Raw genomic sequence first — 126,326 nt, forward strand, 5'->3', positions numbered from 1 at the left:
GCATACTGTAAGAAGAAGCAACTATTGCTAATACAACTGTTCTACATTTGATTAAATTACGACCAAGATTTCCACAATAATCCACAAAAATAGATGCATGAACTATTAAAAAAATCTTCAAGAACTTTTTGGTAACTCAGCTGTTAACTTGCATACATTTTCATTTAGTTTCACTAAGACATTTTCCATAAACCAGAACACACAGTTAAGGTCATTGAATGGGATTTGACTAGTTCTTGTGATGCATGTAATACCGTGCACTCTCCACGGGTGGTATATTATTAGTCATTTGGAGAGTGATGGGCTACATTATCTTTCCATTACTTGTTTTTAGCATTATACACACTGCCACTTTTTCAGGGAGGCGCTAATTTGCGAATTAAAGATGTGAAGTTTCCTTGATACATCTCAGTGGGAAACAGAGAGTGTTGCCGCCTCTTACTGATGTCAAAATGGGTCGTCACTTTATGAGATTATTCACAGATGCAGCCTGTAATTACGGCCGTCTCAGTCTCATGCTCCATCAGTGCAAAAATGCCTGTATGGAGTGTCTTTAAAAATGCTGTTTAACAAATCAATTTGAAAACGCTTACCTTGTAAAACACTGCGATTGTTCCAGTCACTCCTGATCAGGCAGTGCTGAGTGTTCATCTATTAGAGCTCTAACAAACAGGTTTACAGAGCAGCAGTGTGGAAATGCGTAATTGGAAAAATATAAAGGAGTCGACATGGATGTAACATTTTTATTGATTTTTGGAACCTCTCTTTGCTTTCTGCCGAGGGCCTTAAATTTATATCATTAACAATTCTCTTCTGCTACTTGCTCTTTTACTTTCAGGTTTATAAAAATGCAAACAAATAAAGATATTACTGAACACCTCTAATACCAACAAACTAAATGGAAAATAAATCAAGAATAATAAAGACAAACGAGACCAATATTGATTATAAACAAGCTACACTTATGTCATCCTGTACTGAAAAGTATTAAAAATTGACTATTTTTCCAAATATGTGTGTGTGTGTGTGTGTGTGTGTGTGTACTTGTTTTTGCTACATTGTGGGGACCAAATGTCCCCACAAGGATAGTAAAACCTGAAATTTTTGACATTGTGGGGACCGGCCTGCGGTGTGTGTGTGCGCACTATGCGTTTTTATACTGAATGTTTTTGTCAATATAGGCTCACTGGAAAAACATGCCTTACCTACATTTTCCATAAACATACTTATCCATACTAGTGTTTTCAGCTGAACACTAGTGTCAGTAAAACATCAATAACTTTCCTTTTCACACAAATTGTGATTACAGGGACAGATTATCAATTAATAAAGATTATTTTTGCACAGTTCCTTGCATAATAAAATGCTTTGACCTCAAAATACTTTCACCATAGTGTATGATTTGTAAACTATACATTTTGATGTCAGCATCACAAACAGCTCCACAGGGGTAAATTTCCAAACATAGACAACTTGCTCAGTAGTTCACCTGCTACAGTACTGCATTTGATACAAAGCACTCCAAAGAGCCAAAGAGCACACGATAAAAGAGCTCAAAAACTTGTGGAGGCAGGCTAAAATGGCATGGCATTCAAATTTTAGCATAAATATGCGATATTTCATTTCCAAATTGACTCAATACATACGTGAAACAGCGTAATAAATGCTGCCAGATTTCCGTTCATCTTTTTAGGGGAACATGCTTTTAGTGCCACCCACTGACATTTCACTTTGAAAGTGCCACAAAATGTGCAAGAAGCAATGCAATATAATTTTGCAGAAATCTTGCCACATGTAGGCTATGTGGGTTTTGTTTTTTGTTTTTTCTCATAAGGTCAGCATCACACTAATTGTCAGGCTGTATTGGAATTAGTTATGAGTTGTGTCTCCCATTCAGAGTGCTATTTGTGCGGAATATGGATCTGTTTCAAATGACTGTGTTACAAAATGTATTAGGTTCCATAAGGTGAGTTGCTGTGTTTGAAGGGAGCTGCCTACAGTATGTTGGCAGTGTGCAATGAGACCTGGGATAATTTACCAATGAATCTGCCTCTGACAAGTTGCTTTATCAGATGGATAGAGATTTTTGGTAATCTTATGTTATTAATGTCAACATGTGTATCCAGTAGGACAGCATGTCTGACTGTGTTGTAAGACTTCCTGAATCATGGCCAAATAAGAGGAGGGTACATCTGACATGAGAAGCATTTGCATGTTAAGTGTGGTCAATCTTGAATTGATCAGGACCAAATTAAATGCAGTGGGTTTCAATATTTTCCCTGTTCACAAATTAGCCTCTCACCAGCAACATATGGATCTATTGAATTTAGATTAGTAACCTAAGCATAGACTTAGACAAAGAGGAACTTATCTTTAATTAAAAACATGAAATTGGACCTTAAATCCTATTCCGAATGTTCTTTTGGGTTTGAATAATTACAAGGCCAGGGTTTATGCTTTTGATGCCTCTCCGGTATGTGAGTCATGTGACTAGTGAGACAGGACAGTGATGCGTAACTTGTTTGCGAAAAACATTAATTGTGTCTAATATCTCAGTAAAAATAAAGCCTTAAAATACCTTTCAATTTTCTGCAACCACGGTTCTATAAAACTTGAAGAAAGCTGTCTATTAGCATTCCCATTCATTTTCAGTGGCTTTTACTCCACTGGTGCAGGACTTAAAGTAGATGATTTAAAATATGCCATATTCATGGAACCATACAATTTTTTTTTTGCATTAATTACCTGGGCCCATATTTATCAAGCTTCTCAAAGTGCCATTTTATTCTTAAATGCTGACAATTCATGAAATGTACTCCTACTTTCAGGAATTCAGGAATGTTTTTTAAATGTTTGACGACGAGCAGTTAATCAAATGGTTACATTTCCTCAGTAACTCAAAACGAGCAAAGAACTTTTACAACGTTAGAACATTATAATCGACTTCAGTCTAGCGCAAGTGTTAAGGCCCTTTCACACAGGACGCAGCGAAATCGCCGTGCAGCTGCCACCTTCTATTGTAGTGGAAGCGTTTTGTGCCGTTGAGGCAGTGTTCGCGACGTGGTCTCGGGGTGGATGTTGCCATAGTTACAACTGTCAAGGTCACATGTGTATTTACTAAAAACTAAATAAAACATAACGGAAATTTGTGTTTGTGTCATCCTGTCATTAATTATTGTCATAATTTTTTTTTCCGTTTGGCACAAGTGGAGTTGTTTTTGAAGAACTGCCTCAAGAGCATAAAAAACAATCTTCTCCTCCATTTTCAAATGTCCTTATAAGTTCAGTTAAATGTTCTATGATTGGTTGTTAATAATCTGTTCACTGATTGGTTAAACGCGGCTACCACAAAAAGATTAAGGCTGAGTACCAAAACCTAAGCTGTGTCCGAAATCGGTCACTCGTTCACTCATTCACTAATCCCTATATAGTGAATGGCCGTTGAGTGGACTATATCAGAAGGAGTGAACGAAATGAAGTGAACGAATTCGGACGGTGACGTATAAAGTTACACTTCGCATGAGACTTGGAGCTGTTCCGAAAAACATCTTTGTCACATGTACTTTTATATTACATGTACCTTATTTTAGAAAATATTAATAGCAATAACACTTTAAATGACTTTATACCGTAATTATACATACCACCGCGTCATCTTTATGGTTTTATTAATGGTATTAATTTGTTTTGTAATGCTTATGTGTTCATAATAATTAAATTAAAATACTGTCAACAAAAATAAACATACATTAAATTACATGTTAACAATTTTATGTATTTATTGTTTGTAGTATCTTGAAACTCTCCCGAGCAGCGTAACATGCCAATGGTCGTAGAGCGCCCTCAGGCGACCGTTAATATTACATCAGAATGAATACGCTACCAACGAACATTTTTAAATATCCACCAAATTATCATCATTTTTTGTAAATTAACAAAGATGCCAGCTTATTAAATGAGTAAGATATTAAACTGAGTTAATGCCTGTATAATATATTTTGATATGAATAATGCATGAAATAAACAATAAAGCAGAAATAATAAAGATGTAAACGGCATCTCTTATTCAAACTTGTTCGCTCCCGCTCTCTCTTCCAGCTCGTCGGTTCTCCGCATTGGATTGTGGGATATAGTGCTTCAGCGAGTGTACATCGGTTGTACACTCGAAATCAGAATGCATTGTGGGTAAAAAGTAGTGAACGAATGTAGGGAATGAAGTCGTTCACTCAGAATTCGGACATCACTACAAAATGGCTGACACCCGATATAGTGCACTATATAGTGGATAGGGAGCGGTTTCGGACACAGCTCTAGTCAGCTGACTTGCCGCCTCACTGCCTTACCAGGCAGTACTTCGAAGGCTGCGAAGGCAACTCTAAAAACAGTTTCGGACGGACTTCAGAGGCAGCAGAACGTGACGCCGTTGCTAGGTTACCTAACGGTTAAGTTGTAGAATTTGTAGAAAAACGATCTTATACAGTTATATATAAATGCTTTAATAATACATAAAGACCTTAATGTCATTACCCACGGAAGGTCTGTGCGTCGGAGAGGACGACTGAGAATGGCAGCTACTTTTTGCTTAAATAAAAGCACTGATGCAAGTAATACTGCAGAACAGGTCATTGTTATTAGTGGCTGTTTCGTTATTATTGGTAGTATATTGTAAATATTATTCTTATTCACTACTCATTTGAACCCTTTTAACATTTTATTAAATACTATTATTACAAACAATATTATTTATTATGCTTTTTACACTATTACGATTCATAAAGAATATCATGGTCAAGATCTCATCTATTATATAAAGTAACAAGTCTAATTTCACCAGAATATCTTTATTTATATAGCCTATATGACGCACACGCACAGGATTGTGGGAAATCGAAGGCAGCGAAGGATACATCTATGCTGCCTTCAAAAATCCATCAGATGAAGGTACCTCCGGAGACAGGAAGTGAAGCAGAATTAGAATTCGGACGTGCCTTGATGCCTTCCTGCCTTGGAATGCTGCCTCCGAAGGCAGCATTTTAGAGCTTTCGGACGCAGCCTTTAAATATTTTTATCTTTGGCGGCGCCTGCCGCGAAGCGCCATGCTCGTGGAAGCGGCGGGATTTTGGGTGCGCGAGCACTGCTTGCGCTCCGTCTCCGCACCGCCAGCGAAACCGCCCGCGGTTTGACGCTTTCCGCATGTCTCCCACTGGAAATGAACTAGACACTCGCGACTGCCGCGTTCCGTGTGAAAGGGCCTTTATGCTCTTTAAAAACACTCCCGTTATAAACACTGAAGCTATCTGCACTGTATGAAGAATAAATCTCCTACCCCTTATACACTGCACACGTCTGCGGCACATCTTACAGCTCCGATTGTGGACACTCACCAGCGCCACGGCAAAGTTTCTGAAGTGACTCGCTGCATCAGTAAAGATAGGCGCCTATATTTTTTGACGGATAATAATAATGATAATAGTATTGCTGTCGTCAAAGGCATATCCCTGACTATCGTCGATACACAATATATCGTCTGTCGGCACGACTCTAAACTGAAGGTTGTGATGACTTTTCATTTCCTTGCCATAATATATTTTCCTGAACTGTAAATGTCATGTGACATGATCACTCTTGGGCTGCAGGAAAACATTGCCATAATAGGACAGATTGGGTGATGGCATAATTTACATTATTACAATACATTTCTTCCAGCCTGGCACAAATGACTTAGTTCCGGTTCCGCCTTCCAAAAAACGATATTTGTTCTGATTGGTTAGCTGTCCCACTGCATTGCGATTGTCGAACAGCTTAGACAGTGTTCCTATCCAATACATGATATTATGGTGCTAATGTATTTAATTATTTACATGCTTAGTTTCATTGCCCGAAACCAGCTCCAGCATAAGGCTAAAAGCAGCCTAACATTATCAGAGAACATCATCACTGATTAGCCTAGCCTATTATAATGCAAGTTTATTCATTTTAAAAAACACTCGCATTGTAAGTGAAGTTAACGTTATCTACACTGTATGATGAATAAATCTCTTACCAGACACTACACACGTCTGCGCTGCGTTATGGGTCCAACGCAGCAACCGGAGTAGACCGCAGCTTCGGCATGTGTTTCGACCCCCTATACTGCACACGTCTGCGGCGTGTTACTGCTCTGAATCGGCTATTCTAGTCAGTGCTTGTGTTTATACCCTCTCCGTGCTGCGTTGTTAGGGTAATCCCCCACCTCAGTTGCAGTTGCAAAGTTACTTACTGTTAGTAGAATGTCTAAAGTGGACTATCAAAATAAAGTGTTACCTTGTTTTTTTTTGTTTGTTTGTTTGTTTGCTTTAACTTTATAAGCAAACCCTAACTCAATCACTTGCAGAGGTGGAGTTTGTTAGCTTTCACAAAAAAAGTTACCGGGAAACTGGTGAGTAACATGGTTTGATATATATTCATGAGCGCCATTGTCATGTACAAGCAGAAAAACAAATCAAATTAAATCTCTTGGATTTTCTAGTTTTGTTTTTTTGTGTATGTGTGTGTAAGACCATTTTGCGATTTCAATCTAAATACAGCCCAACTCCCCAACATTTTTTTCATCCCTGCCAGCATTCTCCAGTATCTACTATTTTATCCTTTAATAAAGCCTGTCTGGACCAACCAGCTGTCATTGCCCTCTCCCTCTGCTCTTGAAAATTGCTCTTGAACCTTTTAAACCAATTACCACTAAGGGAAAACATGGCAAAATGTGTCTAAGAGTGTTCAGCGCAGTAATGTGACTTATTGGCATATCTGCAAATAGGATAATTTCTGAAATTTAGCCTTAGTGAAGTTCCATTGCTTTCCTTGATTTATTGACAAGTGGGCATTGGCTCCCCGCTCAGGATAATTGGAGAAGCCACCTCATTAGATGGGAGAGTTTGTGATCTGGAGCAAATCTTGGGTAAGAATATAATTAATTATGAGTGCCGGTGCCATTGTTACGTGAAGTGCACCGTGGACAAGCTTGTGGAGTTTCCCAGGAGTCAACTCATCCTATCCCACCCGCCAAACGGTTCAAGGGAGTGCAGTCAACGGTGGCTGATTACTGACAAGTAATTAACAATGTCAACAGAATGGAGAGATGGAATTTATATTAATTATTTCATCAACATCGTGATGATCTTGTAGCAAATCCAATTGCAGAGGAAAGGTTAATTAGTTGCCATTGTGTAACATCAGAGCACCAACTGTGCTAAACCCCACGGCATGTTTTAACTGTTCGTCAGATAATTAATTAACAGTAGGTGTGTTTGACTTCGGCTGCGTCTGGATGTAAATGATTGGCGATGTTTGGTGTTTGCAGTCAGGGAAGGAGTTCAAAATGGCGCATCTGTATAGTGATGCTGTGTTTGCACACGTTAGCGTACTTTATCACAGATGAAGTGGATTAGATGTGATTTTTTTGAATACAGACACTTTTCATTCAGTACTTTCTGTACTGTTTTATGTGCACCAGTTAATTTGCTGTTTTTAGTTTTGCAGAATTCCGTTTACAATTTCTTAGTTGCAATAAAGACAGTGTTGGGTGCTCACTGCTGCTTCAGTCGTTGCATGGTATAAATGCCCAAATAAAAGTGTGTGTTCAACAAGCTAATAGAAGGTGATCTATTTCTTTTTTGGAAACGTTTAACCTTTTGGGGTCTAAGGGTGTTTTGGGGCCCTGGAGAATTTTTGACATGCCCTGACATTTGTGCTTTTTTTCAGTATCTTAAAAACATATTAATGGCTAAAGTCTGATTACACTGTATTCAGCACAAACTGGGCTACAGTAATATGTGAGCAGCATGAATTTACATGTTTGTGTTTTTGAGAAAGCAACATTTATGCGTGGTTAGTGCAAAACTAACATTTTTAAGTTACTGAAATAAGGCCATAAAACACATACAGAACAATTGTTCACAAAACTTTTGAGAACTGGATGTCGTGAACCAGAGTTTTTGCTACAAAGTGATGTAAAAATCATCCTGTTCACTCGTTCGCAGGAAACAATACATTGATTTCAATTTTGTTACACATGTGTAGAAAGTCTGTATGCGAGAGAGTGACAATGGCCATGAATATTTAGTGATTCACACCTGAGAGACAAAGGGCCTCCCATAATTATCCATCAGTCACTAATGTGTCTGTGAAGCAGGTAAGAAAGAATGTGAGAATATTAAAATAATGGGGTGATTATTTGTATTTTATTTACAATACAGTATAATCAAAATCTACATAATTAAGGCCAAAGATGCATTATTGAGCACATTCATCTTGAATATTTGTTGAGAGTTAAACATTGATGTTGGTACTGCACTGTAACTTAAGTTTTTACACATAGAAAAGGCAAACAAAAGTATTACATTGTCCAGTTTTCTCCTCAAACAATTTCCCGATGGAGCAGGAATGACCTACAATGTCAACATTTTTCAATATGGCGTCCAAACAAAACAGTTACCCAGAACACAACACGGCGTGATGTCAGCTTCACGTTCTCTATTTTACACACAACCTTGTATCTCAAAAATGTTAGCGTTTATCTTTTCCTGGAAGTCGGGAGATATTTGCCTTATTTATGTAACCTTGACATATTTTACTTTTTATTAATGACATAACAATGAAAACAATTGTCATCTGTTTGAGGTAAAATTATATCACATGTTAGTAAAAGTGTCATGTTTGTGATTTTATTTTATTTGTTATGTAACCTAGGACCATGAAATCTGTTTAACTTTTGTTAGACTGTAGATCAAAATAGAATGCTTGATAATAGGCTTATTACTTTTAAAAAGACAACTGCCTATTCTGAATTTATACAGAACACAATTAAACATTTTTTCATCTTCAGAACAAAATGAATAAAACATTGTAACACAACACAGAGAATTGATGTATTATAACAGGAGCAACACTAGGACTGTGGATGCTGCTGGTAATCTGTCATGTGACACCACATTTATTTACATTAAAGGTACAGTATGTAATGTTGAAGGTTAGCGGATGAAACGGTTAGTCCAATCCAAATTCAAAATATTGTTTCTTCTGCCCCTTCCGCCTCAGACTTGACACTTATGTGGGTTGTCAAGATTGAGGTGAAGAGCCTTACACTTTAAGTTGATGAGTTGATTTATCCACATTTTAATAATCCTCTGAGTATAGAGCTTTTCAGATGGATGCAGAGGCTTTGTAGGTTGAGTATATTCTGGAATCTCTGACCCAGTTTGTGAGCTCACTTCAATGACTGCAATACGCTGTGTGGCCAAAACTAAAACAGAAATTCTGACATAGAACACACATTTCAACGTAGAATAACTTGCTGTAGCGTTGTTTTTCAGAGAAACACGTATGTAAACATAGCATGTGTCCTAAATATCTGCAAATGTATTATGGTATTTTTATGCTTTATTACAAATAATTTTTCTCGACGAGTGTTTCCAAACATGGTTTTGCGACATTTTAAGTATCAACATAGAATTTATCAGCTAAAGTTAAATAAAAAAAGAGTGTGCCGACACTCAAATTGTATCAATAGATATCTGTAAACATTTTGATGCACTAAAGATTTTTCACACATACACATAAATTCTCGGATGTAAACCTGGTAAAGATAATCTAAAGATTGCTTGCACACTTTAAGTGTTTTATAATATTAACTTAAGCACAAGTTTCACAATGGCTATACCACAAGGCTCTGGTATTGAAAAAAAAAAAAAAAAAAAAAAAAAAAAAAGCTGAACTATGTAATCTGTAGATATTAAATGGCTGAAGTTAATTAGCCTTTACCATTGTCCCAGCCTCCAGATAGGGGATGTAGGTGGTAATCTAGTGAGGAGCGAGAGGTGAGACCGTCCATTCATTCCATAGTTGGGGTGAATTCATGCCCCATACAACTACAACACATCAACACAGTTAAGAGTGAGCCATCCGACAAGTAATTCGCTTTATCTCTCTTGGCTGGTATGAGAGGCGCGGGTGCTAAAAATAACTAATTAGAGGAATTACTAGGAAGTAGGATGTGTCGGGGAATCAGCAGACTTTTAATGTAAAAAGAAATTTGATCAATAATGAGGAGACTTGGAAATCCAGGCCTCTTAACATTAACAATTACTGTGATTAACAATGATACTCACAACTCATTTTTCATTACAGAGGAGACGAGATAAGCTTGTTTATATAGACTTGCTTTTCAACCAATGAGTAATTTATCATGGCAAAGCCCATGAAAGCGCATAACAGCCCACAGCAATTAAAACCTTCCCAGTGACCTTGTGACAACCAAGGACCTGAAAGTCCATAGGAAAGTGAGGGGGGGTTTCGGCCTATTCGCAGAAGGCTGATGGGCTGAATATATATTACAAGCCAGTTTATTGATTTTTAAATAAATAAAGTATTTTCAATAAGTGTTTTAAAATTACATTTTAAATTAAATCTCTTTTTTATATGGTAGTCATATATACACTATATACTGTAAGTTAAATATTAATATACTGTATGTAATCTCACAGGCAAATCTGTCTGTCAACACGCCAAGATCATATTTCACTCAAAAATCAAAGGAGGAACACGAAATTTAAGAAAATTAAGCCTATTTTAGGAACATTAGCATCATTTTCATGACAATTAACTTATTCTCATTATGGGGAATTTTCATTCTTATTTAATGTGAAAACCCTTTTAAGATAAAATGTGGTGGTGGTGTTGTTGTTGTTTTTTTTTTTTTTGTTGTTGTTGTTGTCTGTCTGTTTGTTTTTATGTTAAAATACTTAGCAGCTAGATATCCAGAGAAAGTTCTTATCAAAGCATATAATTTAACATTAGTTAATAAAATACAACAATCCATTGTCATTAACAGATACAACTTTTGTTTGAATAATATATTAGTAAATGTTACTTAAACTAAAATTAATAAATGCTTTACAAATATTTTTCATTGGTAGTTCATGTTAAATAATGTAGTTAACTGATATTAGCAAATGGAACCCTTTTTGTAAAGTGTTAACAAGATTTTTTCATACACTAAATGAAAGAAATTTTATAGTCAGTACCTGATACTTATTCATCATTGTTTCTTCTTATATATATATATATATATATATATATATATATAGCAGTATGATTTGGTATTTCTTTTTTAATATCATCTCTGCGCTCATCCTTAATTCAAAACCTTGTGCTGCAGAGCTAAAACATGAATTGTTATCCTAATAGAGTTCCTTTACAACCATTCATTTCACTCAGTTGAGCCAGGCTGGATCTAGAAAAGGTTATCTTGCCCATAGAATAGGTTCAATTTTAACTCCATAAGACGGACTTGGAAGAAAATGAATCTTAAGGGATTCACTCAGCTCTCTTGTTCACAAAGTCATCTCTGAGGAGAGAAAGCAACTTTAGGACTCTTTCTGGGTGCACTTTCTGGATGACTGACCAGTGCAATCCAGTAAGTGATGCCGCTACAGAGCGAGTCGTCTAAAGCCAAAATCACTGTGCAAAGGAACTGTAAAGCTAAAGCTATTTTACACTGTAACAACTGATTTAGTTTGGGCTGTTTGGTGCTTCAGCTGATACAACAGCCATTTTTTACTATGCCACAAAACTGGGAGACTTTATCTGTATTACTACAGGCTCAGCCAACACATTTCACATTGTTTGTACAAAACTCTCCTTTTCTTTGGCACAGATGTAAAAAGAATCATGTAGTCAAGAGTCACACAATATTGAGGCTGCAGTATTTAAGTCGAACCTTTTGATGTGGATCACTGATGCATGGGTCTTATTTGAACTCATGTGTTTGCTAGCAATGACTGCCCCAAATGGTGATTGACTTTTAGCATGTAAATAGAAAAAATGATAGGCTACTTTTTTATATTCCAACAATTAGAAATAAATAACGTCTTAACAACGCCAACCCTAGGCACAAAGACGCTCGCCTATTTGAGATTCCATTATAGACAGTCTGCACCGGAAAGTAATGAGCCATAAAATTTAATTCAGAAATGATATTACCAAAAAATGATGGAGCGATACTGGGGTACAAAGAGGCAGCACGGCCAGTGCTCATCTTTACATTTGGCTCGGTGTACTTCTATTGATCCTGCAGAATCACTTAATATTGCCAAGGATAACACTTCCCACTCGGCCTTTTCCCCTCCCACTTAGAGGCTACAGAGCTCAGGTACTTACAGCGCTGAATTGACCAATGTGTCTCCATGTAATTACAGGGATTTCCTTATCTCCCTCTATTTGCTGAAGCTATTCCGCTGAAGAAAGGCTGCTGCTAATGCTGGACCCTTCTCATATCTCATTTACATTGGCCGCTAATCCCAGCTCCATCTTGGTGTGAGATAATGACATTAGCTTCTCTCACTCGCTCACTCAGAAAAGCCTAGTAAATCAAAGCTTTTGGCATGCTGAATGTTTGGGCTCAAATGTGCAAATAGCAAAAAAATTAAGTGTGTTTCTGCAACTGTGGCCACTTTTGGCCCTGTGGACAAATAAACTTTTGCAGAGCACACTTTTGTTCATTAGTTTATTTATTGTGTGCAGTAAAATCGTGAAAAACAACTGTAGGAAAGCCCTAATTAAAAAAAAAAAATGTTTAGAATCTCAGTAAAAGTGTAAATGTGTTAAAACAATAAAATGTACACATAGCTTTTGAAAATAGGAAATAAAAAAAAATACGAAGGCATGGTAAGCAGCTTACTAAATATTTTAATGTTTATATAAACATTTTAATGGCAACGATATAAGGTAAACACAAAAGCTATACATAAAATTTACATACCGTCTCAGATGAAAAAACACTCAAATTGTTTATGTCATTTTGACCAGTATGGGATTTACAGTGGCTGATGTGATATCTAGAAATCAGGCTGGCCAATATTATACTGATATATATATATATATATATATATTTATCATTTTAAATAAATAAATAATTATAATAATAATAAATAATATAATATATAAAAAATAAATAATATAATATAATAAATAATAATAAATAATATAATATAATGATTATTATAAGTGATTAGTTAAGAAGTAACTAAGGTTTTTTTTTTCTCTCCATATAATACTTTTACATTATATTTACATAAAATTCACTTAGGAAAAAAAAAATCTAACTGGTACAATGTGGAACTAACACATCTATTTACCCAGAACACTTGATTATAAACCAAAATTAGTCATTTCAAAATTACTGTCTGGCTAATCAATGGATGTGGGAAGTCTTTGGGTCTGGTTTATTTAATTTCTTATTCCCGTTTACTGTAAGAAATAGAAACATTGGTTCCATTCAGAACTCTCACCCTGAAGTTGTTCTAAACCTGTGTGAAGAATGTGGGTCACAAACAGTTTCTGGGCCCCTTTGGCTATAGTATTTATTTATTAATTTGTTGTTTCTGTACTATTGGGCACCAGCAACTGTTTACTGTGTACGCACATTCTTTAAAATATTTTCTTTTGTGTTCAGCAGAAGACATTTATACAGGTTTGGAACAACATGAGGGTGAGTAAATGATGACAGAATTTTCATTTTGGGGTGAACTATCCCTTTAAGAGGAGCGAGTGGAACTCAGTAATGACAGGGTGGTGGGGTGTACTAATAATTTCTGAATTTCTGTGGAGCGTGGGCAGCAGGGAAAGCTGACCCCTGAAAATTAGATAGATGCAGTGGAGGTCCACTATCATCATGCAGCCGGCGACCAGCTCCTCTTATCAGTAGAGTGGGCTCGTTTGTTATTTATGGGGAGATATACCCCCTCATGCGTCCTCTCAGCTGCCACGAGCACCAGCGCTAATGAAAGCCCTTCTTCCTGAGCCACTTCAGATTAATATGCCACTTTACATTGAATACTTCTATAATTTCGTAATTGAATCCTAAGTTGTTGTGTGTTCATTAGAGAAACACCTATATTATTTGCTTAAAAATGTACTCAAGCACATTTAAGAGACCAAGAAACAGAATATAAGCTCTATTAAGCTTTGAGTGTTACAGGGTTCAATACAGAAGCATTTTCTTTCAGAATTTCAGGTTAGAATTTACATGAATGCATAGGGGAAAGTATGTATTTCAGGTGATGTGACTGACATTTCTTTGTTTTCACATTTTTAATAATTATTAAACAAAATGCTGTTGAAAAATACCTTTAAATGAAAAAATAAACACGGTAGCTGTAGATCAAATTTCAAAAAAATTTTGTTAACAGTTTTTTAGATGTACAAGTCTATTAATTGATAACAGCTAATTAATGGAAATGGAAAGCTCGAACACCAATTGTGTAGACGAACTAGTGTATTGACCATTCTCATAGCCTAAGGGCTTTCCACGTGACCTCACAGAGACCTGAATGACAACATTGTCAAACATAAGACCCAGAGGTAATATCCATAATCATGCTCATCCTGGCTGTATCTCCTTCAAACATCCCTACGAGACACATATTTAATGACTGAGTGAATCAGGTCATTCGAGGAAAAACTGTACAACTTGCTACTCCCACAAATATAGATTAATGAACAGTCCAAAAGATGAGAACTGGGAAGAAACTAACAAAGGCTTTCAGATGGATTGTAGAGCTGTATTCATAAAATTCAGATGAAGCAGAACAAATGTTCATTTGTCAGATGTGAGTGCAGGTATTCTATACTCCCATTCAAGTGTAATGTATTAAACCCCCCTCAAGCGCAGTGCACCTCGAATGGATCCTCTCAAATTATGACCTTTTTCTACACAGATGAGCCCTAAAAAGCAGTCATCATGGAGACTGATCAGGACTGTGCTTGTGAAATGCCATTTGCGGCTAATGACTTCGGAGTGACGTGTGGGTTCCTTTGAAAGCTGCTAGAAAGTGATGCCGTTGAGGACATCTGCTCAGGGCTGCCTTGAGCAATATGGATACCAGGCCAATAACATTACCCAGAATGCATTTGAAATGAAATCCAAACTATCTGACATGGCGATACAAGAATTTAGTTATTGCTAAAGCAAGCACCACTATTACTTTTGATCATGTTTAGGGTTAGTGAATTGAACAAGCCCCTAACTTTAATATTAAGCTTAAGTGTGTAATTCATTCAACCATTTGTGCCACAGACATACGATTCCTCACATCATGTGGCTTGTTGAGAAGAGGTGTGTTTTTATTTTTCTGTGAGTTTCACCTGATGGAGGATAAAACTGAAAAATCACATAAACTAGCATTCGGAAGTTTAAGGTCGGTAAGATTTTTGAATGTCTTCTATTAAGGACTCTCTAGTGCTCACCAAAGCTGAATTTATTTGATAAAAAATACAGTACAATATATTTTAAAATGTAATTTATTCCTGTGATGTTAAAACGGAATTTTCAGTGGCATTACTCCAGGTTTAAGTGTTACATGATTCTTCAGAAATCATTCTAATATGCTGACTTGGTGTTTAAGAAACATTTCTTACTATCAGTGTTGATAACAGTTGTGCTTCCTAACACTTTTGTAGAAACCGTGAAACATTTTGTTCCAGGATTCTTTGATGAATATGGTGTTTACTATAATAGCATTTTAAATGTTTTTACTGACATTTTGATCCTTTTAAAAAATCTTACTCGCACCAAACATTTGAACGGTGGTGTATATTAGAAAATATCACAGACTTATAGCAACATGTTTGCGTAATGGCAGTGACTTTTGCACAATTGCGTCAGAAAATGCAACCTTGCTTAGATTTGCACTCTCATAACAGGACATAATGGTTATTGATGGCTAACTGAAATCGTCTACCCGCTATATTGTCTTAAGTATGAGGGGTTTGTTTTAATCCTCCGCTCGATCAGGTCTCAGAGATATATCCACTGCAATTTCTTTGAGATACTCTGAAAGGAAGGCCCAGCTTCAAAGGAGCTGGAAAGAAAATATATAGTATGTATTAAGTAGTGTCTTTTGTGCAGGAAATACTTTTATCGTCTGATCTTAATAACCCTGACCATCATTTAGGCCAAATAAGTCCTTTTTAACTCTTCTCTTTCTTTGCTCTAAAGGCATGGCTCTAGCTTTAATTATGACATATTGATTTTGTAGTTAAGCCTTGTTTGGCTTAATGAAATCTTTTGTTGGCCCTAATTCTGTCTTCCATTGTCCCCCCGAAGCACTTTGATTTTCGTCCTCACCTTTCTTGTGCCGTTTGAAATATTTAATCTCTTTTTGGTCCTAGTCAACGTCAATGGCTCCTTAAAACAGCCACTGTTGCCATTTATCTTCAGTTTCCGAAAGCTTGTGCATTGACTCCTGGCCAATCAATTTCCTAAATGATGTAATTATCTGCTAGTCTTTTTTGCACATTTAAAGTTGAGAGTTTATTTTAGATCAATTCAGACCACTTTGTGTGCAAATTGCACAATTGCATTGCCTTCAGATTTCTCACAAATCCAATTGGGATTAAGGCCTTTGGAGTGGAATGCTTAATGAGTGTTTTTTTTTTTTTTTTCTTCTTCTTCTTTTTTTTGGACCTTTGACTCTCACATGCCTTTTTTTTCTTTTTCTGCTGGATGGCAAATAGGTTGTCCTCCATTTCTTGACTAGGAAATATGGTACAGTGGCCCTGCAATTAGGCTCAGACTAAGTTGTAGACCTATGGCGGAATTTTTTTTTCTGGTCTGACTATGCTGCATATGCCAGTATGTTATTAAGGGTGCAAGGATGAATTGCTGTATGTTCACTAAAATGTTGAGTTGTTTTCAGCACATTGCTACAGTATATGGTTGCTTGGGTTTTCTAGGAAGATGCTACATTAGTACTCAGGAGTCAATCCTTAAGTCTCCATAATATTTTAGTCTTCATATCAATTACATTTTTTCACTTTTTTTTATTATCTCTCAGGTGAAGAATCTACATCTGATTGCTTAGAAAAGTAACATCGCACCTGTTCCCAATAAGCCACATCAAATGTAATAGCTAGAGATAGAGGTCTGCCTGTTCAAATCACAAACAACACGACAAACAGCATGAAAAATAGTGATTCTTGCCTTATTTATCAATACTTATTCTTGCTAGTAACTGCATATTTTACCTTGAAGGGAAATGCTTTGACAAACCGTTAATCACATTTTTTTAGTTCTTCAGAAACAGACAAAGTGCAGATGTTACTGGAAGAAGAAAGCTGCCTTTTTCAGGAAAATGTATTTTCCAGCTGCAAACCCTCAAAAACCAACGATGCCAATAAAGTACCTTAAACTGAAAACTAAATTACTTAATGTGTCTGTTAAAACAAGAGAAAGTCGTGGTGCTGCTTATGTTACTATGGATGAAGACAGTCGTTGTATGACCGATAAACAAAAAAAAGTGTAATACATCCATATATCGGATTTTAGATTTAGTACCCTACAGAAGGTCTTTCCACCCCATAGTCTCCACTGAAGCAATTGTACCCCTCTATTGCTTCTGCGTGGGGCAGGGGGGCTGAAAGACGCCATGGTCCCAAAGGGAGTGTCAGTCTCTGGCTTTGGTCTGGTTGAGCTCGGGCTGGTTGCAGAGGGGTGGGCGGAGTATAGGGGGGCTCCGTAGGGAAGAGGGGACTGCAGGCCACTAAATCAGTGCACGCTTGTCAACATCCTTGGGCTGCGGGAATTACTCAAGTGAAAATAACAAATGGCTGTCATTGCAGAGCCAAAAACCTGTGATTATAATTATCACATCCCCAGTGACCTTGCATAAACTTTAATCTCTCTCCAATGGAGCATTTAAATAGCCTGTATCTACTGGCAGGGGGAGCAGCGGTGCCGGGCCACTGGAACACACGGGATCAGTGATTCACGAAAGAGCTATCGCACGGGCCGGAGCTGTGTGAGGGATTGCACATGCTGAAGATGGCCACGCTGTGTATCTGTTTGTGTGCTTTTGCTGCTCCTTAGGCACTTGTGTATGTGTTTGTATTTAATAAAGGTTTTAATAAAGGTTTGTAATTATAATAATAGGAAAGTAAAGTCACAAATGAGATCTCTTTAAAATCTCAATTTAGATATGAGATTAAATGACGGGCAAATTACGACTTTTGCTCCAGTACCCTGATCTTCCAGTAGAAAAGACATTTGTAATTTTACAAATATCTTCGCTTTCAAATAAATGCAGTTCTTTCGAACTTTCCACTCATCAAATAAAAAGTGTATTATGGTTTCCTTTTAAATATTAAGCACCACAATTGTTTGAATATGAAACATTTTTTCCAAGAATAAATTATCTAAGCTGCCATCCACAGTCATATTAATGTACTGCATGTTATGGCTTTTTATTTCTCACCAGATTTTTCTTCTAAGCAGTACATGGTGGTGTTCTGGCACAATACATGCAATATATTTTCTGCGCATGTTTTCTATTTGGGTAATACACATCTTTTACTTGACATTTTTGTAGGAGCAGAATCATGCACCTTTCTAAGAATGTTTTCTTCTTTCTGATATGTTTTAAACAGCAAATTACTTTTTGTCTTTTTCAGCCCAGTGAAACCCAGTGAGACAGATCCCAGTGCAATGAGTGTGAATATGTCAGTCTCTCTACTGTGGCAGTCAGCTAATGAGTCTGCTTTTGTGTGGCCCTTCAAATTTCAGCATGGGCCCTGGTGTGTCATCCTAATTGATAGGAATTCCTTCTGTTCCAGGCAGGCATCATTATTGCATGATTAGCTCTGATTACGAAGGTAACGACTGCTAGGATTACCAGGCATGACAAAGGCTGGTACTGGCCTTTTAATGAGCAACAAGATTTTATATTCAATTACTACTAATCGTGAAATAATTCTTATCAACATTTTAAAGCAGATTTTGTTAAAAAAATTAAATGTTTGTCATGACTATATTTACATGGATTTTGCAGATCGCATGACACCTTTGAAAGTAGTCAAATTAAAGGTTTTAGATATCAGAATAAACTCTAGTCCACGTTGTAGTTTGTTCTGGTCAAGAAATGCCTACTCAGACAGGAAGTGAATATCTGATGGACATGTAAAGCAACCAGTCATAGTTCATTTTGTTTTTAACAGTCATTTATGTGCAGATTTACTTACATAGTAAAACTGTTATATTACTGCTTTGTTTCCAAGCGGCTGATAAAAACCATTGCACACTGATTCAGAGAGTCAGATAAGAGCTTGCTAGATTGTGAAAGTGCTTACCAGTGCTGTTTACATTATGTATCACATGGTTAGTAAACAGTCTCACTCTCAGGCAGCATGCCCACGGACCTGTAGTCCATTGTTTTACCACTTAGCTTAAGTTTTCTATTAATGGCAACATCTTGAATGTGTCTGTAGCCTATACAGGTTCAGTAAGTAAAAAGATGACATGTCATTTTTCGGTTTGCCTCAGGGACCTGGCAACAGAACTCTCAAATTCTTTATTGTGTTTACACGGCAGGTGTATGCTTATTTATCTGGCCAACATTTTTAAACTTGAATCAACAACTAATTGCCAGTTTGCAAGAAAGGCTAAAGTAATAAATGCCCACGATATACAAAGCATGTAAATACAAAGCATGCAAATACATGTCATTAAATTCATGTAACTCTCAGTAGGATGAGTGAAATGTTTTGACATTGGCATATCCCACTAGAGGGCAGCAGACGTTACTGTAATTAGAACTGTAAACAGGTTAAGTGTTTATCTTTATGGTCATACTGTATTTTTAACATGAATTAACTTCAGCACAAATCTCAATTAATGCAGGTCTTGTTGAGAGGTTTTTTTTTTACTTCTGTTTTATCACTCAGCAAATGGAAATCATTATAACACGTTACAACAAGGTCCCATTAGTTAACATCAGTTAATGCAATAACTAAGAAAGAGCAATACAGTAGGTGTAATATTTATTAATTTTTGTTAACATTAGTCATTGTCAGTTCATTTTAGCTCAGGTCAGTTAAATATATGAACAGATGCAATATTTTACAATATTTTAATAACGTATTAGTAAATGTTAAAAAAAAATCATTTTAACTAAGATTTATACACTTTGGGAGTATTTTTCATTTTTAGTTCAGGTAATGCAGTTAACAAGTGTTCTACTATGAATAGTTACGGAGTTCACCCAAAAATTATAATTTTTACACTTTAGTTGAGGGTTTGCATCAGGTTTTATATTAGGTGTATATAACTGCCATGTGCTGCCATAAAAAAAAATGTATTATAAATAAATAAACAAATTGTTTACAATGTAAAAACATACGTACACAGTAAATACATTGTATTAAATTATTCATTTAAATGTTAGCTACATAGTAGATTAAGACACTTAGATTAAGTGAGACTGGGGTTTGTTCAAATCACTAACTCCAAGGCAAAGTTCAGTTCTGCTGTGTTCTGCACGCAGAGCTCATGTTCAGTAAGGGCTTTGTTGGCCCCTTGTGGCCCTTGAGAAGACAGCCAGAGTTGTAATAATCCTACCCTGATGCTTGACTCTTGCAACACCATATTAATAATACCATGTAATACATTCTGATATCACTTCAATATGAAACCTGCTACATGGTATTAATTTCACTGGCTGTGACATCCTGTGACCTGTGCTTGCAGTTATTGCATGGAAACCTACAGCAGATAGCAGCATGCTTACTGCAGACACTGTGGGTATTGATGTTGGCACAGGCATCATTACTTAAATGTATAGCTTTTAGATTTTGGTTTTAGCTGTGTGTTAGCTGTGTGTTGTCACAAACCAGGTCAGGGTGTGTGAGTCTATATAAATGTATTGCATGTGCATGCCACCATTTCAGAGGTCTCTCACATGACAGCAAGCATGGAGGATGCAGGGTCAAGTGATTTGCCCCCAGGGTCAATTGACTGCAGCTCTTCTAACTTCAGCCATTAGCTGGAGTCCCCTGGCAGCAGGACCCGCCACTTCGATGAGATTTAGCTGGACTCATTCTTAATGTGATATGAAGACCCTAAAATTTGTTTGTTATGAAAGCTCCTCCTTTAAAGTCAATTTATTAGCACATTAAGCAGGCTGCTTTTGGGCCTATCTTCTGAAGACTGAATCTGTATGGATTTTCTCTCATGTTGTGTTTTTCTCTGTAGACTTACAATTAGATGCAATAACACAATTTATTTTTCCATTTCAATGGCCTTAATACACAGAGAATAAGTTAATTATGATATGGAAAGCCGTTTTTGTAGTCTTGCAAGACAATAGACTGTTTGATTTCGTGTTTTATACATACAAATACATGCAGTTCATAAGGACATACATGGGTCATTGCAGAAAACAATGCTATTATGATACATTAAGCATTGGATGGATTATTTATTCTCTGTATTAAAATGGTTATAGCGTTGAATGGGACAAAATTATGTGATATTCTCATGAAACCAAATTTAATAATAGTTATATTTAAACATTTTTAGTGTTAAAAAATGCACCTGGTTGTGTAAAATAGGTACATAATGTCATAATATTGCTATATCAATCAGTATAGTCCTGCATTGAATCATAATGTAATCATATAAAAAACACATAGATTGAAAGCTAAAATCAGTCATAAATATATACACCCACATATACACAAATGAGACAGAAAAAAACAAAAAGGAGAGGAAAGAACGGGAAAGAAAAAAAACAAAACAAAAAACAACAGCAACAACACAGACCAAGCTGTAAATGTATGGATGTGGTAGTTTAAACAGGTACAGAGATCAGTTAAATCTGTAGTTTCATGAGTTGTAATATCAATTATTATTATTAATTCTATTTCTGTGTGTTATTTGGTGAGGGAAAAAATTAAAAATATAGATATAACTGCACTAGGTATTAAATATACATCGATACGATTTATAATAATTATAGCATTATTACATATTATAGTATTAGACAGCAGAAAGAGCAACAGATATGATCATCAATATAATTTAAGTATATTCTGTTAAGGCTTAGTCACTTCTTGGTTGAGTGACTTCAACACATTGCCCCATGTACAATCACTAATGCAGATCTATTTTCATAATCAATATATAGATGGAAACAAATTAAATGACACCGACAGATGATAGCAAACTTTTAAAATTGTAGGATAGAACTGAAGACCTACTGGAATTATAATAATGTATAATAATTATTATTCATAATAGAATTTTTTAAGATATCAGCGAATATCATATCATAAGATATGAGAATCAATATGATATTGTATTGTGATGAACCGCTCGATTTTCAACACTTGTACAATTTACACCAATTTATATAAATATAAATATAATATATATGTATAAATTGTGTGAAGAATTACAATATCCTGAATGAGCTGCTGAACATTTATTTATTTATACTGAAAATCCACACACATTTGCACAAACACAAAGATAGATGCAAACACGAACAGCACATAGCTGTATTACCAACACATAAATCATAATGTTTTAACAAAAGCTAAAGTTCATTTCCTCCACTGAACTTTTATCTTGGTTTGGTGGTATATAAGACACTTTGGCTGAGTCATGTATTACTTTTGCTGAATGGATAATGGCAGACTTAGTCTATTACCCCAAGCATTGTTACAGTCATGCATTTTAACCTGCACTTTACTAAATCACCTAACATGTATAATACTAACAAATGTGTGTGACTTTCTTTCCTCTTCGAAACAAATAGAAGACATTTCAAAGTATGTTTTTCTATATACTAAATGTCTGTGGGGTCAAAAACAACACTGGACCCCACTGACTTTGCTTGTGTCGACAAAAACACTGAGAAAGTTTTTAAAAAATCATTTGAACTCCACATAAGAAAATGAATTAAATGGAATATTAGATATTTTCCATAAATGCGGTACTGTTAAATGTGGTATGTTCTTCCAAACAAATCCTACTAACCTCAGAAGTACATTCGCCAGCATCAAACCTACCAAAAAATACATTTATTTCATTAGCAAAGGATGCATTATATGAATGAGTGGGATTCTTTTTTTTCTCTTCCTTCCTACACTGAGACAATGGAAAAAAATAATAATTTGAACGCTACAGAAGAAAATGAATGAAATGGAATGAAATCAAGGTGCATAAATGTGGGCATTGAAAACCTAATGTTTCCTTTGTGGTATATGGAATAAATATATATAAATATAAGCTTTACACAACTTTATTAAGAAGGGTTTTAACATTTTTCATGCTTGTTCAAAGAACCATAAACAATAATTGTACAGGACACTTTACAGGCAGCACACAGTTGCAATAACTTAGGACAGCTTACGACTACCAACTCTGAAAAACACTAGAAGATGCCCAGTGTCTCTGCTCGTACATGAACATGACATAGTCCTGCTACAGGGAGGCATGAGGACTGCGGAAGTGGCCAGAGCAGTAAACTGCAGTAAGAAGCCTAAGATTGTGCTACAGGGAGACAGCTGATTGTCCTTGCAGGCCATGATGATGAGATGCACTTTAGTACTTAGTAGTAGTACTTTAGTACTACTTCCGATCCCATTATTTTGCTCATCCAATGTCCATGAAACTTGTTCAGTTTATGTCTCAGTTATTAAATCGTTTATGTTAATACAAATATTTACAGATGTTAAGAAATTAGCTGGAAATTGAAGCAGTAAAATGTGAGAGGACATTTATTTTTTGCTGAGTTTATTTTGTAATCTAATTCATGCCTGTGGTGGTGTAACATGATCCTTCAGAAATCATTCTAATATTCTGATTTGCTCCTCAACAAACAGTCCAGACACTACCAGTTATGTGATTGGACTCAACTGCTGAAGTCCTTATTCAGTTCATGAATTTAATATGCATTATGACATTGTTTCTTTGTTGGTTTGTGTGCGACTCTGGGGCGACTGGCAGCAGCAGAGTTTGTTCAGCTTTAGAGATGAAGGTCATTTCAGGCCATCAACAGGACACAAGGTCCTCCTTCTGACCACTGACCACATCACTCCTGAGAAACTATCAGATTTCTCTCATGTTGCACTTTCCAGTTCAGAAGCTGAACTAAAAGAAAGCAGCCAAGCATGCTCTTTTACAGCCATATCCAAGTAAATTTGCTGCGAGATTAAAGTTTCAGTCTCTGAAAAAAAGAAAAGCTATTACACGGCTCTTCTTTTGTTGGTAATATCAATGCGACATGCTCGCTGTAGGCTTTTAAGTTTGTGGTGTGGCAAAGAAATCCTTTTAAATGCAGATATGTAATTAATTCTTCATGTTTAGGGAATTAAACATATCTTAGAATGCAGAGGCTGGTGTGTAAGCGCGGTAATTTTATTATGTGGCAGATAAAAGAATGCCATTGACCCCCACCTCCCCGCTACGCTGTACGCTAGCACCATCACAAAACACTCTGCGCCACTACAAATTCATTTCAGACAGCGAAAATGCAAAGTCCATCCTATGATAATAGAGAACAATCGCAATCAGGGGCGCTTATTCTCCAGGGTACAGTCTGCAGTCAGCATAATGCGCCCAGGCGGGCGCAGTGAACATAAAGCGGTTTTCAGAAACAAAGAGAAGGAGCAAGAGTGCATGCCAACACTTATACATCACAGACATATTATTAACCTTCACACAGCTAGGTGCTCAGAGAGAAGCAGTCTACAGAGAGAGCGTTCCTGGCCTGTTGCGAACAGCTGTGTCATTCACTCGAGCAATATTCCAGCTGAGCTAAATTGAATGCTGAAGAAGAATGCAGTTGTGATAATTGCAGCATGTCTTTTGCAGGTGTAGCTTGAGCTCAGTGCCTTTTTTTAATTAATATAACCAAATGAAAGGGTGAACCTTTTTTTCCCCCCATTTGCCAGCTCTGGCTAATGTGTTGTAATTGACTCTGCAATTTTCTAATTGTGATTGCCATTTTAATTTTACTCTTGACTGTGCAACTAACAGTGTATAATAATTAAAATGGATTGCATATGGTGTACCTGTATGATTCAGCCAGGCTTGAACTTAAACCATAAGTTAACTATTAGGAAACTAAGAGGCTATGATCATTTTTCACTTAGACTTAGTAACCTTTAGAAGAACTATAAATGGGTAGTTAAAAAAGATTTTATATTAAATTGTACAAGGGAAAGTTTTTCCCACCATTTTTCCTTACACTTTTTTTTTTTTGACAAATGGATTTTTAGAAGAATTTTAGAAGAAATGTTCTGTGTAGTCTCACAGATTATGTTATCATGAATGCATAATAATTATAAAATAATTAGCAAAATGATATTTAAAATAGTTTTAGATGAAGTAGAGCATATTATATATGCCAGCTAATTTAACACTATAAAACCTACTGTACTATAATTAAATCATATTATTAAAAAATCTTCTATAAAAAAATCTTCCATTAAAAGTAAATATGGAGTGTTATTTCATATGTCAGGCTAATACACTTTATGCACTATATCTTTCTTTTCTTTTGTGTTTTCCTCAGTGGCGAATACCTGTTTTCCTCGGATCCCCCTTGGGATGTGTGCCTCTGTAATGAAAAAGCTTCCTGCTCAGATTTTTAAGTGTATGGTCCAAGTGGTGCAGACACTTTCTAATTTAGAGGAAATTTGGTAAAATGGCTAGATTCTTTTCTCTCTCTCTCTCTCTCTCTCTTTCTCAGCCTGAAGCATCTTGTTGCAGTTTGTGTTTTCCGCCCTCAAGTGCAGACAAATGTGGGTCGTTTCCAACCCAACTGTAGAAATTAGCTGATAGACATCAAGGCAGATAACTGAGACCTGCAGCATTAGAACGGGAAAGGACATTAATCTTTCCAAAATTAAAATCTGCGCTGCTGCATTTAGGATTGAGGCCACCACCATACGCCAGCCGCCCGACCGCCAGTTTTGATAAAACTGTTTAAGGAGAGGGGAGATTTAGATAAATTGCCCATGGTGCTTCTATAAGTGCAGTGGAACAGAGGAGGGGTCCCTGTTAACCACGAACACGTGGATATGTGCTGGCTGTTTACAGCGACCCCAGTGAGGCCGTCAAGACCACCAAACTGATAACCTGCTGTTATTGATGTCAGGGAGCCAAAAGCCAATGCTATCTGCATGTGTTGCATACAATGCAGTGTTTGTGAATGATGGGGTGGGTGCATGTTTGTGCTTTGGAAGTGCATGGGGTATTCTTGGCTTTCTTGTTGGAGGTCAACACTAGCGGTGGATGTTCTGGCACAGCCATGTATTGCTTCAGTTGCTTTGGGGTTTGGAGAACACGAAGTATTCCTTGCTTTGAATGATTCCTAAGAGCCCAGAACTCCAGCAGCGAGATCATAGGGGGCCGGCCTGCTTCACGCTCCGGCAAACGCATGAAGAGTGTATATGTCAATGTAGCCAACCATCGAGTTGTTCGAGATTAGAGATCTCTCAAGTAGCTACCTACTGCTGATGTGCTGAGACTCGTATTAATATGATATGGTGTGAGTGTTAAAATGAAAAATCTATTTATCATACAAATTGTGTTACTTCAGAAGACTTGGAATGTACTAATGTGGAATAATATTAAGCTATCAATTAACCATATGAATTTGGAATGACATTGGAATTTTCATTTTGGGTGAACTTAACCACTAAGATTTCCTTAGTCTCACAGCCTTTAGCAGAGAGATGTTTTACTGGTAAAACCATAGTTCCACCAGCTAAACCACACCAATGCTATGTAGCTTTAACCATCCTAAATCAGCATGGAAATTTATAAGGTGTATTTTCAGCAGGAACTTCTAACTTTGAAACTTCTAAACCATCTTCTCTGTTGAAAACCATGATATCATTACAGTTTTTTTGCACCTCATTTTCTGAGAATCAAATGCTTTTATCATCTAATATCTGACCAAAAGATATTAATTATGAATTTCCCGATTTCCACATGGGATGAACCGCACTATAAGCGTCACTGTCTAAAAACACTTAAGTATCTAACTATCCTTGCTTATAGGCAGAAAAATACATGGATGGTTCGTCTGTCTGCTCCCATGTAATCATAATCTCCCCAATAGACCTCTGTGAAATTGACATTTAGGAATAACTGGACAAGTGGAAAATAATACAATTCTGCAAGGTATATATCAGGTGTACAGACAGTATTTGTGGCCAGTGTTTGTCTGGATGTTAGGGGTAGGTTACGATGCCGATGGCAAAAAGCGGCAGATTACCAGGCTTATGGCGGTGAGATAGAGCCACCAACCCAGCTGAGTGTCTTATCTTCGACGGCCAGCTCTGGTCTGGGACCTGTCTGCCAGCCCTCCACACCTGTCCCACACCCCACTGTTGACCAGCTCCCCTCTCCTCCAATAAACAAGCAATTACTGACCCAAACAACTGTCAGGGACTATGATCAAATAATTTAGCCAGAGTGAGAGGACCTTAATACAGGTCAATTTCACTCTGTTAGGCATGGTGGCTGAGGAAAACCGAGGGACAGCGTTTCCAGCCTGTCAGGGGAATGCTATTGCCACTGCTGAATTTAAAGGTTACGATCTGTGGTCCTGAAATATTCTATTCCACACTAGGGCAGGATTTTTCATCAGAACCAAAAGCCACTGCACCAGACGTTCATTGCATGGTGTTGTATATATCATTAATAGCTAACACCAGTAAATATGAAGTTCATTGTTACAGTTAAAATATTTAAAATATATTTTGTTGGGGAAACTTGTTTCAGTATGTCGTATTTACTACAGCAGGGTCCAAAAGTTTTAGACCACTAAAAAAGTAACATAAATTAAAATTTAGGATTTCTATTATTGCTTAAATCAAACTTAAATTTGATTAGTAGCCCAGAAAAAAATGCAGAATATTGAATTATTTCTTCCTTATTTCTGAGTCATTATTTTACATTTTTCAAAACCCGAAATCATTGCTTATTTTTCAGATTTGGGGAGGGGGCGTGGGGGGCAATTTCAACATCGTCTCAGACATTTGAACTCTGAAACACTGTCTTTATTTTCACTCTCCAAATAAGACTGCTAACCCATTTATGATGCCCCATCAGATTTCTCTCAGTTTCTGCAGGTGTTGCGATTGAGGAGGACAAACATTAGCTTTGTCCAGATTCAACTAATCTTGCTCAGCCTTCTCCAAAGTACAATCTCAGCTGCCATCTAACCTTGGTCCAGACTATTATCAGATCTGGATCTAATTGAACCTTCATGGAATAAACCTTGTCCAGTCACAGGGCACAGAAATCTTGATATACTCCACAAGAGTCGTCCATGACATGGGGTCTCCAGCTGCAAACTTTATATCTTTACAGTTTACCACTTTCTCTGTGGTCTACACCAGCGTTCGTGTGCACACTACCAAACACTGTAAAATGTTGTTGCGTGGTACCAAACCAAATTTATAGGCTTTAAAAAAAGAATAAATGAAAAATTTCGATAATAAACAGTTTTGTAAGCGCTTGTTGATGGCTTTATCCTCCTCTTCCTCCTAGTGATTTCTCTTTAAATAGAAAAGACAAGGCCTGGAGCCTTTCGCAAGCTTATTATGGTAATAATTAAGAGACTGATTTTATCTCAGCCTGTACAATCACAGTGAGAGGCAATGGCTAAATAAACAGCCAAAGTCCTTGTGTCCCCAAGGGCTGTTCAGTGTAATTAAAATCAATAGGTTTTTCCTCCCAGGGCCTCTTTAACCCAGCCAGCTAAGCCAAGGTTCTTTTATTGTTAAGCAGCTCTCATTCAGTTCTTCCACCATGACATAGAGCTTCCATTATGTTAAATTGATGCATTAAGACTTAAAAATGAGAATGTTGTTGCGGATCCATGATAGGCAACCATGGGATAAGTGAGATGGCTTTATCAACGTTCATTGTCCAGTTACCTTGGTAAGGATGAACAAGGTTAGGTGACCTTGACTGGGAACCACCACTCATTCAAGGGTTTGCTGCAGCTTGTGACTCTAGCAACATTGCTCCAGTTTCCAGCTGAAATGAACACTAGTGGCAGCAAACCAACAACTTTTGTTTCTTTTCTTGCCAGTGTGACGTATCACGATCGGTATCCATAATGTGAAGAAGAACAACTGGTTCCCCGACTAACCCTAGTTTTTCTTCCCTCCATTTCTGTCATCTGATTGACTATGAGTTTCTTGTTGGGATCTAAAAGACATTTGATATTCAGTATTATCATTGATTTGATGACACTGGCCATATCGGATGAAACAATACTTGTATTGACTTTAGCTGAATAACATGATTGTTGCCTTCAGATGAGCTATTTTTCATATAGTTGAACTTGTTTCATAATAAATTAATTTTACTCAGTTATTGAACTGAACCATCAATTAACTGACTGGAGATCAAAAATGACACTATTGTCTTGCTACAGCTAAGCTGCTTTAAAACAATCTGTAGTTTATAAAGGGCTATAAAAAATTAAGTCGACTTGACAAATTATGATTACAGGGGCAAATTACCAATTAATGAATCATTTTCGTGCAGTTTCTTGCACAACGCAATATTATGATCTTTAAATGTGTCTAACATTTTGATTTGCTAACCAATATTTTTCACCAATATTATTTAACATTTACATCACATAATAGACTCCATACTGCCACAGTCCCGTTGTTTTAGAGAAAATTGTGTATGCTTTTTAGCACCACTCACTTTCGTAAAATTTGCTACAAGCAACGTGGTATGTACAGAATACAGAATTTACAGAATACATTTTTTCTGACACTAGCTGTTTTACATTTTAAACTTTCATATGTCTTTTTTGTTTTCAAATGTCTTTTTTTTTTTCAGATAACTTTTTTGTCATGCCAATTTTTTTTTTATTATTATTATTTCTGCATGTGATCATAGTCATTTCACATTAGCTACTGTAAAACTGAGTCTCCTAAATGATGGTCCTTCTACAGAAAATAGCTTTCTCCGTTTTGAGCCATACACATCGGTTACATGGGTTTTGTGAGCAGCACATTTAATCAAATGTTTTTAGACGATCATTTGCCATCAGTTAGCAGAAACGCTATAGCGAGCGATTTTGGTGAAACGATTTCCTGCTTGACAAATGAGACATCATCGGTTGTATGAAGCTCAACGCGAGCCGTCCTTCCTGTTCCTGCTATGCACATCAGTCCGCTGATGCAGTTGTTGCACAGATGACAACATGGCACCCGAGCAGTGCCAGATCCTCTAATAGCCCTCTGCCTGACAGAGTCTGTCGTGATGAATCGCACAGCTCTTCCCTGGCTTTTCAGACTTAATTTTCTGAAGATTGCTTGCCCATTCAAGAGGAGAGGGACCTGATTCGCACTCCTGTCCAGGAGCCTGGGGCCCTGATGAGATGTCACTATTGTTCAGCAGAGCCTTTGGCATGGAGGCTTAACTACAAGTGGCTGCTTTTAAGACATTGGCCCGAATTACTTGACTGGTAAAGCTAAATAGCAATTAGACAGTTCGCCCACCAAACGGAAATTAGAAATTTGCCAGTGGTCTTAAGATGGGACTGGGTTTTGCTGCCTGCACAAACATTTTCAGACCACCTACAGAAGCAACTATTGCCACCAAATGGCTTCATAGCTCCTTGTAACATGCCATCCAAATGGTATTACTTTCTCCCGAATCTACTCTGGAGCAGCTGAAATTTCTCTGTTAAATTCTCCCATGGAGCATGTGTGCTGCCTATATTGGATCATGCTGAAACATTTCCATCAACTTGGCTGTGTGCTAGGTTGTGTGTCACAACGCATGTCATAGATTGTCAATCAATCGTTAGGTTATGATAGTCTTTCGTCTAGTTTGCACCTCCCTTATTACAGCATTCATGATTCTTTGAACACTTGAGATCTCATTTGAGGCTGAGGTAATGTTTGATAAACAGACGCAATGGGGGAAGAGCAGTTTAGTAAGTCTCAGTGGATCAGAAACAGAGCATCCTGTTACCCACAATGAATGAGATGAGATGCAGAGATGAGACCCAACAATATTTAACTCTTGCTGGACTCAGCATTTTGAACTCACATATTTTGCATGAATATTATTTTGTCCACATTCGATGCTTAATATTTTTCATCCAGATTAGGTTGAAATGTATATGAATGTGTAAAGGAAATGATAGATCTTTATCTTTTTTTATCTTTTTTTTTTTTTTTTAAATATACCAAAAATATTTGACAATAGATGTTTGAAATATCAAAAATTAATAATGTTGGCAATGCGGCCACAAGCCATCACAGTTGTCTTTGTCAGTTATTCCTGCAGTGTCTGCACTGTACAAATATTTAAAGTCGTGATGAAAATAGCGACAGACCACTTTCTTCCATTCCGTGACGTATATCTGAGTATAACGGAATACTGAAAAAGGAAAAATGTTGGATGGGACTCGGGTCTGTGCATCATTTGTTGATTGGATCTTGAGATGTTGGTGTGGCACTCAAAAGTTGAGGCAGGTTTAAGAGAACTAAATCATTGGAGAAGTCCTGCATACGTCAGTAGAAAGAAGTCTGAAGTTTTCACTGCAAGGTGAAATTATGACATTTTGAACAATACTGTGGGGCCAAAACATTTATTAAAAAAAAAAAAGAAAAGAAACATTCACAGATTTGTCAGCATAAGCATAAGATCTATAACCTGCTTTTAGAAAATAGACGACTTTAAAAAAAAAAATGGATGACTTGTTTACACAAGTTCGGTGCTATAGCATGAATGGCTATCAGACTCTCGGTTTCTCTTTTCGTAGAGTGCAGTTGGAGAATGAATCAGATGGACAGAATGAAATCCTGATGTGAAAGACTAACAGATCTGTTCCTGAGAGCTCTAATCCACTTGTACTCACTTATCTTGTGTGACAATGAGGCTTCCTCTCAGACTACAGAACTTTCCCGTTGTACTTTGTCTTCCTAAAGCAAATTTGTCTTGTCTAAGTGTCTTATACCTCCAAGACAAACAGTTTACCTCTGGCAGATACAGATTTTGTCAACGCTTGAATGTTGACTGTCAGCCAATCTCCTCTTGCTGTTAAAAGAGAACAGACTTCCCCCAACAGATTTCTGCATGTCTGTCCTCAAACGCAGGAGACTCCATAAGTGATGACTACAACAGATAACATAAAAATCATTTGCCCTCAAGCATCAAATGACATTTCTGCACTATAAAACGTGGTAGCCTGCATTTGTGACCTTAAAGAGCTATTTGTACATGATTCAACCCAGAAAAATTGGTTTGTTAGTATAAATTAATGTATTTAGGCTTATTTAACAATATTAAATAATATTTTGGGGCTATTAAAATACATTAATTTAGATGTTTCTATTTTTAAGTTACTATTTTGTTCAGTGTAATGGATGTGTTTTCAAAGGACAGAGCAGAAGTATATAAAGATATGATGGGGGAGGGGGGGACTAGAATAAAAACTTTTTGTTTCTTTGATCACACCTCTTTCGTACCAGTTATTCCAAACTGGAATGATTTTTTTTTTTTCTGTGGACACAAAATAATCTTCAGAGAGAAAACTCTTCATAAAATTATTTTATTGTATTCTTTTTTTGACACAAATGGCCACTATGAGCTGTTATTACATAGAAAAAAACTGAAAATTGCATGTTTACTTTCATCGTTTGCATTATTATACACTGTTTTCCTGTTTAATACTGTAAAGCTGCTTTGACACAATCTGTATTGTTAAAAGGGCTACATAAATAAAGTTGACTTGACTTGATCAGGGGGGGTTGAACACTATGATCAGGGTATAGGTTTTACAATTTACAGTTCAGGCAGAAAGGATTTTTCACTTGGTCTAAGTTAAATGCCAGTGCTGGGTATCTTAAAATAAAGCGTCCTAGTTAGAAAGTGACAGGGAGAACACATCCATGGCAGTCACTTGCTTGCTTTGACAAAGTACAGCCATTATGCAAACGTGACAGTATTTCTCCAAGGGCAATTTCTAAAAATTATTTCAACAATGTAGCGAGTGAAATGTCACCACTTGCTAATTATGTTTATGCTAATTGTTAATTAGGCTCTCAATGAGCATTGTCTTAATTAACAATGGCTGTGAAAATATGTGCAGGGCAGTAGAACCATAAATTAGTCCAGTAATTGCCAGCCTCCAGTGATTAACAAAGATATATTGGGATTTTACTGCTTCTGTTACAATTAAATTTTATTTTCATTTTTGGTAATAATTTGCCTGTCTGCTTAATAGGTTTCTAGAACAGAAGTTTTTAGCAAGCATTTTTGAATGCAAACCAAATGCAATCAACTTGAATCAAAGCATTTTAAACATCATTACCCCACTGAGTCCTTTTTTTAATATCTGTGCAATTTTATTCTGTATGTAAGTGTCTATAAACATTTTTTGACTAACTTTTCCTTCTCAAATGCTTGACAGGGTCACATGAATAACACATAATTCATGCTTTAATGCGTTATGATGATACAGATGCAAATTTTACACAATACTTTACAGCTCTATTGTGGTTAATTGAGCTAGTGGACAACAGTTTAGTTCAGTGTCTTTAATAGCATATTTATATTCTGCAGATCATTAGGTGTGGTACTGTTGGCCAGGTATTGACACGTTGTAATGCTTTAGGTTAAGCTGGGGGAAGAGGTGCACCCTAAGAACAATGTGGGTTTACTTTTAAATTGCAGCATATTGAAGTTTAACGTTCACAATGATGATGCATCAGCTAGTGTGTTATGAATTAAATTTATTTGGATAAAAGGCCACTGGGGCACTGCAGTAATATAATGTATGTAAGGCCTATATAATAAAATGTTGGGAATATGTATGTAACTGTCTGTAAATTAATTATTTTCTAAACGTCTGCAATTTTCTGTATATCTGTACCAGTTACAGATGGATTCAGGTGAGCAGACTGACAACAGCTTCGGTGCCTATGCTCTATTACTTATGAATTATGAAGATTACCAAAAAACACGTCGTATTTTATGCAAAACTGACAAAAAAAAAAAAAGAAAAAAAAACTTCAGCCATTATTCATCAGGGCTACTTTTTTGCTTTTATGATCCTCATTGCCAGTTATTCAGCAATGTTTAATGAACTCATCCAAATGAGTTGATAGCCATAGGAGCCACTATTGACTTGACTAAGAGCCCATGTACAAGTTCAGAGTATTATACAATTTCTCCAGAGTAGAACATCTTGTCTTAATTATCTGTACTGAGGCCTTGGATAGAGCTATTCAGAAGCTTGATTGAATTTGACATGAACAGGGAGAGCATTTGTGAAAGATTACAACAGTGAAATACTAATGACTATTCAAAAATATTAATTTCCATACTCTGGTTTTAAGAGCCCATCCTCTGTATGTGTTGTACAGCATCAAGGAACCTATTGTTTAGTTCTGTATTCTTGTACACACATTTTATTTACTAGTCTCTCCTTACACCGTAAGTTATACATCTCTTTCACTAGTTTTAAAGTAAAGCACACCCTGCACTTCAAATGTCATTTTGCTGACAACAGTAAATCTGTGCTTTACAGGTTGTAACACTGTAGCCAAATAAAAGCGGATTAATGGTAGTTGCAGCTGGCAGGGACAATAAAAGAGGAAGCCAATTATTTGAAACCAGCAAAGCTGTGAAGACAACTTATTTTTGTTGGCTGTTTTCTTTTGCCATAGTCCAGATTTTATCAGCTGAAAATAATGCCTTTTTTTTGCTCTATCTTTCTGTCTTTGATGACTTTTAGATATCTCTAGAATTGGAGATAATGATAATCTGCCTCTTTAAAGAGACATTTTGTAAATGTTTCACCTCTTCATGCATGGCCTGGATAGTACAGTTCATCTGCCACAGTTTAACTACTGTTATTAGTGTGTAATTTAATATATTAAAAAAAAAAACTAACAATTTCAGAAAACTAGTTATGAACAGTGGATATACAGTAGAATATACAGAATATACAGTACAGAATATACAGGATATACTGTATATACAGAATATACAGTACAGATATACAGTAGAATATACAGTAGAATATACAGATATACAGTAGAAACTGAAGTTAAATGTATTAATGAGCCTGGTTTGTAAAAGCAGCCATAGGGGGAAAAAAAAACACAAATAATATCTAATAATTGTTTCTTTAATAAAATTAATTGGAAAGCATAATTCTCCAGCCTCTCACATTCTCTTAATGAGAAAAAGACCCCAGTAATCTCATATGTCTCCTCTCATGAAGTCTCAGTTTGCCCAGATTAGGGTTATTATTGTTGACTAAAACTTAAAATAATTTTCATTACTTGAAAATTAATACATAAATTAAAGTAAATAAAATATTTCAAAATTTTAATTTAATTCGTTGAAGTATGATGATGGTAATATATAAGTTAACATACAAGAACTTTAAAGCCTGAACAACACAATTTCTAGTTATAAGTTTGCTGTGTTTATGGAGTGGTATTGTAAGTGATGATATGAAATGCACTCCTTACTAAGATTAGAATTGGTAACTCGTTGCTAGTGTTAAATCTGCCAGTGTAAATCACACTTTCAGGCTCAGCAATCAAATCTTTCTTCTAGACAGCAAATTCAAAATTCACAACTATATCCAAGTGCCACAGAGGCCCCTGAATCGCAGCCACTTGCAGTTTGGACCCCCTTAAGCCCGAGCCCAGGACAAAAGTTGTTTTGTAATCCAAACCATTTGTTTTAGACATACTAAGTATTCCTAGAATCATATCCAATGCAGAACAGAGGCCTGAAGACTTAACCATCAGAATATTACATTAATACGGAAATCATTAATCAAGCAGATCATGTGAGTCAAGCTTGCATCAGCTGACCCTCAGCTGATCCACAGCTACCTATAGGAATACGACGCCTATCACGGCATTCCTATATGAGGTCTATTCAGTATTATTCAGCAGCTTTATCGTGTGCTCAGGAGCAAGTTCCCAACTCCATCCCCAACTCCTTTTTACTCCTTTTGTCACAGTCAGGACTTGGCTTTCTGATATTCCTCGTTGAATCAGTCTCCATTTTAAAGTGTATGCGAAGTGTCAATCATCTTTGACGATAGTGGTCCTGACAGAAATATGGTCCTGACACTTGTTTATGTTCACCATTAGAGCAGTTTTATTTAGACTCATTCTTAACATTTTATATTGTGTGAAACAGTGGTTTCTTCTCTCTAAAACTGTGTGTTAAAATGAATATTGACTGATTTACCAAGTGATAAAGTAAAGCCTCAGAATGCTGTTCTCTCATCTCTCTTCAGTGTAAGTGTATGTATGCTGGATTTACAGCGAGCATTCTGTGTGTTAATTTAGCTTATAAGACTCCTAGTTTCAATGCATTTAAACAGCTCCTGTCTGCTGTGATGCACAATTTAGAGCTCCATCTGCAAGTGCAGCAGGAGATACCAGACCACCCTTGCATAAATCCCCCCAAATAGTCTCTCACCGTGCAGAGAAATAAGAGGCCTGCAAAGGTAAGAAAAATTCAGATGGTCATCAATATGTCCCCTTGCCTCACTCGCCAGGGAATGTTTATCAGTAAGTCAAACGGCTGTATTGCTTATTGACTGAAGCACTATAACCTCAACGTGTCACAATAGCAGAAGCCTCTAACCTGAAACGATTGCCCCCAGCGTACATTTTTCTCATGGTTTCAAAGTGTTTTTTATTTATAGGTCCTGAATTTTTTTGGTAGTTGTTTCCTTTTTTAGGGCCTCATAGGAGATATCATTAAATGCATCTATTGGTTAAAAAAAAGAAGAGTGAACAACAATTCCTAATATATATGTGTCTAATGAAAATGAAGCATATTTTAGAAGCATTACGATTGTTTTGCATTGTGACATTTTTTTTATTAAATATTCCCCAAATTCCCATACCATAAATAAAAACATTTAGCTTTTTTTTGTAATTCTACAACAATTTAAATAATTTGTTCTGCATTATAGATTTTTTTCTAATGTGTGCATTATGAGAATGAGAATTTAGGGGAAATCTTAAATAATTGTCAGAATTTTCTATTGACCATTAAATTGATCAAAACTGACAGTAAAGACTTGAATTGTGTTACAAAATTATTTTAAGAAACCTGAAAAATCAGCTTTGCGATCACAGGAATAAATTACATTTTAAAATATATTCAAATAGAAAATTAAAAAAAAAAAATTATAATATTTCACAATAGTACTGTTTTACTGTATTTTTGATAAATAAGAAAATGCAGTCTTGGTGAGCATAAGAGACTTTTATTCAGAAACATTTAAAAAATCTTACCGACCTCAACAGTTTTTTGAACAGTCTCAACACTTTTGAACAGTAGTTTTTTTTTTTTTTGCTCTGAATTGTGCTATAATACTTAATAAAAAATTTGTCTGATCGTTTTGTTCCTTCAAATATAAATAAAATTATTTCTGTTGTTACAGGTAAAATATAATTTCAGTAATTTTCAGTTTTCCTTTCACATTTACAGATTTATTTGGTTTATACTGCTAATACTAACCCCAGAAGAGTATTTAGTTGTAATTCATGTGGAGCATCCCAGATTCACTTCTATGTAATCTGACCATAAATTGTGAGACTGAAGAGAAACACGCCCCCCCTCTGGTCAGTTTGAACAGATTGCAAAGCAGCAGTTACTTGGTACTTGCAATGTCTACATGTCTCCTGTGTTAGTTATCATTTTAGAAAAAGAAAGGTAGAAATCATAACTGCCCACCAAAGCAGTTTTTTATCACTAACATGGGTTTTCACAATAAGAGTTAATACAGTACATCATGAGATAATGGGAACTGTGCTTTTTAAAAATGAGATTATGCACTCATTAACAAGACCCCAGCTGTAATATCTTTTTTTTTTTTTTTTAATGGGTCCAAAAAAAAATTTGCTTCTGTTTAAACATGAATGTACCATAATTAATAAATGAAGGAATTAAACCTCAGTTGCTTTTTTGTTTTGTTTTTTCATTCTCACCACATTTCTGCTCTTGTCTCTTCTCTCTCTTTCCTTCCACTGTGTTTGAAACAGCCGGGTGTATATATTTGTCCGTTCACAAGCCCTCAGCGCTAAGATTGGAATTCTCCTTTCTCATTACCAGTCTTAATAGACCCCCTCGACCTCATCCCAGACTGAGATATTATCTGATCCATAGAATTAATTAATTATAGCCCAAATATTATAGATTATTAAAAATAGCATAAGTAATAGTGTAATATCTCAAGCTGTCGAGTTTAATAGTCAACATTGTCTTGGCACCTCTTATCAGTGGGAGACACCCGGTCAGAATATTGATTTCTAGTCGTTTTAACCATCATCTGCTGTTGTGATGGAGAATTGTCATGCTTTTACTACTCTGTGCTCATTTAAAATCATTAGATTGCTTCTGACGCTTTGACTAAAGCTGTCTTTATTCCCAGAGCACTACAACAGCACAATATTTTATATTGTGTAAGTCGACTTGCAGTTCTGCTGTCCCAGCAGAAAAAAATATTTTATTATTATTTTTATTATTATTGTTATTTATTTCAAGATGACTGTTATTTAGAGCTTTAAAAAAATTATATTAAATTAAAAAAAAAAAAAAACATAATTTTGCGTCCTAAATATCTCTGATCTAACCCAGCTTCACTCAAAACAGATCCTTTGATATGAAGTATGAATGCTGTGATATTGATCACAGCATTCATACTTCATATCAAAGGATCTGTTTCTAAATATTATAGATTTTTCAACTCAGGATCTGTGTTTTCAAAGATATTATTCTGGTCAGTTTTAGCTTTTTCATGCATTCAAAACAATAGAAACCTGCAAATTTGTAATTATTTTTTTGGTCAAATGATCTGGAATATGTAACTGATGTAACTGGTGCTAACATGACAGAAAGGCACAATGGTTTGGGATGCTTTTATAGAGGTGTCTTGGTTATTAAAATGTCAATAATGAATATGTTATTGTCAGTGATTTTCTCACATGATCTAGGCTGAAATAATTAGTAAGTTGGTTTGATCTGTTTCATGTGTGCAGACTTGTGGGTCTGTGAATAGGACAATTAACATGCAAATTATTGTGCATAATTTGATTAAATTGACAAAATCATTCAGTGGGCTACTGGGAGAATTCTCTAATTACAGCAATTCCCCAATCAGCTAGCAAAACAGCCTGGCTGACTCAACAGCCAATTATGTATACAGACAAATTGTGCTTTCACGGATAAACATATCTGAAGTCTACGTAGGGCATAATCAAGTTGAAAATGCAGGGTTTTGTGCTGTAAAATGTACATTACTTAATCAGCCTGTTAAAATTAGGATCGTAGTCTGTACAGAAGTAAGAGAAATTGAGAAATTGAGAAACACTCATGGGAAAGCCTATTATAATGGCTATTATTTGGCCCCTCAATGGATCAGATTAAAAGTTGAATGTCATGGCCCGTGATGCTGCAGCCTCTTTGCAGGCGCTTATATCGTGACTCCCATGGGTCCGGTTTTGATGGGATAATCATGTTCATCCTTATAGCTGATTGTTTTGCCCATTTTCGTGCAACTTTTAATTTCTTGCTTATAAAGGATCATTGCCTTCGGTAATTGCAAAGAACTGACCTTGTTCATGTTGCCCATCTGAACCAAACAAAAGAAAATTCAATTTAGTCACACTTCTGTGGCGCTTTTTCATGTGAACTACACCATTAGGATTTTGCTCCCATGGCTGTTGTAAGTTCAAAAACTTGCTTTTATGTAATAATCATTTTTCATGTCAGTTTCATTTTTATTAGGGTGATAATTCCAGACTGTTATATATAACTGTTATATATAACAGTTTATCTATATAGTAACTGTATATATACTGTATATAAACAATTAAAAATCATGTCTGTGTGTTTCTGTATTGTAGAGTCTTTTTGAAAAAGACTCACTGCTAACCACTGTCACAAAAAGACATCACTGCTTTCAAGTGGCCCATTTTCTGATTAATTTTCCTGGAAACAATGATTATTGTAACCTTAACCCAGTGCAAGAGATGGGAGGGAGAAAGTAAGGAAAAATAAGCCTATTTAGTGTGTTTCCACTCCAGTGCTCTCACACTGGGTGTGAGTTGACAGCTGTGTATATCAGAGGCCACATCATCGCTCACTCTCCTCTGGTGCTCCTCATACTCGCAGACGGAGATAATAGGCTATTAGAGGCATGGGATTAATTTGTAGCCAATTACCACTCACAGTGGAATATGAATGCATAAATAAGCCACGGCTTGTGTCTAAGTTTTGGCGATGATCAGAGCTGTGTAGAGGGGAGGGTAGCCAGCTGGGCGCGCGCGCGCGTGTGTGTGTGTGTGTGTGACATAAACGACGGGGTGTCCGGAGGGGACGGTTCAAACTCAAAAAGAACCTGAGCAGGGGGACATCAGCATCACCATCCAGAGACCGGCTGGATCAACTCCTGACCAACATCATCTTAACTAGCAGACCGCACATACTTGATGTCCTTTCACCAGTATGTGTCCTGTTGAATAAAGAACGGCGAAAGAAAACAGAAGTCAGACAGCTGTGCTGCCCTCTGGAGAGCTATGAACCGGGATAAAGTGCAGGTTGGCGACCCCATTGTACCTGCTGCTGCCGGCGTAATCGTGGTCGCTCCGCAGGACGGCATGGACGACAAGCGCCTTGCTTCCGGAGAACTGTCAGTGTTTAACTGCGCCGAAGGGAGAGACGCTTTACCGGCTGAGAGTCGAGAAACCTCACCGAGACACGAGCCTGCACCCGCGGGCGCGCCTCCTACCGTCCACCGGACAACCTCGTTCTCGGTTTTGGACATTTTGGACCCCAATAAATTTACTAGTAAGAGGCAAACACCTAACAGGACAGGTTGTGAATTCACGTTTGGTGCAGAAAACAGAAGCGATGACTCAAATCACACGATCGAGCACAAGTCTTATCAAGAGGACTACGACTGTAAAAAAACATCAGGGATTTTAAGTAAGTAACCATTATTTTCCCTTATCATTGTGTGTAGGCTATGTTCAAAATTATGTTTAACATGACAGCGAGAAAGTACATAGTCTACAAGTAACATGGACATGCTTTTTTCAGTATCAACATTCTAGCCTAAGTTAAAATTAGCTATATAATGGAAATGTGGGCACTTTTTTTTAAAGTAAAAATCTCAATGTAAATTGATGTACAAGGGAGTAAACAGAACGCGTTATAGGTGCTGTGATTGGTTATCACTTGGAAAAAAAAAAGTTTTCACGATGGTAATTCCCTTTTTTCACTTTTCGTTTAAAACGATAATGTGGTGTGTCAAATGAATTATTAAAAGTACGAATATTCCATGTATTCTCATAATTATTTAGGTCATAAAAAATAAATGTATAACAATAACATGTTGTTTAAAATAGCTATCGACAGAGTATAACTTGTCATTGCAGGACACCCATATTCAGACCTGTTTTGTTACTTAGGGTGTTTATTTTAAGAAAATTCAAGTTTTAAAACGAAATCATTTATTTACTGTTAACAAATGCAACTAGACCTTAAAACGCATTCTTCTGCACCTGGAAAAGCCATAAAGATGGACTTAAACTAAAGTTTATTTACAGAAGGAGTTGTATAGTTATTTTTAATTAACTAAAATCCCGTGTAAATGGACATTTTGTCTTTTTTGATTGGGTGCAGTGAAATGAGGGATTATTAGAAATGCTATTATTAGAATTGCTATTATTATTACTTTCACAGTTATTCTTGAGACTGGTAGAAACTTATTTCGAAAAGTATGTCACTTGGCATTTTGAATTGTGTGTTTCAGGTAAATACATTCTTCAGATAAGTCTTAGGTTTAAGAATTATTTGGGGTCACTAAAGTCTTTTTTTCCTTACCAATGATCGATATCTCCTTTAATAAGTATAATAGGTTTTAATCGTGTAATTATCTGAATTTTGGTCCTATAATTTAAATGTTAAGAAAGAGTTTGCAAGCTGCCTGAAAGAGATATGCTCATTTCTATAATAGGATATCGACCAGTCTGGAGCAGATCCTCCCCATTATCAGCGCTTTACGCAGCAAGTTGCGTTAAATTAAACGCAATCGAATGGATTTAATTGTTTTTTTTTCTTTAGATATATTAGTGCTTTGTCTCGAGTCTACATGGTGAAAACAGAAAGCGCGGTGTTCATGGGGATCATCTTATCTTCTGTGCCTGCATTTGCAAGGACAAATATGTGTCAGCCTCTATGATTGATTGGAGGCAGCGCGCGAAAGCAATTTTCAATAAACAGTAATTGTAGGCTGCAATAATTTGATAAGGTTTGTGCTGTTTTTAACAGCCGCTTTAAATGGATGAGTAAATTGAGAGTTATCGATTAGACGACCGTGCTGTGATTTAAGATGTCAAGACGAATTGACACGCCAAAAGATGTGCCATCTACTCTGTCCCCACTTTGTATAAAGAGGAAAAAGAAGGACTAGAACAGAAATATCAGTTTAATTTCAAGTGTAAAAAATGTTGTCATTCTGTTTTTTTTTAACTTTCAACTAGTAAACAAAATGCTATAACATAAATAGACATCTATGCTATAGTTTATTAAAGTAGAAAGTAGAAAATAATTCTACGTTACCCAGTCGAAATCACATTACAAGAAATGTACATTTTTACATATTTAAATGAGAAAATTAAGGATTTTATTTTAGAGAAAAAAATATAGAGAAATAGATGAGAAAGATATTGGAAATACAGAGTAAGAAACAATTGCATTTACTTACTAAAAGTCTTTTTTTCCTACCAAACTCATTTCAGCGTGTGTTAAACAGTATAAATTCACCTGAGCATTCCAGGTAATTTGTGGACGGAGGTGTAAAGCTGACTTTTTTTTGACGGCGGTGTTTTGTGTTCCTACAGAAGACGGATTTGTGTTTCGATCAGATGAATGTGAGGCTGATTTTACCCAAGGGAATCAGTCGGACAGCGAGCTGCAGGACGATCTGTGCAGTGAAGAGAGCAGCGCCCTGATTGGAAACAACGACGCCGAGTTTGGGCAGCATGAGGACGACGACCCACTCAATAAAAGTCCAGAAGGACAGCAGACTCAACAGTCCTCATCAAACGGACAGAATCACCCGGCGAAACCCAAACGTAAGCGCTCCGGTTCGGACTCAAAGTCTGGCAAACCCAGAAGGGCCCGGACTGCTTTCACGTACGAGCAGCTGGTGGCTCTGGAGAACAAATTCAAGTCGACGCGATACCTGTCCGTGTGCGAACGCCTTAACCTGGCGCTGTCTTTGAGCTTGACAGAGACTCAGGTAAAAATATGGTTTCAGAACCGCCGGACCAAGTGGAAGAAACAGAACCCGGGCGCGGACACGAGCGCGCCGACCAGCGGGAGCGGTGGAGGACCGAACGGACCAGGCAACGGGCTGGGCAGCCTAAGTCCTCTGAGCCCGTCTCCTCCTATGAGCGGCCATCTGTCCATGCACACCAGCTATCCGGGTCACACGCCGGGAGGACTTGTCTGCACTACTCAATTACCCTTTCTGCCGGGTCACGCGGTACTGTCACCCTTCATGCTCGGCTCTCAGACTTACGGAGCTCCCACATTTTATGCGCCGCACTTATAAGAAGAGATCTTTATAGGAGATGTTGTCCTGTATTGGAAGAAACAGAGTGTCCGGTCAAATCCGGCACAGGAACATTTTTTAACTTGAAGCACTATGCTGTCATACACGTGCAAAGACATTTGATAGGTTTGTCTTAAAAACCGAGATGTAGCAACCATTCTGCACTGTGGCAAATCCAGAATTAAGTTTAGGAATCATTTTCCCCATGTCTGGCAATACATGCTAATAATTAGATTTCATTTCTATTTGCTTCTTTTTGATAAAATGTGAATATTTCTCAAAGGTCAAACTGTAAATATTCAGTTATTATGAAAGGTGTTTAGACATTAACTTTGAATGCAAATGTAGTAGGGAATTAAACGGTATGTATTGAAAAAGAATGAGACTGGACTAAAATCGTGTAAACATAAGCCTAATGAAAAGTTTTTTTATTTTTATTTTTTAACTGTGGGCCATATTATTTAATTCTGACGTTTCATAGACTATGCTATTATTTAATTGTTTGTCTCACAATTAAATGGTTGAAATAAAATGACAGATGACAAAAATCAGTTGTCAAACATTTCGTTGGCATAAGCCCGGCTTTATGACCTTATTTTTAAAAACCAAGTTTTATAGATCTTGCACTACATGTTAAAGCCTAATTTTAACTTTATTTTAATTTTACAAACTGAGAAACCGTTTTTATTTGACGAAAAGCTGGAATTAATCGCGGTCAGTTTCTTCCAACGAAGCGCGAACAGGTGTTCTATTGGTAATCATTTACTTTACATTTCAAGTCATTTTTACGATTGGAGAAAGTTTCTCCCTTTTGAAACCCTTGTGTGTAATGATTAAGCTAAAATTGATTATTGTTACTTTAATTTACTTGAACATTACCTATTTACCTATATACGAATATATCGTAGAAAATGCTATCATTTTGCATTTTTAAATAGCTTATTTAAAATAAGAATTAATTTCCCTTTTAAATCGACTTATTGATTTGATAGTTGCCTAAATATCAATAACGTGAATGTCAGCTGAGGACTACCGAAGGGCAGTAAAAAGTAGGCCTGAGCTATCAAAATATTTCGATTGCAATTTACAGTTTTGTTCGCTGAAAAGATTTTTGGCTATTGTTATATTTCCGTTTGTTAGTGAAAGTAAAGACTGTGATTTTAACACGGGACTCTTTCGTTTCTGAAATTTGCGTACGTCAAGTATTATTCATGTTAAGTAAAATTAAGGGGTCAAACACCTTGAGCCGAAATTGCTAAAAATGCTAAAATTCGCATGACTTTTAGCCTTGCTGGGGCGATTGTTTTTGATGCATGTTTTGTAACTATTCTGCTCAAACTTTGAATGCCATAAAATATTACATTAAACCTGTATAATACAAGCCAACTTTTCTTTAACTCGATATTCAACGGGAAGATAATGTTAGCGAATGTTTTATAAAAATGCATTTTGTGTTAGATATTTTAAAACAATTCCAAAATTCGTTTCCTGCATGCCAACGTATGATCTTGCTTCTTGGCCAGACTTATAACACAATTAAGTAAATGGTGCAAAAGCTTCACGTTTATAGCATATCATATTACGTGTTATTATTTTTATTATTAACTAGAATGTATTAAATACTTAAAATATTCTTTTAATCACAATTGTCTCTTTTCCCACCTTTTGCAAGGGATTAAAATATTTTCGCATGGGAGAAATTATCGTCGTTATATTGGACATATAAAAAGACGGACCATGACAATCTTTTTAATACTGGATTGTTTTGGTCCGATGAACACATTTTTCGCCGTCCGTTTGGAAATCATTATCCTTATTTTGGAAGTAGATTTCCTTACGAGTTTTTGAAGTTTGGTTTCTAAGGCAGACCAGTGTGAGGAATCCACATTCGTTAACGATGGTGGATTTAAAATAAAATACTAAATAATAATAAAATATATATAATAATAAAAAAGGTATTTTAACAGTACCCACGAGTTACACCAATGTCAATTCACACTAATTCTGTAACAGCAAAATCACTCTCTATATTATACAAATACAAAACCTTAGGCTAGCTCAAAAGCATTGGTTCCTTGTATTATTATCAATGCTATATCTTTCTGCAATATACAGTATCATGTTAATTTTTCCTCATTTAAAATTGTAAGTCATTCTTTGTTGTAATGAAAAGCTGTTTTTAATATAATTGCTAAACAAATTATATTAATAAAAAGATGTGTTCTTGCTGCTTAGCGGTCCTATAATCGAAAGTAAATCGTAAGCCTGTGTTACTTGAAAAACATGCAAACATTAATACATCAATTTTAGGTATGTCTTAAAATGTAAAAAAAAAAAAAAAAAAAAAAAAAAAAAAAGTTAAATGTTACTGTGGCGAGTTCTTAATCTTCACAACAAAGAAACCCTCAAATCAATAAAGACAAAGTCAAGTCTTACTCAAAATCAGTAGAAATTTACTCTATAATTAATATTCAAATAAGACTGACTTACAATGACAACACATTTCTTTAAAAGTACTGTTATTAAGTACTATTTACTACTATTTATAATTACTGTTACATACATTTTTAAAATTCTGGATTACACAAATACTACAATGTAGCAAAGACAAGTTGTGAAAATACAATGGATTTAAAAATGACAACTTTTTAAAATGAGTTTTATACCATTCAGAACAAATATAAATAAAATAATTAAATAATTCTGGCATTACAAATGACAATCCAACAATGACAATACAAAGGCTATGCTTCATTTGAGGCACAGTTTTGTATTGATAATAATCCAAGCACCTGACATGTGGCTGTATGGCTGTATCCCTTAATTCAGTGCATAGTTAAACTGATTTGAAAATTTCTCATGTTTCCTCTTGTCCATCTTGTTCATGACCTCCGTAACTCGTCTCATGGAGCTCCTATGAAGAAACAAAGTGGTTAAGATAAAAAATTTTTTTCTTTTGTACTAATTACTTAAAAAAAAAAAATTAATTCAGGTATCTTCAAATATGATCAAAACTATCATGCCAATTCATATTTTCTATTTGAATCTTGAACATCTACTAATACTTACTTGTTGAAGACTTTCTTCTCTAGTCTTGAACGAGTGGTACTGGCATTTTGCTTTAAATCTGTAAGGTTTGGGTACTTTTTCTTTGACTTTCTTTTGCCGCCATTCTTTCCCTTTCCATATGTCTTTGAAGAGCCCAGATCTTCTCCAGTTGCAGCCTCGATCTCCCTCATGAGCTCTGGGTCTCGCCAATCTGTACCAATGGGAGAAATGTTGGCTGACATTTCACTTTATGCCAGTATAGACATCAATGCACCACACATTTCTGCCATTTCTTCAAATATTTGACTTCTTGAAATCTTGAAAAAAGGAACTATATCAAATTCAAAGTATGTTTCATCCATGTTAAAACATTTGTCCCATATTATATTAATATAAAGATCTGATCATAACCTCAACCTTTGATTTTGGTATAATGAGAGATAGTAATAATGTGTGATGATAAGGACATTTTTTAACATATCAGTAGTGAAAACGTTAGATAAAACCAGGATTGCAAATAATTCTAATATGCTGATTCGGAGGTCAAGAAACAGTTTTTTGTTATCAGTGTTAAAGACAGAAAATCAGTTTATGGAAACCATAATTTTTCAGTAATAGAAAGATCAAATGAACCGCATTTATCTGAAACAGATTTTTTTTGTAATAATGTTAAAGTCTTTACTGTCACTTCAATTATTAATTTCTTTAAAAAATATTACTGATTGTAAACTTTGTACGGTATTATAGATAGATAGATAGATAGATCTTTCTTGCGCAAGCTCAGGACTCAAAATCATCAACTTTTCATTAAGCACGTCCCTTACTGTTGATACATGCATATCTTGCAATGATAAAATGGTAGCTGTTAAATTATTTACAATCTCCAAAGTGTTTAATTGCACAGAGTACTGTGCTTCATCAGTCTGTAGTGAAATGCATGCATGCAACAAACAGCTTTTTCAAATGCCTTTTAAATGAATATGGAGGAGTTGGTCGTCCCTATAAGGATTTATGGAGGTGAAAGGCCCCCGTTACATGAGAGCTACAATCCGTTCTCGCTTAAGTCAAGCCTTTAGGGGCTTCATTCTCGCTGTGAGGATGATGGGGGGCCCTGCATTTAACTTAAGCTGTGCAGAAGCGCTGACTACTCTGTCAACAGTTCGCATCTGCATAAGTCGAGCACACATGAGCATCACAGGCAACAGCTGCAGTCAGCCTATTTGATTATCTATAGAAAACACACTTAAACACAAAAATGATATGATAAAATGGTAAGATTAAAAAGCAAAACTGACCATAGTGGTAGCATATTTTTAGTGCATGGCTCCACAATGATGAGAGAGCAACATATTTTTGTTTTACAATTTTAAAGTGAGACCAACATTATATGAAACAATCAAAGTGACCTACTTAAATGTCCTGTTGTTAAATAATGGGGAATTTTTTTTGTCTTTATTGAAAGAATTCAAAGGCAGTCATCCCATATTAGCACTTTGAAAAAGACAATATTTCAGTTTTTAATAAATATAACAAAGTATCCTCATTCTTTTATAGCAGTAGTGCAACTTAAACTGAGTGTTATGCATGGGGGGTGTCAGGGCATCATAATGGAATTACTAAGGTGTTTTGAATGGTTGTTATTCTGTTGCTATGCTATCATAAAGGACTCATATCAGTACCTGATATTATTACATATTATTAGCTAAATGGTATATGCTCTAGAGACAGATTCTTTTTGACAGTGCATGATATTCTGGTCTCCAGATCACAGATCGGTCCCTCCTTTAATGTAAATCAGTGGTAATTTTTCACTCGCTTTATCAAATTAGAAAAGTAACAGCGCAGGTGTTAGATTTGAGGGGATGAGGGATTTGTTAAAACATCAAGCACTACTAATGACACAAACAAGAACTTTACGTTAGACACACTGAAACAAATACAGTGTTCACATGCGACTGAAATATTTTGGGAAGGCTAAAGCCTGAACCAGAAATCAATGGCGCAGCAGGGGAGCAAGTGTTCAGTCAGTGAACTGATGGACATCAAGAGCACACCGGCAGCGCGGGAGAACGGGTGGGGTGTCCTGCGGTTACCCTGACAACCGGCATGTCGACGGGGAGAGGGCGTGATGGAGTCGCGGGGATCGATAGCTTACTTAGTTACAAAAGATGCTATTTCACAAGCCAGTGGTCAGCAGGCCAGCGAAGTCAGTTGCCTCAGATAACTGTTTGTTAACAAGTAAACTGTGGCCAAAGAAAGCACATCCGACGCTCCACTGACAGCATGGAGACGCTACTTAATTGGCTTTTAGCACCCGACTCCACAAGAAAAGAAACCAGAGCGAGAAGGAGAAAAGTGAAAAGCTGAGAGGCAGAGTGAGATGCAGCCTGTCCTATTATCTGAGTATTGATGATGACTTGGATGGGATTCCATCAGTTCATCTCTTCCTGAAGTCTCACAGCCACCTGATTGGACTGTTGACCACTCAGCATGTTATAAGGAAGGAACTGTGGGTAATGGGGGTCTAGGATTTCGCCTGGACACTGGCTGCTAAAGCGCTTTTGACAGTGTAAAAGATCTTGGGGTCTTCAGCACTGGGCTCACAAAACATGAAAGAAGATTATCAAGCTCTCAGGTTTGGTGTGCAATATCAATTTGGCAAGAGTGCATGAATGGAGTTTTGCAAGCATTTTAAGTAGTAGTGTCAGAATTTACTTGTGTTTTTGCTGGTGTAAGACTATGAACACAAAATGAGACATTTTGCTGCTCTTTTCCATACAATGAATATGTATAGACACTAGCTATGTTTACATGCAGCCAAATAACCAATTTATAATGGGACTGGTGGCTTAAGTGGACTGAAAAGACTTTTAATGTGAAGATTTCAGTCGATCTAACTTAGATCAATCTAAATGAAATTTGGATTGGGATTGAAAGGGGTGATAGAGACGCACAATAATCCGATCAAGAGGAAAAATAGGCATGCAAAGACCTGAATATGACCATTTTCTCTTTTATACATTCAAAAACACTTTGCCTACATGCACAGTGATGTGATGGGTATTTGTATATACAATTAAGACCTTACAAAATGGTCAGGGGAGGAGAATGAATATTTACTAAATATTTGCTAAGCTTTATTATTTAAGCTTTATTTTTAGTCATCAAGGCCTCTGTGACATCATTGTAAACATGAATATGTGAATTGGACTGCAACATTCAGATTTCATATAACCAGGGTTCACATAAACAGAACTTTCAGAATCTGAAACTGGAATAATTGAGATTTTAAAACATTTAAAAAATAGTATATGTATGTATAGTATATGCTTCAGAAATACCAAAAAAAACAAAAACATAAAATTGGTCCACTGGTCCACAGTAGCTAGTAAATGATGACAGAATTTTCAATTTTGTGTGAACTGTACCTCTAGGTAACTATCACTGTTGATTACTGACATGATTGTTGAGTTGAATATTCTTAAACAGGTTGCATGAATGGTCTAACCTGGCTGCTCCTCCTCGCGTTTCCTCTTTTCCTTCTCCAATCGCAGTGCATCTTCTGGGTTAATAGGCCTGCCCAGCTCATCTCGAGGGATAATGCGTCCATGGAACGGGCACTGAAATTACATCTCATTTAATTCAGCAGTTTATTCAATCAATGTCCTGCTTGTATCAATTTATTTACACCATGAAATAAGAATATGTTTCTACCATTCTACCCAACGAAGTTAAATATGGGCCAAAATGTTCAATATTACATTACTTCAGTTTTTTTATTTTTTAGGATATAATTACTGTTACTTTTCTGACCTTTACTCTATCTTGACGTTCACACAAAGATCCATTTGGCATTGGAGTTTTGCACTTGTGCTCCACAGGTTGAAATTTCCCAGCAAAGGTGATATATCTTGACTTCATCTCTGCAGACAGTTCCTCGTTTTGAACTTCCTCCTCAACCTCATGAGGCACCCAGAACTGGTGCTGTGATGTGTTCCTAAAAACCAGTGAGGACAGCGTCTTACTAAAGGAACTGCACAAACTCTATCAGTGTGTGATCTTTGCAATTTTTTTTTAATCATCCTATAGAAATTGCCTTCATGAAGTGCAGGTAGTTTTTGCAGGGTGTGAGCATAAAACTAGTAAAATGTATTTTAGTATGGAAACGCTTTTGAAATTCATAGGACTTTTATAGATTTCCACTACTTTTCCATCCCCTAAAATGACAGTTTTTATGATTGTATAGGAAAACTCTTTATTGTAGGTAAACCGCCAGATCATTGTTTTCATTACTTAATTTTAAGTTGATCTGATGTCAGTGAGCATACAATGGTGCTCTCTAGTGGCTACATCACACATAACACAATCCATCCATACTTCAAAAAGTGACTGATGAATGCATTATGGAAAAAATTCTCTTATGAATGAGACTGTACTTAATGATTTTGCCAGCAGTGGGCTGCTCCTCTCCCCAGTAGTAAAGATCCACACCATATGGAATGACAGGGGCTTTAACTGAGGCTTTGTCTTTGTTTATGACCCCCTGGTCGCTGCTGCTCACCGCAACCTCAGGAGAGCCCCCTGACATACTGAAACAACCAAAGCACACTTAAATAATTATTAATGATTAAGTAATAATAACAAAAATAAAATACAGCTAACACAATAAAACACAATACAAACATGATAACAATAAAAAAAAAAAACATATATATATATATATATATATATATATATATATACACAGCGTAAAATAAGAATTAAACACGTCACCATTTCTCTCAGTAAATATATTTCTAAAGGCGGTGTTGACTTTAAATTTTCACCAGATGTCGGTAACAACCAGAGTAATCTATACATACAAAGCAAACAAAACAAATAAGTTTAGAAATTATGTTATGTGTAACATGAAGAAAGGGTGGTGCAAAAAGGCATGGAAAAAATCTATCAGTAATTAGAAAGCAATCCTGCCTCTTGTCAGTGGAAATTAATATCAGCTGTTTCAGTCCCAACACCTACAGTACCTGGATGATAAAGATGAAACAAGGGGGGACATTTCAGCAAAACAATGATCCCAAACACAGCCAAGGAAACTCTCAATTGGTTTCAGAAAAAGAAAATAAAGCTGCTAGAATGGCCCAGCCAATCATCGGTCTTGAACCCAATAGAAAATAAGAACTAAAGAGTTCATAGAAGACGTCCACAGAACCTTCAAGATTTAAAAACTCAGTGGAAGAACGGGCCAAAATCACACCTGAGCAATGCATGCGACTAGTTTCTCCATACAGGAGGCGTCTTGAAGCTGACATTACCAACAAAGGCTTCTGTACAAAGTACCAAATACATTTCAGTAGTTCAATACCTTTTCCCTGTGTCATTCCATTTTATTACACATAACTTAATTTCTGAAACTATTTGTTTTGTTTTATTTGTATGTATGTATTGCTTGGGTTGTTATCGACATCTGGTGAAAATTTCATGTCAACAGCACCTTTAGAAATATATTTACCAGGAAAAATTGTGACGTATTTCAATACTTAAAAGTTATCAAATATGTATGTTTTTTAATACAAAATGCTACAAATTTAACTGTTACAGCAACTGTGGAAGTGAAAGGTTATTTTCGGAAATGTAATATTTTTGTGAAAGGCTAATATATAATATAGTACTATAGTAAAGTAAATTTAGTAGTGGTCAGCCAATAAGTTTTTTTTTTTAATGCAATTTTATATTTATATTTAAAGTAGCTGAAATTACTTTACTTTCTCAGATTTCACTATATTATAAATATTTGAAAACATTCTGTTCTTTTAATCATTTTGAGAATTTGATCATTTCCAAATGTTATAGTTTGCTAACAATAGGGCATGGAGATACAGACCACCTCGTGGAAGGAGTAGAATGAAGCCTTTGTTTGAGCACACGCAGCGTTGCAGCAGCACATGTGGGGTCCTGCTCTTCATCATACATCTTTCTCTTTAGTCGAGAGAGACTAGAGGACACAAGAGGAACAGGATGTTTGACCACAGGTTTTAATGGCTTTGCTTTAGTCCCAGAGGTTGACGTTGAGGGAGTTTCATCAAGTCCTAAGAAAGACAAAAGGAGAATGAATAAAACAATCAAATACTCAGAACAGCACATTACAACCTTATAAGGATCTCACAACATCCACTTGTAGTCTAATGAACTGAGGAAGTTCTAACAAGAGTGTGCAGGGGCTTCTTAGGAGTGACTCAGAGATCTAAGACTAAGACTAGATTAAGAAACACCTGACCACTATACACAGACAAATGGCCATGTGGGTGTACGAGGACACTGGCATGCTCTTATTTCTTTTCAACAAATATGGTTTTCAAAACTACAAAATCTGCATGATAGGCATTATTTTCAGATACATTTATCTAAACCTTTTTAATATTTGTTATAATATTTTAAAGATATATACAGGTGTATCTCAAAAAATTTGAATATCCTGAAATGTTAATATTTTGTTGGAAACTTATTTCAAAAACTGAAACCTTCATATATTCTAGATTCATTACATGTAAAGTAAAACATTTTAAAAGTTTTTTTGTTTTGTTTTGATTTTGATGATTACAGCTTATAGCTCATGAAAGTCAAAAATCCAGTATCTCAAAATATTAGAATATTTACATATGAGTTTCATTAAATGTCCATCCCTACAGTACAAATTCCGGGTATCTCCTGTTCTTTGAAACCACTATAATGGGGAAGACTGCTGACTTGGCAATGATCCAGAAGACCATCACTGACACCCTCCACAAAGAGGGTAATTCACAGAAGGCCATTACTGAAAGGGGTGGCTGTTTACAGAGTGCAGTTTCAAAGCATATTAAATGCAAAGTTGACTGAACGGAAGAAATTGGGTAAGAAAAGGTGCACAAGCAACAGAGATGACCGCAAGCTTGAGAATACTGTCAAGCAAAGCCGATTCGAACACATGGGAGAGCTTCACAAGGAGTGGACAGAAGCTGAAGTGCATCAAGAGTCACCACACTCTTACCTGGGCTAAGGAGAAAAAATAATTGGACTGTTGCGCAGTGGTCCAAAGTCCTCTTTTCAGATAAAAGTAAATTTTGCATTTTATGTTGAAATCATGATCTGGAGAAAGACTGGAGAGGAACAGTATCCAAGCTGCTTTAAGTCCAGTGTGAAGTTTCTGAAGTCAGTGATGATTTGGGGTGCCGTGACGTCTGCTGGTGTTGGTGCTGGTGCTGGTGTTGGTCCTGCTGGTTTTATCAAGTCCAAAGACAGTGCAGCCATCTACCAGGAGATTTTGGAGCACTTTATGCTTCCATCTGCTGACAAGTTTTGTGGAGATGCTGATTTCCTTTTCCAGAAGGGATTTAGCACCTGCCCGCAGTGCCAAAACCAATTCCAAGTGGTTTGCTGACCATATTACTGTGCTTGATTGGCAAGCCAACATTCCTGACATGAACCCCATAGAGAATCTATGGGATATTTTCAAGAGAAAGATGAGAAGCAGTCGATCCAACAATATACAGATTATCTGAAAGTTCAGTAGTACCTCAGCAATGCCACAGGCTGATCACTTCCATCCCACATCTCACTGATGCTGTAATTTGTGGCAGGAGCAAGTAATTTGCTGAGATACAAGTAACTTGCAGTATTCTGAGATACTGGATTTTTGACGTTCATGAGCTGTAAGCTCTAATCATCGAAATTTAAAACAAAGAAACTTCAGAAATGTTCTACTTTACATGTATTGAATCAAGAATACATGAAAGTTTCAGTTTTTGAAGTAAGTTACAAACAAAAATTAACTTTTTTAGGATATTCAATTTTTTTTGTGATGCACCTGTGTTATTTATGAAGCACTGCAAACTGATTTTGTTGCTGAAAGGGTTTTCTGTACAATGAAATGAGTATTTTACATTTTGTCCATTGCATGTGTGTAGGGTGAACATTTAAACTCAGCAGGAAATCAAAATATGCCCCTGAGTGTAAGAGGTTGAGATTATATTTACATTTTCTTGCTCAAAATTACTTTCTTTACCTGACTGATATTACTTATTGCTAAATTTTTATATTTAAAACTAGTGATCAAGTTAAAATTTGTTCATCAAAAAGATAGCATTAATTATACTAATTTCATTCCACAATATTCACAAAAAGTAGTAAATGTACCTGTATAATAATATTATGCCTTCATGAACAGTGAGTCCTATTTTAGATTTCATATATTTTCATTCTTTTTTTTTTTGTAGTTTACAATTGACCAACACTGCTGAAAACGCATGATTCAGCAGTGTAATCACACATGATCTCTGTTTTTGCGGAAAAAAAATTGTTATCAGGTTATCATCAGTTTATTATCTATAAAATATTAAGTTAGCTAGGACACTCTTCACCAGCCAATGCGATGTGTATCGGCAGCGAGGTAATCTACTAACTAAATTAGCCAGCAGCCAGGTAGCAAACTAGTTCAACTGTTAGCAAGTTCACTAGCTAGCTACACTAGCCTAATATAATGACACCTCACTGAATGGCCAATTTTACTTGTAATTTCTGTTTTTTCAAGACATAAAATAATATAAAATATTTTCAAGATATCTGACTAAAGTCAGATATTCTGGTCTTTAAATATGGTTCAGGTCCCTTCTATAATTCATAATCCTATGAGATTTTATTTATTTATTTATTTGCCCATTTTATTTTTCTGAAAATTTAAGTCAGATCACCGACCACTTCTGTAACACAAATGTTTACAAGCCAGGACAAGTTATGTGCTGATTACTTTGTCAGATCACTAACCCTAAATATAAGCAAAAGCAACAGTGATGCCATGGAAATGCCAGCAGTTCAGTTCAACAGATGTAGTGGGTTACAAAAAATAAAATAAAAAAATAAATCATTGTGTCGGGACAGGATGAGAAACGTATGGCTGGATTCTTACAATCCTGATTGTAATCATCTGGCATATACAGTTAATCCAGGTTCACTCCCTTTCAATGACTTACTGCATCATAGCGGCACTCGGGTGTGCAAAATCATGAAATACGACCAAAAGCTTTCTTTTTCTGTTCAAATTGACCAAAATGGTAGCTATTTGTCTGAAGCAATAAAGTTGCAGGTGCTAAAGAGATAAATCAATAAGAGGAAATAGAGAGGCCCAGCAGTAGACATAGAGTTGAGCTGCCAATGGTGGCGTTATTGATTTTCCTGAGTTCAACAGGCCTTGTAATTAAAATGTAAATTTTGAGAGAGATAACGTCCTGACAGGAACGCTGGGATAAAGGGATAGATAAAAGCTCTGCTGTGAAAGGAACGGCATAAGAGAAAGGAGGAGAGGAACAGACAAAATGCTTTTCAAATTAAAGTGTTTCTCTCCGGATGAGAGAGCCGATGTGATTTTGAAAAAAAGAAAGGGAAGGATTAGCCAGAGATGAGCTCGAATCCTGTGACAGGTTGATGTAATATTAAATGAAACTCCTGATGCTAACTTGCACTGATTGATAAATTTGAAATGATGGAGTTAACTTGGCAGTGAATCAGAATTATTTTTTTCTGCGTCCCATTTTAGGAGTATTTAAATTATACTGTGAATGGTTGCACTCCCAATGCATAATTTCCATTTTCAATCTACATTTCTCCACATGTAGAGTACACCCCAAAAAAAAACGCCTTCATGCATCTTTTCACAATTATTTCAATAGAAAAGAAATGACATACACGTCTCAAATCAGCCTCATATCCGATTTACTGTGGTACAAGATTACTAGTTTAAGGTAAGCATCACTATTACTATTGCTCATATTTGGGGGGTTAAGGACCAGAACAAACGTAAGTATTAAACATCATGATATATGATTAAATTAAGCATATTTCAGTCTCGGTCTCAGACGAGTACATGGTTTTTTAGGTGAACAGTGTAGCACACAGAGGCCTGTGAGGTAAGCATTGTAAATTACCACTCTAAGCTAATGGGCACTCATTAACACCATTGCATTGTTAATTTGGCATGGCCAGTGCACTGATCATTACATACTTTACTACAGAAAGCAGCTTGCCTCTGTGAAGCTGTAGAAATTATATCCTAATGAATCTTCAGTTAGTGCCTGTTTAGAGATGCTAAAGGAAATGAATGAAGAAAGAGAACAGGAGAGGCTGGTGAAATCATACTGCATCTTATAATTAGTGTGCGGCATGGAGCTCATCATACGTTACCAGTTAAATCTGGAGATTACTAAACTACTTCCAAATTGCATGCTGTTCCTACAAGAACTGCATAACTCCCATTAGCCGGTGTAATCGATTATTGTCATGACAGTAAATTTAAAATTGGACAGGATTTGAGGTCAAATATAATCTGTGTTATTTAGCTTGTGTCTGACCTATTGCCTGACCTCTGTCTTTTGCCTGTGGCTGCTTGTCAATAGAGCTGTCCTTGCCCAGATGGACAAGAATCTTTTGCATGTACAAACAGTCAGCTGTCAAAACAGATTTCTATTGGTGGCCCCAGGTTATAATTGATTTAAACCAGGCTTAAACCAATTTATTACCTTTCAAAAAGATCTTCAAAAAGAGTTTTTAAATGTGTAGCTATTTTTCCAAGCTAATGTGATTTTATTTTGCTCTTACAATTGACCCCAAATTAGAAAAGAAAAGAAAAAAATAGATTTTTTTTTACCTAGGCTACAAATAAATTAAAGGTAGTACAACAAATTCCAAATACTACTGAGATGTATAAATATTTTACAATTTAAACTTTAAGCAATAAAAACCTTCTAAGGAATCTAGGGGGAAAGGGGCTTAATTGTCATAAAATAATGTCACAATGCATAAATAATAGATTATTGTTATTACTCTTTTAAGTCATATATTATACATTTTTTCCCCCTTTTATTTTGTAATGTTCTTGACAGACACCTTTACAATAATACAACATATTTGTTAATTATACATAGGTAAAACACATATCTAAAAACAGCACAACTACGACAAGTAGTACATTGCTTTGAGCACAAACGCTTCACCTTAACTCCAAAAACAAACTTTCCTTTGTGCTTTGAAGATTTTCAATAGCTAACCGTTTCTAACTAAACTCCCCTCTCTGCTCTTAATTCTGCATTTAAATATCCTGCTGCCTTTAAGCCCAAAACCACAAACAAACAGGAATCCCCAGAGGACTTTTCAGCTCATAATCACTTTGAAGCAGCCACTATAAGTGTGTGGCGATATCCTACGAGAGATTATTTGGATTAAGGAAGGTCCTATAGAGAAAGCTAGTCTCTTTAGAGATGAACAGGTTTGTCTTAATGCATTAGGCTTCACATGTGCACCTGAACAAACTCACCATACTCTGCACGCAGATGGTCAGGAATATGAGGTTCGTAGCCCTCCTTTTCTGGCACGTCTACAAAATCATCGTCGTCATCCTCTCCATCCTCAGGAGCTCTCATCTAGCTCGGAAAAACAGAGTCAGTTTAAAGCCATGACAATAAATTACACCTAATAGAGACTGTAACCTGTGAGGGAATTAAGTAACTATGAGCCTATTTTTCTTGCTTTACTCAAACATTTGCTTTTTACTTTGAAAATGCTATAAAAACTACTGTTGCAAAACATTTCTTTTTTTTTTTTTTGTCATTCTCAAAACAATGCTTGTTTGCTGACAGTTTACAAAGGATGTCTGCAATTCTCTCCTGGCTGATTAACACTCAGATGGGATATTCACCGTGGCCTCAGGATATTCCAGAGATTTACAGCACTATGAACGGCAAACTCTGCAGTAACGTGGGACATCTTAACATTTTAATTCAAAGCCTTAATAGAATTTCCAGTTGACCACATCCAATTTTTTTCTAGTGGTAGTCTATCTGAGCATTGTCCCAGCTAACTGTGACTGAATAAAATAATGGTTATGTTAAACAGACTTTTTCCAGCATCTGTCAGCACGCAAAGGAGACAATAATAATTATTTGTAATGTTTCCGAAAGTAGGGTTACATGGGACTACTGACAACCCAAAATAAACTAAAGCTGCTGGTGGATGCACACTTAATATTGGGTGTCTTATACTGGCTAGAGATGGTGAGGTTGAGTTGTTACTGATTACATCTTTGTGCAGATTGTTCTACAAAAGAACGGGGCAAACAAGGTGATACAGATTTTTACTCTCAAGTTCTGTGTTCACACCAAGCAATCACTGTAAGGAGATCAACTTAGCACGAGGCACCGGATAAACCACATCCAAGCTTTAAGAACCTCACTGAAAAGAAGTCATGATTTTTCTTGATGACTTTGGACAAGGTAAGCTGAAAAGCTTTCAAAAATATCAAGGTTTAAAGAAAGTATCAACGACAAAAGCTCAAATTTTACCATGTCATATTATGTTAATACTAAAATCAATTTTGCATTTTTAACATTTATAAGACAGATTTGATTTTACAAATGTATATATATATTTGTAAGTAGAAGAAGAAAATGTGGTGGAGGATAATGAACACTTAACTTGTGTTATGGTGTGCTATGTCAATGATTTAGTATTCATTTAAAATAAGCAATAGTGTGTATGTCTTTTTGGATATAATTAAATTGTAAGTAACATGTTTATGTCAGTTTTATATCAGCCATTAGCCACAATAGCCTCCAGATACTGGCATTTAAAAACCCACAAACGATCAACCAATAGATTTGAGGTGTGAATGTACACACCACAATGTGGGGCAGTTACATGTCAAGGTTTAATATTTATAGTTACTAAACCCAGTATGTTCAATGGTAAAAGTGATGACGAACACAACTATTTAACAAATGAAAAAAGAAAAATACATAATCACATTGTAGGTGCCTCTAAGTGCTGAAGATGATGGTGACTGGCTCCTGGTTTCAGGAGGCAGGTGAGCTTTATTCTGCTCCCCTTCTGAGCATCTACTGCTGCCATCTGCACCTGCTCATCCATCACTCGCGCTGTAAGTTTTGTTATCACTCTAACACTAATCAAAAGAGAAAACTGTCACCGCCACTGACCTGTGGAACCTCCCAATTATGCTCTTCAAGAGTGACAGCAGCACTTAACTTCCACTGCCGGGTAAATGACCACCATCAATCTAAACAGAATAGCAATGAACCACCGGGCTGCAAATGATTTTTTTTTTTTTTGGTACAGAAATCCCCAGCCTAGAATTTATGAAAGGTGAAAAGCAACTCAAGGCTATTTTACCCCCCTTCTCCTGGGCCCTACTCCTTAGCCGAGGGTGTTCAGACTCGCAGGCCTGGGGAGACGACGTCTGCATTAGTGCTAAACAGAATTTATGCCTTTTAATTTACTCAAAAGGTGCTTAAGCGGCCCGTGCGCTACAATGCATAACAGAATGCCAGTTTTTAAATATGGGGGTCGTTGGTATAAAATGGTATATATAATCTGTGTGCCCTTCCTTTTCGAGGGCATTGCTAAAGTGTACGGCTCTAGCGTGGTTTTCCATTTTTTCCGTCTAATTGTCTCCATGATTACCTCAATATAAAGTACTAAAAACTGTAACTTGCTTTGCTTTCATTCTTTTTTTCATTATTGCAGGTAGGCTATGTTGACAATTCCAGACTGAGGTATAAACTGTCTTTGCATGAGGTCTCAATTACGTGCACTGGTGGGATTGGTTCCGAAATGAGCCCTCTACAGTGAACACAGAAATATCTGTGTTTTCTGTGGTTATGAATTGAATTAATCCCTTCACTTCAAACTCAATTCTTGTATATCTCCACCTAAAATTTGTAATGTAACAGAAACTGATACTTTAAAGTCAACATGACATCAAAATGATCCTATTTACCATAATACTTTATTAAAATGTGGTAATATGCTGCACGTCTTACTTTTAATCCCTCTCCTCCAAACACTCCTAGTCCAGACTCCTAGTTTGTAAGACACATTTTTCACTGACCCCCACACTACATTTTTTAAAAAATCTGAATATCCTCCTTCATCCAGAAATGTATTAGATTACGATTTATTTCAGATTAAGGATGATCAATATGTTCACCGTGGCTACTGTACTGAGGATAAACGCATTAGCCTTGTAAGGGTTTGTTTTCACTATATACAAACTGCATAGTTCATCCACTGTCTGTACTTGAGTTTAACTAGCTACTTTTACAATTTTTTATAGTATTTAACACATGTAAACAACACTGCTAATAGCTGACAGAGTCCACTTGGGAAAAAGAGAAACAGGAAAGTATATCACCACTTTAAAAAAAAGGAGGGAACAATCAGTCATTCCGCAATCTGCAACTAATTACTAACTTTTTTACTAACATCATTTCAATCTAAACCAGACTTTTTTATGCCTTGTTGTCACCAGCTGCAGAACAGACTGTTTATTTATCTTGTCTTTATTCAATCAAACGCAGTTACAACCTTGATAAATTAAAGTGCAGTTAAAAATACTTGCACAATGGACATTGTAGACCAAAAACTGTTATGTTTAAATCACTTTAATTCTGTTGTGATAAAATCAGCACTGTCAACTTGTAAAGGCAGTATTATAATTCTTTGACTGCAGTGAATGCTGAGAATGAGTCTCCAAAGGATGACTTTTTGCTGACGCAGGTGTTGCGAACATGTGACTAACAAAGTGTCTCAAGGAAAACAAAACCCATGACAAAGGAAAGCAATGGAATCTTCTGCATCTTCTGGAATGCTTTCAAAAAAATAATACAAATTATGTAGAGAATTTAAATCTTTTAGTTCACAATACAATATCAGCTTAATATTTGAAAAGTAGAAGTATAATTTCAAAGTCAAATAATCACATATTAATCATATTAAGTTATATATTTGTGTAAAATGAGCATTCATATTAGATTATTTTTAAGTAATATAATTTAGTATAAATATTTAAACTATGCAGTTTACTAAATTATAATAAAAAAAATTATCTACTCATTGAATAACTGAAATATTTTGTTAAATGAATATTACTAATTATAATCTAATGAAAACTGCATCCTTTTGTGTTACTGTATTTTCTACTATGTTTTTATAATGTTTATTTTATATATATATATATATATATATATATATATATATATATATATATATATATATATATATATATATATATATAATAAACATTATAACCACAAATGCAGTCATAAGGGTCAATTTTCCGAAATTGAGACTTATACATTATCTGAAAGCTAAATAAATAAGCTTTCGATTTATGTATGGTTTGTTAGGATAGGACAATATTTCGGGATACAACTATTTGAATATCTGGAATCTGAGGGTGCAAAAAAATCTAAATATTGAGAAAATCGCCTGAAAAGTTGTCCTAATGAAATTATTATATAATAATGAATATTACTAATCAAAAATTAAGATTTGATATATTTACAGTAATATAAATATAAATAAAAAGAATTTTACAAAATATCTTCATGGAACATGATCTTTACTTAATTTCCTAATGATTTTTGGCATAAAAGAAAAGTCAATAATTTTGACCCATACAATGTATTTTTGGATATTGCTACAAATATACCCCATATATATATATATATATATCAACAATATAAAAAACAGAGTTGTTAGAAATCTAAATGTACATGCTGAGATAATGTTAACTGACAAGATTTATAAGAAATTAATTTTATTTCAGCTATTTTCTAAGGAAACTTAAAATAAAAACTAAAACAGAAAAAAAAATATGTAGACATTTCAAAAGAACAAAAAACTGACAAAAACACACAATAAGAAATTACTATAAAATTGAAAATATAAAAAATATGAAAAAAAAAAATTTATTAAAATATTCATGAAAAGTATCTCAATGATACTAAAACAACACTGCCTCAAACCTCTTTGATTCGTCTCATCAGCATGGGCATATAAGAATGATGTTGAATATTTAGACGATGTGCTCCCATGAGTGGACTACTGGCAGACATTCGCAGTGAACTCTATTGATCATGCGGTGGCCCCTGGCCTCTACCCTGAGAGGATAAGATAATGAGTTTCCGGTTAAATGTCCCCCACTTATGGGGAAAAACACATTCCAGCAGAGCTCCTTGCGCCCTCCAATATATTTTGTACGGTCTAATTAACTCAGTGTAAGCAATCTCAATTACTTTGTGCCCAGGGAAGCGTCGGCCAGGCACACTCCTTAAGCAGGTCTGTTATCCTTTTAAAAAATGAGCTGAGGAGGTAGCCTCGGACAACTGAGCCCTACACTTCATTTGTCTTTGGCCAAGTTTGATGGCTATGCGTTTAAAAACCCATTCAATCTTATAAACCAAAAATTAAATGTACTCAGCTGTGATGGTCCTCTGTGCATCTGCTATTTATATGCTAATCTCCTCTCTTACGGGGAAGGTCTTGCAAATTATTACGGCAAACCAATAACTCAGGTGTATGGACTAGCAGGCTAGCTGACCGCAGATCAGAATGAAATGCGCTTTGTCATGAGAACACGTTCTAGGCAGCCTGGAGAGAGACTCCCGTGAAGTTTCCTGTCATATCTCAATTTGAAAGCTCACCTACACGCATATACATACACACACAGGGTTATTTCAGGATAATTGGGACATTTTTCTTCCCAGTCATCTCAATGGCAAAAGTGTCCCAATTTAGTCAAATTAACCATTTACCTGAATTTACCCGAATACACCCTATTCATGCTTTCATTTCATTTATTTATTTATTTACTGGAAAGGTACACTGTAAAAAATGTTGCAAATAAAACAAAGATTACGTAGATACTATTGCAGTACTTCTACTTTAAAATGTTACACTTAATTCACTGTTACTTGCCGTATCTTTGTAATTATTTGATAAAATTTACTAGCAATTCTGTAGCAAAATTGTTTAAAAGCAAATCCTACAGCAAATGTTTTTGAGTGTACATTTATTAACTTTCTTCTGCCCAAAACAAATATTGACCAACTTTTAACTAGGATTACTTATGTGTAACCAAAGGTTATAATTTCTTTCATGTAGAAACACTGTAAGCTACTGCCCCCCAAAATGTATTTGATCAATGAAGTGAGATCCGGCAATCTAAGCAAGCGTCATATCAAATCCTACAGGCTTCAGATGTTACTATCATTTTGTGAATGTCTTTTAACCAGCTGCCATTAAAGTTATTTTTATTGGATATACAAAGTCAGCTCTTCACACAGTTTTCTAGCAAGATAAGCACAGGTGTAGAGAATCACAGCAACTATCAACATGATCCACATTTCACAACCACAAAGTGCTATGCTTTGTCTTCATTTCAAAACTAAAAAACATAAAAAGTGTGCATCAAAACAAACAAACAAAAAAAGCCCACTTGCTTTGAAATGTTATTTAAAACCACAACATTCATACATTTTTAAGTGTTATTTACTTTAAGCTAGTGTATATTTCTTTTGTTTGCCAATTGCTCTCAATTATTGTTCCTTCAGGCCAAACCAATAAGTTGCTTTATCACAGTAAATAATACATATTCTCCCCTATGCCTTTAAATGTTGTTCCATTACGTATTTTGTGTATAAGAAACATCAGACGTCAGCATCATTGCTATTAATGTAAAGAACTGATATTTTGGTATCTAGGTATGCTATAGTCATTTATTTTTCCTTATACTACATTTTCATTTCCAAGCTGCTGGGGTTCTGCATTTATTTTTTAAAGCTCATTATCATGTGATAAAGGCACATAGAAAAAAAATTATAGTCATTTTACACCTTTTTTTGTTCCTCAATCGGCAGGAGTTTAAGCTGAAAGCAATTCCACCCATGTCATAGCAATGACACAGGGAATAAAGTAATGGAATGCTTTTAGGGGAAAAGGAAAAACTAATTATGATAAAGGCCTTTTAGTTGTTGCTTTATCACAAAGCACTGACTTTTTGCATTGAAAATCGTCACTGAGAGTGATAAACCTCTCTGGCGTGCAGTCAAGTGCTTTGTCAATGTCACACCCCTCCGTTCTCTCTACCCTGTCTGTTCTTTTCACCCAGTTAAAAATGGATAACATGTGTCATAATGATGTGTCTCCTAACTGCTTGCTGTGTCCCATTCCACCACAGAGTGAGCAAATCTCTATTAGCACATGAGCCGTGCCTCCCCATAGCAAATCTCTCAGTATCGATGCAAAGATGTGCGTCTTCAGAGATTGACCATACAGTACACAAAATTCTAGTATTTAATGTGTGAGGAAAGAGCGCCCTCCTCTGGGGATAATGCATTACTGAAGATATTCCAGATATAATTTGCACTGCTCAATTACTGTGATCACTACCCTACCGCTTACAGCTTGGTGTATATACTGAATGTATGCGTACAGTATACTAGATCTTAGAATACTCACTCAACACAGACAAAGCAGTTGAAGAACAGCGTTTTAATGCACTTTATAAAAGTGTAGGCCTATGAAAAAATAAACTCACCACTCTTCTTTCTCTGTTTTTGTAGTCTATATGAAGGAACTCGTGTTTTCTCAAGGCGTACTCCAGTGATTTCTTTAACTCGGTGGCTCTCCTCATCAGTTCTTCCTCAACACCCACCTTTGTAAAGACCTGTAAAAGACACATTAAAAATTTGAACTTTGTTCAAATAAACCTAACATTCAGATCCAGTGGCTAAGTGCAATATGCGACAATTTGAACCCACATTCGCCTTTTCCATTCTCTTTGATAGTGTATTTAGATATAATTTTAACAAACTCTTGCAATTAAATGTTATCAAATTAAAACTGGATTGCAATGATTGCAATGCAAAAAAAGTTTTGCAATAAAGAGCAGCTTGGGCATTCTGCTAAACATTTCCTTTTGAATAATCAAAGACAGGCTTTACATTTGCAAATGAATGACTCCTTTAAGAGGTCAAAGCGTTTACCTGGATCCAGGACTGCACCAGAGGCAGGTGTCTGGTTGTGATGAGTCTATGGAGATCCCTCACAGTGTTTACTAATGCCTCGTTCTCTTCTGTCTCTCTCAATTTTAAATCTGCAGACATGATTCAGATGGTTATTCACTGCATTTCCTGATTTCGACAAATTCCATGCCATGCCATGACATGACATATTCATATCATCAGAATGGCTATGAACCCGATCAGCCAGATACACCTGTGGACACACTGAGCTCCAGCTGATATCTATAAGACATTAAACCAGTGCTGCGGAGAAACGCGTCCTCATCAGGAACTTCCTCTGTGTCACTCTCGTCACTAGACTTGTCTGTTTTCCCTTCATCATTTTTCTTCTCTGTCATCTTTCCGTTCTGCTCATTGTTCAGGTCTTTACTGCAGCAGGGCTGGTCAGATATGTTCTCGGCTTCCACAGAGGTTTTAGCAACTGATTCTTCCTCATTAAACAGGTTTAAGTCATCGGTTGCAAGCAGTTTTATGCAGTTGTTCATCTCAGTCAAGGTTTCCTCAATCTCACTCGTCATTTCTTAACAAAAGAAAGATCAAAACAAGCATTTTAGTGAGGATAGAAATGGATGGGTACGCCTGTTATCTTAAACTATAAGATTAATGGCATATAATGACATTCTTAAACAGAACAAGACTTCAACAAGAACTTGTCACTTTTTTTTTTTAAACAAAATTGTTAAATGTTTTTGTGTTTTCTAGATTTTTACAGTTTTTTACAATCATCAATAAAAAGAAATGTTCATTAAAAGGGCCTGCATATACATTTAATGTTTAATCAAAAAACTGGAAAGTGGCACATAAGGGTCTAGAAAAAAGTGATGATGAGATATCATGTCCATCGATAATGTAGTCCAAATGTTCCACGGTAACCAGAGTAATGCAATAGTTACTTAACATTTTGACCAGTTGTTTCAATTGATAGTTAGATCAGTGTAATGACATCTCAGATGTAATGTGCTAATTGCATTGGGAAATGTTGATACTTTGATGTTTTTTTGTGTCATTTTGAAGAGGTGATTTTAGTTCACTGAACAAATGAACTTATGTTTATATGTATTGTATCCAAGTAACTGGAAAAAACATGCATTTGATCACTGTGTGTTTTGTCAAGAGTTTTGAAAAATGACTGATATTTGAAAATGTTCTGATATTAGTGCCAGAGTAATTGTAAAAGGCTACAACTATACTATTTCACCTATATCCTATAAATGTATTGCCACCTTTTACTTTTACTTTAGCAAGTCATTAACCACTTTTGGCAAGGCTTTCGTAGTCAAGAAGTTCTGAATTTAAATTATTTAATTAGTTTTTTTTTGTTTTTTTTTTTTTTTTTTTTTTTTTTTTACATATTTTTATCTAAGAATACTATTCCAGGATATTGTTCATTTATTTACAGCATATCTTGGGAGCTGTCCCTCAGTGTTTAACCAGCATATTAAGTGCTTAACATAGCTCCTCAGGAAATGTTGATTTTTGCTGGAGCAGTGAAACATGCTGTAAAAAATGTAAAATACTTTATTATAACTAGAAATTTCACGCAAGCTTTACATGCACATTGTTTAAATATTTTCTATCTGTGCATTTTACAAACAGCAATTGAGAATTAGTTCCACCTGGTGATTTCTACATGCATATGACTGGATTGCTGATGTGATTTTAAACCAGCAGGAGGTGTAGCCACATTGCATATGCAAACAGGCCGTCCATGACTAAAAGACAGTATCTTGAATGACTCTGTGTGAAGGTATCAGTCAGACAGGATAAGTTTTCAGGACATGATTATTGCCAATTTGCACAGGATAAACTACACAGACATCGCTGAAGACGGAGTGTATCTCAGCGCATACTGCATTATATCAAGGATTATTAGCTGAAAGTGCTTAATTCCAAAACGTGGTACAACTAACATTATAATACGAGCCTGTTATAATAAATTGATAATGTATAATAAAATCTGTTTCCAGAATGAACATATTGGTATTTATAATAAAAAAGGTGCCTTGTACGGCATTAGGATGAATAGAGAACTATAAAAGATGAACCTAACTCACTACAGCTTTCACTAAGCAGTAATTCTGCTGTATACTGTAGGCTGACATCAGATATAAAAACAGAGATTGAATGGGTAATGTTTACTCTTTGAAATGAGATAATGTCCTATCAAAAATGTGTGGAAATATAAACATTGGCAACACAGTGGCATCAATGTTATGACATCATCAGCAACCCAGTTCTTTATTATAGATTAGTAGTTTCACTCTGAGGAATTATGATGTTATTTATTTAGTAAAACAATTTGACATCATTTCGGAAAATAAGCCAATAGTGCACTTGCAGTCAATTGGCTCCATGACTGCACTGTTTTTTTGCATTCTGAAGAGTGCTGTGGAATTATTACAGTTCAGTGGAAAAGTGATATAAAGGCAATAAAAATTACATTTATATAAAATAAAAATATGTGTGTAAATATATCAAGGAATAATCAAATTACTTGATTTTACCTTAGATCATTTCTAAAAATAATTTTACATTTACATTGTATCTTTATTTATTTTGTTAATTAATTTTCATGTTCAAAAGGTAACAAGTACTTGTCTGTAGATACTTGTTTGCGTGATTGTGTTTTTCACTGGAGTTACAGTTTGTGCAAATAAAGGTGTTTACCTTCCATTTCCTGTTTGGCCTTTTCAAGCTTCTCTCTGTAAATTCTTTCCAATCTCTTCTGTTTCTCCTCTTGTCTTTTTCTCTCAGCCAGGGTTCTTGCTTCAACATCATGAAAATCTACCTAAAAAAGACACAATGCAATCTGTCTGTGGGTAACCAAAAGTTTCTTGTCCCTATTTACTTGGAGAGTATTTTTTTTCCATAGTATGTTAGTCAATAGAGACAAGCAACTATTTTGTTACCCTTATTCTTCAAGATATATTTTTCAGTACATTCAGTAGAAGAAAGAAATTCATACAGGTTTGGAACAACCTGAGGGTGAGTAAATGATGACAGAATGTTCAATTTTTGTGCGAACTATCCCTTTAGGGAGTCATTTTCCTATTATAATGACAAATCATAACAACCTAAATTAAAACCACCCATAACATCAAGTAAATAAGTAATAAACTATTTGAACATAGTTTTGGAAAATACAATGAAATAATTCCTAAATATAATTTTTTTATCAGTTGCTTGATTCATTTATCTTAGATTACACAGCTAAACCTAGAACAGCTAGAACACAATATCTATTCCAGAACAGTCCTTATATAATTACATAACAGTGACGTGTCACAGGGTGCAAACTGATGGCATTAAATACTATAATCACAGAACAGGCACGTCCAGATAAATACCTTTTTAATCTGTTTGAGAAAGTGATATCCCAAAGACAGTTTCTTATACGCCTCTCCATACGTGGCGTGCCATGACTGCACAGTCTGAATGGCAAGTGTCCTTAGTTTCCTCGCCACTTCTTTGGGTGGAGGCAACGGTTGCTCAGTGTCTGTTTCTACTGTAAGTTCCAGGAACTCCTGAAAGTTTGTGATGAGAAGATCTCTGAAGTGATGTGACCGGCTGAAAATCTCACTGGCCATTTGGAAGGCAGAGAGACGGATCTCTGCATGCTCTTGGTTCAGCTGGGTCATAATCAAGTGGTAGAAATGATCAACGTAGTCAGTGGAAACTCTGTGTTCAGAAAAGGAGGAAGAGTTCCAACTTAACAAGGAGCATGAGGGCATATGTCCAGTGCTGCTCTATGGCCACAAAAACAAACACACAGGCTGACTTGGAAAATCACAAAATGGGCTTGGACTAGGCTTCCTAACTGTCAACATTGATAAATACACACTGGGTAAAGCCAGTTTCCTCATTCTGTAACAAGATAATGAGATTGTAAGCACACTTTTGGCAAGGCTGCCAAGAGCTTTGGTGATCAATGATATTTAATTAATCAGCATTTTATGAATAATTGTACCATGATAATGGTATGGCTGTCTGAAATCAAAATTTACGACATTTTTTTTTTACCAACTGCCAGCACAAAATGCATGACAAAAGATTGTTTTTGGCTCAAGTTCTTGCTTAGTTCACTTTAAGGTAAAGTTCAGCAGGCTCTAGAGAAAAGGCCTTGAACTAATGCCATGACCACAATGAGGCAAAAACACTCACTAAACAAATAAAGATGTCCAAATAAAGATTCTATGATGAAATCTTTGCAAAATGTGCCAATCTATTCACATGACTTAAAGGTTGTTTCACATATCTGGGCCATCTTTGTGTCAAATCACCAAATTTCAGAAACTTCCCCAGCTCAATTTTTGATTTTGCTAATATTTTTCCTAAAGAAAGATAGACATGTATAATGATGAAAGCCAGAGTAAATGTCATTGATAAATATTTACTGAGTAATCCACTATTTTGTAGATGGAGGTCAAAATGGCAATTTTCACCCTAGATTCAGAGTGAATTTACAGGATGGTAAAAAAAAGACTTCAGAAAGATGGTAGCATCATTAGCTTATTTTTACACAAAGATTGGCAGTTGTATTAATAAAATCTGTTGACTTTAGCAATATTTGTTTCATTATGTGCCAAAGGTGACCATTCAAAAATGGGGAAACAGCACTTTTCAAGTTGTTCTCCAAAGTCTGCATGCCTGTAACTCAAGAAGTTTTAAAGATATTTTAATGCCCTTTTATATATCGGGTCTTATCAAACTTTCCATTTTTAAGGCCCTGTATGGTTCGGTTCCAGAGATAATGGAATTTCAATATGGCTCCAGGAGTAAATCATTAAAATTTACACATTTTCAGTGGTCAAAAACCAAATGTGGGTCAGTTTGAAAAAATATGATACTTCTTTTCTTTTAAAGAGGACTGTCTGAAGAACAAATAATGTTGAAACTAGAGATGTATCTCATCAAGACAACTGCACTGAACATACCTGTCTGAGTGCCATAAATATTCTTTTTCTAAAGTTTGCATGCCTATAACTCAAGAAGTATTAAAGAAATTCTAGTTGTTGATTAAGTTTTTTTTCTTAAATCTAAATTTCCAAGGCCCTACATCATTAAGTCCCTGAAATATGAGGAACTCAACGAGGCTCCATGTCCAGATTGTTAAATATTACCCATTTTCAGTGGTCGAAAACCAAATGTTGGTCACTCTGTATACTACTATAGTTCTTCATGAACTTTTCTTTTGGAATCTTAATTTTCAAGGCCCTATATTACTCAGTCCCAGATTCAGTCTCTCAATGAGGCTCCATGTCCAGATTGTTGGATATTACCCATTTTCAGTGGTTGGAAACCAAATGTTAGTCACTTTGTGTACAGCTGATACTTATTTTATTTAAAGAACAATGTCCAAAGAAGAAATAATATTGAAAATATAATTGTATCTTGTTTCCCTCTATCAAAACAATTGCACAGAACACACCTGTTTGAGTCTCATAAATATTATTTTTCCAAAAATTGTGTGCCTGTAACTCAAGCAGTATTAAAGGTATCTTAATGTGATTTTAGATTCTGGTTGTTAAGAAACTTTTCTTTTGGAATCTTCATTTTCATGGCCCTGCATGGTTTAATCCCAGAGATATCGAGATCTCAGCGCAGCTCCAAATTTAGTATCCTACCCATTTTCAGTGGTCAAAAACCAAATGTAGTTTTGTGTTTATCCAGTCATTACTGTTTACAATGCAAATATCCAAAATATAACAGTAACCCAGGGATTAGGATTGTACAGTGTGACAAGTACAGTGCACTTTTTAGCATTTAGACAGCTGTGTTCTATGCAACTGTTTTGATAGAGGGAAAAAAGATACAATTCTAATTTCAACATTATTTCTTCTATAAACATTATTCTTTAAATAAAATAAGTATCAGCTGTATACAAAGTGACCAACATTTGGTTTTCGACCACTGAAAATAGGTAATTTTCAACAATCCTCATTGAGATCCCCATATCTCAGGGACTGAATGATGTACGGCCTTGGAAATTAAGATTTAAAATGAAAAATGTATTAACAACTAGAATCTAAAATCATATTGCAATATCTTTAATACTTCTTGAGTAATTGGCACGCAAACTTTGGATAAATTTTTGACACTTTTGGTTTGTTCAATGCAGTTGTCTTGACAGAAAGAAATGAGATACATCTCTAGTTTTAACATTATTTGTTCTTCAGACATTCCTCTCTAAAAGAAAATAAGTGTCATATTTTTTCAAACTGACCCACATTTGGTTTTTGACCACTGAATGTGTGTACATTTTAATGATTTACTCCTGGAGCCATATTAAAATTCCAATATCTCTGGAACCAAAGCTCATAGGGCATTAAAAATAAAGATGCCAAAAGGAAAATTTGTTAAAACCCAATATCTAAAAGGGCATTAAGATATCTTATTTACTGAGTTACAGGCATTCAAACTTTGGAAAAAAAAACTTGAGAAGTGCTGTTTCCCCATTTTTGAATTGTCACCATTGGCACATAATGCAACAAAGATTTTTCTAACAAAGCTATCAATCTCTGAGTAAAGATAAGATAATGATGCTGCCATCTTTACCGCCCTGTAACTTCACTCTCAATCTAAGGTGATAATTGCTGTTTTGACCTCCCTCTACAAAATAATGGATTACTCAGTAAATATTCATCCATGACATTTAATGTTTTGGCTTTCATCACTATATGTGTCTATCTTTCTTCAGAATAAATACTAGCAAAATCAAAAATCTGAGCCGGGGAACTCCGGTTGAGTTGACACGGAATTACCCATCTTTTTATTACTGTGTGTGAAGAAAACAACAACCTACTAAACATACTTGCATATTTTCTTCACTTCCTTCATTTTGTCTTGATTTAACTGTGGTTCTCCAGAGGTAGTCAACTCCTCAACCAGTTGTGACAGCTTATCACGCATTGTTTGATCCATCTTGATATAACCCTATAACAGAATGAATAAAGAATGAAGGAATGAGTCAACGCAACCATCAGTGAGGAACAGTTACTCCCATATGACATTACTCCCTATTATTATTTTTTTGTTTTGTTTTTGTTATGTAGCTGCTATTCAACATAGATACATAGACCGATTCATAAAGGCTACTAGTGACAAACACATTTTCATTTTGGATGAGAAGGATGACGCGTACCCCTTTCCTCCACCTGCTGTAATGAAACTGCCTTTAATAATTACTGGTATTTTATAAAATGTATGTGTCCGTTTGGAAAAGAAAGCCACTCATCTCAGGATTTTAGTGCGATTGAGAAGGGAATGTAAACAGAGACACACTGAACAACCGTGCAGTGTGAAACGTCAGTCCACCATTTTCAAAATAAGAGTCGCGCTGTGGCGTACATTTTCACTGAAAACTGAACGTAACCGTCAAAATAATTTTATACCAATTATTTTAAGTGTAAGACTATATATGTGACACTGGAGCACAAAACCAGTCATAAGTAGCACGGGTATATTTGTAGCATTAGCCAATGGGTTTTATGCCAAAAAACATTAGGATATTAAGTAAAGATCATGTTCCATTAAGATATTTTGTAAATTTCTTACCGTAAATATATCAAAAATTATTTTTGATTAGTAATGTGCGTTGCTAAGAACTTAATTTGGACAACTTTAAAGGCGATTTCCCCAGCTTTTTATTATTATTATTTTCCAGATTTTCAAATAGCTGAAATATTGTCCTATCCTAACAAACTATACATCAATGTAAAGCTTTATGCAGCTTTCAGACGATGTATAAATCTCAATTTCAAAAAACTAACTCTTATGACTGGTTTTGTGGTAGAAACTAACAATGAAATGAATTGTTCTATCTATTGGATTGTGGGGTTTTTTTTACATCGACACCTACCCCAACCCTAAACTTAGTCCTTACTATAATAAAAAACAGTTGTATTGTTGTACAGTATGACAAAACTAACGATAGATTGATGTGCGCATGCTCAGAAGCTAGGGCTGTATTCCTTCTAGTCTTAACCATGAGTCCATACTACTATTCGATTTGTGCAGCTCGCGTATTGAAAATCTACGGCAAAAAAAAAAACAACTTTTTTTATTATTATTATTAATTAACCAATGTTATTACATACATAAATACAAAATAACAAAACATGAAGAAATATAACAAAACAAAAATAAAAACTTATGATTATTAATTAGACGCTGTTCACGTTGCCTAGTGAGTGTTTTTACGTAACAAAATGAATATGCATTAGTCAAAACTTCTAGCATTTTTATTGGACAAGCTGACAACCGCCCACTTACACATGTCTGGTTGTCAGCCAATCAGTGAGGCACACTGTCCGAGCTTCCTGGCAGCTTAATGAATATTCAAATTAAAGGCTTTGGCTTACTAGAATTCGAGTGACGCACTTTGTAAATTTGTAACCTCTCTGTGGGTGGGAGCAAAAGTGCTTTAAAAGGAGCTAAGCACACCTAGTACACTGATTGATTACACAGTCAACACATCGTTGTATGCAAACAATCATGTTGGCACGTATTGTTTTGATACTCTGCTTGGCAGGTGAGTCTGTAACTGATTTTGATATTAAGGAACATCAAAGTCTGATGTTTTGAGAGCATGCTTTGTAACATAAACGACGTTATTTTTTCTTTAATCCTTTTAAGTCTAAACTCCAAAAAAATACATAGCAGGCACTAACGGGATGATATTTTTCTTTGTGTGTGTTTTATGTTATTCTAAACAGCTTTGGCAAGATCTGCTGTCCTCCCTGGTGGCTCTAAAGAGGTGGGTTGACGATTATAACCTATTCATGATGTTTTATTTTACAATTATACGTATCTAATGTATTCTGTGTACTTATGTTAACAGCCAAAATGCTCTGAGTACCACCTGCCCATATGTACCCGGGAATATAACCCTGTGTGTGGTACTGATGGAGTCACATACTCCAACGAATGCATGCTGTGTTTGGGAAATATGTAAGTAGTTTGTAGTGTTTTGTTTTAATCTACGGTTTATAATTTTCTTACTGGTGTCCTTTAAAAAAAAATATTTGACTCTCTTGATATAGGGAAGAAAAGGTCAACACGTTAATCTTCAAGATGGGTGAATGCTAAGATGGATCCACTCATTTATGTTCTGTAGATGCGACATGAAGGCTGGAACCGCATGCTGCTTTTTTTTAATGGTTTTTGTCTTAAGATATCTTAAGTGTTTTTCCCCTCTTGTGTGTCATTTTTAAAACATTCCAATTCTTTAATAAAAACTTGCAGAAATATTTACTTCGTACTTTTTGTCTTTAGTTAAAATGGACCCTGTTTATTATGACTCATGTAGCTATTTATTGTATGAAAATGGAATCAGAAGAAAACTGCCTAGCTCAGACAGTAAGACATTATTCAGTTAATATGAACATTGTGTATGGACATCTTGGAGTGTATGGAGACCGTTGGAAAAATGTGGCATTAAGAGAGTATGGGTTGAATGGTCTGAGTTTGAACTGAGTGAACATCTATCCTGGGGCAGAAGCAACATTTTTGGCAACAGTTCTGATATATTGTAGCTATGTGAAATGTTGAAGTTCAGTCTGGCACGTTTGTTGCAGACATTTTAGATTTGAATTTGCTGCAAAAACAATAAAAAAAAAAATTAAATTTGCTAAAAAAATTAATTATTAGGTAGTTTTTAAATTAAACTGTCAAAAGCAAACTGAGAATTAATCAAACAGTACAAAAAAAGCAAATAATAGCAGTTCCAATGTCACACTGCATTTAATATCAACAGTGCCGCCCGCCAGTAAACCAGGATTACATTGAATAAACTCTAAAGCACAACATTACTCCCACTGCATGGGCCAATCATCTTCTTGTGTAGTGAAGTTATATCTCCTATATCTCCTTATATCTCTAATAGCAGAACATGATAAAGGCAACACGTGTTCAGAGAACAAACGTTTTGTCCTGTAGTCTACATGATTCACATTACTTAAGTTAAAACAGGACAAGTTAAAAGATTTGGTGGCCTATTGCTATAAATGCAATGTCAAAATTCATGTGTGTTTTTAATTTATTGTAGAAAAACTAATACTTGTGTATACATTTAAGGTGATCATATATAGCACTAAAGAACAATAAATACTGCTGTTGATTTGTTCAATAAAATAATTAAATATTTACTCCGTGAGTTGAACTTGAGAGCTTGCCTTCAAAAGGAAAATAATTACACTGTACTGTTGACACTGTTTCAATTGCTTCTCTTATGCAAATATAATTTATAAAACTGATGATTTCTAAATATCATTCATTACGAATGATGTAAAGACATCTTATATGCATATCATTTATTAAGTCAGGCATGATGAAAAATAAAGTCCAACAAACAAATGATATTTTCACATTAAACAAAATCCAAGTTGTAAAAGCCCTTAGTAATAATTGAACGGGCATCATTACGGCTTTCTTGAATTATATTCTGACGTTTAAAATTTTGCAACAGAAGTACAATTTTAATACCTTCAGATCCTATTTTGTATAATATTAGTGAAAAGTGACTTATGCAACTAGTTGCAGATATTTCTACATCACATTTTTAAACGTGCACAAAAAAATATATGCCTATATAGGCCTAGAACATTTTTGTACTTTTTTATTTTGAAGAAATCTAAATAGTTCCCCATGTCAAATAGTTTTTGATTGATTTGGGGGAATCAGATTAAATTGCGTGTTACTCATAACTGACTTTTTATACAAAGTTAATGTTTATATTACATCACAAACATCTACCAGGTAAACTAAATCTATCAAACTAAAGGTGCTTAGTAAATATACTTTGTTCCTCCCTCTGATGATGTATGATGTGATGAATCAGTGGGATGGACGGCCTGCGTGTGCATGGCTGCTATAAATGTCTGATTGTGTAATTACTTAGTTCAGTTTTATTGCATCAGTTGAGTGAGTTGACTCTCAGTTTGGGAACAATGTTTGCACGAGGTGTCATTGTTATGATCTGTGTTCTGGGTGAGTAATAAAATGATAAAAGATAATATGTTGCTAATTTGTCACATGAGAACTTGTAATGCTAATGTAGGATGTTTTGTTGCTCAGAATATTTCCTCTTGTCACATCATAAAAACTGTTAAACTGTTACCTTTGTTATCTTTCCAACACAAACAGTGGCCATATCTGAAGGAGCAACAGTGGTGAGTAAATAAAGGTTGTAAAATTGCTGTTCTGAGTTCCTTTTTTTCAATCTCAGTGTTTTTCCCCCCTTTTCTGTTACAAGCCTAATTGCAAGTACTCTTCTAACATTTGCCCAATGAACTACTTACCCGTGTGTGGAACCAATGGAATAACATACAGCAATGAATGTATGCTATGTGCTGCGGCCAGGTAAGTCTGAATGTGCATACATTTTTAAACAAACGTTTAAAAGTGGATTGCTTAAAGATCTGTCATCAGACCCTCTGACTTTGATTTAATCTCTGTCTTTTTAGGGCATCAAAAATGAAAATTTTAATCCAGAAGCAAGGCCAGTGTTAAATCAAACATCTACAGGCGTGGCAAAAGAATGGCATAATAATTAAGCTTAACAGACCTTTAGTCTTCAAGCTTTATTGTACTCATGTCTCATTCATTATGGCCTGACTGTGTAATGGTTTAATCCATGAATAAATATTGCATACTGAAGCTGTTCTGTTTGGTTCTGTTTTCTCCCTCAAATCTTATACTATGTTAGATAATTGCAAGGTTTGTGCTACAAATATAAATTATATATATAATTATGTAACATACAAGTTAAGTTTTTGAATGTGCTATTGTTTTTCTTGTGGAGGTTAATAGGTGAAAAACACCATCAATTTAATTTAAAAGAGGGACACAAACTGTATCTACAGATCAGAATACCCTAAAGGATGTGGGCTCTTTTGACATCCCATGCAAGTGAAAAGAGGGTAATTTGCACACCAGTCATTGCACATCATGGCTCCAGCACTATAATAGGTTTTTGATTAAAACAAAGGTAGTGAAAATTAAGTTGATGCTCAAGCATTATTTTTGATTTCCATTAATCCCAGGTGTGTTTTGTATGCAGTTATTTTGAGGTTAGAAAGTGCACGAAACACAGCAGTTAGTGTAAATATCATGATTATGGTTAAATAAGATAAAATACACATCTAATGCCCAGTTTACACGGTTTAATCCTGCTCATAGGTGGAACAAAAATGCATTTACGCAGCAATAGCAACTGTATATTTTGGGGCTAAGGTGGGTCACAGCAGGCATAATTTAATCTCAGCTTGTCTCAATACACCTGCTGGGAAGTTTCTAGTATGCCTAGTAAGAGCTTGATTAGCTGGTTCAGGTGTGTCTATTTGGGGTTGGAGCTAAACTCTTAAGGACAACGCCCCTCCAGGACCAAGTTTGGGCACCCCTGCCTTAATATATCCAAATTCTGTTTATTTTCATAATTAACACCATAATAGACATTTATTACTCAGTTTAGCACATTCAAATATAATAACTTATATTAATTAAAATAATAATAGGTTTATATGTCTATTGTTTTATATACAATGATATTACACAAACGTATGGTAATTTATATTATATATATGATCATTTACAAAAAAGTGAACTTTAGTCAACACTGAGTAGGGACCCTGTCAATCATAACAAGGCTCTGGTGTTTCTGTTGCTCTTGGTTTTAGATGTTTCAGATACAGTTTTTAAACTATGTATATTCTATAAAGTGTCCCGGTATCTTGCTGAGATATTTCAGATGATGTGTGGTGTGGTGTAAATGTGATGTGAATCAAAAAAGTGAGTTATCACTTACTGTAAGTGCTTAAATAATCAAATAAGCAGTTGTCACTCCTGTAAATAACTGACCTCTGTGTGAACTGAACAAGATGAAACACCCACAGTATATTCCAAAACGAATTCCAACAAACAGTTGAAATGGTGGTGTGTTTTTTTAATTTGGGAGAATGTGGGAGTGTTTCTTAAACACAGGTGTTAGCAAACCATAATTTAAAATGACATATTGCAGCTGACATATTAGCTGTTTAAGGTCAGGTGCACATTACAAAACTGAGGTGGCTCGCCCTTTCACTAATCTAAAGTATTAATCAACATTTTTGTTTATTTTATTAACCTCAGCATAGAATTAGAAAAAGGTGACAGGTGTTTGAATTTTGACTTTAAAGAAAATTAAGAGGCTGTGGAAAATCATGTCTGTGTTACCCACAGAGGGACAATGACAATGAATATGCAAATTGTCACAGAACAAGCTGTATCCGAGAGCTGTGGATGAGGTTTTTCAGCTCCACTGCTTGAGGGTCAGTGTCCTGCAGACTTTAGTTTTAACCCTAATTAAACAGTTAGTCTTTCTGTAATTTGCAAGTAATAGTTCAAGTAATTATCTTGTTAGGGTTAGTGATCAATCAGCAGGATAATGGCCCTCCAATTTACTTTGTAGGGAATTTCCTTTTTCCATTGTAGGAAATGCAAGAGAAATCTAAATCCATTATTTATATCAACAAATATATTGGTGACCTTCAGAACTGTGGCCGGTTTTACTGACAATAATATGAAACACAAATTCAGCTGTTAAACCTTTATATTGGTTGGTTTGATTAGTGTCAACCAAACCAAAAATTGGACGGAACAATTAATTGTAATCTAAAATGGGACTGATTGCAATTTCTACAGCATTCTTGTTTAGTTTACAGTCCAGAAAGAAAAAAGATTACAGAATAAACCTGTATTCGTGGTTTAACTTTATACTGCTAAATGCACAACATGTCAAGGTAAGAAGAAAATGGCAGATTTTCCATGTAATAAATTCCAACACAAAACATACAAACAAAAATCTTGGGAAAAACATGAAATACAATACAATACCACAACACTCTGTTATATAAAGAAAATATTTTTGTTCTTAAAACAAAGTCCTCAAGATCCACATCTGAAATCAGAGTCAATTCAGAGGGACAGATGTGTTTTTAGTGCTGAGTTTACCTCTAGTTATAAGTGCAACAAATCTCCAAACCCTTAGGCCCGGTTTCACAGACAGGGCTTAGACTAAGCCAGGATTGGGCAATTAGGACATTTAAGTCATTTTTATAAATGTGCTTGGAAAAAAAAAATTACTGGTGTGTATCTTGAGACAAAACAAAAGCATTGATATATTTTAAATTGAAACACTCCAGACTTACATTTTAGTCTGGGACTAGGCTTAAGCCTTGTCTGTGAAACTGGGGGTTAAACTGTCAGAACGCAAATCTTTCTTCACTTTAACACCGCAATCAGAAAGCCAAACAATAGCTTTTTACTCCTTTAAAATAAGATATAAATCATATTTGTAGCCCTGTGTATTATTTACTTACACAATAAAACATTCTTTCCTTCATACCTTGAGGTCCCTCTGAATTATTTTTTTAATTCATACCTATGCAGTACATCTCAGATAATGATTGTCTAATTCATTAGGTGCTGCTTGAGAAATGATAAACAATGTTAAAGGCACTAGAAGTATCTGATCAAAATTGAGATTAACTCTCAAACCATAAATCATCTTCAGCTTCAGATGATCTGCGCTTAACATGTGAGGTGAGAGAAATATGAACAAGAGCTTGATGCTACACAAATCAAAGCTACATACACTTAAATACAAGTTTAGTCCAGATATTAAACCACAGCTACCAAGTTTTGCACTGAATCATTTGATAGAAAATGTAGTCCCTTCATGGTCTGTAGGTTTTTATGACGTCCTTTATGGGTCTCCGACAGATCGGGCAACACGCATTGATCTGTCTCTTGAGCCTCAGTCCACAGTCATTACACAAACACATGTGTCCACATGTATAGATGACGGTGTCGACCTCCTGATCGAAGCACACTGTGCACTCACTGCTCTTGCCGCTCAGGGGCGCATCTGATGAGGAAAGAGTCGGTGATACAGGTGGACTGAGAGGAGAGCTGGGAGCCGTCACTGAAAAATAACACATTAAACAACATCATAATCCTGCTTGAGTGGAAAAAAAAAGTCTAATTTATATCTTGTACAAGATAGCTCTTCTAAATGTTAAAACAACAAGTGATGCCACCTCAGCCATGTGAGAACACTTTACGGAATGTGATGTCTGGAGTTAATGTCGTCAAAATTTGCTTGCAAATGCTTGCTTCATCACCCTGATGAAGGCTTATTAGCCACAGCGTGTCGTTGTGCGGTTACTTGTTACCTGCTTTTAAATACTTAAGCCATGATGGAATAAAGGCCTTTTTAATATCATCCATGAATTTTCAAATGCTTTGGATTAATATGGTTTTAAGAGTTGAATTAACCCACACCCAAAAAGCACCAAGATATGGATTTTACAGCCCGTGCAGCCCGTTCTGCGTTTCATGAAAACCCCACAGCATCTACAACTCTATTAAAGTTGCAATTAAATGGAAGTAACATTTCAGTAGATTTTTTTAGGCTGACTTAAATTAGTCATTTCATGATATTAGAATTAGCATTTTGTTTCATCCAGCGTTTCAGAACTGAATGCAAGCTGATGAATGAGCTTGTTGAGACTCACCTAGAGAGGATTCAGATGCTGATGAGGATCTGTTGACAGTGAAAGCCAGATCAGAGTCACTGTCATCAGGCGTTGATACCTGAGACACTGATGGGGAGGTGGGAGGGCTGGCCTGAACAGTTCCTTACAGACAAAAAGAACATAATTTACCACCATGGATATCTGACTTTATTACAACAGTCACTGACAAATCACCTCCAGCTGGCAATGGCAGAATGATTTTCAACAGAATATTAAAAAATGTATACATACGTTTATTTATTACATTACAAATGTATCTATTATATTACTTCCTGCAGTGTAACATCAGCTACAACACAATCACTGTATTTTTTTTTTTGGTCACTGTCTATACTTCCAATATAGCGTAGCCTCTTGTGCCTTATGACTTAAATGTTGGCAACATATTTCATTTTACATTCCAGGCAGCATTACCACATTCTGTTTTTAAAGCCTTCTACACACTGGATGATTTTAGCAATCCTATAAGATCATTGCTGAACACAGTGCGACATGGATCTATTTTACTTGGGTACAACATGCATGTAAACTGTACGATGAGGACACCTTTTGACTCTTAGGCTATGACGCACGTTAATATAGAAGAATAAAACGTCATCAACATGCAAAAGTAATAAACAAAAAGAGCATAATTAATCACACTTCGGCAGTTGTAGTTTTCATGTGTGCTGAAAAAAGTGGAAGCAGCAAAAGAGAAAGAAATAAGAGCTTGAGGTAAGCAGTCTTAAGTTTTAGCACCATGTCACATTAAATTCATGTCGCATTTTTATTGGCTGGTCAGTAAATGTGGGTAGTGGCAGCAAACACACCGTGTGATGATCAGGATAAATTTCTGACACTGTTAGAAAATAATCGTAGGCTATCTTTGGTCGCAAGGTCCTGACAACAGCCATCTTTGAACCTCTTCCATAGGACCACAGATTAGGAGCCACGATCACAGAAATCACCACGATTGTTTTACGATGCTTTCGTCTGGGCCGAAAATCGTGCAGTGTGTTTCGGGCTTAAGACATTAAGACCCTCTTTTAAGACCAAATCTTTGCAATTGTCCGATTGATGTGAGTTTTAATTTTTAATGTTATGTTAGGAGTTTATCTGATATAATCATGTAAATTAAAATAAACAGAAACAGTAAGAACTGTTTTACTATTGCATTTTTTCAGTATGCCATGCTGTTCTGAATCATAATTGGACTCAATTATTTTGGAAAACACAGGCAAAAGAAAAAGGTCATTCCAAAATAAACTTGACTTAATGACCAGTTTGCCTTTATTAGTCATGGGACAAGGATCCCTGAATGAAAAACTGAATATGATCTATTTTTCCAGTGACAAAGAAACTATAGTATATATTAAATTGAACTCATTGTCACTAGCATATGCACAACAGGTTCATTCTACAGTTGCACTAAAAATAGTAAAAATCCCATAAATGTAATATGTAAACGACCATCCTAACAGTAATTTGATATGAGGTTTAGACACTGAATTTGTATCTCAGGATATCATAAACTTTTTGAGAAAGAGAGAGAGAAAAAAAGTTGGTTGACAGAAGGAATAGTCTGAGCAAAGCTAAAATATAGCTTCTTTGTCTAGCTGACATCTAGACAATGAAGCAGCTTAAATATAAAAGCACTTGGCTTGAACGATTTAGGTCATTACATAATTTTCATACTTCTGTTTGTGTCATTTCATAATTTTGATGACTTCACTATTATTCCAAGTAAAATTAATGTATGTTTCCACACTTGTAGTTTAAAGAACATCTATACATGTCATGCAATAACAGTTTGTATAATTCACAGATGTTTATCATCACATTTATTAAATCCTACCTAATATTCTGAGGCGGTTAACAGCTCCATGCAATGTGAAGAAGGCCCACAGAACCTGAGAGGAGTCGACACACAGGAGACGACCGCGTGCACCTCCATTGACACCGTGATGCACCTCCCCATTGGCCAGAAAGGTAAAGCTGAGCACATCACCAGCCGCTGGCACAGGAAAACCCCTGTAGACCACCCAGTACTCCTTGCGGTCCAGAAGCACCTCTGGGTCAGCTGGCAGCTCTCCAGCATTGAGGGTGCCTGGATCGCAAGAGGTCATACCAAAGAGAAGAGCCCCAAAGTAGGGCAAGCCCAGATGGCCCACTTCCACGTACAGAGTCTCGCCAACCCGGACGGGCCTGTCACTGAACATCAACGTCCTGCTGCTGTCCAGGAAGTGGGTACATGCAACTGTGCGATCATTCGAGAGAACCACGTCAGGGCCTCGCACTGGGTGAAAATGCAGGTTAGCGTCAAGGGGCGTTGAGAGCCCACGGGCGGCTCTCTGCACGTTGAAGGAGGAGGATGAAGAAGGTATAGAGGAAGTGGAGCAGCAGGGGATGAGCTGGTTGTAGTTGCTGAGCTGAAGCGTGGCAAATTTAGCTGCTGCAGCCTGGTTGCTCTCTAGCTGGTTGTTGCTGTAGTTGGCCGAGTCGTGGTTGCTCTGGGGAAGACAGGCACTGAGTCGAGTGCTACTCAGACAGCTTGTGCCCACGCTCTCAGCAAACGTGCTCTCTGTGAGAGAAAAGGAAGACCAGTGAATCATTAAGTAATAACAAGTTGAGACCACTTTCATTTCTTCTGCTCTAATAACAATGCCTTTTACTCTTTTCAAACTCAGGATCTGCAATTTGCCCCCTAAGTGCTAAGCTAGTGTTCTGATTAGATTCAAAAGCAACTTAAAGGTTGAATGATCTACAACAAAACCTAAAACCTAAAACATACATTTACACAAACTGACCACCAACCGCAAATTTTACACACCATTTTCATTTTTCAGCTCAACTGTCAATGTGGGATTGTGGGATAACAGGCAGCAAAGGAAACATCTGAGCTGCATGCCTTCAAAAACTGATCAGATTTCGGAATCTCAGGAGACAGTGTGTCATACGATCATTGCATTCTGACATGCCTTGCTGATTTCCAACCCCTAAATGCTGCCAGCAAAGAAAGCAGTTTTTAACTCTCGAATGCAACCAACGTAAATAGTAATTTCTGCCTTCTAACTATCTATTCTACAGAAGTAGCAGATGTTTAGAATAAAATAATAATAATAACAATAATAAAATATATTTTTTATATTGCACCCATAGTTTTGATTTGAATACATCACATTCAGTTTGATCGTCACATACTGTGTATTAACACCAGCTGAAATTAATCAATGTATATGAAGCTCAGATCAGACAATACTGCATCCGCAGAGATTCTGAACTCAACGTAGCCTCTCTTGTGACTCGTGAAAATGAACTACTTCTGGTCTATAGTTTGTTTGTCATAAGCAGTGCTTATGTTCTCTTTTGGCCCACTCTCATGTAATAAATAAGTAAATGTGAGACCGTATGTCATTGTAAACATAAATTCTTGCGTTTTGTACATCAATGTAACCTGACATTCAACATAACTGGGCACTCAAACTGTAGTCTGCAAACCATTGGTGGTCATTGGTGGATTTTAAGTTGTTTCCAGGCTGACTAAAACAACGAACTGATTTAATTAAATAAAATCATTATAGACAAAACACTACATTTTAAATAAATTGACAGCAAAATCTGTAACAATGAATTTTCTGATTGTGTTAACATTACATGTTTGGTCAAACTTTGTAGCCAGTGAATCATTCATTAGCTAAATGTTTTTACAATAAAACAATCAAAATTATGGACTGGATGTTTTAAGATATAGGGCATAAACTAAAGATAATTTTAAGATTTTTTAAAACTTTAAAACAGATCAATAAATCTTTCTGCCTATAAATCTCTCTTTGTAAGCCAACAAAAGTGACAACATAGGAAAAACATCTCCTATAGGTCTGGGTTTGGTAAGCTTTTCAGGTAGGCAGGGACCCTTTCTCTAGGAACACACAGCAGCCCTGACCAAACACAGTCAATGATCTTGCCAGATGTTGTATCCGCTGGCAATGTTAATGTGCCATTTCCGAACAATCTCTTAGGGGGAATATTAATAATGAACCAGAAAAACTTGAAATTTACCTGGACGACCTGTTTGTAGAAATGTTACAGAGGCGGCAAATCAAGCAGGATAAGAAAGAGGAAAGGAGAAAACAAGGAGACATAAGAGAATAATAAAGTTGTTGAGAGAACTGATTGCTTTGAAAGATTTTTATTTTGAATTAAATTCTGTTGTGGATGATTTGGAAACAACTTCAAACCACTGCTCTCACCTCTAAGGGTCACTAAAATGTAAAGTGTACGTGAGAGGTGAGAACAGCTCAAACAAAATGTCATATTGTAAAGGGGATGCATTTGCAACATGGTTGCAGATGGACCTCCTAAAAAAGATGATTGCTTGCATTTCACTTTTCTTAGCTACAAAGATATGTTGCATTTAATTGCAGAAGTGATATTGCAGTATAGGAAAATATGATTTGCTTAAGATTCTAGAAGTGTTATGAAAGTTAATAAAGATAAGAATGGGCTTGTCTAATTGCAACTGAAGAGAATGTGTTTGTACAGTCTGAATTTGTAACAATCAGGGTGATGTTGCAGTTCTCCAGGTTGAACTTGTGACACTTGCAACATCTGAGCAAGTGTGAAACGTATCATGGTCTTAGAAATTGCCATGGCAATAGGGGGCCCCCACACAAAGAGTGATGTGTATGTGTGTATGTATGTACAAAATGTGTGTCTTATATGGAAGTGATGCTTATAGCCGACCATAAAATGCCAGTTTTTGATCTTCTTCCTTGCCACACCTCGGGTAAAGACTTTCTCGCTATTTTGAATTTATTGCTTATGAGTTAGTGTTTTATTAAATCGAAACCATTTCAAATGGTGATTCGCTTAAACCTCTCTTAAAACAAGACTCAGAGAGATTTATTTCTTATAACCTATTATCTGAACCTGAAACAATTCCTTCCAAGCCCCAAATATCACACAGACAGAAAGTAAACAAAGTCCGTCAGCACTGGACAAAAGGCACAAAAGAATAAAGATAAAACAAGAATCAGGTCCAGTTTACTGACTCCGATTCTCAGATTTAGAATATTTAGTGTCTTCAAATTGGAAACTTAAAAAACAAACAAACAATGTTTAGTTATAAAATCTGTGATCTCATTAGTATTTATGCATACAGTGTACTCCCAGCACACACTTTTTTGTTACTATGGACAGACACTGATGTCCAGTGTACTGGTTTGTATTTAGTCCTCTAATTCTGAGGCTGTCGAGGCTCATTTGACTCACACATTTCAGAGCTGTCTATCTGGGTGAGAAAGAGAATCACACCACCTCAGCTGAGACATTTCTCTGATATTCATCCCTTCTGTGTGTCTGTGTAGCCTCCTAGAGGTAGTTTCATAAAACTGTACTGCTGCAATCTAATCATGCACTCTTAAAAATACATTAAAAAATTCCATAAACATCCTTTAACATGCATGCAACCTTTTCATTCCACAAAAGATTCTTAACAGCCAAAAAAAGGTTCTTCAGAGCTTTAAAAAATGAGTTGACACCGAACAACACTTTACCACAGATATGCTTTAGAGACAGAACGGAAAAAACCTCCACGCACGGTTCGGCACGCACTAGGACCGCAGATCAACTTAAATCTGACAACACATCTGTAATATGGTTTGTTATAAATAACAACAAGTAAAACAAACAGGGTTCATCTAATGTATGTTTCTGTTGATGAATGCGCATTCTGGCCTCCCAGTACATTACAACAACAGTGATGAAAAAAAAAAAATGTAGACAAACCATTCACTCTTGTTCAATGCAAATACTGTAGTATTTTTTTGTATTAGTGTTTAAAATATTTAATTTAAAAGTAATTAATTAATAAAACAAACAAACTTACTAGGGGACCAGGGCAGGCTATGACAGCCATCATATCATACCCTGCTATGCCCAGCTGATGCAAAGCATAGAATTTATATCTACACAGAAGAAAGCCATGTCTAGGCTCTGCCCCGGTACAAGTTGTTTGAAGTCATTCATTTGTCTGGTTGTTTGATGATAAAAAGATTAAATGTAGTTGCAATAAACGTGTTAAGAATCTGTACAACTGTAGCAGCGGAGGACTATTATTCTGCTGCAAGAAACTGTGAACGAATAATACACAGATTCTTTTTTCCCACATATTTACTAAGTAGTATGTAGTATATATTATTACACATCTCCTTCTATAAGTATCAGGGAATGTACATTAAGCTTCATTCGAAGTAAAGCTTGAAGTGTCACAGCTTGACTGACATGTCCCAGATGACCCTTCTTTGACCTACTTATAGCTGCAAAGTTTATGAAAACCAGTGGCATATCTGTGGGGCCTTCCTGCAGCAGCAATTTCAAGCACAATTCCAGTGCTGATGGAGTGTTATTTGGGGCAATCTAACTATAAATATATATATATATATATATATATATATAAAAATACATACATACACACACACCCACCGATCAGGCATAACATTATGACCACTGACAAGTGAAGTAAATAACACTGATTATCTCTTAATCATGGCACCTGTTAGTGGGTGGGATATATCAGGCAGCAGGTGAACATTTTATCCTCAAAATCGATGTGTTTTATTAATAGTGTTCCTGCACAACTGGAGGCTGCAGTCAGGACCGCACTTCTAGGACCCTATTTTTTTTATGACAGCGCCATCTAGAGGAGACCTGATGCAAACATCAAACAAACAGAGGCAAAGACTAGACCCATGGTAACTACTCATTCTTTATCTTTCCATCTTATTTTTATGAGCTGGCATAAACTTGTGTTCAAGGCGGTGTCAGCAATCTCCATTTAGCCTATTTAGCTATGCAAAACAGTTCATTGTCCTGCTGAATGTTATAAACTGGTATTTGTATTCAAATGATCTTACATTTATTAACGTACTAATGAACACAATAATTTGTAGCGCAATTGTTTTACCGTTTACTGCACTTTGTTATGTGTGTCACACATCAGACGTGAAGTGCTATGCTGCGGCTAATGAACTGAAGACTTGCAAAGATACAAGTCTTTTTCCAAGAAAACTGAATTTAAAAGCAGAATACATATATATAATATATTGAAATAAATTAGGTTAAATATTTCAAAAGGGTTACCAGCGATGCGGCATGTTTAGGGTTAGGAGTTGGTTAGGACAATAATTAAGTGTATGCAATGAAACAACTACATATTTCCTTTAAAAAAAAAAGATATACAGAACTGAATTGCTCTTAAAGTGCTATTAAATAATATGAGCTGCTAATACATATATGCATACATACAAAAAATTAAGAGTAAGGATTTGAGCAAGTTTGACAAGGGCCAAATTGTGATGGCTAGACAACTGGGTCAGAGCATCACCAAAATTGCAGCTCTTGTGGGGTGTTCCCAGTCTGCAGTGGTCAGTATCAAAAGTGGTCCAAGGAAGGAACAGTGGTGAACCGGCAGACTAGTCAGGGTGCCCATGCTGACCGCTGTCCACCGCCAAAAGTGCCAACAGTGGGCATATGAGCATCAGAACTGGACCACGGAGCAATGAAAGAAGGTGGCCTGGTCTGATAAATCACATTTTCTTTTACATCACACTGATGGCCGAGTGTGTGTGTGCCGCTTACCTAGGGAACACATGGCACCAGGATCCACTATGGGAAGAAGGCAAGCCAGCAGACGCAGTGTGATGCTTTGGAGAATGTGGATGTTACTTTGACACATACCACCAACCTATGCATTGTTACACCCTTTCATGGAAACAGTATTCCTTAGTGGCTGTGGCCTCTTTTAACAGGATAATACAAAGCAAAAATGGTTCAGCAATGGATTGAGCAGCACAACAACAAGTTTGAGGTGTTGACTTGGCCTCCAAATTCCCTAGATCTCACTTCAATCAAGCAACTTTGGGATGTGCTGAACAAACAAGTCCGATCCATGGAGGCCCCACCTCACAACTTACAGGACTTAAAGGTTCTGCTGCTAACATTTTGGTGCCAGAGACCACAGCACACAGCACTGTCATGTTAACAAACCCACAGAAAGCTATAATTCTTTCACACCAACTCATGTTTTCTGCAACACTAAAGAATAAATGAACGTTCAGATTTGAGTTAGATTATCCGAGTACCCACCCAGCAATGTAACTTCTTGTGTGATTCCGTAGATGTCTATGATGGCCCAGAGTGGACATCCAACGCTTAGACCGCAGTGGAAGAGTATGGGCTCGCCGTCATTGATGCTGTAGAAGACCCGGCCATGTCTGTCAGCCCAGAAAGCCACAACATTGTCCCGCATGGCCAGTCTCTCAGGCAGGGCCTTGGCCCAGTATCCTGGCCGCGTCACCAGGTCGGGGCAAGCATATTTGGGGATGTCAGCTAAGGCAAGCTCGCTAGGGTCTAAGCTGGTGAAACCAAAACGAAGAGCTCCGCTCCAGCCTGTGTGGACACCTGAGAGGCGCAATCGTACCTTCTCATACAAACGCACAGGACGCTGGCTGAAGGTGATGCCATTGCAGAAACTGTTCTTCCGGGTGGCCCGCCGCAGCTGCGTGTCCAGTCGAATATTTTTGCCCTTGGCATGGGGGTGAAAACGAGGAGACTCGATGCTGATTGGAGGAGCAGAGGTGCGGCGCTCTACTCCACTGTTGGAAACAGTGCAGTACTGCCGAGTGGCCACTGAGCGATGCTGTAGGCTGGCGTCTGTTAGAATGAAAGCAATAGAGCACATTACAAACAGGTAAAAAGAAACAGGACACATGTAATATAATACACACAAATGGCAAATAAATTTATGTAAAAAGTTATTTCTTATTGAGGGCCTACAATGACATTTAAAGAAACATATTTTATCATTTTAATTTAATTTAAATATATATTAGCATTTTATACATATACCGAATGCATACAGCCCTCTTGAATAAATACAGTGGGATTTTAAAAGCCTGTACTGAAAATGTGAGATTTTTTGTTTTTCAGTTGAAACCTGGGAATAAACAGTTGTAGGATTCTGAAAGTTCACTGTGAAACTCCACAACTCTAAATCAATTTTTTAATTAAACTTTACAGTCAAATTACTGAAATAATAATTTGAAAAGAAATAAATACCTAGTAATAAACAAGAACTTTTTTACTAGTGGCATAAAACCTTTGGATCCCAGTGCATAGCCTTTATTCCATAGTTGTTTAGTCTATGCAAACCGCATGCACTGGTTTTCACTATAGGCATCTCTCAAGGGCACTATTCCAGGAAACAATGGCATATAAACAGCAGCACAAAGGAGTACGATGATGACAGTGTTGACAATACTCCCATAATTCACTGCGCATACTGTTGAATTACAGTAGAACAAAAACTGGATGTGTCTTAAATAGCACTTTACAAGTGCAAACTCATATACTTAAGCTTAATTTGCGCCTAATTTGGTAATAATTCATACTAAAATCAATAGAACAGAGAGTAATGTTTTACATAAAGAAAAGTTGTATCAGTATTCCAAGACAATTAGTTATTTTTTAACATTTGATTCACTGTACCTTGCTTTTAACTCTGCCTAAACTACTGTTTATGCACCGATTAGCTCTAATCTATGTACAAACAGCGCACCATGCCACTTTTACCAAGTTATGCATTATATCTAAATGTATTTAAGGCATATTACTGCCATTGAACAAACCAGTGAAACATTTGTAGCATGTTGTTGTATTCTGTCAGTGTGTGTCACAGTTATTGGACTTCTTCATGGGAATTATCGAGAAAGTACGCAGCACACTGTCATTATGATTACGATTTTCATTGTCTTTCAGTAAAATATAAGCACTGTATTTAAAACGATGCCGCAAAAAAGACATGCTTACATGCTTCTTCTGTGACAGAGACATAGAATACACATAAAAGATGCAGAAGTATATAACTACTTTCCATTCAGTCATGTCTTCCGCTTTACATTCCATAGCAATAAACTGTATTAAACTGTAGTTTGTGGATGGGCCAAAATGGCAGGTTTGAAGTGTTTTTCATCAACAGATCTAAGGCAGAAGTCATAAAATACAGTCACCTCCTCACAGGCTTTGATTAAAAGAGCTCTCTGCTGATTTGTGTATAGGCTTAGGAGAGATGAGAGCCATAAACGCCACTTGTGAAGCAGAGCATGGTTTTTGTGTCTTCCAAATATAGGCCTACACTATGCAATCAGAGCAGTGGCTAATGACAATGCCACTGTCCAGTCCCTTGACTCCTATCTCCTAGCACACAAGAGTCTATAGCTCTGTCTATGCCATAAGTGTTCAGATACAAACAAGTACATGCAGGTCTTCTGCCATACAGTTGTACAGGGAAGTGACAACAGATTTGAAGACCAAGATTATTTTTAAATGAAAAAATAGTGAAACACAAATTGCATATTGCCAATCCTCATTCAGTGGAACAGCATGACTTCTTCTTACATTTAAAAATATATATATTATTTTGCTTCTTGCACATTTCATGACACTTTCAAAGTGAAATGTCAGTGAGTGGCGCTAAAGGCAAGTTCAGTTTTATCCAAAACAGATGAATGTGAATCTGGCAACATTTTATGCTGGTTATTGTATTTATCACGGCAGTTTGTAAATGAAATGTCCAGCGAGTGACACTAAAAGGAAAATGCTTTATCATGTTTGAAAGTAATGTACCACCTACACTGAGCCCTACACACTAAACCTAACATGTTAATACAAGCAAACACAAGATAAAAACTCAAGTAGCCACGCTGTTTTAGCTGCTGTTTTGTGCTCTTTGATTGTTACTAGTGTAGAGTTATTAGGCTCTGCATCACAAGTGTAATGCTGTATCAGGTGAGCTTCAGAGCAAGTTTACCACATCAGACAAGCCCTAAACATATGAAGCTGTTTATGTGATACATAGTACTAGTGTTGCTGATTTAACACGTCAGTTTGCTATGATTATTTATGTAAAAAATTATTAAGGCATTTAATGCATCCCCACACAGACCTGTATGTCATTTTGCATTGCATGCAGTTGCTGCCAAACATACAGGATGTCTACTGACTGTATAATGTAGCCTATTAGAATGCAGTTTTAATGTCCCTAAAATTCAAGATATTAGGGGGAAAATGCCCCTGGGTTGTTGTCTTACAGTTATATCACATGAAAAAATTTATCAATATCACACAAGCTAGAGTGCAGTTTTTTCCCCAAATATAAGCATGATTGCAAATGTGATACTGATTTTATACAAAAGTTAAATTTATTAGTTTTTATTGGCAAGTATAAGTAAGTTTTTATTGGCAAGTACTGTTTTTGATCAATTTGCCAAAGAAAATACTTCTAAAGAAAACCACATCTGAACTGTTGTGGCTTTCCAAGAAACACACAGTGGTGTTTCGTTTCTGACTGAATCCATGTTTTTGACCAGATCAAGTGAGCCTATGATTCAGTAAAAAATTCAATATTCAAAATAATAAATAATAATAATAATAATAACTGTTTTACATTAATTGTAATTAATGGGGGTTACTTAACATTTCCATGAATTATTTCATACAACTTTCATCAAAACCTTTCATTAAGCTTTCATTAAAACCTATAGTTCAGTAAAGTCATTACACTTGCATTCATAGGGTTGCTATTACATTTCTTCAATAAAAACATGGGCAATTAAGTATGTAAATATTCTTAGGTCATAAAATAATTTTGCCTTTCAGATGAATCTTTCTGCTTTGTCTGTCACTGGTTATTCAATTATTCAACAAAATTTTTCTTAAGAGGGGCATCTTCCTCCATTCTACACCAACCTAAATGCCACTTCAGATGCAGCTTTAGAAAACAACATCATGGTCACACTGTAGCCTTAATAGCTTGGTAATAAGTTTTATTCTGAATCCAAATTATATTTAGGGATTAATTGCTCAGTCCAAATTGATGTGTGATTAGTTTGCAATTAATTTGATAAATTAACTAAACTGACTGTCTAAACATTAACAATATTATAAATTCCCTTGTCATTTGAAGTGTTACGTAAAGCTTGCAAAATAAAATGTTGGCAATACATTCATAATTGTCCGTAAATTCTTTTTTCCCCAAACAACGATAATTTTGTGCAAATCTGTGCCAGTTATGTAGGTATTCTGGTAATCCTGATTACTGAAAATCAAATTGTATTTGATGGCAATCAAATTTGACTAAATCAAATGAAAAAGTTGTAACTGTGTATTTTCATGCTTTCTCAAGCAAAGCAAAGTTTGAAAGTCCACTGAAACATTCTAACATTTTTTGGCACAAAGTCACTACCACCTAATGGCCAGTGTTTAGGTGGCTAGAAGGAGACACGTTTTTTACATTGAGCCTGAACTGCATGTTGCAGTTTGTCAATTTGTTTTTAAAGTGTCCTTTATGGTGTACAGCTTTCACATAAAATATGCTGCCACATGCTGACAGACAAGTTAAGGTCAATAAATCAGCCATAGACAGACAGACAGACAGTTTTAAATATTGTATTTGCTAACTCTGGTACAGTCAAATCCATGCAGGGTTAAATGTCTGTAGGTTAAATCTTGAATTTTCTTGTCTTTCACTGTCTAAGATATGTATAAGAAATACCCATATAATTCAGCCAGTCGGGCAACGGCATCTAATATTGCCAAAATTGCCAATATGAAAAAAATGTGATGAAAACACAGAGATGAACGCATTCATGTATTTCCAGACTGTTCTAAAAATGTACTGTGACCTGATCCAACATTGTGTTCCACACACACCCAAACATGCTGTGTTTCTGAGTTAACCTGGAAATCAAGCGATACATTCAATTATATTTAATCATATTTAAGACACAAGTTCAGCACGTTTGACTAGAAGTAAATCATTAATCAACAGATATACCCATTTTAGTGTCATCATACAGTTCATTGTGGGGGGCACAAAAGTTCTTCAGCATTCCAGTTTCAGAAAGCAACTGCTCTAGGCAGAACTAGTTACTAGAGGGTGGGGACTGAGCACACAATGAGAATTAATGGATACCAGATAGAGCTTTATTTGTGAATATGAAAACAAAGAATATTCTTTTGGGGTCAATGATCAGCAGAACTCTAGCAGTGCCACTCAAACACTGTGTCTCATTTCTAACCTTTCGATATACATGCATACTGTGAGCTTACATGTGCCGGCCATGTGCCATGTGATTAACTTTACTGATAATTTAGAATCGACCAAATACATATCTCATTAAACCTATTTATGTGCAGTGTCAAAATTTCCAACAGCAGGGTCTAAATTCTGAGACCACTTGTGAAAATTATTTTTTATTATTTTTCTCATACAACCTTTTTAATTACAAATTGTATTATTTGCACAATAAGCTGAGTGAAAAATTAACACAAATGTTGGAATTTTGTAATATTTGGTTTGCCGATGACCATCTTGTGCTTTAATCTTGGAATGCACTTTTTTCATTTGGTTACAGAGCTGTAATCTGAAATATTTCTTTATTCTATTTACCTCAGAAATTACCTTTGTTTTTAAAATGGTCAAAAATTAAAAAAAAAAAAAAAATCAAACATAAAAATATCTTCCAAACTGTCAATGTGCCCTCAGACAGCATATACTTTAACCACAGACGGATAAAGTTCACTTGTAGGTAAATCCTATAAAATGCCATTATTTGAACTTACACTGATCTAGTAGGATAAGTCTAGGCTTTAAATGGAAACTGTGTGTCCATAAGGTATGCTTAAGGAAAACGCTGTGTATATTCAATCTGGATGACGGAACAAATTTGAATTCAGCAAAGAGAAATACAGAGCTTTTCTCATGGATGGGGAAATTCTCATCTTCTGCAGAACTGCAGAGTTTATTATCAGCATCAACTCTTGTGGTCTCCTTAGTAAGGTTCTTTAATAAGGGATAATAAGTCACCCATCTGTTACTAGAGAATATATCAACTTCTTTGCTTAACGTTTAAATACAGACAAATATGTAATATCTAAAGAAGAAGGTGAACAACATTCATGAGAAGCATGGAGAAAGAGTCCAAATATTCGCAACAAAGCAACGCAACATCCACCAAAAAAAAATAAATAAATAAATAAATAATAAAAAAAGAATATGTAAACATAAAGGGTGCTGTTACTCCTAATGAATTAGACAGCTTTAAGCAATGACACATTTGCAGGGTCTTTGAATAACTTGAACATCACCCGTCATCTTCTCACTCCTACGCAGCGCGCACTGTCATCCCAATATAGTACAGAAGCTAGTATTATATTTATATTTATAAAAGGAATCAAGATATGAAACATCTCTATCCACATCTAATCCATACAAAAATGCTTCTGCTTTCTGTCGCAGAACAAACGATCAACCAAGCCATCTCCTACCTATTAGTGGTTTGGGTGTTGTATTCCCCATTATTTCCAATAATTGCTCTCCCTTGGTGACAAGTGGATCGCGAATGCTTCTACTCCTAGTCTGTCCATTTATTATCAGATATTCGGAATATTTTCGTAATCGCAGCTGTGTGAAATCTCTACGCCTCTGAGAGTCGCAGCGTCTTCATACTATCATGCACACAGAAGCGGCTTTTCAAGCCATTGGCGTCTACTGGCGCATTGGCCAGCCAAACCCTCCCCACGTCTGTTCATCCTACAACCCATCTACACTGGACGCGACGCGACCAACTACAACGCTATCACAATAGCGTCACAATAAACAAACTTGCTGCACTGTAAGCGCGCTGTAATCGATTCGTTAAGCCTTGCGTTTAAATAAAGCTCACAACAAAATGTAACCGTCACCGCGGGGAACTCAACAGCTAAAAGCGTTTTAACAGCTAAACTATTTTTAACTTGATACGCGTCTTAAAACGCAACGCTGGTGGCGCAAAACCCTGATAAAAACAGCGAGACGCAACATAACGGCGCATGTGTGCAGGACGCGACGTCCATTCTTCCAGCTTGCTGAGAACATTCACACATGACGCGTTTTTGTGTTCTAGAACAGCTGGTCATGCGGGTCTTTTTCAAATTGAACTATTTTTAACTTGATACGTCGTCTTAAAACGCAACGTTCATGGGGCGATACTGGACACAAGGGCGAAAGACATTCCATTTAATATAGACTAGACCCCAACACAACTCAACAAAATAATGTTACATATATTGGTACTGATATTTATGATATTAACATTCTACTCCAAGGAACGTGAACAAATAATACGGCACTACCATTGCATACATGTCCAACAATCGTGGTGTTGTCATGGTACTTTTTTGTAAGTGTGGTGTATATATAACTCAACTAGTTTGAACTAAATAAATATCTGTATTTGTGGGTCAAGCTAATTTAAAATAAATACATAAAATGCTATATATAAAAGGCCCTAAGAAGGTTATAAATGAAATATTGCTAGATATCAGTTATGAAATACAGCTTATTTTATGTAACACCTGCTTCTTAGAATTTTTTTTTATCATTCCCTTTTTCTCCACAAAAATGGATATTTAAATGTAATGCAAACTTTGCATTTTTCAACATACAATAGCAAACAGTCCAGCAGATATCAAAGCACTTAAAAGACCAAAAAATTGAAAAAGAAATGATAAAGATAGTACCTAAATGTTTCATGACTACAAAATAATTGTGGGTATTTTTGAAAATGACACAAACCTCTTACGAGGAAATCCCCTCTCTACCCCAACCCCCATCCTATCTCCTCACAACCTTGACCGCTGGGATCCATGCAAGCTGCTTCCTGTCTTGTGAGCTGTAGCTGTCTCTGAGGAGCCTTGTCCAAACAGACCTAGCCCATGATTGCCGGCCGCAGGCCAACGGCTATTAAATCTGCCCCAGATCTTCTCAGGAGATGTTATGTTCATATTATGCACAGTATGCACATTCACCAAGTGTGACCATTCAGACAGTAGGCCCATGGTCAGTCCATATTCATGCATATGAAATTATTTAAAAATAGTTAACCTACAGCTGATGGGGTAGGAATGTTGTCCATTTAGGACAGAAAGTGCAACTGTGGATGTAAAAGAACATCAGTGGGATTATTAACGCATAAAATGCCAGCTGTTTCCAAGAAGAATCATGGTTATAGATGTTACCCCAATAACAAAGCAATCTTGCAACATATTAAAGCCATTATGTTGTAATATAACTGTAGCAGATTTTTGGCAAAGTGCAGTTTAATATATTTAAAAGTGTATCAATTTATTCCTCTGTACCAGACTGTAATTGTGACCCTCCTGTAATGCACAGTATATGTAAACTAAGGCAGGGCCAATGTACAATGAAATTCTTCTCAAACGTTTGTCATGGTTCTAGAAGGAAAGGCGGCAATAACTGTGGTTAACACAGGAAGAATGTTTGAGGCGGAGACTATTTGCACTGTAAACAAAACATCACATGAATAAAAGCATAAAAGCTCTTTGTTTGGGACAGAATAATATCTTGCAATGGGATGCATGCCATCAGCTCCTGTTGCAAATATGAAACAAATACTATATAATGTGAAATTACATTATATATAAATATATAAAATTACAATTTGTAGAAAGATTCAGAATAAAAATAATAAATTAAGACCAATGTCAATATATTTAACATTACTTGTATTGGTACAAGTTAAAAAAACCCTACCCTTTCTTTTGTTGTTATTATTCAGTGTTGATAAAAAAAAAAAAATAGAGTAACACTTTACAATCAGGTGACATTAGTTAATGTATTAACTAACATGAATGAACAATACATTTATTACACTATCTATTAATCTTTGTTAATGTTAGTTAATAAAAAAAAATACAGTCATTCATTGTTTGTTCATGTTAGTTCACAGTGCATTAACTAATGTTAAACAAACACAACTTGTGATTTTATTAATGCATTAGTAAATGCTGAAATTAACTTTAACTAAGATTAATAAATGCTGTAGAAGTATTGTTCATTCTTAGTTAATATTAACTAATTTAGTTAATAATGTTAACTAATGAACCTTATTGTAAAGTGCTACCAAAAATAGTTTTAGTAGTTTTAGTTTTTAATAGTTTTAGGGTTTGGTCAGGTTTTTTTATTTTTAAGTTCCCCTCGTGTGATCTTGTGGTTCCTTTAATTTTTTGATTCTTTGGTTCATTGTCTTATCTCCCCTAGTCAAAAAGTAACAGATTTAAAATGCATTATTTTATACTAAGTATAGTTCAAGTCTATTAACGTATTTACAGATATATCGCTCAAGACTTACTGATATAAAAATTGCAATCAAACTTTATTTGGACTACCACTTGTGCACAATACACATTTCTTAATATTAAGCATATGTTTTAATGTCAATACTGATGAGGATTGTATGGTCTTTAAATAATATCAGTCTTTAAATGCAAAACATTTAAAGTATACTTGCAATAGTTCCACTTTAGAACAATCAAATATACTTAAGTACATCTTTAGTTGGACTTCAGCCCTATTTCTGCACAATTAAAGTGAATTAAGAACAAAATTAGTTGTTCCAATTTAGCAGACTTTAAATATACCAGTTTAGTACTAAAAGTTGTTTTAAGTACAACTGCAGGCTATTTTTATTAAGTACATATAATTTAAATGTATTTGTAGTATACTTAGCATGAAGTAAATGTATTTAAAATACATTTTAGAATATTCATTTTTCACTAGGATTGTTTATTTCTTTTGTTTTGTCATTGGTTGTTTTGCCATGTGGTCTAGTCTTGCTTGCCTTGTTTGGGTATTGAAGTATGTATGCTTGCTGGTCATTGTTCAATGTTATTGTTTTGTCAAGTTAAGTTCATGTTAGTGATGGAAGAAATTAACCTTTTCAAAGCTTTGAGTCAACTGAACCTGTTGCTGAAAACATCAGTGCTTTTACAAACCTATTGCAAATGTTTTATGAAATGTTTTTTTTTTTTTTGCAATTTTTCAAATGCAATTAACTAATCATCCAACAGTATTAAATTTTAAGTGTCTGTATGTGATTTTGAAGTAGTACTTTGAAAGTACTCATTAATAGATTTTGGACTTTCTCTCTTTGGAATAAACTGCACTTGGGTTTGATACACCATCATCCTCATGATGTCAGGTGTCAGTGCTGTTACAGAATACACAACCAGCCATGATCCCAACACATGAGCCGCTTTTCCACTATCTGGCCGAACCGTTCTCTTTGCTTAACTGTTGCGCTCCGATCCGGGCCAGTCAGCATGGAAACGGTTTCATTTTCCACTGTGGTGCTGATAACGGAACTCTTTGGAATGTAAATACAAATGTGTCAGTCGTTGCCTTGGTAACGCAATTGTAATGTAAACAGCCATATGGACAATGATCAGATATTTCTGTTTTTGGGACTCCTTTTTTAAAAACTGATATTTACTTTGTTAAATAACAGAAAAAAGGACACAACTCTTGGAGCAAAAAAATAAAATAAACAGAAGGTGACAACAGGTATCACGTTACTAACAACGGAGACAGACACAGAAGGTAAAACCTTTATAAAAAATACCACATTTATTGACGGTATTAATGCATGAGCTATGAACGCAGTGTAGCTGTTTACTTGGCTGTTTGATCAAATGGCACGCTTCCGCTTAGCACACACACTCTATCAGCATGGTTGTCTAACCGTGCCGATAATTCCGGGCCGAGAACGGTTTGTAATCGTGCCGTGCCGTACCAGGCTCAGGTGGAAACACAACTGGAACCGTACTTGAACGTTCTAAGAACCGTTCGGCCCAATAGTGGAAAAGTGGCTATGCACTCCATCCCCTCAGGGGATATGCTGAGAACTTTAATGAATTATGCTACCAGGTAAACTTTAATGATGTTGCTTTTAAGGGCAAGGGAGGCCATCCACAATTTTTCTGTGTCCCCTGTCACGTCTATGAAGGCTGTCCACAAACTTTCTGCGCCGCAGAGGTCATCCATGCTTCTACTCTGCCATGGCCTCCTGATCCGCAGACTCCGCCTTGGTGGTCTTCTGCTCCCCTATGGTGCCATGCTCCACTAGTTCTCCCTGAGTGGTCTTCTCACCTGCTGAGATGATAATCTCCATCACTGGCTTCACCCTGGTGGTCTCCATTTCTGCTGGCTCCACTATGGACACCAGATCCTCCATGGCCTTGTCCAGTGCTCCACGGTCTATGGTCTCATCCACTGCTCTATGGTCCAGGCCCACCTCTGCTCCACAGTCCATGGTCTCTTGTCCACTGCTCCAAAGTACAGATCCACCATCATGCCATGATCCAGGCCCACTTTTACTTCACAGGCCATTAATTCAGTCGACCATTTTTACACCGTTTTAACATAGATTTCTACGAAGTCCGAAACACGAGAGCACCCAAAAGGTCTTAAGGTCCTAAGGTCCTTGCACACTGACTATGCAATTTTTCGTATTTGTCATCCTAAAAACTTGTCACGCACAGAAACCTTCCACAGAGTCTGATGCGTATTCATTAATCTGTTGGAGTCTTCAAGCAGTGAGGATGATTTTGTTGTCCTCATTCTTCTTAAAAAGAGAAAAACAAGAGGAAATATTGGGTCCAGTCAATCCTGAGACTGCATAAAGAGGAAGGACAGTTCCACCTCCTTATGAGGGAGCTGTGGAATTATCCTGAGAGATTCAAAGTTTACTTCAGGACGTCAATGGCTCAATTTTGATGCTTTGTTAGAAATCTGTCTTTATATTCCGTCTCTTTGTATTCCACACTTTGTTTGCCAGACACCATTCTGGATTTTAGTGTTTGCTTGTGCAGTGGCTCTGAAATGTTAAATCACCCCATCCAATCTCGACAGACGAAAGTTTTGGAGACAGTGTGTAAACGTGATTCACACAACGTGAGGTCGTATTTGTTTTTTAATGTGCAAAAATTTCAGATAAGAATTTCGGACTTTCGGCTGAACATCGTCTTCGTCTGCTTCATTTGTCAGCACCATTACAATTACAATGATTTTTTACTTTTATTGTTTTAAATCTCAACATATATTTTAGGCAGACGAAAAAACATCTTAATGTACAAATACAATTTAAGTATAATATCAAATTTTTCCCCACATTTTTGGTGATAAGATTTTTCACATTATAGAAATGAGAATTTGGGAAAATGTGTTTGAATGTTGTGTAAATAAAGATAAGTGCAAAATAAGCTCCTAAAAATAAGCTTAATTAGGATTAAAAGCTTAATCCTTTAAACAGAATACAATTTCTTTTGACATGGTCTTGACAGGTTTATTGGGTTTGACCTTCAGTCAGATTTATGCCCACATTTGTGAATTAATTTCACTAAGTACAAAGTTGGTAAGCAGAAAAACCCCCAAACAGATTAGAGAAAAGGGAATCCAACGTGATCACATCGGTCTTAACAGCACCTCAATCTACAAACCTCTTTCTGACCATTATTGTCAGTGTCCCCCTCCTCTGGGAACAGCCAACTCAAATCTGTCAGTCTGATTTCACGTACCGCTGGCAGCCGTCGGCATGGTCAGGGATGGCAATCAGGGCAATGTGACTCGACAAAAAGGATATGCATGAAATAACATCTCTATGTGACAATTCTGGAAGGAGAGGGCGTTTTTTGGCAGAAGACTAAATTTGTACCAGCATTAGGCATACGTTTAAATGTGCAGGAATACAGCACATGTACCAAAGCTAGTACCAGAACAGAGCTTTTTTGTCAGAGAAGCATTATGTTCTTTGAGAGAGGATGCTGTCACACTGTGTGGTAAGACTTGGACTTTGGTATCAAAATTGCTGCCATGCGGTGGAGTGACTAGTCCTTGGACTGCGAAGTGTTACATTAGCAGTTTTCTAATTCCCGTCAAGTTTCAAAGACACTGAAATGCTAAGCAGATGGCCAACTGGGAGGACTGCATGTGGTTGTCTGAGCAGCAGGGGAATCTTGTCCAAAGCCAAACTCACAGATCTAATGACAAAATGAGTCATAACCATTGTCTAAGTGGGCCTAACGCTTTCATTGAATGCATGTGTGAAATACAACAGCCATGACTTATAAATTATGAAAAATTCATGCCACTACTGTCTTCTCTTCTCTTGACTGTGCTAGTATGACATGCATTTTCTGCCAGAATGTGCATACTATTATTATAAACATTGTTTTTAATACATCTCAGTTGCTTTTTTTTTATTTTATCAGTATTATTGCAAATTTATTAAAGACCCAATGAAAAGGCTTGGAAAGTACAGTTTTCTGTCCTATATTGTCATATTGTGTACATATTTAGACAGAAAACTGGAGCTGGATATATCAAAGGACTCACCTGCTTCTTAAATAGCTAGTAGCCTTTAGTTTGCAGTAATTCATGATTTGCTATTTGTAAATCTAGAGGCAGGTTGTATTAGAGGGAAGGACTTTCTCAAAGAGCATTTTATTAAACAATATAGTAGATTTGCCCCTGAGTAGAAGAGGAGTTATCAATATTTTAGATGTATTTTCCAGAAAGGCATTTTAAAGGGTATAAATGCTATTTAGGAGTACAATAACATGAATGACCTCAAACTCATACACATGGACTAAATGCCACAAAAAGGACACTGGCAGAATGAGTGGATAAGACCTATGGCAGGTCCAGTGGTCTACAAGGCACTGTGGAGCATGCAGAGCATGACAAGACACTGAAGACGTCCTGGTCATCCACTGGCACCTCACACTCGACTGAGAGATTAAGGCTGATGCTGTGCAGCTCTCCCTCACTTTTAATGGGGTCATGAAATGGAGAATCAAAATATTCTCAGTGTTTACTTTAATATTTAATATTCAGTATTTTATCCATAAAAACATACTGCAAGTTTCAAAACTGAAAACCAAAATATGAATTATTCTTTGCTACCCTTCTGAAACACCTGGAAATTGGGATAAAACTGAAGTCGCTATTTCCCTAAACATCTACCTTTACATGTGTCATTGTTTTATGTAAACAAGGAGGTGCTTTCTGAACAGCTCATGTCTGTGCATCAATCAAGGGAGTGATACTGCTGCTAGGTAAAGCAGGGGTTTTCAAAGTCAAAGACAATGGGCCTCCCTTTTGACACAACTTACATGATGGAGTGTAAGCGAGTGGGGAGGTCCACTCCCCTAATTTTTACTAATTTTCAAAAGAAATACTTTTTTAAAGGGGTGGGTAATATGGCAAAATATTGTATAATGATTCTTTTTTTTATCACAATTCTTTGTCATGTTAGTTTTACTATTTTGCAAGTTGTCTGAGCAGTACAGCCAAACTAATTTCCCTATTTTCAAAACAAAGCCTTATCATTTTATTACATTAAATGGATAATTCATTTAAAAATGAAAATCGCCATCATTTACTTGCTCTCAAGCTGGTTTAAACCTAAATAAGCTTTTTTCTGCTGTTGAACATAAAACTTATTTTGAAGAATGTGGATAACCAAACAGTTGCTGGTCCCCTGTGACTTTCATGGTACTTTTTTCCTACTATCAAAGTCAATGGCTTAAACTTGAGTCTTGAGTCTCTGACCTAAACTCCATAGATAGTGATGAAAATGACTGGGTATACTTCTGAAAAACTTCCTGTTAATCTACAAAGCTTGATTGCTTTCTACTTGGTGAAAAGTCCTTATACTGGATGGCACTGACAGAACAAAGTGGGTAAAATGCAAAATGCTTGGCTGAGGGCCAGGGCAGCTAAAACAGTTTTATGTTATCCCTTAACACTCTACGAACCTCAGATGGTAAAACTCTGATCACAGAGTAGGTTCAGATCCTGCAAAGATAGGATCTCCCAAGTTGACATTAACTGGACCATAGATAACAACCCATGGATAAGCCAAAGTAATACAAGTTGTTAGCCACACTGTTAAAAATTGCTGTAAAACAACGGCCAAATTTTGACAGTAACATGCTGTTTTCCATTAAAACTGTGCATTCTGGGTATTATTTGTCATTTTCGAAAAAGTAGCCTGCTGCTATGTATCGTGAATTAACAGCGTTCAAAATCGACACTCAGAGACTGTGTTTAAAATCAAACTCTACACCCTCATTCACTATTCCCTACATGAGTTTACTAATATAGTCCACCTTACAGAGATAATGAAAACTAAGTTGTGAGTGACTTCAGACACTGATGAACAGCTGCTGTTAATGAGCAGAATCACTGATTGAAAGAGAAACAAGACAAACACAAGAACTATATAACTGACTTCAGCCACAGCCTTAGATGAAATCAACTGAAAATTTAAACTCAACACACAGCTTTACCAACTTCACGCATTTCTAACCAGACTGATTTTATTTCTGTCAGATGTCTATAGAAGATCTTATTGAGAATGAAGAGATGTTTAGATGGTGATGTTTTATTATTTTGTTTGACGATACCATTGTGGAGATCAGTGTTTGCTTTAATTGGGCTCCTGACTCTTGACATTAAAACATACATATATTTGCTGTAACTGGGTTTTTATGATGTATTAGTTACAGCAATGCTGGTCAGTTGATGTCAGCTATGTCTAATTGGGCATGAATGTCATCTACTGAGCTGGTTCTGAGTCTTGTGAGACTCATTAAGAGTCTGTTTTTGAGTGTGTGTTTGTTTGTTGTTGCTTTTTTTTTCCCTACAAAGTGTGTTACAGCATGAGATCTTTTGATAATGTGGCAACCAGAAAAGAAGGATTGAATAGTTAAAATTTAAAACTACTGTAGCATTTATACTCAAATAGAGACATGAAGAATCAGCATATGAATCTCAACAATGGTGACAATCGAAAGCTTCATGCTGCAATGCATGCTGGGTATCAGCACACTACAAAACCTCACCTATGACTTGTTCTCACCATTGTTGAGATTCATACGATGATTCTTGATGTGTGTATCTAAATTATGCTGCATTTTTTTTTTTTTTTTAAATGAGTGCTCTTTTTTATATCTGCATACCCAGTTCTTTTTTTTTTTTAATTTCATATCAATATTCAATAAAAGAAAAACCACTGGATAAAACCTGTGTTACTACCAAACCATAAACAACTCTAGATTTCTTTGTAGTCATTCTTTTTTTTTTCTCATAACAAGCATGTTGTAAACATACACAATTACAACAACTAAACTAAAATTAACCTTAAAATGTCAAGGTTCAACAGCCCAACTAAAGTAAACACTGATCTCCACCGTGGTAGTAAAAGAAAAAAAAAAAAAAAAACTCTCTTCTGTAGACTTCTGACAGAAATAAAGTCAGAGTGGTAATAATTGAAGCTGGTAATGCTGTTTTAGGAGTTTAATCAGATCTTGAGAGATTTAATGTCTTCTTTTATTTCAGTTGATGTCATCTAAGGCTGTGGCTGAAGTCAGTTGTTCTTGTATTATTCTTTCATTCAGCAATTTTGTTTGTTAACAGCTGGTGTTCATCACTAATGCTCAATCAGAACGTGATCAATCATATAATTATCTCATTAACTTCAGCACTAATTCAGTATTACTCAAACACTCTGTAGTGTTGACACATTATAAGTGTTCATTTAAAACGGAGGATTTTGCTGTGGGTTTTAAAGGGTTAAAGATGTACGATGGAAAAAAAAACAGCATGAAATGTAATTTAACAGTAATAAACTGTAATTAATTTACGGCAACACACTGCAGAAAAACAGTAACATGCTGGCAACCGAGCTGCCAGTAGATTACTGTTAATTCAAGAAAAAACAGTAATATACTGTAAAACATAACAGTCAGATTTACCAAGCAAATCAAGTTATTTTCACTAAAATATTAGTGAATGTTCATAGAAAAACAATTATGCAACGTCATTAACTGGTAGGGAGAGTAAATATTTGATTGTGCCTAACTGATGTGTTTTTGTACAAGAGAGATCTGTCAGTTTAATTTAGTTTTGTGGGTCACCATTGTGCTGGAGAGTAGAGCTTGTGCTTCAGGCAATGATGAGCCACAAACACTGATGTTTTGCTGCTTTATTTAAAGACAGTAATTGTGGAATTGCTGATATAGTGACAATCTCTTTACTAAGCACTTTATTACACAAATCTATGCTATTGTTAGTTAATGACAATCTATAAAGATTTAAGTAAAAGTCGATTGCTTCTTTATTACACTTTAAGTGTTTGTGGGTTTATATTAAGAAATATTCTTCTTAGTGGACTCAAATTAAATAAGTTCACTGTACTAACACCATATAAACAATAGTTTTTTTAAAACTCAAATGGTTTGAAGCAATCGGATTCCAAAATAAAATGAGTTACCACATGGTATAATAACAGTAACATACTGTAAAAATGAAGAGCTGTAAATTAACGGTAGAGAGCTATAAAATAACAGTATAATGCTGGCAACCACAGCTGCCAGTAAATTACTGTTATTTTACAGTGCAATTTTTTACAGTGCAACTATCTAGCAACAAAACTCCAAGGACAGATGCTATAACTGTGGAAGTTTATAAAATCAGTGGTCAAGTACTCCAGTACTTGGGAGCATATTAGTAATATTTAATATATTATAATATTAAAATATAATATACCGCCCTCCAGTACTTGGGGCGGTATATTATATTTTAATATTATAATAAGATACACTTTCTACATCATGGGGGGAGTGATACATGCCCTTCCAGGTCAAATTTCTTCAGTAACTTGCCACACAAGCATCATTACAACGCAGCTATTATCACTTACATACTGTTCAAGATTCTTGCGCCGCTTTATAAAGGGCATGTGTGTTAGGTGTCCACGAGGCATAACATCAATGCAAATAAATGAACAATTTGTTCTGCTTTAAATTAAAATCTAAATATTGTAGCAAATACACTTTATTTAATTTTCAAAATAATGTTTTATTTATTATTTTAGATTATTCTTCAAATCATCCTACGGGCTGGATTGGACACCTCTAAGGGCCGTATTAGGCCAGCAGGCAGTAGGTTTGACACCCCTATTCTAGGGCAACACAAAATCTCAAAATATGCCCTTTGAATTAATTACAAGATATCAAATATCAAGCTCCTGTCATGGTTAGGGTTACGACTAGAGTGCTTCAATTTCTGTGTTTTGTGGTAGACCACTCAATAGATTTTTATTCCCCTCATAACACTTTATTTTCCAAATAAATAAACACAACCAATCAGAAGGACTAAACTGTCATCATTCATGTACTTTGGCTCTCAAGGCCTTCATGTGATATAGCAACCGGATGCTTATTGCAAAATTTGGCCTACTGTAGAAAAATGCCTTAATTCAATTAAAAAGTTAGTGTTAGTACAGACTGAGAAAGATAAGCAACTGACCTTTTTACCTCAGAAAACCATGATGCAATGGATTGTATATCCAATGGATATCTGTTGGTAAATCACCCTGCATATTCAGCCTGGTAAAAACTGTCCCAAATATGCCCAAAATTCAGTTTGAGGTCTTAAATTTCAGGTTACGGGCTTTTAGAGTATCAGAGGTTTTGACAAACAGTAGGAGGTTGCTGAGTGTCATGTTCTCTAAAGTGCCGCAACACGTAAACAGACACAAGATAGTATGAACCTTGACAACAGAGGTTGGACCTGCCTGACAAATCCCAGAGGTCAACAGGGGTCAAATAGCTAAGGAATATTTTGATGACGGTCTTAAAGTAGTCTTTTTCCAAGAGAGGTCTTTTTCCATGTAGAGCAACATATAACTGACCCAAACCTGTTAGAACAGTCTAAGTGCGGCAGACCACCTGGTGATGGTAAAGTTATTAACATAAACTGGGAGTCGGGGACAATTACAAATTAAATATTTCAGACTCTATAATCTGACTGGATTAAAGCTGTTGCTAAATAGGCAATACACACATACACCTGTGATGGCACATCAGTGTAATTCTACACTTAATTACTTCTTAATTTCAGCATTGCCTGGCAACCACAAACAGCCATTAAGTTAAACTAATGAACTATAATAATTAGTGGAAGCATTTATTCCAGTTTTTATTAACAAATCTAACTAGGTCATGCGCTACAGTGATTTTACAATGGTTATGGGGTATTTGTGGTGCAAATCACAGTAATGCAACATTTCTGTATTGTTTTAATGGGGAGCTACATGAGAGAGCTGTCAGTGACTTCAAAATGTCGTGAGTACAAGTGATCAGCATGCGGTAGTTGGTGTGCGCATATGGATCCCAGACACAAATGTTTCACTGCAGTGACTTTTTACAGAGAATTAGAAAAAAAAAAACTCTCTGTGGATCAAATTCCTACAAAGCAAAATGTTAGATACATTGTTGACATGAAGAAAGCGGTTCCACAGCACATCTGTGTCCTTGGATGTTTCCATTTGACTTGCTTTTTCAGTGAGACATGAACATCAATAACAACAACCCCAAACCGTGCCATCTGATATCTTGAGGTCAAAGGGTGGTTAAACGTGGGGACCAGCACTAATGACGAATGACATTCTCAGTGGAAACAGCACACACACCTTACAATTTTTAATTTAAGGAATTTAAATATTTGAAAAATTGTACCTCATTACATTTACTTGTAAAGTGCTACAAGCAAATGTCTAGTCCTTGTTGATGACAAAGGACTGATGGTAATTCCCCCTCCTACTGATATGGCACAATGCTGTTATTCCAGAAAATTCCGTTTTTAAAAACCAGTGGAATGTAGCCATGTGTTCTAAATAGGGCTTACACATCGTAAGATTTAATGGAAGCCATGTGAATTTGAGATTAATGAGAGGTGAATTCGATCTTTCAGCAATACTGCTGGTTTAAGGGAATCCTTGTTACCACATCAGCAACTTACACATCACCAAAACTTTTTGAAAATATTAGTGCTGTCAAATTGATTCATCGCGATTAAATCGCATCCAAATTAAATGTCTGTGTTTACATAAAATATGTGCGTGTACTGTGAATATTCTTAAATAAATAAATATTTTTAAATATATAAAGCATATATAAATACCTACATGCACATGTACATAAGTAAGAAATATATGTAATACATATTTATATTTCTATATTATATGGCTCATATATAAATATGAATATACACACACACATATAAACACAAACTTTTATTTTGGATGTGATTAATCGTTTTGACAGCACTAGAAAGCAAGTGAAACTTTTTTTTTTCTTAAAAATTTTTTTTTTAAAAATGAGTGATGCTTACCCATGGAGAAGTCATTGTCATGGGGGTTGCCAGATGTTTCTAGGGTGCTATGTGGTACTTTAGTGGTCCCAACCCCAAGTCTCTATGATCTGCAGGGTCAGTTTTGTACCAGACTTTAATACCTAGGGGTTTTTACACATCGCTAACCTTTGATATGAGTAATTCTAGTAGTGATGAATGGTCTCTGCATGGCTAAAAACAAAGAAATCATCCCTGTCAGAAAGATGGACGTTCAAAAATGTCTTTGCATTAGTTTTTGTATCAACAGGCTCTTTATCATTAACTTAAGTACAACAATCAGCTATGAGGGATACAAAGATCTAATGTTGTATAAAAAAGGAATCCGCATCACAGTGATTGCATTAGTTATAGATGTACAGTATTTATTTCAGAAGCCCTAAATAAGACAGCTGTCCTGTCCTTTGAATGCTATTTTAATACCCTTTAAAGCAACTCCAAACTGGCTTGTGGGATCTTATGTCACCTCCCCTGCACAAGGTTAACAACACCCTGAGAGCTGTCACCAGAGCACAGGGGCCCTTAGGGGAGGTGGGCCATACCACTCTCCATGGGAAAGAGACATTGCAAGGTATTTCTGGGCTAAAGCACCCATTTGAATGTTGTTTGTTGACCTCTGGTTTCAGGCGTGAGGGATGTGTAACTGGTAATCTTGCTAACTGGTAATTTAAATGTGTTGTGAGAAATCTCATTTTACTGTTGGCTGACTCAGTTCATATAACATTCACTGAAGCGAAGTGTGAGACATAACACCATTTACTGGCAGTTACTGTCTGTCTTATCTCAGTTTTTTCTATCTATACAGGTGAGGTTTTCAATGCTACAATGACTTCTTAGTAGGCATAAAAAGTGCACACCCATGTTAAAACAAAAGCTTTTAGAGAAGTAAAAACTATATCTAACTAAAATCATGTCAGATCTTTTTTTAACTTTAATGTAACTTTAACTTTAATTACAGGTTATGAACAAAAGTCATATAAGAAACTCCATTTTAAATCAATAAAGGAATGGCTTCAGAAGTAGAAGAAGAGAGTTTTTGAAAGGACCAGTCTGAGACAGTGTGACACTTGAACAAGCCGTAAACAAGAGATCCCCCAGCAATATGATCAATCTGGAGATTTTTCATAGCAATGTAGGAAATGGAAAAAAACCTCTCTCTCTATTTTTTTAAACAATTAAACACTGTGTTGTCAAAGTTGACATTGTGTCTTCATATCTGGTCAGGCACATGCATATATCATTAAATTATTAACAGAGAAGTTCACTTCCAGAACAAAAAAATTTACAAATAATTTACTCACCCCCTGGCCAAGATGTTCATGTCTTTCTTTCTTCAGTGGTAAAGAAATTATGTCTTTTGAGGAAAACATTTCAGGATTTTTCTCCATATAGTGGACTTCTATGGTGCCCGCAAGTTTGAACTTCCAAAATGCAGTTTAAATTCATCTTCAAAGGGCTCTAAATTATCCCAAACACGGAAGAGATGGGTCTTATCTAGCAAAACAATCGGTTATTTTCTAAAAAAAAAAAAAAAAACAAGTACAATTTATATACTTTTTAACCTTAAATACGCTTCTTGTCTAGCTCTGCGATGAGCATGCACTTGCGAACTCTGTGTAATCCGGGTCAATACAGATATGATATGTCACAAAACTCCCATCTCAACTTCAAAATCGTCCTACATCGCTGCAGAAGTACAAACCCAGTGTTTACAAAGTGAAGGTGCAATAAATTGCATAAATTGTATAAACTGTAAATTTTTTATTAGAAAATAACCAATCATTTTGCTAGATAAGACCCTTCGGGTGGGCTCGTTCAGAGCCCTTTGAAGCTGCATTTAAACTGCATTTTCAAAGATCAAACTCGCAGGCACCATTGAAGTCCACTATATGGAGAAAAATACTGAAAGGCTTTCCTCAAGAAACATAATTTCTTTACGATTGAAGAAAGAAGGACATGAACATCTTGGATGGCATGGGGCTGAGTAAATTATCTGTAAATTTTTGTTCTGGAAGTGAACTTCTCCTTTAACACTTTACCAAGATCAAGCTCAAGCGGAGTTACAAGTTTTTTCAACAACAATGTCGGACATCTGTGTTTTGCCCATCAGTAGAACGGCTGCATCTGAGGCAGTAAGTGCATCACATTATGTTTTGATCAACTTACATGACTTACAAAATAAATATCAGAAATCTTTGCCACTGATTATACTGTTTTATCTGATCTTTATTATGCAGATATATTTTTATAGATTCATTTTTAGTTATCATTTACAGCACTACTTCATTTAAAACAGACAATTACAATACAAATATAAGACCTATTAGTAGAACAAGCCTCCTGGAGAGAGGAATACAATAGCTGTAATGGCCAACAATAGGATCATGCATGTCAGCGTTACTGTTTTGGCGGTTTCCAAGGCACATCACTATCACATGACTCGCTGAAACAGCTGCAGCATGTGCAGCAGTGGAAGTCTGAAGATAGCTTGCTTGTTTTCTTGCGATTAAATCTGCTTATTTTGGCACCCTCTTGAAGTGTTCCTCCCTAACACAAAAGTATTGTGAAGGGGACTTTTTCAAATACAAAAAAGGCAGAGGAAGGATCTATTTAGATACAGTGCTCTGTTTTCCCCATTTCAGAACCTTGCTTCCATATCATCCTAGTCACGTAGATATTGCTCTGTTCTGAAGGACATTTCAACACCAACTTTTGTTGGCAAAATGATCAAATTCATATATATACACACTGCCGCTCAAAAGTTTGGGATCAGTAAGACTTGTAATGTTTTTTAAAGAGTCTCTTATGCTCACCAAAGCCACATTTATGTGATGATTTTAAGGATTTATGTATTATAAAAATGCAGAAAAAAACAGTAATATTGCAAAATGTTATTACAATATAAAATAATGGTTTTTATTTTAATATACTTTAAAATATAATTTATTCCTGTGATGCAAAGCTGAATTTTCATCAGCTGTTAATCCAGTCTTAAGTGTCACATGATCCTTCAGAAATCATTCTAGTATGCTGATTTCTTATTAGAATTATCAATGTTGGAAACAGTTGTGCTGCCAAGTTTTTTTTTTTTTTTGGAAGCTGTGATTCTTTTTTTCAGGATTCTTTGATGAATAACAAGTTAAAAAGAACAGCATTTATTCAAAATATAAATCTTTCCTAAGAATGCAAATCTATGCTATCACTTTTTATTCATTTAACACATCCTTGGTGAATAAAAGTATTATTTGAAAAAAAAAGAATTATATAAATTCTATATAAAAAAAGTATTATATAAAAAAAAAGAAAGATTAAAAATTTACTGACCCCAAACTTTTGAACAGTTGAACATTGTTAAAAAACAATTTTAAATATATGCTGTTCTTTTTAGCTTTTTATTGATGAAAGAATCCTGCAACACAGTATTACAGGTACAAAAAAAAAAAAAAAAAAATTAAGCAGCACAACGGTTTTCAACACTGATAATAAATCAGCATATTAGAATGATTTCTAAAGGATCATGTGACACTGAAGACTGGAGTAATGAAGCTGAATATGTAGCTTTGTATCACAGGAGTAAATGACATTTTAAAATATATTCACATAGAAAACAGTTATTTTAAATTGAAATAATATTTCACAATATTACAGTTTTACAAATAAATAATATATATATATATATATATATATATATGACCATGTAGGGCTGTTGTTTATATACTGTAATTCTTGTACATCCTCGTTACATCCCTTAGTAACACATACTTCCATATCCTGCCTTGTTTTGATACATTCTTCTCTGTATTTTGTTGTCTCACACATTTAAATAACATAAATCATTTCCGGTTGCAGTTAAATGGGATAGCAGCATTTCTGTCAGGTGATTGAAAAGCCCTACACTGTATTACAGCACGTGCAAGTGAAATATGAAGAATTAAATAAAATTAAATAAAAAGGTAACCTCAGGGAGACTACATCAACAGATATGAATCTGAATCCACCCAGTGAGAAACAGTAACACAATTTTCCCCAACAAAACTACAAAGATGAAATGCTGACAAGGTGTTAATAGCAGGGTCACAGATTCTTTTGCATTACGTAATGGTTTCCCCAGCAGACTGGTTAAATGATGAAGGGAAATGAGCCTTTGGTTTATAGTTTCTGGTCACCTTTTGCTCCTCTACCCAGGCCCAACATCCGTACATACATTTTTCCCTTCTTCCCTTCAGCTTTTAACTGCAAACCATGACATCAGTTTCATCTATGTGTGGGAAAAAATCTGGGCCCCTCGCTTTTGAAAAGGACACTGATGCATGCCAAGTGCTGTGCACAGGGGCTATTTTAAGAAGCTGTAAATATGGGAACTTCCTCTGTGTAAGGGTATCTCATATCCCAAATGATCGTTTTACATTATTAACAACAAGCTTCAAGCACAGTAAGCCATGCTGCCATATGCTTGACTTTGTACTCACTAACTGGGACAAAGCAGTTGCCCTGTATGATATTAAACTGAACATATAATTATTTTAATGCTATGACTGTTTTCTCGCTCCATTTTAGACAAGGATTGTGAGGACAGTTAAAAGTCAGTTAAAGTCAGCATGAACCTACCACTGATCCTATTTACTTTTTAATACATGTTTGAGACAGGCACCCCAAGAATTTGCACAGTCTTCACTGGCAACTATCCTGAGCTGTGATGCCAAATGGAGCAGACAGAGATGATAATATATATATATATATATATATATATATGCGCGCACACACACACACACACACACTAAGTGGACCATTAAAAATAAATAAACAAATAAATAAATAAATAAGGATAGAATAGATTTAGGTAGTCTTGAGGGTAAACTTTCTCTTTAGCCTGTACCTAGTCCCAGTCAAAATGGCCTAATTAAAGGGGTGCTATTATGCTTTTTCACTTTTTGAATTTTAGTAAGTGTGTGGTGTGTATATTTGGGCATAAAAAAGATCTACAGAGTTACAAATCTCAAAGTCCACTCCAAAGGGAGATATTTGATTTTTAAAAAATACCTTTTCAATAACTACACCAAACGGCTCCTTTGGACTACAGCGATCAGCTCCGGTGGCTGTGTTGGAGCAGTAACGTGCTGCAGACGCGTGCGGTATAGGGAGTTGCAATCATATGCAGAGGTGTGGCTGGTGTAAACACAAGCATTGACTAGAGTCAGCCACGATCAGCTCCGGTGGCCGGTGTCAGAGCTGTAATGTGCCGCAGACATGTTCAGTGTGTGGTAAGAGATTTATTTATCATACAGTGTAGATAGCTTCACTTATAACGTGAGTGTTTTTTAAAATGCATACACTTGCACTAGACTAGGCTAGGCTAGGCTAATGAGTGATGATGTTCTTTGATAATGTTAATGTTTTTTGCTCGTTTTCTGTAGCTACTTTCTGAATAACTAAGGAAATGTAGGCATTATAATTAGTAACTTACAATGTTTTTATTAAATTGTTGTCATGTTAAATGCAAATTACGTCATATTAAAAACATTTGGCTGCTTTTAGCCTTATGCTGGAGCTGGTTTGGACCAAGTATGTAAATAATTAAATACATTGGCACGATAATATCATGTATCGGCAATCTGGCAGGCTGACATTGGACCCAACACTACTGTGTAGCATCAACTATACCTTAATATATGCTGAACTACAATGGAGCAGACAAACCTTGCTGCTTTGGCAAGAGGTGTGGCAGTACTAAAACACTGTCTAAGCTCTTCATCAATCACAACGCACTGGGACAGCTAACCAATCACAAACACAAACACATTTCATTTTTCAGAAGGCGGGTCATCATCAAATCTAGAACTAATTGAGCCATTTGTGCCAGGCTGGGGAGAAAGGTATTGTAATAATGTAAATTATGTGAAAAATTATGTGTTTTTCAAACCACCAAGCATGAGAGCATATTCTAGTACACCCCCAAAACAAAATCAAAACTTTGTAAAAGAGCATAATAGGACCCCTTTAACAGAAATTGGCTGCATACCAACATTTAGGTCTGTCTCTATTCTGGTAAGGATCACCCAGTTGTTTCACCCAAAATCTAATCAATTTCTGATGAATGAAATCCCACCCTGCATTTTTTTCTCTATTAACCTTGTTTAACTCATCACAGAATTAAAGGAGAAGTCCACTTCCAAAACAAAGATTCACATATAATGTACTCACCCCCTTGTCATCCAAGATGTTCATGTCTGTCTTTCTTCGGTCGTAAAGAAATTATGTTTTTTGAGGAAAACATTTCAGCATTTTTTTTCATATAATGGACTGATATGGTGCCCCGATTTTGAACTTCCAAAATGCAGTTTAAATGCAGCTTCAAACGATCCCAAATGCAATTGTAAACGATCCCAGCCAAGGAAGAAGGGTCTTATCTAGTGAAACAATCGGTTATTTTCATTTTCATTTAAAGTATCATTTTAATTTAACTGCTTTTTACTTTCAAACGCTTGTCTTGTCTTGCTCTCGTTGAACTCCGTGTATTCTGCCTCAAGACAGTTAGGGTATGTCGAAAAACTCCACTTGTATTTTCTCCCTTAACTTCAAAAATCATTTCAAAGTCATCCTACATCGCTGCAGATGTACTGACCCAGTCTTTGCAAAGTAAAAACGCAAAGAAGATCAAACACCCTTAACCAAAAAGGTAAAACAGGGATATAGGACGATTTTGAAGTTGAGGGAGAACATGAGATGAGAGTTTTTCGACATACCCTAACTGTCATGAACAGGAAAAAAACAGTCCAGGCAGAGTAAGACAAGACGAGCGTTTAACATTAAGAAGTATATAAATTGTATTATTTTTATGAAAATAACCGATTGTTACGCTAGATAAGACCCTTCTTCCTCGGCTGGGATTGTTTGAAGCCGCATTTAAACTGCATTTTGGAAGTTCAAAATCGGGGCATCATATCAGTCCATTATATGAAGAAAAATGCTGAAATGTTTTCCTCAAAAAACATAAGAAACATAAAGAAAAGAAAGACATGAACATCTTGGATGACAAGGGGGTGAGTACATTATATGTGAATCTTTGTTTTGGAAGTGGACTTCTCCTTGAAAACAGGCTGCATGTGTCATTTAATGTTAACTTTTAAAAACATGTTTAAATGCAATAATTTGCATTGAAATTAAAACTTACTATTTGGCCACTGAAAATGTATTTGCTCTATATTTGTATGTGCATTCCTTTTTTAATAGTTATTCGACTGTTTTTCTTTACTGAGGTTTATGTCATTCTAAAATTTATTAACTGTTGGTTTCAAACAGGCATTCCTACTCCACTTCTCTGACGTGCTCAACTTTGTTGCATCATCATCAGTGTTTGCTTATGATGCTTGAAGTCACCAAATCTTCCATTTGTTTTGCCCATGCAAATAGCTGTAAGTGTACTGAACTTTTTACAGCAACTTTCGTGTTTAGAACTAAAAAGAACTGCAAAAGATTTTTTTTTCTTTGAAAGCCCTGCTGAAAAGCCCCTGGTGAAGACTCTGACCAGCATAATGGGTTAAATCTCAGTAAGGTCAGTAGTGCATGCAGGGAGGGCACTTCACTTTTTTAGTCTATAAATATAGATTATTATGTGCTGCTAGCTGTCACTGTGTCGTTTCCTCTTTGTGAGCATGTTTGTGTTGTCTGCAACCAATGTCTGGTCTTTATCACTCACTGTATGACACTTTCATGACCCCTGTGCTAGGATGTGTTAATCCTCACTAAACTATGTGTCTGTTTGCCTGACTATCACAGAATAGGTGCTACAAACCAGGGCTGTTAAAGGATCGCTGGCCTATGTCTTGGATGATTTGTTTGATTTGTTTATTTGAAGAATTCAAATATATATCCTCCCTTAAGGTATATCCCCTCCCTTTAAGGTATACAATAAATCTGATACTCTTTAAACAGTTTTTTTTAAAAATACACTTTTTGTTTTTTTGCAGTTGGCTGGCTGGCCTGTGACTCAGTGGATGACGGAATGCAGAAAAACTACTCATCTGACTTCAAGCCAATTGCCTTAAACAATATATGTATGTTCAAAGAGTCATTATTCAGTTAAACAAATGAGAAACATGTATTAAAAAAAACTCAAGCCCTGCATCTGTGGTTGTCAGCAGGAAAACACTTTAAATGATGTGTAGTTGGAGAAAATGAAGTAAAAAAAAAAAAAAAAGCATTTAATAAAAGCTACAATAAAGCTGCGTTAGTTTTCATGCATTCAAAGTGAAGGTCACTAAAAAGGGTTCAAAATGAACAAAATAACATTATTCGTCTAGTTTTGTTTTAAAATGTTTGTGTTAATTGTTCTCATTACAGTATATTCCACAGAAATAAATAAATTATTATTCAGTCAGATATTAGCTGCCATCTGCTGGTAAGATTATGCCATGAAGTGTGAACTGCCTCTCTAACTGTAGTGCATGGTTCCTCAGATCTTGCCATGGAGGGCCAATGCGCTAGAGAGTTTAGCTCCAACCCTGATCAAACTCACCTACCTGTGATTTTCGAATGATAATGAAGACAGTGATTAGCATGCTCAAGTGTGTTTGATTAGGGTTAGAGCTAAATTCTGCAGGAAAGTGGATTTCGTGGGCCAGATTTAAGGTTCCCTGCTGTAGTGTATAATAGTACGCTAAAAGATCCACCAGGCCACCACAGAGAGTGATGCACTACTAGTTCCTAGACAATTTATACTTCATGAAACTCTTTATTGATAGATTATCACATTTAATTTAATCTTTTATATAATGTAAGTTAGTTAGACCAAATGTTTCTCAGAGACCTCATTTCAGTACTAGAAATAATTGTTCCCTCTCTACTGTTCTCATCAAGGTCCTGGGAAAGCCATAACCTTGCCAACTCTGCATAGCTCAGAAGCCAATGACCACCCCTCTCTCATCGTGGGAGTTACACTTCCTGTTTGACTCTGAAAATTACTGGAACCGTGTCCCTTCTCATAATATTTTCCAAAAATGTAATAGATGGCAACCCAAACCATCAGTATTATAACAGAATGACAGAGTCATAAACTATACTCTACAAATTAAGAGGGTTCGAAAGAGGCTATAGATTAATAATGTCACAGAGCAATTCTGCAGCAAAGAAACAAAGATCACTTTTGCAGTCCCTGATTTATAGTAAAGAATTATATAACTTCATTCAGTAATATCACACAAGCGTTGCTCCCATAATCAGACCAATTACAAGTATGATGTTGCTTTCATACATCAGTTTACATTTAAAATTACATTAAAACATTTAGATTTAAAATTATGTTCTATATAGTATGAATGATGTGTGTCATATGAATGTAAACCAGACATTATACATTCTGTCATTACCACATGCCCTGCAAGCAACAGTTGAAACAGTTGGCCATCCGGGTACTTACACTGTTTTATGAATACTCTGAATTCGGACAAACTACTCGCTTTTAGATGCAGCCCATAGTGGTTTAATTTGTGACACTTCGTGGAACCAAAACGATAATGTATCACGTCCATAAGCAGCGTCATAATGAACTACACCTGCGGTTACTCTCTTAGGATACCTGAGAGGGGGACTGACGTCATACATCCACTAAAACTCACCTTGGCACCAGCTGTTAAAAAAGCCATTGCACAGACGCCTCAGAAAAGTTATTTCCGAAAGAAACTAAATAATCATTGTTTGAGATGCCACTGGCTTTTGATATTTTGTATCTAATGCTGTGACATTTTGAACTGTTCAAATACTTCACACCATCAGACATTATATTACTAGTCACAAATAAACAAATAAGACACCCACCTTGCAGACTGCTGCTTTGCCACTGAACTCTTGTCTTGTGAACTGTCCCTTGAGCAGAAAACACCGCGGAAGATCCGTTATTCCCCATTTTTAAAAACACGTCTTGCAGTTTAACAGGTTACGAATCTAATGTAACTGAAACGTTCCAAAAAGCCGTTACAGAGCTGTCTGATCTCGAGACAGGCTGCGGTGGACAGTAAGGAGGAAAACCGAAAAACCCGCCTAAATTCAGTTTGAAAGCTAAAAACACCTCACACGTGCTTGTGTGTATCTCTCGTGAGCTGTCCAATCGCCGTGTCCAAGTCCTCGTGTGAACGCCCCAACGGTCCTGACAATATACGGCCACTCCCGCTAGCTAGCGTCAACGCTTCAGTTGGGGAATGTGATGTAGATTCTATGGCAGGTAATCATGACAACATAAACGCAAATGTTGCTGCTTACAGCAGCCCTGAATTCGATTCATTATACCTATCAACTACAGACAACAATGGTTAATGTTTTAGGATGAATCGCTTGTTGTATTCCTTATTTTAAGTCCCTTTGGGTAAAAGCTTGTAAATGAATTATGAATTTTAAATATAGGGACTGGTTCTGTAGCCATCTCTGTTTAAACCCGATTGCACAAGCCAATCTACTTTAACAAATATCGAGTACAGACAGCAATTAATTAAAGAATTTGTCAGTATGAAGTTGTCGAAGGCTTCTAGGCAATTTCTGCATCATCATGCAATCTCCTAAGATGATTTTAATGAAATAACCTGCCCTGGTAAAAATAGGTTTGACGTTTTCTCCTTGATGCTATTGTAATCAGTGGAGCGATTGAGCTCAAATGTCTCTGTAATCGAATTAAAACCTTTTGCATTCACCAACAGTCTTTCCTCTGAGGGCCTGTGAGAGCTTGTTAGCCTGGCCATGATTTCACCTTGATTTTTTTGCATGTTGTTTGTATAAGGTAGTGGCATCTGAGTACAAATTCCCTCTTAATGCTATTGATTGCACTTTTAGGAATGTATTGCAATTATCAAGGAGGTGTACAATCCTTTCCCACTTTGTTAATTTCTGTTGAGTGTAAGATTAAATTTTGGCGTTATTCTCTTGATATTAGATTTCACATCGGTAAAATTCTGTTACACACGTGACATCAACAAACACACACTCTAGTTATATATTAATTTTGGTTTGAAACTTTGTCCGTCTGTTGTGAATAAATCATACAGTGTTTTTTAAGGACAAGTTACAGGGATGTCTAAACGAAACTTTGTAACTTTAAATAAAATAGTGTACATTTTTCAAAACAATAGTTGATAATTATGTATACGAAAATGTTTAAATCCTTTAATGAATTATCAAATATGATATAGCAACAACATTTGATGCCTAATGGAAATGTATAAGAAAAAACAGATTATAAGACATGTAAAATACTGAAAGTATATATATTTTTAGTTTATAGTTTACTTCGATCTAATCAAAAACTCTCTATATAGGATACAGAAAGATAAAGTTTACTTAATAACGCCAGAGGGCGCTCCTTAATCATTTTTAGATCTTTAGGGTGTTTTTTTTTTTTTTTATTTTAAAGTGCCATCATTAACAATCATGCCCTGTCTGGATTTTAAAGAAATGTATAGACCTCAGCCAAAAATGTATCCTACAGATTTCTCATCCTAACCAGTTCAAGAGACATGAAGACTTCAGCCTGTCAGTAAAATAATTGTTCAGTTTTATACATTAGAGGAATATGTTTGTGAAATGTAAGACCTCCACCTTCTATAGACATTGAGAATATATCAGAATATTTCATTTTAAACCATGGACTGTGTAAGCAGGCCTCTTACAGCACACAGCGTGCATTCCATCATCCTGCTGTGTCTTCATACAAAGTAAAAATCGTGCAGCCAGGTGAGCCAAGGGCTATAAACTCTGACTTTTTGTAGAGCTATATATGAGAAGTTCAGATGTAAAACCAGCTAAAAGCCATCTCGGTCAAAAATGAGATAATGATACTGAGTGAATGCTCCTGACACATAGTATACATCCATTAAATACTTTTACTTCAGACTCGCTAAATTCCAGCCTCAGCCCAGTCAGAAGTACCAGAACTTATATAGAAACCTATACAAAGTAGCCAGAAAGAAATGCTAATTTTAAAGAAATATGTCAGATGGATTTAGAGGCTTTTGCATCTGAACTCTTCATATGTTGTTATGTGTACAATGAAAATTTAAATTTCAGTGCAAATATTGTTTTCAAGCTTTAAAGTCTAGTCAGTTTTAGGATCTTGCTCATTCTATACTCATTTTAGACTGCTTGTATTACCATACCTAAACAAATTGTCACATTTCCTATGAGCCATGACATGACATCACAGCAGCTTCTCAAGCTGCTTAATTATGACACACACAGACAGATTAACAGCAGCATTAGACAGAGCTGGATAAGGATCACCTACAAACAAAATGAAAACAACACGTCATTTGTACCATCTGTGATTTATACTCATCCTTAAGGACGCAAAGCATTTTGTAATAAGTGACCTTTGCTCAGGGTCAATTTAATTCTGTAATTTTGTTTATATGCAGACTTTCATTTGAGCTTGCTTTATGTATGTCTGCAAATTAATATATATATATATATATATTTTTTTTTTTTTTTTTTTCTAAAGAAAATATTGGGTATCCCAAACTACTAGGGTGGATGCCAGGTAGTTGCTATCTGGCTTCTAGGACATACTGTGTCATTGCTAGGGTGTTCTGACTTGTTTACTAGCCCAAGTCAAAAGAGCGCATTCTCAAGTCACTCTGATATTTTGATCCCTAGATATTGCTTGGCCTGTTTTTTTTGTTTGTTTGTTTGTTTTTGCTTGTTTAATTAACTTCCCGATTGCTTGGAAAAACAATAACACAACTCTCTTCAACCTACTGCATAATTCGAGGACAAACCATGGAGGATGAGTTACAGTCTTAAGTTTACTACTAAGGATTAAGTGATTGTTCATATATCTAACCATGAGCAGGAGTAATTAGCAGACAGAAAGTGTTTTGTGTTTGTTTGTGTATGTTTGTGCTGATGAGAGATTTATTTTGACCTCTTGTCAGGGATGGGTGGTTGAAGGTGGCCTTCTCTACCCCTTCCCCCAAAGACTAATGAACAACAACAATCAGGCCTCCCTTTCTTCACAGGCACAAAAGATCAGTCTGGGCACTGAAGAGAACATATGCCACTGAAATCAGCCAGATTTTAATGGCAAACAACATTGAACAGCAGTCCCGTACATATCCATATAATTTTTTCAAGTTTTGTTGTAAAATTATAGTTTGTGCTGTTTTGTTTTGTTGTTTTTAAATAGTTAAATAGCCAAAAAAAGCAGCAGGGTTATCATTAATTAGCTAAAACTAAAGCCATTTAGCCAAAATATTTTAAAATATAAAAAAATAAAAAAATCAAAGGCCTCCTAATAATCTCTATTCTTTGAAATGGCTCTCTCTTCTCTCCACCTACAGCTGGTGTGTAGTGAGCACACTGGTGCCGTTGCAATGCGGCTGCTGTCGCATCATCCAGGTGAATGCTACACACTTGTTGGTGAGTGAGGAGAGACCTCCTGATATGATTGTAAAGTGCTTTGGATGTATACTAGTCCGTAAGTAAGCACTATATAAATGCATCATTCATTCATTCATTCAAGTACGAAAATCACCAAAACTAAACTAAAACAAAACTAAACTAAACTCTATACTGTCTTTTTAAAATAAAAATGACAAAAACATGACAAAATTATTTTAAATTACTTTAAAACTTTAAAAATGAACACAAAAAGTATAAAAAACTAAATCAAATTTTTAAAAACTTAAAAAAAACTATAGTAGCAGGCCTAAATCAGTAATACTAAACTTCAGTATAACATGGGTAAACAACTTCTTGTACATTATACATTCTGTTTTATGGCCTAATATTAATTGGAACATAAAAAATTACATAAAATTGCATGGCAATTGAGCGATGTTTTTTATTCATTAACAGTAATAAAGAATTTGCAAATGCAACAAAATTACAAAAAAGATAGATAAATATAGTAATGCGAGTAATGCGAGTTACGTAATGTTATTACTTTTTTCAAGTAACTAGTAAAGTAATGCACTGACAAGAAAAAATCTTTTCAAATAAGTAACGGCAGTTACTTTTCCCCCATTTATTGATTAAAAGTTCTCCTGTCCCCATGTTGAGAGAAATTGGGAGTAAGTTGTTAGTTCCAGAATAAATGTGAACATGCATTCATTCATCTCTCTCACAAAAAACAGATTCAGTATTCCTCAAAATGAATAAAAACAGTGAAATTCAACTCAGAATATGACGCAACCCTGCAATAATTAAATATGTTAAATAATACAAATATCCTTTTAATCCCATTTTATTAACCAATGTCTTTGCTGCTGATCTTCGATGATCCAATTCAACCATACTAATAAGCAAAAATTATTCAAGATTATCATTAAGATTTAACATTTGTTTTCCCTTTTTTATTGCTGAAGAGTTGACATGTTTTCTTCTGCAGTCTACTGTACAGACGTGAATTTACTTTTCTCAAAGCCTGAGGCTTTTGGTGTGGAAAGGCTTTTACATTTGCCAAAATAGAACTTTTATATTAAAAAAAAACAAGCAAGCCCTGCCCAGATTTAAAAAGTAACGCAAAGGTAAAGTAACGCATTACTTTCCATAAAAAGTAATTTAGTAATGTAATTAGTTACTTTTTAGGGAGTAACTACATTGATTACAAATATATGTACATTTAAAAAAACATTTGTCACCCCACAAAGCTACTGAACTTCAAAGTGTTTAAAAGCATTACAAATGGTGAAAAACAAAAGAACCAAAAACATACACTTTCTCTTATGCATTTATTCCTTTTTTATATAAAATCTTTCATAAGAAAAAATTCATGCCCATGTTATTTGCCAGCTACCCAAATTCACTGGTACATTATAATCCAAACTGCCTTTTATTCAAAGCCCGTATCGCTGCCAATGTTGTGCTAATTACAAAGCCACCATGATTGAGGATTGTGAAAACACTCCACGCCGTGAACGTACATGACACAAAAGATGAAGCACAGAACACCCTGTGCTTGGCTGAACACTGAGTGCGCTTTAGTCGTCACACTTTTCCCAAACGCCTTGCAGCTGCTCCTATTGTGGTCCCTGAAGGGTTTGAGCGGAGCCCATACTCCTCTGACCACCCCTCCTGCTGTCTGACAGCCCTTAAATGAGCTCATTGAGACCCCCGTGCTGGAACAATTGCAAACACTGATTCTATGCAGTGTGACCACAAAGCATTCCCAGTGCAGGATTCCAATGCACACGCGAACACAGGTCAGAATACCCTAACATGTCAAGGTCAGGGTGAAAAGGGGATTGTTCAGATATTTTCCCAGCAATATTTGAAACGTTCACACGGGCCTGAATTCCAGTTCAAACAATAAAGTCAGATGCATTTATTTGTCTAGTGACCCCTCTTTAAGAACAGACGGTGCTCATCTGTCTAGATACTGAAACATGCAGTGACTCCGAAAAATATTTGGACACTTTAGTCTTTTAAAGATGCTGGAATGTCACTGCATTGGATCACAAACTACTTATTAATTTGTAGATTATGATTTGTATGATCCATTTGAACATAAAATTATTTGTAATTCTGCGTAACCCAAAATATTATCAAGTCAATTCTTTTTTCAATCAGATCTTTGCTGAAATATCAAGTGCCACCTTATTCACTCATCATGTAAACATTGTTCTCTGGTGGTATGATAATGATGGTACTAAATATATTAAAAGTATATTAAATATATCAAATATATTAAATATATAAAATATTTCTTCTAGACAGAAATTAGTTTACTTTAGCATCAAATGGAGACTTTTGCTTGAGTCTCCTGCTTCACACACTTGTCTCCTGAGACAAAAACTCTTAACACTCTCAAAGGTCTCCTTTAAAGTTTTAGAAGAGATCTCATTATCTTCACACATTATGCTCTGATTTTTCTATGGTGGTCTCACATTTGTCTCCTTTAAAGCTTTAGAAGAGATCTTACTAATATTACACACTGTGATTTTTCTCCTAATCGAAAGAGTCTGGAGGCCTCATATTTGCCTCCTTTAAAGCTTTAGAAGACATCTCAAAACTACTCGAATACTTAAAGGCACTAAGTAAAGTTTTAAGAGTGAAATTTTGCAGAAATAAGGATAAGGTTACTCTTAATTGTTGACACATAATAAGATAATAGAGCCATACAGTTTATGTGGATAGCATAACATTTGTTTTTGGTAGTAACAGTAATGTACCCGATGTGTATGAAAGCCCGTTTCCGCCACTGAATAAAAAATAAAAAAGGTAATTGCGACTTTTTATCTCACAATTGTGAGTTTTTTCTTGCAGTTTCGAGTTTACATTTTCAGAACATCCAGATCTCCAGTTTCTACAGAACTGTGAGATGTAAACGCACAGAATGTACAGAACTGTGAGATATAAACGCACAATTGCAAGTTATAAAGTCAGACTTGCAGGATATAAACTCACAATTGCGAGAAATATGGTGTGAAATATGCACAATATATACTCGCAATTCTGATATTTTTTTCTCAGAATTGCAACTTTCTCGCAATTCTGACTTTGTAACTTGCAATCGTGAGTTTATATCTCATAATTCTGAGGAAAAAAGTCAGAATTGTGAGATAAGTCGCAATAACCTTTTTTAAATTTTTTATTCAATGGCGGAAACGGGCTTCCATAGATGTCTTTATAAAGACTGACTTATAGAATTCTTACTATAGGAACAATAATCCTGGAGGTTTCTTTGCTGAAAGGCACATTAAATGACATATGACTCAATCCTAAAATAATTTGATTATTAATACATGTTATATGGTAGAAATGTTTGAAATATTATTAAGACATTTGACAGAAGAGAAATGTGAGAGATCCAGAGTCCTTAGTTTAGAAGAAAAAAAATGAGCACAGTGTGTGATGTTGTTGAGACATCACTGGAGTCTTTAGGAGAAAGATCTGAGCATATGGTGTGTTGTTGAGATCTTGTTTGAAACTTTGGAGGAGACAAATGTGAGACCACCATTGCCTCTAGCTAAAAAGAAAAATCTGAGCACAGTGTATAATGTTGTTGAGATCTCTTCTAAAACTTTAAATGAGACTATTGTGAGAGTGTTAGAGTTTCTGTCTCGGGAGACAAGTGTGAGAAGTAGGAGACTCAAGCAAAAGTCTCAGTTTGATGTTAAAGTAAACTTATTTCTGTCTAGAAGAAATATTTGAGATGTTAAAGAGATCTCATTTTTTATTTTTCTTTCCTCTGAGATGTGCTGCATATACAATGCTGGGC

At 35.8% G+C, this 126,326-nt stretch overlaps 4 protein-coding genes and 1 long non-coding RNA gene across 9 annotated transcripts; 3 read left to right on the forward strand and 2 right to left on the reverse strand.

Annotated features, from left to right (window-relative positions):
- The first annotated feature begins 40,431 nt into the window (after window positions 1–40,431).
- nkx1.2lb (NK1 transcription factor related 2-like,b) lies at window positions 40,432–43,512 on the forward strand. Its single transcript, XM_051104442.1, has 2 exons — window positions 40,432–40,840; window positions 42,760–43,512. The coding sequence occupies exons 1-2, from the start codon at window positions 40,432–40,434 to the stop codon at window positions 43,473–43,475; spliced, it is 1,125 nt and encodes a 374-aa protein (XP_050960399.1). The 3' UTR covers window positions 43,476–43,512.
- Window positions 43,513–45,905: 2,393 nt separating this feature from the next.
- On the reverse strand, window positions 45,906–78,343 carry uvssa (UV-stimulated scaffold protein A). 3 transcript variants are annotated; one of them, XM_051104411.1, is made up of 14 exons: window positions 78,281–78,343; window positions 72,237–72,358; window positions 68,773–69,103; window positions 68,093–68,213; window positions 65,619–65,945; window positions 65,387–65,496; window positions 64,939–65,067; window positions 57,862–57,967; window positions 52,405–52,609; window positions 50,960–51,112; window positions 50,337–50,520; window positions 50,032–50,143; window positions 46,545–46,734; window positions 45,906–46,389 (listed from the first exon to the last, which is right to left on the reverse strand). In XM_051104411.1, the coding sequence occupies exons 2-14, from the start codon at window positions 72,344–72,346 to the stop codon at window positions 46,296–46,298; spliced, it is 2,172 nt and encodes a 723-aa protein (XP_050960368.1). In that variant the 5' UTR covers window positions 72,347–72,358; window positions 78,281–78,343; the 3' UTR covers window positions 45,906–46,295. The 3 variants fall into 3 exon arrangements, with proteins under 3 accessions (XP_050960368.1, XP_050960369.1, XP_050960367.1); XM_051104412.1 differs by lacking the exon at window positions 78,281–78,343 and adding an exon at window positions 72,567–72,741 and having other exon boundaries at window positions 52,408–52,609; XM_051104410.1 differs by lacking the exon at window positions 78,281–78,343 and adding an exon at window positions 72,567–72,741.
- Window positions 73,790–74,673, forward strand: LOC127161701 (trypsin inhibitor ClTI-1). Its single transcript, XM_051104413.1, has 4 exons — window positions 73,790–73,955; window positions 74,140–74,180; window positions 74,265–74,374; window positions 74,467–74,673. Exons 1-4 carry the CDS (start codon window positions 73,907–73,909, stop codon window positions 74,510–74,512), a joined length of 246 nt encoding a protein of 81 aa, XP_050960370.1. The 5' UTR covers window positions 73,790–73,906; the 3' UTR covers window positions 74,513–74,673.
- An 812-nt stretch (window positions 78,344–79,155) lies between the features above and the next one.
- neurl1b (neuralized E3 ubiquitin protein ligase 1B) lies at window positions 79,156–119,125 on the reverse strand. 2 transcript variants are annotated; one of them, XM_051104414.1, is made up of 5 exons: window positions 118,943–119,125; window positions 89,122–89,688; window positions 82,832–83,557; window positions 80,977–81,099; window positions 79,156–80,384 (listed from the first exon to the last, which is right to left on the reverse strand). In XM_051104414.1, exons 1-5 carry the CDS (start codon window positions 119,028–119,030, stop codon window positions 80,137–80,139), a joined length of 1,752 nt encoding a protein of 583 aa, XP_050960371.1. In that variant the 5' UTR covers window positions 119,031–119,125; the 3' UTR covers window positions 79,156–80,136. The 2 variants fall into 2 exon arrangements, with proteins under 2 accessions (XP_050960371.1, XP_050960372.1); XM_051104415.1 differs by lacking the exon at window positions 118,943–119,125 and adding an exon at window positions 95,362–95,949.
- LOC127161703 (uncharacterized) lies at window positions 109,596–118,949 on the forward strand. Of its 2 annotated transcripts, XR_007827154.1 has the most exons (6): window positions 109,596–109,700; window positions 116,429–116,541; window positions 116,622–116,681; window positions 116,906–117,010; window positions 117,097–117,183; window positions 117,986–118,949. It is a non-coding gene; the product is annotated as an uncharacterized LOC127161703 (long non-coding RNA). The 2 variants fall into 2 exon arrangements; XR_007827153.1 differs by lacking the exon at window positions 117,986–118,949 and having other exon boundaries at window positions 117,097–117,335.
- Window positions 119,126–126,326: the final 7,201 nt, after the last annotated feature.

This window comes from Labeo rohita, unplaced genomic scaffold, assembly GCF_022985175.1.
Source record: "Labeo rohita strain BAU-BD-2019 unplaced genomic scaffold, IGBB_LRoh.1.0 scaffold_72, whole genome shotgun sequence".
NCBI lineage: Eukaryota > Metazoa > Chordata > Actinopteri > Cypriniformes > Cyprinidae > Labeo > Labeo rohita.

Bases quoted from the DNA above. Each gene is read 5' to 3' on its own strand.
- uvssa (XM_051104411.1), bottom strand. From the start codon at position 72,346: ATGGATCAAACAATGCGTGATAAGCTGTCACAACTGGTTGAGGAGTTG. The intron at 69,104-72,236 runs GTATGTTTAGTA...TTCTGAACACAG, and splicing joins GAAGTGAAGAAAATATGCAA to AGTTTCCACTGACTACGTTG. The intron at 65,497-65,618 runs GTGTATCTGGCT...TCATGTCTGCAG, and splicing joins GGAGCTCAGTGTGTCCACAG to ATTTAAAATTGAGAGAGACA.
- neurl1b (XM_051104414.1), bottom strand. From the start codon at position 119,030: ATGGGGAATAACGGATCTTCCGCGGTGTTTTCTGCTCAAGGGACAGTT. The intron at 89,689-118,942 runs GTGGGTGTCTTA...TCATTCTAACAG, and splicing joins GCAAAGCAGCAGTCTGCAAG to ACGCCAGCCTACAGCATCGC. The intron at 83,558-89,121 runs GTGGGTACTCGG...TTTCTCTCACAG, and splicing joins ACAAGAAGTTACATTGCTGG to AGAGCACGTTTGCTGAGAGC.
- LOC127161701 (XM_051104413.1), top strand. From the start codon at position 73,907: ATGCAAACAATCATGTTGGCACGTATTGTTTTGATACTCTGCTTGGCA. The intron at 73,956-74,139 runs GTGAGTCTGTAA...TATTCTAAACAG, and splicing joins TTTGATACTCTGCTTGGCAG to CTTTGGCAAGATCTGCTGTC. The intron at 74,181-74,264 runs GTGGGTTGACGA...TTATGTTAACAG, and splicing joins TCCCTGGTGGCTCTAAAGAG to CCAAAATGCTCTGAGTACCA.
- nkx1.2lb (XM_051104442.1), top strand. From the start codon at position 40,432: ATGAACCGGGATAAAGTGCAGGTTGGCGACCCCATTGTACCTGCTGCT. The intron at 40,841-42,759 runs GTAAGTAACCAT...GTGTTCCTACAG, and splicing joins AAAAACATCAGGGATTTTAA to AAGACGGATTTGTGTTTCGA.